Source organism: Cyrtonyx montezumae, unplaced genomic scaffold (genome assembly GCF_038088225.1).
Source record: "Cyrtonyx montezumae isolate F1298 unplaced genomic scaffold, pur_monq_1.0 scaffold_2, whole genome shotgun sequence".
Lineage (NCBI taxonomy): Eukaryota > Metazoa > Chordata > Aves > Galliformes > Odontophoridae > Cyrtonyx > Cyrtonyx montezumae.
The window spans coordinates 13,302,306-13,427,533 of record NW_027071936.1 but is presented as its reverse complement, the minus strand read 5'-3'; the positions used below and the strand labels follow the sequence as shown (position 1 = coordinate 13,427,533).

At 43.0% G+C, this 125,228-nt stretch overlaps 2 protein-coding genes across 7 annotated transcripts; both read right to left on the bottom strand.

Annotated features, from left to right (window-relative positions):
• Positions 1-50,865: 50,865 nt before the first annotated feature.
• FHDC1 (FH2 domain containing 1) lies at positions 50,866-83,026 on the bottom strand. Of its 2 annotated transcripts, none has more exons than XM_065736420.1 (12): positions 83,006-83,026; positions 79,879-80,422; positions 74,208-74,269; positions 73,473-73,575; positions 65,094-65,179; positions 64,907-65,007; positions 62,696-62,766; positions 62,484-62,591; positions 61,577-61,647; positions 59,171-59,288; positions 57,355-57,519; positions 50,866-54,952 (listed from the first exon to the last, which is right to left on the bottom strand). In XM_065736420.1, the coding sequence occupies exons 2-12, from the start codon at positions 80,317-80,319 to the stop codon at positions 52,907-52,909; spliced, it is 3,372 nt and encodes a 1,123-aa protein (XP_065592492.1). In that variant the 5' UTR covers positions 80,320-80,422; positions 83,006-83,026; the 3' UTR covers positions 50,866-52,906. The 2 variants fall into 2 exon arrangements, with proteins under 2 accessions (XP_065592492.1, XP_065592493.1); XM_065736421.1 differs by lacking the exon at positions 83,006-83,026 and adding an exon at positions 82,731-82,764.
• A 4,169-nt stretch (positions 83,027-87,195) lies between these two features.
• ARFIP1 (ADP ribosylation factor interacting protein 1) lies at positions 87,196-122,272 on the bottom strand. Of its 5 annotated transcripts, XR_010622213.1 has the most exons (10): positions 122,183-122,272; positions 119,422-119,523; positions 110,481-110,595; positions 107,789-107,884; positions 106,215-106,324; positions 101,080-101,301; positions 97,576-97,733; positions 94,219-94,393; positions 88,067-88,240; positions 87,535-87,599 (listed from the first exon to the last, which is right to left on the bottom strand). XR_010622213.1 is itself a non-coding variant. In XM_065736457.1 (9 exons), exons 1-9 carry the CDS (start codon positions 122,258-122,260, stop codon positions 87,444-87,446), a joined length of 1,212 nt encoding a protein of 403 aa, XP_065592529.1. In that variant the 5' UTR covers positions 122,261-122,272; the 3' UTR covers positions 87,196-87,443. The 5 variants fall into 5 exon arrangements, 4 of the variants coding, with proteins under 4 accessions (XP_065592529.1, XP_065592530.1, XP_065592532.1 ...); XM_065736457.1 differs by lacking the exon at positions 88,067-88,240 and having other exon boundaries at positions 87,196-87,599; XM_065736458.1 differs by lacking the exon at positions 88,067-88,240 and having other exon boundaries at positions 87,196-87,599; positions 107,813-107,884.
• Between the last annotated feature and the right edge of the window lie 2,956 nt (positions 122,273-125,228).

Here is a 125,228-nt window from a genome sequence, read left to right as displayed (position 1 = left end):
ATGTTAAGGGGAATAGGTAAAGTTCTGTAACTCAAACTAAGTGTCGGCAACACGTAGCGAAGCGGTAGCTGCTTCTGAAAATGGGAATTATCACACAGAATTTGTTCAAGGCAGGTACCGCTCCACGCCGCTGTCTGCTGGTTCACTCAAGCATTTCTAAGCTTTGAGAGTCTTTCTGAACTTTGAACGCTGCCCTTCGGTGGGCTTTCGTACGGCTTTGGGGAGTGCAGAGTTCATAATCTGCCCCTTCCAGGACTTTGCAGGGGTGAGTATCGATGTTAGCTGAGTTGGCTTACTAGTCCATAGCTGTCTTCCGGACTGGTTTGTGTTGGATTCTGTTTTGTTTTTTAAACAGGCTTTATGTTACACTGTGGAGTCCTGCTCTTGCCCATCTTTCCTGAACTTCCTCTGTTTACGTTGTTGATGTGCGGAGGTAACGGGAAGACGAATCAAACTGCTCTGTGTGAATTTTATTTCCACATCTAATCATTAATCTAGAAGAGAAGATTCAACTTCGATCCTTTTCCGTGTATCTCTGTGCATATATAGGAATACCTATCAGGAATCTGATAAATGCAGGGAAATTCTGAATTGTCGTGCAGGACACCAGTTTGTTCAGATATTGAGCTGCGTGATAGGCATTGTAGATCGCGGTGGTTATTCTGTCCACAGAGTCTCCTTACTGTGAAATGGATTTAAACGTTTTGACACTGTGAGAGCTTCTTAGCCGTTACCGTTTCTTAAAAGAAATCTCTCCGCCTGATAAATGTTTCCCGTGCTTAGTGTTTGGCCTTCTGCTGCTTACCTACTGTGCCAAATCACATCCAAGAGGCGGGAGTTTTACTCCTTTGGAAAGCGGTAATAGCCGCTGGGGTTCACAGCACCTTATATTTTAAATTATTTCTAGTTCCGCGGGAGCTTTTAATAAATGCTCCAAACTTGTCAGTCCCACCTGCAGAAACAATACCGTGCTGAGTTGTAAGCGCTTTGCCAAGTTTTGCCTCGATTGTCTCCGGGGCTGGGACACCCGCAGCTTCTCCGGGTAACCTATCACAGCGCCTCACTGCCACCCCCTGGGTCAAGACTTTTTTGCTGATATGCGATCTGAACTTCTCCTCTTTTCATTTACAGCCATTTCCTCTCAATCTGTCACCATTGGCCTGCATGGGGAAAAAAATTCTGTCCCCCTCCTGTTTTTTCAGCTCCTTTCAAGTAGCAGAAAGCCGCGCCGAGATCTTCCTCGAGCCTCTTCTTCTCCAAGCCGCACGGAGCCCGATTCCTTCAGCCTTTCTTCATGGGAGAGGCGCTCCAGCGGTGAGGGTAATGAGACTTCAAGTTATGATAAAACATGTCTTTTCTGGGCTTAGTCAGCAGGAGTATGAACTGTACAGCTGATTTGTATCTCGCTGTATTGTTTGTCTTATCCCTGTTTGTCTGCCAGTGCCTGTTGCTCGTTCTTCCCCTGCCTTTTTCATAAAACGCTTCAAGATATCCTTGGAATCAGAAACGCCTCTAAGATGCAAGTCAAAGTTTCAAGTTCGGCGCTGTTGCTGAAGAGCACCAGTGCTCAAGTTCCTTGTGTGCTACAGACCTCTCTCGCTTCGGCTCTGAAAATGCCACGTACCGGCTGCAAGCCTGACGAGCACCTGGACGCAAGCGATGCGCCCTATAACCTGTTGAAAGCCTCTTGTATGTGAATGTTTCTGTGACTTTGAAACCACGAATTTGTTGTTGTTTCCCCTTTTTTCCTCTTCTGCTTGTCTCGGCAGCATGTACGCTCCCTAGCAGTCTCGCCTACAGCGTTAGCGTAAGGCCTTCTGTTTCTGGGTGCTCTGTCATTGTATTTGATGTATTAGATTCCATTCCAATTATATTGTACTATATTGTGTCATCTTGCATTCTGATATCTTACTTAATAAATTAACATTTCTCCTCAACCTGTTGCCGCTGCTTTTTCTTCAGGCCCACCGCCCGACCCTTTCCCCTTTTCCCCCTTTTTGGGGGTGTGGGTCCCCCTCCCCCATTCGTCACGGAACCGAGCCCGACAGGCCCGTGAACCATCGACAGTGGGAATGTCTGGAAACCCTACATGCACTGCGGGTTTCCAGGAACAAGGTCCAGAGCAAATATTACCGTTAAGCCACATGCGTGTGAACCCGCAACCTTCAAAACCTGAAATAGTGGTGCCTCGTAGTGACAACAGAAAATGATGTGTCCCTGGTAAAGGCAAAACTGAATCTTTCTCAAAATGCCTAGATTCCTCCTCTCGCATACCACAGTTTCAAAGCACTTGTCTGCCCCAAGCAAATGGCTACGAGGCGTGAAAGTAATGTCAAATATTCAGTATGTCCTGTAGAACAAAAGTAATGGAAGCAGAGGCAGTCTGATGGTGTTAATTTACTTGTGTATAACAGCACTGATTCTACACGCGTGTCACTAAATGACGCTCTCTTGGGAACTACGCACAGAACTGGTCAGGGTTAAGCAGTACGTTGTAAACCATTTGATCGTGGAAATAGTCATTTCAAAGTGGCTTCTGAGCATCTCAAGTATGAGAAGCCAAATAGTGATCGATATTTACTGCCTGTAGATCACTGCTTTGGGATGATCCCGTTAGCTGAGTTCCGAGAGAAACCAAGGATAAGGTTTTCTAAGATTCATCATGTCTATTGTAGCCAACCAATCGTACCGGACAGAAATGTACAGTATGATCCTTCTGCCTTCAAATCGAAATTGGGAAGAACTTTTCTTGTTTTTCTTCTGAGAAGGAATGTCTGAGCAACGGCAAAGTGCTCAGAAAGAAGTGGAGTGGGTGACGGCAGGCCTGAGGAGCCCGGTCTGTTTTCTTGACTGTGGCTTTCGGCGGCTTTATATCACCGCTCAATTTTAGGCACCAAGTGATTTAAGAGGAATGTGACCCTGACTCCTTCGGGCCTCTCGGTCCTATTGTGTAGCCCGGGACCTCTTTCTTTCAAGATGAAGCACCCGATCAGAGACGGCAAGTCTTGAAAGAGAGGGACGCTTGTGAATAATTTATTTACAACCCAAGGTGAATGTGCCAGTAACAACTAGGTGGAGTGTCCTAATGCATTCACTAGATAGTTTTGTGAGAAAAAGAGCAGGTAAACGTTTTCAAACGGGGACCTCTTCAAACCGTTCGGGCTGGGGACATTCTTTGGTAGCGTGATTCTCTATTGTTCCATTTGTGTGAAACGCCAAGCGATCGGTTGGAATTAGGAACAATTATTTAACTCGTTCATGAATCCAGCAGTGAGGTGAGAAGAAGCAGCGCGTCACAAACAGGAAGTTAAAGTCCCTAAGTCAGATCTAGAGCTCCCGTGTCAAAGCGTCCGCGCCCCGGGCCGGCCCTAACGATGCCCGGCTGCGCTAACGAGGCAACGATCCCCAGGTGCCGCGGGTCCGCCCCGGCACGGCCGCGCCCCGTCGGGCTCGGGGCGGGGCCCTCCCGCCCCCCACGCCTCTTAAACCCCTCCGGAGCTGCTGGGAGCCACGGCGCAGCTCCTGGCGGTTCTTTCCTTTCGGGCGCTCCGGCGGGCTCTCTTTCTCTGTTTGTCCTTGTGCCGTTGGGACTGAGAGGTGATGTGAGGGGGGTTGCTTTTAAATAAAGTCTTGGGTTTCTGTTTCAGGCTGCGCGGAGATCTCTTGCAGTAAGAATGGGACCAAACCGCTGGGCGGTTTTCCTAATAACAGGAACGTGGAGGCGGTGAGTGTTGGCTCTTCCCGGCTTTTTTTTTGTGCCGGGCTAGCTTTTACAGCTTTTACGTTGGGCTTCCCTGATGTTTTCGGAGCCAGCTGACTCTCGGTTCCTCGAGTCACAGTGCTTCTCCGTGGCGTGTTGAGCCCTCTGGGGTTTTTTTAGTGAGTATTTCAGGTCCTTGCACTCTCATCGGTGAGAGAGTGGGGTGCCACCTTTTTTTTCCAGCTTTAGTGCTTTCGAAATGAGAAGTGGCACACAATACTGGGAAGGCAGAAGATTTCTCCTATCCCAGGCTGAGCTGGAGCTGCAGTGGAGCCTGTAGTCAGCCTGAAAGAGTGGGATCACGTGAGTGGTGAGCCACTGGGTAAGTTTTCTCTCGTTGCACCTTGCTTAGGTGTGTTGCTCAGCCATCCCTGTTTGTTTGTTATCAGTGTAGTGCTCCCATACGGCTTTTTCTTGGCTGCTGCTGAGCTGTTTGAGATAGGTTGGGATCCTGGGGCAGTCTCAGCCCCACGTGCTTCCTGCAGTCAGGGTAAGCAGAATGGGATTTTTTTTTTTCCTTTTGGAGAGGTGGTGGGGCAGCTTTCATGTCATGAATGCTGTGGTGGATGGCTGTGTTTTGTTCTTGTTTTTTTTAGGTCGGACAGTCCTGTGTGGTGCTGGAGACACTTTTCCTGCAGGCCAACTGGAGTGCACTGAGCCCTAACTCGGGGTGAATGCTCAACTAAAGGAGAGCTTGCATCTGAGGCTGAAGAGGTAAGTGAATGTGTGTAACTTTATTGTGGGTGTCTGTTAAAAAACAGGATATGCAAGCTGATCTCCTGCATGCAGCTGCAAGTAGCCTTACGGTTGTGTGTGTTTTCCTGGTGGACCTGAACCAGCTTGCAAGCTGATCTGCAAAGTCTGCTGCAAGGTCTGCTTATTCCAGGAGGTTGCTGTGATTTGTTGAAGGTAGAATTTGTTTTGCAGGTAATGGAGGAGCTGATGTAATAGAGGGGTGCTTCCTCTTTATGTTGAGGATGTGAAGGCTAGGGGTGGCCTTGAGCAGTAGCTGTGGGACAGCTGGGTGGGTAAGGCAGCCAGGTGGCATCATCTTACTGCCTCTCAATATCTAAAGTGCAGGTGTCTCTATAATGGGATGGGTTGGTGTGGTAGTATTGATGTCATTGAAAGCAGCAGTTGTCGCCAAACAGGAGGATGATTGAGTTTACTGTGAGTGTGGATGACTTGTCTGCAGTGTCTCTTTCTTACTTTTCAGGATGAGTCTGGATGCTTTTCTGTGTTAAGTGCTGTAGTGAGGGAGTACGGGGGATTATGTGTGGAGAGACTTTTCTGACCTTTATGGCCCTGTTAATTCAATAGTTTTCAGCAGTGAGGGTTGTGGCAAGTGAAATGACTGTTAGTGGTTTCATTTGAGTGGAGGGTGTCAGGGAGCATTGTCTGTGTGTCTTGGGTTGGAAGCTGGTGTTGTTTTGTTTAAGTCCTCCTTTTTGCTTTCTTTAGAGCCCTGGGGATGTGTTTCTGACCTTTTTCTGGAGCCATGGAGTAGCTCAAGTGAGAAGTGTTGGTGCTGTGAGAAGAGCCTCGGTGTTCTTGGCTGGGATCTGAGGTGACAGTTAAGTGTTTTGTGTTTGTGTGTGTCATTGGCTGCTCTTTCTTCAGTTTGGCTTAGGTGTTGGCTTCTGAGGCAGCAGTGGCAGTCAGAACCTTTGTGTGGAAGGTTCTTTACTTTGTTTTGTTCTTAGTTTTAAGTATATGATTGAGCTGTGTACTGATTGTGATGCTGGTTTGGTTTTTTTTGAGTTTGGTTATGTTTATTGGTGTGTTGGTTCAAGTAGTGGCTTATGATGGGTGAGTTAGATGGTTTGTGTTGGCTGCTTGATTTGGTTTTGAGGTTAGTGGTGGCTAGTTGATGTGTGATGCTTGTGTGATTTTGGTTTGAGTGGTTTCTTGGGCTTGGCTGTCTGTGGTTTACTTGAAGAGTAAGAAGATCCAGATGTGGCACCCAGGGTTTGTGCAACTGTTTTGCATTTTTGTTGGTGCTGTTGGCTGGATTTTGAACTATCTCTAAAGAGATATTTTTTTTTGGGTGGTGGGTGGGCTTGTTTGTCTTTCTGACTGCCAGGGGCCTCCCCTTGTGTGGGGTAGGAGCCTGCCTTGCTGCCAGGGCTCCTAGACAGGGGGAGCCCTCCAGGCAGGTGGGGCTCCCCCCAAGGGGGGGTGTAGTGGGAGGAGCCCCTCCTGGCAGGTGGGGCTCCCCCCAAGGGGGGGTGTAGTGGGAGGAGCCCCTCCTGGCAGGTGGGGCTCCCCCCAAGGGGGGGTGTAGTGGGAGGAGCCCCTCCTGGCAGGTGGGGCTCCCACCAAGGGGGGTGGGAGGAATGGGAGGAGCCCCTCCTGGCAGGTGGGGCTCCCCCCAAGTGGGGTGGGAGGAATGGGAGGAGCCCCTCCTGGCTGCTGGGGCTCCCCCCAAGTGGGGTGGGGGGAATGGGAGGAGCCCCTCCTGGCTGCTGGGGCTCCCCCCATGTGGGGTGGGGGGAATGGGAGGAGCCCCTCCTGGCTGCTGGGGCTTTGTCCTTGGGTGCTGGAGTGGCTTCTGTATGGTGGTGGCTGCTTGCAGGGGAGGTGTTACTTGGCTTGAAGGAAGTAGAAGAGATGGGGAGGAGTTGGGTTCTTGGAGCTGGTTTCATTGTTCTGCAGGAAAAGAAAGTACAGTTCAAGTCAAACCTTAGAGCCTTTTGGCAAGTGGTCTCTGTCAGGGGCTTAAGGGGTCACTCATTTCTATAAACTGACTGCATTTGGGTTGTGATGGGGTCCCTCTTTGAAGGGTTTAGCTGAGTGGCTGGGGGTGAGGTGCTCCTGTATCGTCTATAGGTGTGTTACAGCAATCAACAGTCCTAAAGAGTTGTAATTGAAGAGTGAAGTTGCCTGTCTGTTGTTTACTCAGGTTATTTTTGATGATGGCTTGTGGGGAGAAAAATCAGCCAAATGGGAAAATAAAGAAGATACTTAGAAGGTCTCCTGTCCGGAGATGTTTCTAACAAGGCCTAATTTTTATGGCTTAAAAGTGATTATAAGCAGCAATCACTCACAGAGACTAATGTTTTCATCAGTATTTTTTAGCATACCTCACAAAATACCCTGAATCATGTTATTGGACAAGCAACTAAAAGACCCAGGTTGAAAGGAAAGAAGTCTCCCTCTAAAGCAATGTCTTTTACAGTTCTGCTTCAGTGAGAAGGTAGAAGAAAACTTTGAGAGGTAACTCTTCCTCTCAACTGAACATGCGTCCCTGAGATATGGGTAATCTAAGTTTGCTTCCCTGTGGTGAGAAGCATGTGATGATGCCTTAATTTTACAAAAGTTATTGATTTGTCTTGTCTTTTTAAGCTAATACTTTATACTGAAGACAAGAATGCTCTGCATTACAGGTAGAAACTGGTATGCCTCGGTCCCTGTATGGGAGAGGAGCAGCTAGTCTTAGTTACTTCACATTTTTATAATTAAGTGGAGACTGTTTCAAGTTGAAGACTGACAATATATCCTTGGCTTCCATTCTAAGCAAGCCTGTCAGCCATTTCCATGCTTGCAGCGTATTTCTTTGCTGCTGCTGTTTGCTTACTTAGGCCGGGGCTGGGAGGGGTGACAAATCACTTTTGCAATTGGCAAAATAGCTGTGAGGGTTACTTAAAAATTTTAAAGTGAGACTTAGCCACAAAAACTTCCATAAAACTTACATAAATCATCTATTATCATGCATCAGGCTTGCTTTACTCACCAAATGAAATCACTGAGTCTCCCTGGTATTAGTACAGCTGCAGGTGAGTTTCTTCAGGACTACATGCCTGGAATTTGGTGGAGCTTCCCGTGCAAGAAGGTGGGTGCATGTCCGAATAGTGCAGCAGCCTTGTCTGTTTAACCAAAAGAAGATGAAGTTAACATTATGACACTGGCAGTTCTCAATGTTTTTTAGCTAAGTAACTCAAGCTTGTGCTTCCAGGAAAAGATTTTTGTTTTGCCTGTCAGTGATTGCCTGCAAACTCATCTTCTGAACTGAGATGCAACTCTACTGTGAGGGATGAAAAGATGTTCTCCTCTGAATTTGTAATTAACAAATGAAGTGAAACTGTATTTGTTTTCTGTCTCGATCTTACGAGTATGTATGTAGAGTAAGGTATCTTAATACAGGAGCTTGCAGCATTTTAAATGGCTTCATTTTCAATTCATAATTGATGGTCTCATTCTGCTGTCACTGATGAGCAACAGCTAGCTAAGTGAGGATAAAAAATGTATTAAGATTACTTGGATGTGATAGTGCTTTAGTGAACGAACCACTGTTCAAGTTAAGTTACTTCATTCATTAGTTCAAGATGATGGCAGCATGAGATTTATGTCTATCTCTCTACAATGAAGCAACATGGTTTTTTCCCAAGGCAATTTCTATGATGGGTATCGCTGAGATTAGAGAAAATGTTTCTGGTAAGAAATAAAAATGCAGCTTCAAGAAAGTGTCTCTTTACTTTGTTTATGTAAATGTAAGACAGCCTCTGTCTGACTACGCCTGTGGCTCTGCTCAGCAACATTACAATTGAAGTGCTGTGTACAAGAGTGTGGTCCCAGCTGCACACAGTGCACTAAGTGAGACCATACTCCAGCAGGAGGGGGTGGTATCAGTTTGATTTGCCCTTGACCTCAGCCCCACAATGCTTTTCTACACGGTTGCTCATGGGCCTCTTGTTCTATCAGTCTTCCCTTTTAGAGGCACTTGTCCATCCCTTGCTCTAGCCAATCCCATGCGGTGGGTGACTCTATGGCCTACTAGAGTGTCAAGTTGTTTCTGCTGAGCCTTTCTACACTTGTAATGAGGTATCATCAGCACAAACACTCACAATGCTTTCAAGTGCCACATCTAGATCATTTAAGGAAACACAAAATAAAACTGGCCCTGCAATGACGACCTGTGTGAGGCCCCCAGCCTCTCACAAACCTGTTCATTCTAACAATTAGAGCCTCTTATGTGTGGGGCTGCATAGTAGTTAAATGTTTGCTTTGTTTGAGAATGGATAACTAGACTGGCCCACATTCTGACATGGGAGTTAGTTTCAGGATCTGCCTGCAGAAAAATTTCCATACGTGCTCTAACAGATACCACACTGAACTACTAGGTTAAAGGCAAATGTATGTTCTTTTCATAATACCGGTCTTAAGAAGCTGGATACTGCTAAGCAGATATAGACTCGTAAGAACCATTAAAAAACAAGAGATGCAATTATCAAATCTGGATGTATTAGACAGTTCACTCTAATTGACACATCCCACTAGTATAAGAAGCTAACAAGATCAGTACTTAATTGGTAATAAATCTACAACTAGTGAGTAATAATCGTTATTTCCCACCCAAAGTTGGATATTTTTAACCACTACAATCCACTTTCTTATACAATTCAAATATTTACTGAAGAAAGCTTGTAAGAGATTAGCGGTTAAAATGTGTTTTTCCTTATACACTGAAGTATAAGCTCTGTTGACAGTCTCTTCAGCCAGAGGCCTGGGCTGTACAAGTGTATTCCTTCAGTCGTGAATGGAAAGAAGGATGACCTTCCTCATATTAATTTAAGCGGTATCATAAATCAAATCAAAACTCTACTTCTTAATTCACAGGGGTACAGCCTCTGACCGCGAATGGTTTCGCAAATCTGACCTTTGTTTCATCTTTTTTTATACTGAGTGCCTATACCCAACCCCGCTGCACTCAAGGAAGCTCTAGTCTTTCCTAATATCTAGACTCATGCGTGCAATAATGTAACAGCAGAGGGACCTGCACAACGTGAAGGTGATAGAAAAAAAGAACCCTCACCTGTCTCTGAGGATCTAGGCTCACATAAATAGCTGCAGTAAGAAGGGATCTCTGAAAAAGAATCTTCCTCCCTGGCAGTCAGCCTTTAAATAAGCTCAAAGAGCAGCAGAGCCCCGCTCCACCTCTTCAGCTCTCACAGGTGAATCACCTTCACCTGTGCTCCCAGGGCTGACCCTGTCTCTGGTCCAGGTGCTCAATCAGTGGTTCGAGCTGTGACTCAACAGTTCTCATACAGCTAAACACATACACAATAATCTCACTTCCACATTGACTCAGGTTAACCAAGCTGAGAAAAAAAATCCCTCCCCAAAAACCTACCGGATGAGTGTCAAACAACAGGGATTTTAACATTAGGTGACACTAATGACCACTGTGATGGATTTCCACAAGCACATCCTACCCGATCGGAACTTATCACTGCACTCATGTCATCCTCTCACTGGGCCCCAGATGACTTTATGAATGGACAACCAGCCAACTAGGGATGTAAAGGAGTGAAAGATTAATTCTGCCAAAAAAAAAAAAAATTCAATGGTATGCTGCAAACACACTCGCTCTCCTCGTCCCTGTCTCAGAAGCAAAGATCTCTGCCTCTCCCCAGATTTTGCAACACATCAGGAAACAGAAGCGAGTGCTTAGAATTCAGCCTTATGAACGCTGAAATCAGCCACTACCAGCCAAATCCTCCCTCAACGTAAGGAGAGTCAAATCTGTATTTTCCCTATCTAGAAGAATACCTCATCCACCTGGCTTTGAGTAACTTTGAGGGCATTCAGCTTCGTTGAATATCTCTTATGCTCTGCAGTGTACTTAACCTCAAAAAAGCACTACGGTATGCACAATCTTTCGAAGTGCAAAGCGAATCAGAAGTGGCTGATTCTGTGGAATTCCATGGAGAGAGATGAGGCGATACCACACTACTCCATTGAGACTACACCCCTAAGGAAACAAGTTCTCTGTAGGGTGCCCCTCTGCCCTCATGAGGCCCCGTCCAGAGCCCTGTGCCCTCGACATGAGAAATACATCGAGCTGTCAGAGTGGGTCTGGAAGAAAACCACAAAGATAAAGTGCTGCAGCACCTCCACAATGAAAAAAAGTGTTAAAAAAACGGCTTGCTGATCTGGGAGAAGAAAAAGCCTCACAGCAATCTTCTGGGGCTTGAAAGGGTGAGCTTAAAAACAGGAAGGGGAACTGACTTCTTGCACTGTGTAACACTACACCACAATTAAAAATACCAGAACAAAAGCAGGGGGTCAAAGCCTCTGGCTACAGCAAATGAGAACAAGCTCAGTCAGGGCAGCCACAGACAAAAAGAAAAAAAGCTGCTTACCTCGGGAAAGCCTCAAAAACTCATGAATCTCTAGAGAGATGCCTTCTTATCCCCTGCCGACCCAAAAATAAGGTTTGGGAAGGGGTGGGTCCTGTCTCCGCCCCTTATGGTCCCTCAGGTTCATCGCCTGCACCTGAGCTCCCCTGGGCTGGCCCCGCCCTCTGGCCAGGTGCTCCATCAATGGTTCAGGCTGTGCCTCAGCAGCTTAGGTGAGATATTAGGAGGCACAAATAACTCCTTCTGACATTTGACTTGATCTTCATTAGAGAAAAACTTCAAGATTTGCATTCCATGTGTATGGACCTGAATAAAACCAGTCTTTTGTTGCATCTCAGCACGTTCCCAAAGATTTTGTGACTGTTCAAACATTTTTACTTTTTTCACGTCCTCCAATTCTACCTCAAAGTCAGCAGTTACTATAGAAATAGAATCACCAGGTGTTCACCTACAGCATGAGAAGGATGAAACTTGGGAAACTATAAGAAAGAATACAAAACAACAACAACAGCACAGCAAAAAAGACGGAATACAAAAATAACTCTTGTCAGTTAGTTATTTCAGTGAGAAACTCTCCAAGCAGATCAGTCCCCACCGCTCGCTCCCGGTGTGGGATTACAACCTCGTTTCTTGTAACGGGAATCTTACAAAGAAAAACAAAGGTGGGACTCTGCCCTTTATCCCCTACAAATGAGGCCGCGAAACTCTTTTATCCTGTACACCTCATCGCATGTATGCTGAGAGCATAAATCTGCCGGCACACTGAGTTTGGTAATAAACTATGAATTTGGTTATATAAAAATAACAGATCGCTGCCTGATGACAAACCAAGAGCTCAGCTTCTTCCTGTAGATCGCAGAATAAAGAGGCTTTACGGCGGGTTTACATTCACAAAAGCAGCAGAGCACCGAAACAAAGCGCCGCTTTGAAGAAAAGGAAGGTTTTGAAGTAGCCTAGGGAGTAATCTTCGGAGGACAAAATCAGAAAAGGAAAACCAAAGAGTATTCTTATCAGGATGCCTTCTCGCTCTTAATTTCTCATATTTCTGAATCTGTATCCTTTGTACAAAGGAAGGACTGGGAAGTCAGCAGATAGATATATTCTGTTAAGAATTTGTTATTTAGTAAACAGTTGGAATCCACTTAATGAACATGCGATAGGAGGTCGTAGCAACACAGCTGCTACGAATGGTTCTGCTTGACGACTTTAAATATTATAATAAATAGGTATAGGTTCTTTTGCATATCCATATCCTGCGTTCCTTCTTAACTGACTTTGAAGTAAGGTGTTTTGTTCGACTCTACCGTTCCTGTTACTGTTAACTTCCTGTGCCAGTTTGTTAAAAAAAAAAACAACACAGAAAACTAATCACAAGTCCAACATGGACTTGTAAGAAAACCTACAACCCAAACCCAAATTTCCACACAAGATTTGACTTAAGAAGACAGAGAGAGAAGAGTTTTTTGTGTGAGAAATTCCTCACTCTTCTGGGACCTGTAAATAATTTCCTTGATGGTCTTCATCTGCCAAGAGAATAAATGTCACATGCGAAATGTATTTATTTCATGGGAGATGTGCTGAAAGCAGTTGGAAAAAAAAATTAGTTCATAAAATCTGTAGAAAAAAAATTGTGTTTATTACCAAAAGAAAAAAACCCACCAAAGGGATTTAGAAGTTTACTTCCACTGTGTTTATGAACTTAACGCTCCAGAGATTTGTTTTTCTTTGAAAAAAAAAAAACGATGATGAATTAGACAACGCTATCCTTATTCACACTGTTTCTTTCCTCTTGTTCAGCTCCCATCAGGTTTTCACATAAGCAATGTTCACGAAGACAAGGTGTATTTTCATTTTGGAAGCGTGGATTGAAAGTAGTAATGCACAATGTGGGAAAAGTCCAAGTAGAGGACGACAGGAGACATTTTTATATGGAAACAATGACCCTGCATTAATTGGTGTGGTTGGCTCTGGAGCAAGAAAGGAGTCGCATCGATGAGCAGAAAACAATTGGCTAGTTTTTCCCATTTCACAGCATCCTTCAGTATTACAGCTGCAGGACCCTTAAAGGTGCACAACCTGGCGTTAAGTTTCATGTGTTTCATGCTTAACTCTGTGTTCTCCATCTTCCAGTGATAAGGTTGAAAGATTCAGAACAGACATCTCTCTCAAAATCTGTTCTTTGTCGACTTGTTGCTATGGATTTTGAACCCAGCATAAAACTGTCACCTTCACTTTTCCTCAGAAAGTAAAGTTGAAAATTGACTGTATCCTTTATAGAAAAATGATTTATTCCGTACCATTTATGGCTGTTTTGTTTTATTTTGTTTTCTTGTGGTTGAAAGAGCTGTCAAACAAAGGTCACTGCTTCAGCCCACGTGAAGTCCGAGGGCAAACTTCAGCATGCTCACCCCCAGTGAAGTGCATTTGAATCAATGTAAAACGTTTTTATACTTAGTAACAGAATTCATTATCTCTTCCGAAGTTTCAGCTAGAACCCAGACTGTAGATGAAGCTTCCCGTCCCTCGTATTGCCCTATCTGATGCCAATATGTCATCTTTTATCACGATAAGTTTCAATCACGTCACAGCTTTTGATAGGAGGAGTTGAAAATTCACATTGCACCTGAATAGCCGTCACAAGATGGTGCCTGGGAAATGCAGCAACCGTCCAAACATTCCAATGCCGTGGGACATACATCCCCTTGCAGCTCTCCAAACAGGAATGGTGTTGTCACTTACAGGCATGGAAACGTGCAAGATGAAAATGTTGTGTACTTTCTACGTCTTGACAGGATCGGTTGTCATCTGATACTCTTTTCGAACGAAGAGGTCCTCTTCTCTGTTGGAAATACCTCAGAGAAGGCTGGCAATAAATTAACATTTTACTCCCGAGGAAATGGGAAGAAATAAGGTACCTTTAGGCCAAAATTTTCTAAATGAAAACCACTGAGGGATCAGAATCCCAATTGTAAAATGTCCTCACGTCACTACGTACAGTCATTTTGTAATGTAAATATACAGGAAGCAACGAGGAAATGAGCCTTCAATATCTGAATTATCTGGTATGCAAGTGAAGGCCGGCCACTTTTCTTACAATTTTTTTCAATATTGCATACAGGAGACCCTCGAGAAAGACAGGCAAGCTCTGATTTTTGTCCATCAACGCAGACTTGACGTTAGTTCACATGCTGTGTAATATATGTCTGACTTCCCATCCCTAAAGCCCTCATGTTGCGTTGCTAGCTGACTTCGCTCGTTACCCTTAGCACGCCCAGGACCTCCGGGACAGTTCAGCCCTTAGTATTACTTTTATTAATATTAATCTGTTTCCATACATATCAAAAGATGCCAGTCATCATTTATGATCAGCTGACAGAGAAAAGTAAGTTTGTAACACGCTGAAAAGAATACATAACACATGTAATATAAATTCAGTCTCAGGGGGAAACAAACACGGTTCAAGCTGTGCCTTGCAAAACTGTTGTTAGAGGTGAGTATGCCTTTCTGAGCATACCAAATGAATTATCTTTCCATTATAGTAGTTTTATATGCCATGGTACAGCCTGAGGATGACTCATGCAATAATGAGAGGCTGCGACGTGACCCGCACGTTCCTACCGATCCGCTCGTGGGCTGGCTGAGGAGTAGCTAACAAGGAAGGCTAAGGCAACAACTACCGCAGCCTTCTCCTCTTCTGTTATTACCACCTGCCTCTATTGCTCGCTAGGGTGTGTTATGCCTTCTTAAACGTCCAGTTTCTGGCTCATGTAACTGTAGAAGCCCTTCTAACGCTTCTTTACACCCCGAAACAACATCGTGTGCAAGTTTGTCAGGACCTAGTGAATCAGTATGAGGCTCTATCAGCACGGGCAGCAGCGGTGCCTGATAGATAAACAAGTTTTGGTGTTCTAGAAACAGTGAAGTACTGAAGGAAGTCACCATTCCTGTACGTCCTTCAAAGGCTCAAAACGGTAAACAAACATCCAATATAAGAAAAAAATTTGATTGGCATCATCTTGCTTTGGGTCAGGAAGACGGACTTCTTGGCCGCTAAAGATCTAGATCTGTTTCTCTAATTCCCATACAATTGGGCCTTATGGCTCAATTATTCTCGGGTAGGTTGCAAATTGAATGAAAGGTCTCAGTTGTTCATGCTGTCGGGATCTGTATCTTTCACGTGGCTAGATATGTCAGTGTCTGCAGAGGCTGAGAGCGTAGCTTAGTCTGAAACGCATCGTTGTTTCTAAGGAAACTTTCAGAAACCTGGTATTCTTTAGATTGCTGCCCTTTCTAGATAAAAATGCCACCACTAGGCACATTTTTAAGGACCATTTACACAGAAAATCTGACCGACAGTTTATTTTTCTAATAAAGTACTTCAATTATCAGTCGAGCTTGACTCTTTTGTTTCTGGCATTTACTTGACTCCCTTGGATCCAGTGAAGTTACTCCTAGATATGGTTACAAACAGACAGACTTCAGCTGATCAACAGTACACGTGGCATTGCCAAAACTCCACTTTCCTGTGCCGTACAGCTGCAAAAAGATGATACATTGCAATGAGTTCAAAGTTCAGAGAATGCTATCGACATTAATAACCAGGCTGAAGGGACAGATTCGTCAAGGAATATTGAAATAATAAAGATGTACAGCTTTGCCTGAAAAAGACTACCACGGGAAGATGAAATGGTTGATCGAACACACAAATATTTTATCATTGAGAAAGTGATCCTAATTAAAAAGTCAATATTTGCATATCTTAACCACACGGTAGCGTCACAGATCATAACATTTGCTTAAAACAAAATGCAAGTGTCGTGTAAAATGTTGAACTTTATATAAGTAGGCGGAAAAGAGCATCACCTTAGCATTAAAAGAATGGTACTACAGTTGCGATTGGTGGCGACTCGTGAACGCTGTGTAGCATTAATGTCTACACAGCAGGGCTGCATGCTCCCAGGAACGATGCAAAAAGCAATGGCTTTTTAAAGTCAATTACATTTTACTCTCCTCCTCGGAAAGTGACATCCCATTTAGGCTGCTGTGAAAAGCACTTGGTACAACAAAGCTGTAACGAGGCAGAAAATGCACCGGCAATTCTACAGATCCTGAGATAGTTTCGTATATTCCTGCCACAGAGCGCTTACTTTTTAGTATTGGCTTCCAAAGTGTCTGATATTTGTACACTGAACAGAAATAATACCGTATGTCTAATACATATCAACAGCTGTGAAGGTGGGAGCTACGCAAGTGCACAACGTAACCTCCAGGGATAGAGAGAAACATCGCAGCCACATTCACGCTAACTGAATGTTTCCCGACTTTCCTCTGCATTGCAACACAAGTTGCTTTTTTTCCCCTCGGTCAGAAACAATGTTTTTCATTCACATTTCAGCGATCCAGAATATAGACAGGGTTGTTGTTTTTTTCCTCCTTTCCACTCCCAAAATGGTTCAGGCATTTAATAATTCGGTTTCACCAAACACACCTAATTTAGAGCAGCAAAATTCTTCATACTCGAAAGAATATGCTTGTGCACCGTGCAAAGCTATCGGAGAAGGGCAAGGAGTAGAAATATCTGAGGACAATGACGTATAGGGATGTCAGGCTCCTCTTAAACATATATTTATGTAACTACATTGACTTTTAATACTCTATCAGAATTTGTTGTTCACAATCTGCTTGAACACATCTGACTTTTTTCCAGTGCAGGTATAAAGCAAAGCAGCACGTGTAAAACTTGCAAAGGAGCAGAAACGTGTCGGGTGCAATTTTCCCTCTGTAGTGATTAAAAAAACCCCAACATTTAATCGATATTGGATGGGGAGTTAAATTGTAACCCTCTTTGTCCTTTTCTTCTGCCATCCTCAAATGAATTCGCAACGCATTTCTCCAAAGTCTGTACAAAGTACATAATTGTTCTTGGTCTGAGTTCAAAGGGGCCCTGAAGGCCAACCAGTTCCAACTCCCTGCTGCAGGCAGGATCACCACCCACCAGCTCACGCTGCCCAGGAGTCCCATCCTCATCATCCTTGAATGCCTCCAGAGATGGGGCATGCACAGCTTCTGTGGGCAGCCAGCGCCTCGCTGCCCTCCAAATAAAGAATTTCCTCCTGGAATCAAACTCTTTGAGCAGCCCAGTGCGGAGCACAAGTGAGCTGATGTCAACAGTTAATGGGCTGGTTCGGCTTTGCTCCATGACTAATGGAATGGGGGACCCACGGACCCACGCCCTGAGATAGGGGAAGAGGAAGAAGGAAGAAGGCAGGGAGATGGGCCTAAAAACAGAACAGCGGCAACAATTTGAGGAAGATAACTAGATTACTAAATGAGAAATCAAACTGTAAAATAGCACAATACAGTACAATATTATTGGAATTGAAGCTAATAAATAATGTGAGAGAGAGTGTGTGTGAAACCAAAAGGGCCTTACACTAAAGCTGAAGGTGATTCAGCTAAGGAACCTCCACTGCTGAGATGACCAGCTAAGAAGAGAGAAGTCTCGCAACTTGCATGCAGTTTTAGCATTCCCTCTGGGTGGAAAACGGGGACGCAAAATCCTCTGGGGTATGTAGTTCTTCTCTTCTGTGAACCAGGTACCTGAAAAATCAGCAGTTCACAGAACTGGAGCATTCACTCTTTAACATCCAGTGCCTTACATGATGTTACGATGTGAAATACCAATAACAACACCAACAACAAAAATCAAATCGTAAAACCAAGACGGCTGTGCAGCAGACTGGCAAGTTTCCTACCCCATGAAAGACCTGCAGTGGGCTGATGTAGGCCCTTAGGTCCCTTTCACATTATTCAAACAGCAATAACAACAGCCTCCCCTCATCTTAATGGGATGTGCAGCTCTATGCAGCAGCACCTGTCCAGGGTGTGTGGTCAGAACGGTTTGGAGGCCACTGCTGCATAGTGTGGAGGTACATCCAGGTGAGAGTGCATTTGCATTTTGAGTCCTAAACTGTAGCAGAAAATCCACCCCATTGCCACCAGGAGCTTTGTCAGCTCCTGAACTCACCTGGCACAGGTGGCCTTGAGGGCCGGCACCGGTAGACACCTGCACAAACCTCTGCTGTCATCATGCAGGGTTACAGATCTGCCCAGGGAAAAGCAACAATGTGTTGGAGAGCTTGGACTCCAGCACTGGGAACTCTCGTTAGGGAACAGAGATGCAAACAAAAATCCAAGTTAGATTACTGCGTATACTTCATAGGATCACAGAAAGGCTTGGGTGGGAAGAGACCCAAAAGATCATGAAGCTCCTCACCTGGCGCTCAACCGTAGTGCGGGCTGTGACCCAGCAGTCCCACTGCATCCATCAAAAAACACTTTCTCCTTTTTGCTATAGGAGTTTAACACTGTTCACATTCACAGGCTAATTTTAATTCATTCACGACAGTCTGTGGGACAGTAGAAGAAGATTTAACAGTTAAGTAACACAAATAAGCACTGAATATTTCAGAAGCTTCTTGAAAATCAGACATTCATTTAAAATAAGTTCACAGCTACGTTTTTTGACAACTGAAGTAAAGACTCCTTCCTTGCACATGAATTAACTTAAAGATGTTAATGGTGACATGGAAACTTAGAATCTGGATTGCTTGCGCAGGCATCAAATTTTTGGGGGCCACTGGAGCGAAAACACGAAGAAACACGGTCAGAGTTCTCCACGAGAACCCAATGGCGATTGCTGCACCGTATCTGAACAGTTTCTCTGAGTTCTGCACTGATCCATGCAAGTGAGACGTATCCCATTTCCATGGAGAGTCAATTGAAACACATCATCAAATGTATTTGTAGAAACACAGTGATGTGGAGGAGAAGCCATTTGAGGGCACTCACAGACGCACACCCCACGCTTGCGGTTCACTATTTCAGTTCGGTCGCTACGTGCTGAGTTGCCCGCGTGCACAGGAAGGGCGTGAAGAATCAAGTGCTGATTGCCCTGTGGGGGTCCCATTATTAATTACAAGACCCTGGGATCCATATACTTCTTTCACTAAGAATACTCAAAGATTTTGACATATCTCTGCAGAATCTCTTGCTGTTCTGTGATGCTTACAGCATTGGAATTACCCTTTGAGTAGAGCCTTAAAATGGATGGCACCACAGCATATGGCAGGAGTGAAGGGCACAGGAGAAGAGCTAATACAATATTGACCATCATCCCTTCTCCAGGATGAGAAGGATTTTGAAGCAAGTCCCCAAATCCAATGTTTTGTCCATTTTTAATTCCAAACCAACTCAAGGTCTCTCCTTCCCCCTTGGGTAAATGTAAACAGTGCACTTCCTCCCCGCCTCCTTCTCCTCTAAGAGCTGTATCAGAGTATAATTTTCACCACTGAATAAGTAATATCATCTGCACATTGGGCCAAAACATGCCCTTCCTTTCCTTTGCTTCTGCCTTTATTTCTGCTCCATGTCTGAGAAAACATGAACGCGGGGAAGGGGCATCTACAGGGTTTGGTTCCTCGAAGAAAAGCTGCCCGGAGCTCTCCTGACTTATAGAAATAGTGCCTACGACGGAACAACACTGACACTGACCGCAGCCACACGGCGGGGGCTGCCAGCTCACCTCTTCCCACTCTGACACAGCAATCCTGAATTCTGCTGAAGAAGTCGTAACACCCCAGAGCTGGGTGGGGTTGGGCTGCTACTATTAACAGCAACAGAGGAGGGCAGGGCTGGGGATAGACCAGGACAGTGCTGCCATTGGGCAGGGGCTGTTCTGTACTCTGGGACAGCACTCAGCTATCACAGTGCATGGACGGTTTTGCTTCGCATTTGGGGCTGCAAGGTCTCTTTCTTTCCAATTTTTGTAAAACTTACGTTAGAAGGCACCAACATGTACCGGAGAAAGGAAAACGGGATCCTCAACTCCAAGCCCTGCAAGAAAGAGAAAAGACAACAGGGAACCTCACCACAAACCGCACTTCAATACACACAAAGGAAAACGAGAAGCCTCACCTCAAACTGCGCAGTCAGGAGAACAGAGAAAGGACGACAGGGCGCCTCACAATCTCCTCTCAAACACGTGTGAAATACCACTGCACTCATTTTAAATAATAAAAAACCTTCTGCTCTCTTTACATTGAAACTGATTCGTGGTTTTAATTTTCTAGGCTCTTTAGCGATAACACCAATTCTCTGATTACAAGGTGTTTGGGTTTTTTTAGATCCCACAGTGCCCATCTGAATGGTGATGGGAAGCACAGCAATAGCGGTAAAAGATCAAGGTCCCAGGCTGAACATGCGAAGATTTGCTCAAATAAAACCACTGTGGGCACTGGAGAAAAGACAACACATACACAGAGATCTCCAGCTAGCTATCATTGCCTCCACCGCCAACCCTTAAATGAGGTCTGCCCGCACATGAGCGCCCCTGGGTCGATCCTGCCTTCCCACCGGGTGCTTGATCACTGGCTCAAGCCTTGACTTAGAAGTTCTGCTACACCCAGAAAGTAAAAACACACACAAACATGAAAAGATCTCTAGTAGAAACGTCCTATAGAACTTCATTATGAAAATTAACCATTTACTTAGGACCTGTGGGGTCAAATGCTGCTTAAGGAGACGACCAAAATCACAGCATTCTTTCCTCTGCAGAAAGCCTGTAAGGATTGTGCTCACAAAGATGTGTCTGTTTAATCTGTGACATGGGTGCGCAAAGAAGACAAACGCTAGAGAGCGGATGGAAGAAGGCAGACAAGAGATGGAGATTTTGTGAGAAAGTAGGCAAAATCCAGCTAAGATAATTAATAGTGGGAGGAGTACTTCTCTTAAGAGCTAGTTCTCATTTCAAATGAAAAGTAGTAAAACTGATTCATAGCATTGTGAGATCGAAATGCAAACAGAGAGATGTGCAATGGAAATGGGCGATCCTATCTTGTGACACGTACATTATTCAAGGAGAGAAAGACACTGAGCTCAAATCTATGCTTTGCGGCGCGCAGCATTTGCTGACTGGCAAATATATATTAACTGAGTGGAAATGTTTAGGGATTTGACATTCACTGGCAAGGAGAAAGCTCATCATCTGCGTTCTTTGTAGCTGTTGATACTCAGCCAACGCATCCCTACTCTGATGTCAGTGGTCTGAAGAAGGTTCATACCCTAACTGACAGTTTAATCCCAGGAAATCTCTGTTGAATTATTAGCTAAGGCTCCAACTTCCAGAACTGTGTGTTGCTCCACAAGCAAACTGAAGATACCCTAGTTTCCAAGTCAGGCTGGGAGGATTTCATAATCATTAAGCCCGGCTCAGAACTCCAAACTTACTTTCACTGCAGTATTTTTGGCACGCATTCACCACCACTATAAGCCTTCAGACAAAGGCACAGAATTGCCGGGTCCTTTGGGTGATTAGAACTGGGTTGTCTGTAATAATTAGTACCTGCTGCAAAATGCCACCTTTATGCTGAAGGAAGGTATTCAAAATACAAGAAAATATCGCCATACTGCTTCATCTTCCCCTCCTCTGGCTGGAAAGCTGGTCTGTTCAGGTTTCAGTCTCTTGCGGATATAATCATTTATATGTAAATGGAAGACTTGTTCATGACTCATCTGCCTGTACTACCGAGGGCATTTTTTAGTCCAGTAGCCAGGAGTCCGTTACGTGGGCTGCTAAGTGATTTACACCTTGAGTATGTGCTGTGTGCTGCTCTTGCAAATGTTACAGAGAATGAATGCGTGCTGATTATGCTCCTAATAGCGAAGAATCCAATTACCTAAGCCACCCTCTCCCAGCAAAGGAGAAAGAATTACAGCTGTCGCTTCACTAACTTAAAGAAACATTGGCTGTTTGTATCTCAAACTACTGTATATTAAAATAAGTGACAGATTTATATTCGTGAAGAACTGGCCTGTGAGTTGGAAATGCTTCTTTTATTAATCGTTAATTAATCTTGTGATCCGGAGCTTGTACTCCAGAACTAGGCCCCACCCCAGATACAGGGAAGCAGACAAGAATCCATCTACTTTACGAAAGTGAGTGATACATGAGATGGAGTCGCAAGGATGAAAAGTCTGGAGAAAAAAAAGATAAATTTCAGATATTAAACCTAAGGACAATTTTTAATCATCTTGCTGTAAAAAACCGAGTCCTGTCTGGTCCTGGTGCTCACCAGTGCAGAGAAGAGCATTAGAAAGGTTAAGATCGGAGGCAGCCTGAGCTGTAGTGATCATGCCACGGTGGAGTTTGCGATCTGGAGGAACGCAAGCCTGGCAAAAAGTAGAGTCAGAACCCTGAACTGCTGGACAGGATCTCCTGGGAAAACGTCCTTAAGGGCAGAGGAACAGAAGAGAGCTGGCAGCTCTTTAAGGGCACCCTTATGTGAGCGTAGTCGCCCATACCCCAGCAGAAGAAATCAGATGAGGTGGGCTGCCAGCGTGGATGAGCAAGGACCTGCAGCTTAAACTGAGGGAAAAAAGACAGATGGATAGGAAGCAGAAGCAGGGTCACGTAGCCTGGGAAAGAATACAGGTATGTTGTCTTGATGTGCAGAGATTAGATCAGGAAAGCCAAGGCGCAGATGGAGCTGAACTTGGCGAGGGATACGAAAAACAACAAGAAGAGGTTATACAAGTACGTAGGCAGGAAGAGATAGACCAAGGAGAACGTTCCCCCTCTGATAAATGAGGATGGAAGGCTGGCTTTCTCAGAAATCATGGAAAAAACTGAAGTGCTCAATAAGTGATTTGCCTCAGACTTCACTGGTGGTCAGGCTCTCCGCGTCTGCCAGAACCCTGAACCTCAAGGCACGGGTGAGAGGGGCGGATTCTGTCCCGCTGTAACAGCAGAACAAGTCCGAGGCCTCCTCGTGAAACTGAATGTATTTAGGTTCGTGGGGCCGAACAATATGCATGCAAGGGTTCTGAGGTGATGGCTGCATCCAGGCCTGGGGCGCCCAGCACAGGAAAGACATAGAGCTCTTGGAACGGGTCCAGAGGAGGGCCCCTAAAATGGTCAGAAGATTGGAACACCTCTCCTATGAGGAAAGGTTGAGGGAACTGGGCTTGTTCAGCTTGGAGAAGAGACGACTTCAGGGAGACCTCACTGTGGCCTTCCTATACTTGAAGAGAGCATATAAACAGGAGGGGGAACAACTGTTTACGTGGGTTGATAGCGATAGAACAAGGGGGAATGGTTTTAAACTAAGACTGGGGAGGTTTAGGTTGGATGTTAAGAGCAAGTTGTTCACTCAGAAGTTGGTGACATACTGGAACAGGTTGCCCAGAGAGACTGTGGACGCTCCATTCTTGGATGCATTTAAGGCAAGGCTGGACGTAGCTCCGGGCAGCCTGGTCTAGTGATTGTTGACCCTGTCAATGGCAGGAAGGTCGGAACTCGATGATCTTTGAGGTCCTTTTCAACCCGGGCCATTCTGATTCTATGATTTAATACGCTCGTATTGCACTCGAAGGCCCTCATGCACACGCAATTGTCTGACATCACTGAACAACTCTGCATCCACAGTGCTGATAAGACTGCTTAAGGGAATGCCTTAAAGCTAGGACAGGAAAAACAGGAAAATCAGAGGAGGATGAAGAACAACCTTACTCCTCAGTTCACTGAGCATGTACCATTCAAAATACTTCTTCCTGTCACGAGTAACAGGTAAAGTCCCATGCTCTGTCAGAGAATAAAGTAGAATCATAGAACCATTGAGGCTGGAAAAGATCTCAAAGATCATCTAGTCCAACTGTCCATCGGCTACCAGTGTTGCTGCCCACTGAATCATGTCCCTTATTATCACATCTACACATTACTCGAACATCTCCAGCAATGGTTACTCGATCACCTGCCTAGGCATCTCCTGGCACAACTTGAGGCTACTTCTTCTAGTTCTATCAGTAGTTACCTGGGAGAATAGGCCAGCCTCCACCTTGTCACGACCTCCTCTCAGGGAGTTATAGAGGGCAATGAGGTCTCCTTTGAGCCTCCTCTGCTCCAGACTAAACTATCCTGGTTTCCTCAGTCACTCCTTATAAGACTCGTGTTCCAGACCCCTCACCCAACTTTGCCACCTTTCTCCGAACGTGTTCCAGGGCCTTGGTGTCTTTCTTGCAGTAAAGGGCCGAAAACTTAACACAATACTCGAGATGTGGCCTCACTAGAGCTGAGTACAGGGAACCAACCACCTCCCTGCTCCCTCTGGCAGTTCTATTTCTGGTACAAGCCAGGATCCCACTGGCCTTCTTGGGCACCTGGGCACACTGCTGGTTCATGTTCAGCCAAGCGTCAAGCAGCATCCTCAGGTCGTTTTCTTCTGCACGGTTTTCCAGATACTCTGCCCCAACCCTGTAGCACTGTACGGAGTTGTTGTGGCCAAAGTGCAGGACCTGTCACTTGGCCTCGTTGAGGTTCATGCTGGTGGCCTCAGCCCAGCAATCCACTCTGTCTAGATCCCTCTGTAGGGCCTTCATACCCTCAGGCAGATCGACACTTCTACCCAACTTGATGTCATTTGCAACTTACTGAGGGTGCACCCAATCTCCTCATCAAGATCTTCAGTAAGGATAGCGAACAGGACAGGCCACAGTACCGACCCCTAAGGAACACCGCCTGGGACCGGTCGCCAGCTGGATTTAACTCCATTCACCGTCACGCAGTGAGCCCAGCCCTCCAGCCAGTTCTTTACCCAGCAAAGAATGTACCTACCCGAGCCCTGGTCTGCCAGCTTCCTCGGAAGAATACTGAGGGAGATGTTGTCAAAGGCTTAGCTGAAGTCTATGTAGACTACATCAACAGCTTTTTCCTCATCCACCAGGATGGGCACTTGGATATAGGAGAGGAAGTTGGTCAAGCAGGACCCGCCTTTCATGAACCAGCGCTGGCTAGACCTGATTCCCTAGTTGTCTTTTACGTGCCTTCTGATCTCACTCAAGAAGATCTGCTTGATAACCTTTCCTGTTGCCGAGGTCAGGCCAAAAAAGTTTACAGTTCCCCAGGACCTCCTGAGGACCCTCCTTACAGACAGGAGTCACACTGGCGAGCCTCCGATACTCTGAGTCTCCTCATACACAACACCAAAGAAGACTAGAGAGAGTTCTATGCTTAGCGAAGCCGCGGATCCAATAAACAAAGCCATGACACCTCTTCTGCAACCTCTCCGTCATCTCAGCGCAGCACGGCGACGCCTCGCAGCGGGGAAACGCTGGAGAGCTCTGGCTCCACCCAGCGGGCACTCGGGGCCACTGCAGCCGGGGGTGCCCCAGCGCAACCCCTGGGCGAAGCCCGTCCCTCCCTTGAACGAGCGGCGGCAGCAGCACTAAGGTGCTTTTTGATGAGCTCGTGCCATCTGCCACCCGTCTGCCCGCTGCTAAAGCGTCAACCGAACTCCTACAGGTGCTCCTTTTCTGTCGAACAAAGAAAAATGATCCATCGCAGCTTTTAGATCTAGCGCCCAGCCCAAATGTGACAAAAAGAAAAAAAAAGAAAAAAGGCGGCCCTTCCTCTGCCCCCAGCTGTGAGATCGAGGCCTGCACATTTGCCAAGCGATCTAAAAAAAAACCGCAATTTTATTCCAAGAGTTCCTGCCAAAGCTTAGTGGTAGGACCACACCAAGGCGGGTGCAACAAAGAGGCGAAATAATCTGCTCAGATGCCCTTGGACGTATCGCCTCCTTCAACCACTTAACTGAAGTTAAGAGCAAACTGAAAGCTTTGATTAATTATATATATATATATATACCGCATGTATCACAGAGGTGCTGCTTATTATAGCTTAACACATTTTTTGATGTAACGTTCAAATCCCTTATCTTGAATCTCGACATATGTAGGAACTAAGCTATAAAATCTAATTGGGACTGAAGTGCAGACTCCAAACTGAGTCTGGGCTAACCCCGGTTTTCTGCCTTTTCATGGAAGAAGCACACACCTTCCGTCGTCTCCTCCTCATTCCCTGTGCTTCTTCCCCTCCTGCAGCACAAGCAGTCCAAACCCTCCTTTCCTCTGCGTGGTTCTTCGCACCGCTGTACACTCCCATCCTCTTAGGTTACAGGCTCTCTCTGGCATAGCTTTGTTCAGGTCTTGTTTTGATAACAATGAACAGTTTATTATCCACAGGGAAGACAGCAAAGCACTGTTACCCAGTTGTTTTGGTTTCTATAGCCTGCAATTTTTATGATGACAGGGATGGTCTTTTTGGTAACCTGCAAAGCGATCTGGTAATCGAATTGTATCCTCGGTTTCCTCAGACCTTTTCTAGGACTTATGCTTTTTATAATCCTCTTTCCAAATGCTCTCAGTGCGTTTTTCTCAGCATTACTGCCGAGTATTTGTCTCTCAAACTTTGTAAGCCTCTTCCCCCTGTGCAGAGGAGCATAAATATACGTTCCAGAACGCCTTCTTCACCTGAAGGGCTTCACCACCTGTGGTACACTTTTTAATATGCTATTTTCCTATTACTTAATTGCATTAGTGATGCACGGCCAGAGACTGCTAGCAAAGGAGCCATTTATTCAGTCTCTCCCTTGGAAATGGCTGTCAGTGGGCAAACACAGTGTGTACCTGCACAAAACCTTTCTTGGTAGGTTGCGTGGGTGAACCGAGGCCCACATTCCTGCAAACATTTGTGGGCACGGCCAAGTCGCATCTTTACATTTCAGTATTGTCTGAAGATAACAATTCAGCTAAGTGTATCTTCGAGATGAATATTGTCTCAGTTTTACACTTTTTGAAGTGTACGGACCATCTTGTCATCTGTTTGTTCAGCACTTGCCACTTCGGTGTCACAGGCTACTGGAAGTGCCAGATACTCTGCCAACACAAACAGGTACTAGCATGTAGTAAATTGTCATATGGAAACCTCACTGTAAGGTTTTCTCTGGAGATAGGACATAAAATGGCAAGTGTCCTACAAATACAAGGTTGTTTCTTATATGTCTACTTTGAGGAAAACACAGTTGGTTTTGGGGCTGATTTTCAGAATTTTTAAGCCTGTATATAATTTTTAAGCCCACAGTAGTCAGAGAGAGCTGAGATCCCCACACTTCTACAGGGCCATCCACAAGGAGAGGAGTTGCACTGTATTCCAGTGCTGGACATTCTTCTAGACTCTGTATTAGAGAAGGAGATCAGGACATTGATTTTGCCTAACGTGTGGCTGACAGTGCTATTTTCACAACAAAATCCTCCATCCCCGCACTTAAGGAACGAGGAGCCAGAGTCTGTCAGGTGGATTAGCCATATGTCAGCTCCTCGGAGCACACAACAGCAGAGCCATAGTTAATCTCAAACCTTGATCACAAGCCAAAGAGAACAATTATATAACTTAGAAATCTGAAAGGTGAATAGAACAAAAACAAACAAGAAAGAACAATCATCCTCACTCGCATGTGCACATTTTACTACGACTATTATGCAATCAAGATTGTCATATAATTGGCCTTTTTTAAATTAAAAAAAAATGATTGAAGGGTTGCAGTAATTAAAAAGCACAGACAGGACGTTGAAAGACGATAAATTACACAGACTGCAAATCAAGCAGTACCTTTACAAGGACTTATTCGCTTCTCCGCAATTTAGAGTATTTGCGGATTTGCTGTCGCTCTCTTCCTGAAAGCTGTGGACAAGCCAGTGTCAATCTGGTCAGAGAGACACTCAGCCCGCAAAAGGAATGGAATATAGTCCTAAAATAGGACTTTCGAGAAATGATATCAACCCCAAGAAGAGCAACAAGCCGTGGGAGTGGGGCTTTTCACTGGGATAGATTGCATAGGCATGTTCTGTGGCACATGTCTGAATTTGTCATGAACATCCAAAGTAGGCTTCTAAAAACCAGTGAAAGAAGAAAAAGGTCTGCCAGCATTATTTCTCCCACACTGCTGAAGGAGATGATCGTACAATTTATTCAGCTTGTTCAGTAGGACAGTGCCTAGGGCCCTTTGACTCGGAGGCGTTTTTACGTTAGGCACGTAAAAACAGAACAAATTTCTGCCCCAAAAAAGCTTATATACGCTTCCTGTACAAGGCTGAAGAGAGGAGGACAAAATAGAAACCGAATCAACTACCTGTGAAACTGAAATTAAGATGTTACTTTATAAAACACATTGAGAATTATTCTAAGGGGAAGGCGTCTACTTCAGTACAGAAAATGACAACCTTTCCACACTGCTTCAGAGCCATCCTCCAGGGACCTCCTGGAGAAGCAGAAGTTGGCATCGCATCTCCCAGGAACGTCACCAACCTCAACTGAACTTACGGGACCCCACCTGATCCCAGCAGATGATTTCCCATAGAACAAAAACACAGGAAGCTAATGGTAACCCTGCTGCTCCCAGGCTCCCGGTAGCAAGGCTCCAAACCTGGCATGCAGCTGAACGCTAGCTGTTCAGATATACTAGAACGTACCCATGAGCTATTGGTTACAACTAACTCATTTGTATTAGCAGCTGCCATTCGTATTCTTTTCCTTTTTTGGTTTTCCAAAGATGGCTTAGGTTGCACAACCATCCAGCATTTTACTTACACATTTCTGAATCTCCTGTGAATACGTGGCGCTGCTTCTCACTAGCGTGGTCATATTATTTACACTAAGTAGTACTAGTACAAATAACACTTGCTATTTTTCTCTTCTTTTGCATCATCCAAGCACTGAACAAAACAGCCGTCGGCGCTTCTTGGAAAATTTTGGGGTTTTTTTTGCAGCATTCCACACTTAGCAAAACTACCCATTTGCTCTGTGCCCAGCTTCTCAAGTTACCGCGGTGTAAGCGCAATGGTAAACTTCAGCAGAGACAGGTCACACTTGACATAAGGCCCGCTTCAACTTAGATGTGCGTATACACAAGCCTATAAATTAGGTGTATGAGTTGAGCAGATGAAGTCACAGATTATGGTCACTACAGCTACGGTTGTTGTTTGTTCTTTTTCTTTCCCCACACGTGATGCGATTTCAATGAGGATAACCCTTAGCTCAGATTAAGGAACCAGAAAGAAACAACCCAAGCAAAACATTAGTGAAAGAGTAACGTGGACAATTTTGTCTGTTTAGCCTATTCCAAACTGGAGACAAAATGGCTGGCAGGCTTTCTCACCAACTTAGACTTAACAGAAGGCAGTGAAGCCAAAGGATTGTGCATCTGCCTCAAACTCAGAAAACCTGTGTTCCACAAGCTGCAGCTGAGTGACATCAGGCATACTTCCGTGTGCCTCCCTTTCCATTCCCACCCATTGCTTCTTTTGTAGATTGTGAACTCATCTGGATTGAAGCTGGCTTTTTAATTCTGTCTGTGCGCAACAGAGCCCTGATCTCAGCTGGGCCTCTAGGCACTGGGTTAATATGTATAATAACAGCATGGTACAAAAAAACAAAAGCGTAACAGTTTCATGACAGAACGCATCTCAGATGAGTTAATGTGTACAAAGCACTTTGAAGTTGAAAGGCAGTGCTGCATGCGAAAGCTGAGCAGTACTTTCCTACGGATTTGTTGATCTCGAGGACTCAAGAAGCCACTCAAATGATGCCTCTCCTCAGCAAGGTGCAGAATGTAAATCCCTGCTTTACGTGCTGATCTCCAGATCGAGGTGCCCAAGGAATTCTTACTTGAGGATGTCATTAATAAAAAGCCCACTTCGCTATAAGCAAATATCCTCCCTTTTCGCACCTCTCTATATTAAAAACGAGCATCCCTGGGGAAAAAAATGCAAATAGGCTTTTCACGGTCCTGCTGATTTTGGCATTACCTTTCCTTCAGTGCCTTGAGTCATTTTCTGTCTGGTTCTCCTACATAAGTCGCCATGAGAAATACAAAAATTCAAAGAAGAAGAGTTACAGTCTGCCAACAGATAGACATGAATCTTACCCGTTCTAAATCCTGCAGTTAAACTGACTTTCCAAGGCTCACTGAAGAAAAACAAATCCCCAGTCTGAAATAAAGTCTATTTTGTGACTACTTCCGGGCTTCCCATCGCAGGCCTGAGCCTCAAAGCCAGTCCGAGCACTCCCAAGAGGGACTTCAGTCCCAAACCTCTACTTAGGGTCACGGTTGCTCAAGTTCTCCACGTCTCGCTACCATTTACAGGGCTAAAGGAGCACCCAGCACCCTACGTTAGGCTAACAGACCTGCCTCATGAAAGACACCTAACAGTGGCCCGGGACCGAGATGCAACACCTGAGCAAAACAACCCCCGAAAGAAGGCACAGTGGTTACGAGAGGAAAGGGGGGCTGCGCAGATGAGCTTTTCCCCAACTTCAGCCTTTCTGCATCGCTTCAGCACTTAAGCACCAGTTTTCTTCTTTTTTGTAGTCATAACACACAGCAATCCGCACCTATGTGCTTATTCTCACATCCCATACATCCAAAAGGAGATAACCGTAATTGAATAAGTCTGATAAACACCCACCGGCACCCACCCGCGGCCACAGCCGTCTTACCAAAGTCGATGCCGCTAGGTGGCATTACAGTTACTCCGGACACGTGCACAGCCGCGGCATCGGCTGCATCGCCTAAACCGCAGGTTTAAACACGTTTCTTGCTTACCGGGCACTAATGTTGTTTCCCCGGCCGGTTGATACAGGGACAAGCTGTGGCGAATTGTCATTAAGAGGTTGCAAAACTCTGCTCCCCAACCACACTGATTCAGCCGTAGCAGAGGATGATGTCAGTCCGGGTAGATTTGGCAGCCAGAAATGGGTTTGGGAAATGAAAGGAGGGGCTTCTGCACGCTTGTTTTGGGCTGGAAGGGCCTCCTCTGCAATGGCTGCTTTTGGTTATGTAGGGAACGGGGAACCTGGCAGCTGTTGAGCTTTCAGTGAAACCTCATGCTCCTTTACAGCCTCCCAAGAGCTGGCAGCCGAGCAAGGAAGGAGCTACTTACCTCCCGTGGCTGCTCCTCCAGCCTTTGCGGTTGCCCAGAGAGTACACTGCTGGCTTCCAGATGGTCCAGTGACAGCACGTGGGACACACAGCTGTCTTGACTGCCCTAGTGAGGGGTACAGCAATGGAGAGAGACAGAGGAGAATGGAGAAAAATACAGGGAGTAAAACGAGAAAACAGCCCTGAAGGCCACACGCAGCAGAAAGCTCAGGGAAATGATTTAACTGTGGACACCTGTGGTAGCAAAATGGCTGTCACTGTATTCTTACGTGGGTGTGGTGACAAGAGGCTGAAAACTGAAGCTCTGGAAAAGCACAGCACTGGGACTCCCCGCCTGCAAGAGGAAACAGCGCTCGCTCTTGTTCCCCCAGACCTCTCGCAGCGATTTGCCTCCATCTCTTAGGAGACAGCAGAGCTCAGTGTACTCAGCTGCCCGCAACAAAAAGGATTATCCCACCATAAAGGTTGTTTAAACCATTCACTTTATTTTGTAAACTAGTTTACATATAACCATGTCCATATCTAAACAAATGTAGTGGGAGAAAATCTATTTAGAGCTTCTTAAAGACACTGTAAGTAGAGGAGACAAAGACATGTGGAAATGAAAGGGGGAAAGGTTAAAAAAAAAAAAAAAAAGCATTAGCAAATCAAATAATTGCAACACCAAAGAATCATTAGGATGCAGATTGTCAGACTAAAACTGAATGACATCAACTGGTAAATATTATGGACCGTGGTGAGCAGGGAGGAGAGTCTAAATACAGCCACAGCTTGTAACTTTTAACACTATTTAGGTCATTAGTTGAAATGGGAACAGGGATCAATTCAACCTGCGTTACAGTAAGAGCTGTGCACACAGATCGAATATAAACTTCAGAGAAACTAGCGTGAAAATAGTCAGATCTTAAACTTTGCAAAACGCTCACACAAATTACAAGTTCGAGATGTTCATTAAATCATTAGGTAGATCTACAGATACGTTTTTCTCTGTTCAGGCCTAAAAGTACTACCAAAAAACAGCCTGGTTTTGTACTCACTTTGTCAAATAGTTGTACCTCTAGAGATACTATGCATTTTCACGTGTGCCTCATCCTGTGGCAACCTCGGTTTTCAGTTATAAGAAAATGACCGATTTCTGCATCCCGGCAAGTGCGAATGCCTTCGGGCCAAACACCATTAGCACGCGTTAATGGTACATTATGCAAAGCCAGAGGTACGATCAGGGGTTTGTCCCTCCTATGTAAACCGTCAGAGGGCCACTTTCTGTCAAACCAAAAACTCCAGGACGCTTTTCGGTCCAAGCAAGTCAAAGCCTGCAGGATAGGGTGTGGTAAGCTCACAGAGTGTCGATGGTCAAGGTGTGTCTCCAGTGAGTCATTATTGTCGCAGTGCTTAGCTCCCTGGGATAGTTGTTATTTGGAAGTCACTTTAGCAAGCAGAAGTATCGGTCAGCCTTGCTACCTGCAGGCCCTGAGGGGCGAAGTGACCGTCCTGGGACTGTGGAGGAGCACAGCTGGACTCACTTACAGGGCAGCACCTCTAGGGTCGCCGATTAAGAAAAGCTGGGCCCTCTGCGCCCTTCTCTGATGAACAATTGCGAGGAGACACGCAGCAGTGAGTTTCCTGAGTCCTGCCACTGTAATGAACAGAAATAGCTTTTTAAAATGGAACTTGTTAACTGAACTTCAGAATGCAAACTACTTACCGTGATTTAAATCCGGGGGAAAGCAAACAGAAGGAAAACACTCACACAGACACACAAAATCTTTTTTTCTTCTATTACTGAGCTGTAGACAAACTGAGACGGCACCCTTAGCCGAGGGCAGCTCAACCCTTCGGCTCAAAGCTGCGCTACTACCCCACTGAGGCAGGTGGAAGCCCTTCGGCAGCATGGCAGTATGAAAGCCCTTGGGGCTGTCCTTCCACGCACGTGGAGGCTCTGAGCCCGGGGCTCACCTTGCACTGCTGCCCATGCCTCTGGCAGTGCCCCAGACCTGCCGGGACTTGTCTGCCTCCCACGGCCCTCGAGCGCCGTCCTCTCGATGCAGTTCACCGTCTTTTCAGCCGTGAACACAACGGTGCCGTGTTTCTCCCCTTCCTCTCTGCCTTGTCATTACCAGGATTGACTCCTGCCCTTACAAAGCAGCCTTGTGTCCTCCCAGGACATCAGAGAGGCCGTTTAAAAGTCTGGCCTCTATCACTCATTGTTTACAGCCAAAACTTCAGCTTTGAGCTGAGATCAATGCAGTTGCTCAAAGTGTTGGAAAATATGCTCAGCTACCACCATCCTTCCTCACGTGTGTTTGTATTCCTCTGCCGTGTGCTTCAGCTGCAGGCCACAGGCTGGAGCCTCTCAGTGCAGATGTGCCCAGCAGGTGCAAATCCTCTTTCCCAGCTGGGAGTCTCCTGGGGTGCCTGCCCTTATCGCATCCAAAGACCCCAAAACAAGATGAGAGGAAAGGGGTGGTAGGTGCTGCAGCATGAAATACTGCTGCCGGACACCGCGTGCCCTGCCACAAAGCATTTCCAATGGCATTTGTAAGCAGCTAGGGAGCAAACAGCGAGCTGCAGGTACGCTTGTGGCTGAAGGGATAAGGTCAGCTTAGGCAGCGCGTTCTGGGAACAGCTCGATCGCTCAACATCACTCGTAAGAAAACCAAACAAACCCCTTCACAAACAGAGCTGGTTCTCTGGCAGCTCCTTGAGGCACCTACCACCGTCGTTCCCAGGCTGGCATGGGGCCCCAAGGCCCCCGAGGGATCGGTGCCCACTGCAGAGCATGTGCTGTGATGCCAGTACTCCTGGTGCTCCCACTGAGCCCGTCCCTGAACGAAAGCAGGCAGGGGGAGCGCAGCTCCACACTGCTGTGAGACGGCTGGGGTGGGAGAAAAGACTAAAGCTGCCCGTTTGCGTAAAATGCCTTCAAATGCCAAATGCAAAAGCAGATGCTTAGAAGAACTGTAATACCAGTTTCAGTCAGGACTGGTGTGTAAAATGAATTATATGCATGCCAAATTTCAAGCAGGATTAATTAGGACAGGCTGAATTCTGCCCACATCTTAATGACCTGAATAGATTATCCTTTCCCTCCTTGCTACCTTGAGCAAGCTCACTGGGGACTGCAACTGCAGAGGTTTTCACTTTGTTTTGAACCATGAAACACAGCATCAGCTCCATGCACAGGGCTGGGGGCTGCTGATGCACTGCTGCATCTCAGGAGCTCTAGGGATTTGCAGTTACGAAGAAGGAAACAATGAGGGGGGAGAGGGGTGGAGAAACACGGCCTGCTCAAAATGAGTGCTTCTACAGTGTTTCTCAAGCATCATTACAGGAAAAAATAAAAAAAGAGAGACAGAAAAATCAGGAAGGATGCAATGAGGGAACTTGAACTAGACGGAGAGTTTCAACAAGAGCTACGCTGCCCACCTGACACAGATTGGCTTTGCCAGGCACTTGCTGCCTTTACCGACCGTGGGTAAATAATCCCACGCCCGCACACCTCGGGGCGAGTGCATTTTTCATGGGTGAATACAGATTTTCCGAGCGATCGAGATAGGCTAACCGGGAGTAGGAGACTTGATTATACAGCAGGGCTGATGAATTTCCACGGAGGCCCAGGAATGCTGTGTCACAGGTATGCAGTGCTGTCACCTGTGTTATTTTCCACAACTGATTTCCAAAGGTGATTTTTTTCTTTACAATAAACAGCCTTGGAGTAGCTGTGGAGATACACTCAGCCAGAAAAGAATAAAACTAAAAACCCGTCTGCTTGGCAAAAAATATGAGGTTCAGTGAACCTCAACAAGCAAAGCTGAATGTCGTTCACATCCTTGTCTGTTTATTCGCTGTAGATCTCATCCACTGACTGTTTCCTTACGTGGAACCAGTGTCCTTACGAGCCCAAGTCGACATTAGCATCCTTTCAAGCCCAGGGCAGTGCAGAGAAGGCGACCTGGCACAGTCCACGTCCGCCACTCTCCGCCAGGCAAAAAGTGCTGCTGTTTGGCTTCCCATGTCATTTTATTTTACACTCTTTTATCCTAAAGCTCTGCCTGTGTTCTTTAATATAATAAACAAATCACAGGTCTTGCTTTACATATCACTTCACATGAAATCTCTTTCCGGCACTTTGTCGAGAAAGCGCCTAGCAGACTGCTGCATTAAACAAAAATGAAGTCAAACTTGGAGCGCCCCTACCCAGAGCCCTGGGGTTTTACAGAACCTTCTTTGTGCCCTTTCTATTTCTGTCTGATAAAGCTATCTAATTCTCAAAGATTAAGCTATCTAAACTGACTGAGCGCTGGAGCATTTAAAATGTAAACGCACTGAGCTTTAATCACAGCTTGCTGTGAGACTACCCCCTCTCCCTTTCCTCCTGCATATACACGGGGGCTATTTCCTTGCAATTTCTGGGCACTGCACCCGCACCCCGTGGCATCTGTACACCCCACAGTTAGCTGGAGCTGTGCAAACCACAGGGAAAGTGCCTTGGGGATCGCTCATCCAGCAGAAGAGAGAGCACGGTGGAAGCACGTGTGCTGAGCCCCCTTCCCCAACTCCTTGCAAAGTACATGGCAGCGTTGGGGACATGGGGATTTCTTTCTACAGTGAGGAAAACTCGCTACTCTTGTGCTGTGTGGAGAACCCTGGGAGGAGAAGACACACCGGGTCTGGGCTGCAGCTCTGGTCGCGGGGGGAGAGCAGCTTCCCAAGCCATGGGCGGCACCTGCAGCATAAGCCGCACTTAGGCCTCCATCGGCTGCTGTCCCATTAATTCGCCTAATTGCTTTTGAACCCATGTATAGTTTTGGCACCTGAAGCATCCTGTGGCAATGAGTTCTGCCAATTAATTACGTCCATGTGAAAAAGACTTCCTCCTCAGTGCCTTAAAAATATCTGCTCCGTGACTTCATTTAACATCCCTTACACCTCGTGAGCAACAGCTCCATTCTTCCTGCCATTCATCACGCCGAAGGCTCTTGCCGTAGCCCCCAGCCCTCTCTTTTCCAGGCTGACACTGACGGATGGGCTCCTATCGTAGAAGCAGTGTCACGCACCTACAGACATTCCTGCCTCCCTGCATTTCCCCCCACAGACAGTGGGATCACCAGGAGCGCCACACAGCTTCCATCCCGTGGCTGTTCAGTGGCAGCCCTGGGCATTGGGCACCACGTAAAAGTAATGTAAAAATGTTGTTGAGCAACGAAGCTGGCTGTGGTCACCCCGGCAGGCACGCTGGCCTGCTTCCCACACGGGCAGCCCCGTGCCGGCTCCGGATGGGATCACCTCCCAGTGACACCCATGTCAAGTGCTGTTGTTTACCGGCATCTGCATCTCTAAGCCAGCAAATGATAGGTTCCTGCCCCAACGTTTGTGGCTGGGATCACGGGGACAATGGAAGCAATATGTTCATTGGGCAATTAGAGGCGTTACATCCATTAAATGCTTGAGGGCATTCGCAATAGAAATATTGCAGATAGGAGAAGAAATGACCTCAGACAGGATCAAATATGCAAAGCTAACTGCAACCTGGGACTTCTCCCACAAGGCAAACAGGTGGCAAACAGCCTCAGTCCCCGTGCCCGGCTTCACCACGAGCCATGTCTGAGGGATGGCCCCACCAAACCCAATGGGATCTGCAGCTGCAGCCCCTGGCTGAGCAGTGCTACCTCCGGCTTTTTGCTAGCTCAGCTTGTCATCCACCCTTGGTTCAGTTGGTTTCCCTTAGGCAGCACTGCTGCTCCCTGCGTGACGCGGCTCCATGTAAGGAAAATAAGCGGTGTAAGCGCAGGGCTGGCACTGCACCACGCCAACGTGCCCGTGCTGCAGCTGGGTGGCTCCCGACAGCGCCGAGCTGCCGCTGACAGCTCCTTTCTGCAGCAGGTGAACCAGGTTAGTGCCAGCAAGGACCTGCCCGCGGTAAACCCCGACTTCTCTGCTGGGGCAGGGACTTTTCCTGAGGCTGCCGGCACAAACTGCAGCCCGAGCCTCCTGTTTCATGAGCAGAAGGCAGTCGCAAATCTCTGCTGCTCCTTCGCTCGCGTTGTTCTACAAAAGCTGAGTAAAACAAAGGAATTGTTGGCTCTGCAAGAGTTAAGCAGCTCTTCAATAGAGCAGAGGGTTTTGATCGTGCCCTGTTACTTCATGCCTTTAGAATATTCACCAGACAAAGCAATTTTCCTGTCTCCGAGCAGTGCTAAGCTGTCAGGCTCCTTTTATCTGAGCAAAAGGTAGTGCAGCATCTTCCCCCCTACACAGTGCTTTTTTGGGGAAGAGAAAAAAAGAAACAGAAAAAGAGGGGAAATAACAATGACCCAAACCTCCCTCTCCGCGCTCGTCACTTAGAGGCACGCAGTCTTCCAGAGAGAGCAAGAAGAGAATCGTGGCTGTTCACTGAAAACCCTCACACCTAGGAGCTACCTGTGGTGCCCAGCACAGCCGGCCCACCAGGTAACACAGCATCGGGAGGTTCATTTAGCTTCTGGACCAAAATCCTATCACGCAAAACTCCCCCCCCCCCCCCTTTGGAAAGCAGCAGCGGGGCTGAAATTGAGCCTCGGATAGGATGGGGGGTGGGATGAAGGCTGGGGGCAGAGCAAGGAGGGATTACGCAGAGCCCTCTCCCACGGGCAGCACTGACACTGCCCGTGTTGTTTCGTTAATTGCAGAAACAATGCGCTCTTTCATAGGCTGCAGGTGGCTTGGGGCATGGCAGAAAAGGGACATTATGGCTTTCACCATGGCCTGCTTGAAAGGTTTAGAGCCCGATGCACAAAAAAGCCTTTGCTGAGGGTATGGCTGCATCGAGTATCAATGAAAGCTGCGTAGCTGCTGCTGTGAATCTGATCACCATAGAAAATGAATGGAAAGCATTAAGAGCAGCAAAATGTATTTTGAGCTGCAGTGAACAGCATCCAATTAATCACTGAACAGCAGGCCCCGGTCAGTGGAATAATAGCTTTGTTTGAATGAAGTGCGGAAGAGCCTTGAGCAGTCTTCAGAGGCAGATGGGCAAAGAAGGAGCCCGAGATGAGAATACTCCTGGATCCTAGCGAAGGGCAAGAATGTGAGCACCCGAGGGTGCTGCTCTGCATGTGAACAGGTTGTGAGGGCCTTCCGCAGCCCTGGGCGAGGGAGATGCAGAGGCTGGGAACCCAAAGGAAGTGTGGATGCACGGGATCAAAGCCTGCTCCCCGGATTCCACCACAGAGGCACCACCTCCAGCGCAACGGAGGTTATCACAGCAATAAAAAGACACGTCCCAGGCTGCCGGAGGCTCTCGCTTGGGAAAGCAAGCAGGACCTGGCTGCCAGTGTGCCGGAGCTTCCCAGACATGCTGCCGGACCAGGGGGACACCTGGACTCATGTCCCTTCTGCAAGGGCTTGGACCAGGCAGCGCACATGACTCAGCTCTGCGCGTGCATTGCATGTAACCCACTGCAGTCCAGGGACAGGGCTGGGGATGCACCCACCTGCTCTCTCTGCCTCAGTCCCACAGACTTGAAATCCAGAACACCACGAGGCTTGGTGCAACCTTCTCAGTGCAGAAGATGCCCAAGAGCTGAGCTGCCTCATTTTTTGTTGCTTGGATAATTTGTATCCTGTTTTATAGTTGTCGATGTTACAACTCCTTCAACATGAAAGATGGCAAGGCCCCTGCCTTTTGGAGCTTGCAGCCTAGTACAGACGGGTAAACATAACAAGTAGAAACATTAAACCCTAGCTAGGGAGGGGGGACAGGTTGAGGGAGTATGTTAGAAATTATCTTTGGCACATCAAAGAGCTGGAAAAAGTCCATCAGAGGAACCTTCAGGCTATTTATGTATTTCAGGTAGTAAGATAAGATCGTGAATAATGAGTTCCTTCAACCTCTGTGCAGAGCCTGCGCTGAAGCAATGCTTACAGAGCTCTTCTCACCTATGTCCCTCATATGGGGAACAAGGAATCCTCGCCAGGTTTACATTGCTGACTTTGAACCAGTAAAGAACAGAACGAGCACACCCAGCATTTTTCTCTATGAGGACCTAGTCCTCATCTGTATCAACCAGATGTGCAACTACTCAGAAACATCAGCATGTCTCTTTTCTTCTTACTTTTCACCACTTACCTGTTTTCTTAGACGGCTTATTCAGAACATCAGTCAAAGCTCTCAGCCTTAGCCCTGCTTCCTCTCGCCGTACCCAGTCCACGCTATCTCTGGTGAAATGTCGCAGAGACAGGCAAGCTGCACACCGAGGAAGGAAACAACCAGACCCAGCTTTAACGCAGCTCTCGTCATCAGAGGAACAGTGTGTGCACAGACCATTTCCACCAGTGCATCCATACACTGCTCTTCTGGCCAGGTAACAAAAGCCTGGACCCACCCCCGGCAGGCTGTGGAAACCCTTTGTTGCAAAACTCAGATTTTTGGTAGGGAAAAAGCAGCTAGCTCATGGTATACCTCTGGGCTGCAGGAAGCTTAGGCTCACAGGGCCTTGAGATAGCTCTGGTGCAGACCCAGGGAAGTTTCCAAGTTTATTTTACTCGTTTGTAAAGGTTCCCTCGTAAACAAGAGTCAAGCAGACTGACACATGGTACAAACTCTTTCTGGCACAATACAATCATGTATCGCCCAAGAAAGACAAACATATGTGGCAGCGCTGTTTGCAGTCTGGCAGCCAAACAGACCAAGGCTAAAAAGCAAGTTGATCAAAACACGAAGACACCCTGTGTTTACAGAGGCTGGGCACGCTTTCCACCGAGCTAGCGTAGCCTCGGTAGCTATCACAGAATTGCACGACTGTGGGGGTTGGAAGGGACCTCTAGAGATCATGGAGTCTAACTCCCTTGGCAAAGCAGGCTCCTTACGTTGTGGAACTCAGCAGAACCGATACAGGAAAAAAGCAGCCCATCTCCTCTCACCGCACCGGCCTAAGTGTCAATATAAACAAGGAGGTGAGAAAGGAAAGGAGATCCAGCCTGGTGAAAGGCATTGCCTCATAGCCAGACAGATCCTGCAGTCCAGTTCATCCGACAAGCAGTGCGGCAGCTGTGGGCTGTGCCAAGCCAAAGGCTGCTCAGGCTCTATCCTTCATCAACCACTGGGTTACTGGGTTACAACTTGGAGGCAAACCATTGCAAGCGATCGCAACTGTGGGGTTGATTTTGTTTCTCACACCATTTCGACCTATCTATCGGTTGCAGCATATTCAGTGGTTTGTGGTAGGTAGAGGAGCTCGGTGCCATTTGACTGGAGCATCATAGAATCATGGAACATTCTGAGTTGGAAGAGACCCCCAAAGACCTTTGAGTCCATCCAAAATCGAAACCCTATGTCTGAGAGCATTGTCCAAATGCTCTTTGAGCTCCAGCAGTTTGGAGTCATGCCCACCGCCCTCTGCTGAAGAACCTTATCCTAATACCCAACCTGACCCTCCCCTGACACAGCTCCGCGCTGTTCCCTCGGGCCCCGACAGTGTCACAGAGAGCAGAGCTTGGCGCTGCCCCTCTGCTCCCTGTGAGGAGCCGTAGCTGCCACGAGATCTCCCCTCAGCTCTTCTGCTCCGGGCTAAACAAACTGAGTGGCCTCGGCACTCCTCATACGTCTCACCTTCCAGGCCCTGTACCATCTTCACAGCCCTCCTTTGGACACTCCCCAGTATTTTATTATAGCTCCCTTCGGACAGCTTCCTCCTTTTCTTTACCCCCAGCCTACAGGGCAGGCGAGCAAACCTAGGGGAAAACACACAGCTCAACAGCAAACAGCACAGCCACGCAGCATGGATGGTGAAGTGGCTGGTCCCTTTGCACAACTGGCAGCACATGTGTCTAATAAGACTCTGCCTTGAGCTTCCTGGCAAACCCTGAGACAACTTTCCAAGGCCCTTTCCCTTGATTGTGCCATTCCCCCAGTGCCAGCACTGACAGAGCCCTTCTCTCCCTGCCCTGCTACAGTGCCACCCACGGATTAGGCAAGCCACCATCCACCTCCTCACCCGCAATCAACACCCCGTGGCTGCGCTGCTGTTCTGACAGCCTGCGGGACAACTGTGGAAAGGCAAAGGCGGATCTCCAGCTCCTGCAGCTCAGGTGGGAGAGCAGCAGGGAGAAAGCGCAGTCTCATGCAACTCCGCAAGCGATCACTTAGATCTGTGGACATAGTGCACTGTAGGCTGCAGCTCTCTGAGATGCAGAGCCCAGCTTTTTGCTCGGGGCTACGCTGATGCCTTCCAAACACCTCCGATATAAAATGCAAATCAGTTACCTGGTTCTGATAGCAGTAGCATTGCTTGAGCGAGTCAAGTGACCAATCGCTTCAAAGCAAAGCAAACGGGCAGGGAGAAAAAAGCTTGCAAGTGGGTTGGCATAACCTATGCCATGAGAAAAGGATGTTTGTTGCACAAATAAAGTGAGTGGGAGCAAGACTTTCCTGCCTGACTGGTGGAAAGGTCCATAAATCAAGTCTGGAACTCCTTGCCACATATATGAATCAATTAAAGCACTCGATGAATCATTTATTTTCAACATAGAAAATCAGCAGCCATGGTTTGATGTTCAATTGATTTCTCATTTGTCTTGCTCCTCTGAGTAATGACACATGGCTCACCGCTTACACGCTGCGTGTCCCAGCCCGAGTGCTCCTGGAGAAGCTCCTCCTGCAAGGCAGCCGTGAGCACCTGTTCCTCACACTCGGACACTGCACTGCAATGCCCTTGGCTCTGCTCGTCTCATCAGTCTCTTGCCTCATTATATTCTACTTGGATCTATTTTCCTTTCTTTCCTTGACAAATTAAGTGAGTAAGAAGTAATTCCCAGTGCTAGACAGGAGAACCAGATTTCTCACTATAAAGCGTTGGTATTCTACTTATAATCAGCCCTGCAGCTCAAAATGAAGAAATTATACATGCTGCCCAGAAAGCATATGGAGTCTCCTCCTTGGAGATCTCTGAAAGCCACCTGGACATGAGTCTGAGCAGCTGCTCTGGGTGGTCCTGCTGGAGCCGGGGCTGGACCCGATTGACCCTAAGGGCCCTTCCAACCTCAGCCATTTCACTGAAGTCATAGTCATTAGGACATCCAATCAATAGCGTGCATTCCTGTAACCAAACAGTTAATTTTAGGGTGTGCAACTTACACAGCCCCAAATATCTGTCCTGAAACAGGAAGGCCGGCCTGCTGCTTCTGGGTGCTCCCAGCTGATATGAGGCACCGCTGGGATGGGGCCAAGACACGCATTAGCATAATCCTCTTATGAAGAGTAAACTGATAAAAGACAGGTGGAAAGAATGGGGCACACCGAACTTTTCCATTCGTGAAAACAAGATGCCATGATGCTCGGTGCACAGGGTCAAATGCCTGACTGGGGGTACATGAGTCAGGTACCCCAGCGACCGTTGAGACACCCCGCACATTCCTGGCCTCTGGAAAATGAGGTCCTGAGCTGCCCTGCCTGTTCTGGAGCAAAAACCAGCAGGTTTCTACCATACTTCCAAATGCCTTTGCTTTTCAGCCACTTCCCTGGAGAACCACTCCAAGGAGCTCTGCCACTTACAGCTTACACTTACGGCTCTCCAACATCCACACTCAGTCAGAGCAGCAGAAAAACACATGAGCCTCTGGGACGGTCCAGTGTACACGGGAGGCTCCTGGGGCACCTTTTAGAGCAAGCTTCGTGCCACATTCTGAAAACAGCTCCAGATGCACCCGCGGAGAGCGTCCAGACCTCATCCCACCTGCACTGGCATTGGCTGCCTCATGACATTGCAGCTACTGTGCACATCTTTGTAACCCGAGACACGGCAGTAATACAGTGGTCATGCTGAACGTGCCCGGAACGTGCCACATCCACTAGCTGTCATCTTCTGATACATTCACGCACCAACCAGTGAAGTGACTTGTCTGGAAAAGGCGAGGGACTACTCCTGTGAGGTATTCTGCCTGACCTGAAGATTATTCTACAGCTTTCAGGTAGGGCACCCTGCGTGTGCACAGTGATACTTGGCCCCTTTGTACCAGCATATCACACTTATCAGTTGAAACACAGGGCTGCCCCAGGATGGACAAACATTGGAAACAGACCAGGAAGATGAAGGAAAGGAAGGAAATACACTAAGCCAAGACAGGGCACCCAAACCCCGTGGTCCTTACGGTGGACCTTCCTCCTCTTTCTTCTATTGCCTGAGCTCCAGCTGCCCATCTCTGTGTGACAGGGTCAAAGAGCAGCTTGGAGCCACTCTGTTGTCACACATACCTCCGGCTTTAGCAAAATCCACTCCATCAGCCTCTTCTGCCACAACATGAGATGATTTTTGATTTCAGTAAGGCCTATACCATTTCAAGAAAATATTGAAAAAACTTCACCACTTACCTGCATTTGTTTTAACTTAAAAAGGCAACACATCTGAAATAAAAGCAATTACCATGAGTTCTGCACTTTGATAATTGTCTTCGAAGGAGAAAAAGAGAGTTTCTATTTTTTACATTTGGATTTGGAAGAGACTTCTTGGCAGAAATGGGCAAGGTCTTCGAAACAATGACAGATCCCATGGAAAGGCTGAACTGCTGTGATTTGATTTGGTGGAAGAGGGAAAAGCACTTGATTGCAGCTGGAGATGAGTGGCTCCTCCAGCTGGGTTCAGCCTGCTGGTTCAAGCCAGCACTGTAGGAACTGGGACTCACTGGCAGCCGGACATAGCGTACAAAGATGACAACATGGGACTTTCTGTCTGTGATCAAACGGGGAAAAACACTGCTGGGAGAATCACAAAAGCCAAGAAGGAGAAGAGAGGACATAAAAAAAAAATTCTTAAAACCTACTCCTCCATGAACCTCCTGCTGCATGAACCCCCTCCTCGTCTTGCAGGTTTTGCTGTGACAGAGTGATGCACGTGCACTTTGCCACCCCTTCTCACTCCCCTGTGGGAAGGGTCTTGCCCTGTAGGTCCCATAACATGGAAACGTGCCCAGTTGAGCCAGCTGAGAGCTCTTCCTGGGGTGCTGTTTTCTCCTGCTCCCAAAGCAGAGCTCCCTATGACTCGATCCCCGCGGCAGGTGGTGATGTCACCTGATGTCCTCCTCCCAGCGGCCCAGGAAGTGCTGCAAGTCTTCTCAGGCTGCGGTGACTCACGGCGGAGCTGCCAGAGGTGGCTGTGGTGAAGCACGGCCCCGTGACTCACCCACGTTGGATCAACACCCGTGGCCCAGGCAGTCATCTTGGGGGCCTCCTCCCACCTGCTCCAGTTGCCATAGTGCCGGGCTATCTATATATAACAACATCAATAAGGAGACCTGGCGTTACGCTCAAATGAGTTGTCCTTTCTTTCTGGGGAGCCCAATGCAGCGAGTGGGGACATGAGCTCAAAAATGGGAGAAGACTGGGTGGGAAAGTGTCCTCTTTCTAAAAGGTTTTAACGCAGAGGAAATGGTCAATGTGGACAAAAAAGTTCAACTGAGAAGAGGCATCTAATCTGCACACACATCAGCGTAGCTCCAGGTTCCACACTCAGCTCTGCTTAAGGCAGGGAAGGGAGAAGAGGGGACAGACTCAGAGCTCCCTTTTTAAAGGACATCAGCAAATAATCGCTAGATGTTATCACTGCCTCCTGAATTACAGAATGCCCCCACAGGGAAGGAAAAGAGGTTTACAGAAAATAGCTTCAGGGTCAGCAGGAGAAGGGAGAAGAGCTGCAGGACGGCTGCAGGAGGCAACAAAGGGGTGAGCAGACAGAGTCTGTCTGCGTGAACACCTCCTGCCAGTGAGTGAGGAGCGGCAAGTATGGCGGCTTTGACTAGGGATGGCTCTGGTGATGCTCAGTGGTTTCAGGCTTTGTAATTGGCCATAGAGCAGATGCCTAATTAAAAACAAATGTTTAAACACAGGCATCGTTTTGCTCTGAAACAACTCCTTCTGTCAGGCATGCTTTCGTTGTGACAGAGAGTGGCCTGGAAAACCATTGCAATAAAGTCAGGTCTAACCCCACGGAGCTTCTCTGTGCCCCAGCAAGCTGCTGTCCAACTGATTTTAGGAGCAGATTTGGGTCAGCCCAGGCCAGAAGGACAGCAGCAGCCCATCAGCCAGCAGCCAGGCCTCCTGCCCAAAGCCTCCATGTCTCTCTCGGAGCGAGACTGGCGCAGGCAGAGGCCTGGGGCAGCCTCCCCAGTTCCAGCACTGGTCCCACTGCTAGAATCACGGCTCTCTCCCTGCCAGTGCTGCCTCTGAGAAGCAGGAATCTGATAACAAGAGCTGCCAGCTTGGCACACGGAGCCATAACAGATCCAGTTACTAGCAATTAGACACTCCACCCCGATTAATTTGTGCTAGAAACACTAAGACAGTTCTGAACAGAAAGCTCGATAATCTGTTTGAACTATTTGCCAAAGGTTGGGATAAATTCTCTGTCATTTCAAATGCTGTGTATTAAGGCTGGACATTTTATTCAGGGGGTATTTACTGTCAGTTAAGTGAGATTTATTCAGAGAAGTAATTTCATCAAGCAAGAGTTTGGACTTAGTTGCGCAATGCCCTCTATAATTACTCACATGCCTGCTTTACCAATTCATGCTGAATGTTGGAGCTACACATTTTCACCAGCCTCTGCTTTGCAGCCCTTACAATACCACCAGTTGCTTTTACAAATACAAAACATCTCCTGCTGCACTCCCACACGCCTGTCTCTAATGGGTTACTTTTGCCACATCCCGTGCTCTTTTGGATATTGCTGCACGTGGGCCGGGGTCCTGGACTCTGGGTGCTGGTGTTAACCCAGTGGCCTTGCTTGAGTGTCTGCCTTCTCACTGTAATCATTTCCGTGCTGCCTTGCTCCACCCGAGGTCCATCCCGAGCTCCGCTCCCGCTCCCTCCCCTTGCTGCATAAGTGGTCTCACGCCTTGGAGCAGTGACAAAGGCACCAACAGGAGCTGCTCTGTTCCCTCCCACACTCCATCCACTGAGTGACAAATCTCTGGCAACAGATTGCATCAAGTCCTTCTGTGGGGCGCAGACAGTATTTTCCTGCAATAAAAAGATATTGTATGGACTTCAAGGGTTACCGGTTAGCTGCTGCTTTATGCACTTAGGCATTAGGATAAACATGGTGGTTCCAAGGGTGGATACACTGAGTTCATTATCAATGCCACGTTGCAAGGAAAGATATGCATCTGAGGTGTCACATTTGTCAGGAGATGAGATGCTTTGCCTTATCCTTATAAACAGACATCCCATCCTGGAGTACACGAGCAAATCGATGGGAGCGTTTACCCTCATTTACTATTATTGGTAAACCCTTTAAGAGCAGGGTAAGCAAACACCTGCCAAAAACATTTAGCTATGGCAAACGCTGCCCTGGGGCAGGGGCACAGCTGCTTCCTTCCCCAGTTCCTTCTGGGCCGCTGGGGGCACTGCCCTCAAAGCCTGCCCTGGGGTGAGCAATGCTGGGCCAGCACACAGAACTTATGAATAAAAAGAGCTCAGAGCAACAAGCAGTGCCCATGCTCTCCGACCACACTGTGCACGCACTCAGTGCTCTCCGTTTGGTGCAGTGATTAGTCACTTGCACCAGAAGGAAAACAGCACCTATTCTCCAAGAGACATCTCTGGGCTTCTGAGGGCAATCTGCTGTTATAAAGGGGTCTCGGTCCTCACCATATGAGAGAAAAACAAAGCTGCTGCAACCTGAGCCAGTACCATGAACACCTACGTGCTGGGCTGAAAAATTATGCAATTGTTTTGCTTGGATGCACAGGGAAACAACACTCAACTGACGGCACAAACCTTTTTGCTTGTGGCACCAAGATTACAGGTGGGTGAGGCATCCCCGAGCTGGATGGCTTTTTGAGCTGAGCTGCCGATGTCCTTTCGTTAGGGCTTTACAGACTAGAACCGTGGAGCCAAATCACCTTCAACTTTAGTTGGGCGGAATTTCCTCAGCCATCTCTGCAACATTTCCCCGTGCCCCCATGGACTGCTCAGTATGGTGGGGAGCAGCATTAGCACTGAATAGGTATCAGGCATTAGGGATTAAGTCAGATATTAGTAGAAACTTCTCAAAAAGAGTGGTAGGCACTGGCACGGGCTGCCCAGGGAGGTGGGGAGTCGCTGTCTCCAGGGTTCTTTCAAGAACCGTGTGGATGTGACACTGAAAGACGCGGTTAGTAGGCACGGTGGGGGAGGGTTGGTGGTTGGACTAGGTGGTCTTGATGGTCTTTTCCAACCTTTAGGTTTCTATATGATCTGACGTGATCCCTTTGCTTGGGGACAGTGGCCTCCAGCAACTTGCTTACAAGTACAAAGCAGAGCTACAAAATACAGACATGTAAACATGAAAAACAGAGCCCATTTCTGTTGCCCTATTCCCGCCTCTTACTGGAAGAAGAAGGGAAGAGCAACAGCTTGCAGGCTTTGCAGACAGATGTTTGGGGAAAGGCAACCCATGGCGGAGAGGGAAAAAAATATATATCAAAGGAGCAGAACAGCCATAAAAGGCTCCAGAAACACAGAAAGAGTGAAATGGAGTGAGCTGAAGAACACAGAAACACCGCAGTGTGAATGGGAGATAAAGAGGGGGAGATGAGTTATTAGTAGAGGCTGGAAAATGTAATAGAGCAGGATGGAAAACTGAAAGAGAGGAAAAAGGAGTGGGAGGAAACAGTCACGGGATGTAAAGGGGCAAATACAGCTGTAAAAGGGTGGGGAAAAGAATCAAAAACACATTTACAATCATTCTTCATCCTGAAATGGGAAACTGAAGATATGCACAGGGAATAGGTTTGAATCAGTTTCAATGCTGCATGAGAACGCCTGGGAACAAAAACGTGGAGCTCACAGCGTGTCCTTGTTCAGCACGAGATCTGAAGTGGCTCCAGCAGTGCTCAGTGGAGAGTTCTGTGCAGTGATGGAGCAGGGCCAGGCACTGGGGACCCCTGGCTTCTTCTGGAGGCTGTTTGTAGCCGTGTCAGCCAGGAACAGCCGACACCCAGGGAAGCATAAGGATGGGAATGATAGAGAGAAAAGCTCCACATTCTTCTTGAAAACTTGTCTCAGCTCTGCCTGCTCATTTGTAATCATCGCGTTTTTCCTCTTACACGTTTCCCTCATTTCCACAGGCAGCACGCCAGTTAACAGACAGTAATTCAGAACCGCTACTCGTGCACGTGTCCATTTTAGAAATACATTCAATTCCTTCCTGACCTTGTTCTGGACCAACAAAATGACACAGAAGTTTAAATTTTTGGAAGAAATTATTGAAAGTGCACACAGGCAGTCCATCCTTTTTTATCCCCGAAGCCCTAGAGAAGAATCAGGAGCAAGCAGCAGCAAGAGCAACGTAGCTGCAGGTGCTGGTTCGGCGCTCATGGACCCTCCTAAATGCTGGATGCAACTTTTCCACTTCTAGTGACAAAGAAATGGAAGAGTAGCGGGAAACCAAGTTAATTGTACGTTATTATTTAGAAGCAGAATCAAATTATTTCCTAGCCAGCTCCCTTGCCTTGCCCAAACGAACACCACTTCCGTTCAGTTGACAGCATTTCTATTTCAGGATGAAGAGGAAAATAGGAACTTGGATGATGTGGAGCTACGCAGAGATTTGCTTTTATGCCCTTTTTGATGCTGGATCCCTGCAGCCGTTGGTAGCAGCCGGTGCCCCCGTGCAGCTGAGAGTTGTTTAAAACTACCAGCTCTGTCTGATGGTCAAAGTCCTAATGTTTGTTTGTTTTTAAATGTAGGCAGAGTTCATCTCTCTCCTCTGCTCGGCGCAAGAGGAGGCATCCAAGTCTGTCATCCTCCGTCCTCTCTAAGAAATAAGGATGGAGCAGAGAAAACAAGGGGCTATTGTTCAGACATGATCAAAAGCAGGAGACACATCATTGTTCAAAGGCAGTCTGTCCAGCATCCCCGGTTCAGAGAGAGCAAATATTCTCTGCAATGTCCCAATCTCTCCCCTCCTTCCAGACTAGGGCACCAACCAAGCACTTGGTCAACAGCTATAAACACTGGAATCAGTGTAATAGCACGGCCTCCACACAAGCTGTGGTTCGGTGCAGTAAGGAAGGGCAGGAGCACCTGGATGGATCTTAGGACTTGTTTTTAAAATCAGAGTTACGTTTCTATCTGAGACGGCGCGCGTTATGCAGTCTCAGCTTCCAGCCTGGAAAGAGACAGAAGCCAACTATGGAGCGAGGAGCCACATGGTGTAGGCTGGAAGCAATTCTGTCCAAGCGCAAGCAGCGGACGCTGGTGGTGATGACACATGGAGGAGAAATGCTTGGTTGCCATGAGAGCCCTTCATGCATTCTTCGCCTCGGCATCGTGCTCTTTGCTGTTGCTGGGCTGTTTGCACAGATGCCAGCCCTAACAGCATGGAAGATTTCCAGAAGGCGTCTTTCGTCCAGGAGAACCGGGCTGATTTTTATTGGCTTAGTAGCAATAAAGAAGCAATGTATTCCTGGCTGTTTAGATAGTGACGTGGCTAAAACAAACGCCTTTGTTTCCAGCAGCTGCTAACAATACCTGCAGGGAGCTGTTCCCAAGGCAGTTATCTCTGGCACCGGCGGCAGTAGGATGTAAACAGCGTGTATCAAGCTAATGGAAAACACTGAGTGGCCAAATCTGAAAGGAGCCGCATTTAGCTGGGCCCCTCTCACCGGGATTGCCTTTTCATGGCAGCAGCAGAGATGCCTTCTGGAGGGCAGCTCTTCCTGGCACGTGGGGACGCAGTTCCAGCCAGGCCAGGATGGTTTGGAGTCAGTGGGCAGCCAGCACGTGCTGTGGTGCGCTCCTGGCCTGGAGCTGGCTCATGCCTGGCTAGGTCAGAGCCAACGGGTGGCACTCTGCATCCGTCCACACGGACAAAGCCTAAGATTAGAAAGATACCACTGGGTTATTTTGAATGACATAGTCTGGACTTGTACGCTGTGGGAGGCGTGATGAGAACTCTTTCTGCCTCTCCTGATAATTTAATGAGCTGTTGTAACGAGGGATGCAGTGAGCCCCTCATTTGTATGCAGTTCCCACATGAGATGTGAATATTAAATTCCTCCAAGTATGAATCAGCATCTCTCCTCCTCCCACAGCTCGCTCCCCTATCTCGCAGTCTCCAGCAGCTTCACAGCCTCAGATGCCCTCGTGCACCCCCCCGGGCTCCCCGACTTCACCGTCACCCTGACAGCCATCAAAGGAGACGACGGACTCGCCTCTGATGACGATCACAAGCACCCGCTGCTTGGCACAACAAAGCCGGAGAAAAGCTCTCCCATCTTTCTTCAAACACGCCTGCAGCCCCACAGCCTCTTCGCTTCAGGAAAATCTCATGACGTGGGAAATTAAACCTACAGGGCACCGCTGCCTCTGACAGCTGGTAGTTTAAATAATGAATTGGTAATCACGAGCCCTTTTGAAATAAAAATGAAGTTTAAAAAGAAAAAAAAACCAAACTTCTGAGACACACCTTTTGATGGCGAAGGGCTTTCCCACGTAGATTCCATCAGCAGCCGTCACTCAGCGCTGGCAGACAGCAGGTGTGCGCTGCTCCGCGCGGGAGAGCCGCACTCACCCAACGAGAAAAGTCAGGGGCTTGAACGAGTTTGCAAATAGCAGCAATTCCAGTCCAAAAACCATTCCCATAGCAGAGGGGAGGAAGTGCTCCCTGAGGACAAGGAGGCTGGCTGCCTTCCTTTTCTTCTTTTTCTTATGCAACAAAGCATGGAAAAAAAGAAAAAAAAAATCACAGGAGAATGGGATGGAAGGTAAAACTTCAGAATTACAGGGCAGAAATCAGCACCTGCTCCTGCAAAACAGGCTGTTCTCTATTTGCAAAGCCCTGGGAGCTGTAAACCAGCATTTCCCAATGAAGTGCGCTAAGCTAAAAGGCACGAAGATAGTGACAGATCCAGACTTGTTACTGCCAGGAACATTTGTCTTGGCCACGGCACACAGCGCGCTGCATCCACCACCTAATGCCTTCCACATTATACCTGGGCCTGCACAGAAAGCCCTGCCTCAGGAACATTCACAAACTTAAGAGGAACTGCTCATCTAAGTGCAAAAAGATGGCTTGTACTTCAAATGCCAGCAGTTCTGCTGCAAAGCCCTTTCTCTGGGGATTTTCCCACAGGTACCTACAATCAGGCTCCAGTCGCTGGGGATCTTCAGGACCAAAGCCAAAGGTACGACAGGAAGGAGAAGGATAAAGCCCATACCCAGTAAATGGGAACTTTATTAAACTACCAAGTTACTCCGAAATGTATAAATGCTCCATTAAATACATTCAGTTTTCTTTTACACAGATTTATAGAAATTTACATATACCAAAGCACATTTAAATTATTTTTCAAGCTTGCCACCAATAAAAGTTTGGTTGCCTTTTTTTTTCTTAATAAAGGAGAAGAATCAGTCATCTGCTCTCACAGATGTGCACACATACACACAGATACAAATAAGGAGAAGGGAGATGCTTTTCGTTCATGTAACCCACAAGGGAGGCAGCATTCAAAAAGCTTACACAGGGTTTCGAGCAAAAATTCACCCTTGCCAAAAAGTGGGCTATATAAATTCTCCCTGTGGGACAGACTCAAACAAGAGACCCTATGTAATACTTTGTGGTGTTTGGGTACGACGTCTGCAGTAAGACATCAGGAAGCACGAAGGGCCCCTTGCCAACATCAAAAGACAAAGGTAGCTGTCCCTGATACTAGCCCTTGAGACACACGTGAGCACTTAAATGGCTCGTTCTCACTGAGCTACACGCTTCCAGCACTGAGGGGTAGAGCGGAGAGGCAGATCTGCCCTAAGTCAATGCCACTTGTCTGAAGAGATTTCCTTTTTCCTTTACTCTTGTTTTTATTATTAAACGAGGTTTCATCTGTAAGCGAGTGGAAAGGCAACTCTTCAAATTGGATGCTCAGGAGAACAGCTGCCATCAGTTTCCCCACCTACTAACATTTCCCTTAGGAAGATGCATAGCACGCTGAACAAGTTTTCCCTCATTCTCCGTACCTTAGACTAGCAAGACATGAAAATCTGTATCCGCAGGAAAAAGGAGGTGTTTTTATTGGTAAAAAGCTTATCAAATACTAGTTTAAGTCATCCTTTGGAGTATTTAAACATTAAAAACCACATTTGAAGCAACGAAGGAAGTCTACAAAAACATCGTCATGCGTAAGCTCTGTGTTTTATGCTAAATATTCATGTCGACAAGGAGAGGAGGAGGCAGGGAAACCCATGGCTCAATCGGAGCCATTGCAACATTCAAGTAATTTGGTAGTACATAAACCAGTGGAAACATGGAAGAGTAAGAAAGTGCTCAGCACTACAACGCAGCCTTCAAGAGCTGAACTGCAAACATCCTTGATATGTATCATAAATATATGGCACTTCCGTAGGACCAAAAGCTGGCAAGTTTGCTTGTGACTGGAACAAGTCAAATGAGGAGTAGTCATCATCCCAGTGGTTTCTGGTGGCCCTTCCAATGGGCACGGCCTCCAGCTGTGCAGCACCAGCCCTATCTACTTGTGCATGCAAGACAATGCTGCCACATTCCTGGAGAATAAGCCTCCTGGCCAGCAGAAAGTTTTCTCCAGACACACGTACACATTCATAAAACATGCTAAAAATTCTTCAGTTAGGTTAAAGACAGCCACAAACAGCAAATATCCCGTTTTACTATTTTTTGGCCAGCAGTTCCCAGTCTGTCCAATTGCCAGCAATGGACTTTGCAACAGGCGAAAAAGAGTTCCTGAATCCAAGGCAGTAGAAACAATGTAAAGCACAATCACCTACGTTCATTTTTCAGTACTGTTCCACAGGATTTTCTTTGACGCTGAATAAGAAACCAACCAGTGAAAATGCTCGAGTCTCGAAGAATTACACGTACACAAAAACTGGCCTCTTTCCACATTTTCTGTCACAAAGCATTTCATCTCGTAGCTTAACTTCTTTAAACTTTTTGGCTTTTGGTGATTATCCATATCACAAATACTCAAAGACTTGCTGTTAAACTCTTATTCAATCACAGTGGCTTCAAATACATTCAAATTCTTAACAAAGGATTTAGACCAGAACACAACCAGTTGCCCTTTTCCAATGGTGTACGATGTGTTAAAGAGCACACGATGCCACTTATCAGCAATGTTCCTGTTTTAAGGAATTCCACAACAGAGACATCCAGTGCAAGAGACATTCCAAGACCCCCAAAAATCTCTCCTTACTTCAGTAATGGCTTTAGTATTTTACCTATTGTGGTCCGGTTTGCGTCTTTCAGTTTAAGAGAGGACTTCTCCACTGCCCCCTGCTCCTTTGGTGAAGGCTCTGATTTTGTGCTGACAGCGTCTCCCTGGAGGATGCTTTTTCCAAACACCCTGGCACTATTGGCTCTCTTTAAAGTACTCCCTCCGTTTTCCTTTGGACTCGGATCGTCAGAGGTCGCTGCTGGCTTCACTTTAGGCAGCCTCTGGGACACAGACCTGGTGATGCCTGGAGGTTTAGATGAGGTGGATAGATCCACTTTTGCACGCTTTGAAGAAGAAGCCACTGTATTCCTTGCAAAGCTGGGGACGCTGGACGGTGTTTTGGGAGCACTGATGGGGCTAACCTTGGTGTCATCCACAGGGGTCTGGGGCTTTACGCTGGAGCGACACATCTTCGTCTCGTCTGTCTTCGATTTTGCAGTATTCCTAACAGGTTTAGAGCCCGGCTTTTTGAGAGCGACTCTGTCCCTCTCAAAATGAGCACTGCTTGAGGTGACAGTCCCCCTCTGTAACCTCGGCTCTTCTACCGACATGCTGTGCCTGTAAGGACTTCTTGGCAGCGTGTCCGTAGTGCCGCGGACAGAGCTGCGACGAGACAGGCGGCTTTCCACTGCACTGGTTTCACGAAGCGCCGGCTTGACTTCTGGCTTTTTCACACTGCTTGGCGCTTTGTTTGACCTAGAAATCGGCACCACTTTCCTCATACTTTCATTCTCAGAGGCATTCAGTGTTCTAACTGGTCTGGAGGAAGCTGCGTGGCTAGGGCGAGTGCCACTGGGTTTTGAGGAACTTGGAGATCTGTCTTTTAGAGAGTTTCTCTTCGGTCCTACTGGGTCTTTATTTTTTACAGATTTTTCTTTAGAAAGCGTGTGTTTGCTGTTGGCATCATCCTTATCATTTGCGGAAGCGTGAGGAGACAGATCCTTGGCAGAAGTTGAATTTAGGTTAGAGAAGAGGGCTCTAGGCCTGTACTGAGCACCATTCACTGAAGAACGTGCTTTGCCAGCCTCACTTCTTATGTCATTGCCTGCCGATTTAAAATCATTCCCCTCTTCACAGTCCAGTGTCAATGAACAGTCAGTGGTAGTATCTGACACACAGAACATTGGCCCATCTTCCCGACTTCCGGAAGCACTTGTGTCCATTGACATAGGGCTGCTGCTGCCAGGCTCTGAAGTTTCACTCTTGCAGCCCACTGCCTTGGCTTTATGGCTGTGGACCTCTCTGGAACTTCTGCAAGCTGGAGGCAGATCGTCATCGGCAGTGCTAAGGGAATGCAAGCTTAGATCATCTAGAGTCTCCACGTCTGTTCCACCGACATCCTCTAAATATATTAGAGGCATATCATCTGCTGGCTTTGCTCCTTGAATATCAAACTTGCGCAATCCTTTAACAAGTTCATGCTCCTCAATTGCAAGGGCCAGAGCATTTATATCAGCAGACTCCTCACGTGGGGCATTGGAAGTGTGCACGTTGCAGTTGGCGCTCCGCTGTGGATAATGGGCACCGGTACTGGCCGAGCCACCAAACTGACCGGACTGTGCTGGACGTAACTGCAGCAGATCAATGCTTTTCCCTTTGGTTTCAGCCTGTTGGTGTAAGTGCAAGGTATTTAAATTGGGATCTCTAGTTTCTTTGGATTCAGTCCAGGCTCCATTGGGTCTTACTTGTCGGGTGTTTGCACGGGGAAGGCTGTTAAACTTGTTGGGATCCTCTTCTTTTGAAATTTCCAGGAAACTCTGCAGCTCCCTATCTGCGGTAATCCCCAGAGAAAGACGAGACCGCTTGGAATTGGGGTTTCTGTAGGAAGGGCTTTGAGGTCTCTGCTGCAAGAAGGGAAGAAACTCTTCGAGTCCTTTTTTGGCCAGCATCTCCACATCATTTTCACTGCTGCTCCGTCCAAAGCTTCCAAGCTCTCCCGCAGCCCAGGATCGACGTTTCTCCTCCAGCTCCTTTCGTCTTTGCAGATTATGAAGTTCCTGGATCTCTCGTTCCCTGTTTTCCTGGCAAGGAAATACATAAATCTGTGTTACAGAGGACAGCATTCCATGCATGAGAACAAGTTACACGGCTTTATCTTTCCCTTCATTTCCCTCCTATCAAAGTTAGTTCCTATTGCTATCGCTCTCTCTCCACCCCCAATACATACACACAAAAATTCACCATGGCAACCGCAGTTTGCAATCATTAACCATATGGACAGCAGTTCCCTGCATAACTAATGCTGGAGGCACATCAGTCCAATCAACGTAAGAAAAAAAATGCACAAGCCCCCACAGAGCCTGAAAACGTGATCTATCAAACCCAACTAGCTGTTATGTCCAAGCAAAGAATTGTTGCTGGATGTGGAGACCTACAAGTTCATACTCAATACGTTTAGAGAGAGTAGTTTTATCTGGTGAGTAAACTTCCAGCTGAGCATTACATTCCTATTTTAAGACAAACTTGTCTGATGAGCACGTAGCCACCGCGTTCTTTCCATCCTCCCATACTACAACAACTGTTATTGAAGCAGCAAGTGGAGCTTCCAAGGGTTGCTGTTACCTCCAACTTGAACATAACAGATTAGAAACTTATGAGAAGACATGACATGCACATGAAAGCAAATGAAAAAGCTTGCACAGTGTCTCACGATCATCACTTAGACATCAACTGATATCATTTAAACAACACCTCATTCCAGTTTTTGGATCTCATGTTCACTGTTGGCTTCAAAAATGGACAACTACAGCACAGAAGTTGCCTCAGGCAGGCTGGACATTTTGGTAGCTAGGCTGAGGAGTTGTGGGTTAGAAAGTCATGGAAAGAGGCAGTTTGTGTTTGAAAGACAACATAGTAACACCTTTCTGCTAAAATCATTAGCAGTGGTTTACTATGAACATCATCTGGCACCTCAGTTAAAATGTTCGGTCAGCTTCAAATTTATCTAGGTTAAACTTAAGAAAACAGCCTGGAAAGTTCAATGGAAATGGAGAACCTGTTTTTCTTCAGCCAGTACAGCTGCAGGAAAAGAAGAGGAAGGGCTAGTCTTCATAGAGGATTTAAACATTACATTTTTTTTTCAGCATGTTAAGTTTGGTCTCAGAAAGCCTACAAGGCTGTCCAAAAAAAAAAAAAACACAACCTATAGTGATCTGAAGCACAGTTTACTTGGATTTTCCCATTGTTGTGACAACAGAAGAACTGAACAACTACAAATAGTTGCCTAAAAGTTTTCAGTAAACAATTAATGCTGAAGCTCTTTCTGATGAATGGGCTAATCTGCACCTCTTGAAGGGGATTTCAGATGACACTGGGCTGTGAAAGATAAGATGCATTAGAGACCTAAGAAACCCAACAGCTAAGAAAGGAAGAAGAAATAACTCACATCAGGAAAAATGTGGCAGGGAGCCTTCTTTCACAGGTATGGGATTACAGGATTAACTCTTGACTAATGCTAAAGCTTAACTTCAAATATCCCATTGTAATGCAAAATAGTTAAAAATTGATACTACCTTCGTATTCCATGTTAGACACAAAACTTTTTAACCTCACCCAATATACGTATGTTTCTGGAGGTTTTATTCAAATGAGAAAATTATTTTAAGCACTGGTGAGCATGCTCCAAAAGTGCAAAAACGAAAAGTGTTTTTAACACGTGAGACATGCGCAGTTGGCCATCGTGGTATAAACCATCTTTTTTTGACTGCTGGATCTGCTGTCCACATGCTACACTCATTTCTCAGAACTGCAGTCTTTATTCTGAATCGTTCTGGTAGTTCTTTAGGTTAATCCTCATAAAACACTTAGTTAAGCAGACGTGTATACTACTCACATGTATAATCACACGCTGGGTCGTAAAGGGTAAGCTAAAGGTACATACAGTGTGCACGTTAGCTGAACATTTGGTTAGCTTGCTAACAATCAGGAATGTTTTTCTCTCTTTCTAAACTAAAGCTTTCATGAAAAGTGCTGTCAACTGCAGATGGCATAAGGCAGAACAATAAATCTGTGGATCCACCTAATTCATGCTATTTATGAAGTCCTAAAAATTATTTCTAACGATAGGCAGACTTTTGTGAACTAAAATTGTAACCAATGACGACATTACTCCTTGCCTATGCTTGTCTTTGTATACTTCTCAAATTATTTGGGACCAGATCAGTGTATGCAGCAAATACAGTCATGCCGGGGAAGAGGTGTCTTCTTACTCTGTTCCACTTTGTGAGTTTTCACCCACAGAAATCATTTAAAAAAACCAAGTAGCCACTGCCGCCACCATTTTGACAAATGCATCAAATACCACGAGACATAAAGCATCCCTTACACAGAAAACTATTAATTCACGTGGAAGAGTATTTACTTCAAAAGAGCGAGAATCTCATTCGAGGCTCAAAAGCCTTACAGCAAGCTTAACAATGCTTACCTTAACAGCCTTGTTGAATCTTAAGCAGAAGTCCCTAAATATCTGGAAACATTCGTCCAACTTCATAGTTTCTTTGTCCTCACAGAAAAAGTCAATGAGAGCATTTCCTTCCTTTTCTAATTCTCGTTTCTGGTATTCCAGCTCCTTTAGATGTCTCACAGCAAACTGTAGCAAAGAACATATAATGGCAGACATAAAACAATTAAGTAACGACAGGTGATGTATATATTAGGAACGTTATGGAAGTCGTGTAACCACACAGCTATATAGGTAGGGCTGGGAAAAAATCAGGAGGAAAAGAACAAGGCTGTGGTGAAACTGAGCAGAACTACTTGAAGGAACGACCACTTTGTTTTTTGTCTCCCTGATCTGCATTCACCAGCCATTCGCTGCCATCCTTGCATTATCCCACATCTCAGAACAGATCTGACTCAAAAAAATCTGGTGGAGAAAGCTGATTTCCAGACAAATCAGTTTTATGACGCAGTCTAATTCATGACCCCCTAAGTATTTTTCATGCTGCAGCACTGGAGTGTGACTAGGCAGCTGGAGGCACGGGTGACCACTTAAGACAACTCCGGCCACCAGGAATTTACTTGGCACATTATGCCAGTAGGGTAGGAACAAATCTGACTTGTTAGCATTCAGGGATAAAAAAAGGATTGACGATAAAGTGGACGATTGACAAGAGCACACATAGAAAATCAGTTCCTCCCACATATTTCAGTAATTTATTCATGAGGATGAGATAATGAAAGTTGACTTTTAATCAGCTTGGTTACGACTCACAATTTAAAAACAAAAACCGGAAGTGTTTATGTAAGGCATGCATTTATGAAGTGATTTTTTTTTTTTCACAACATTTTTTGGAATGTGGCCTAAACAAGGTTGTAGTGTTACATAAAACCAGGTATTAAATTAAAAAAGAAAAAAAAAAGTCAAACATGTCAGAACGTAACATTAAAGAGTCTGGGTGCAATGGATTAAAGCCAATGATTCAGAGTGAATGAGGACAGCAATTTCCATCTTAACCCACCCCTCTCTTCACCACCTTCACATCTGAAAAACTACGCTATTAACTACACTTGCAAGTCAAAAATCAGGGTGCGTTAAGTTCCAGATCAATATCTGCTTTTTTTCTTAACTTTTAATAATTTTCTACAGCACCAAACACAAAAATCATTTAATTGAAGCACAATCTATATTTCCCCAGGCATCACCAAGTATTTGAAAATGCCGAGAACTTTGCTTCAAAGTCAAGTGTCATACACGTTCATGTCTAAGAAGTCACTGAAGTACTAAAAAAGAAAAGGAGACTACACCAAGCAGTGACGCTATGGCTTAGAATAGCACACTGCGCAGGGAAAAAAATAGTACAGAAAACAGGCTTTCAGCATTCAAGCTTCTAAGAATCCCTCTTCAGTCAAATATTCTCAGCAAAAACTCACATGGTCCAGGTATAACACAGCTACACAAAATATAGCTATCTGCATGTTAAGAACAAAACTAGAGACCAACCCAAAGTGTCCTATATTTTAACTACATATCTCTGTCAGGTATTTCACAGGCATTTAATACACTTGCCCAACAAGCCTTGGGCAATGTACACTCCATATCCCTCCCAGTAAAAACACAGTCTTTCCAACACTCTTACTTGACAAACAACATGGAGTTGGAACACCTTTGTACCACTGATAGGGTAGACATATTAAAACAATGCTTCTGTTTATTGACATGTCCACACAAATTACTTTGAGCTGAGGAATGCTCCTGTACTCAGGTGTCAGTAACACATTAACACAGATAACCTACAAACCTGCAGAAAGCTTTCCATCTGATAAAACAGTTTTGGATCTCGTCGAATGCTGTCTTTAACAGATCTTGCCTTGAAAGAGAGTGACTGGAGCTCTGCTTCTACATTATCAATGGATAACCTAAAAATGCATATACAGAGAATACTTAACTGAGGAGAAGGAGTTGCCCCTAGGTTAGCCAGAATATGCTTTAAAATTGATGTTCAACACGAATTGCAGCCTGGTTATCAAACAAGACCTACCTGTTCAGAAAATCTTTCTAAAGTATAAATCGAAGGTTAAGGAGAGAGATAAGCACATTTCTTCTTATTTGCAACTTGAAAGGATTCCCATGGGGTGTGGTTTCACAATTAATTCCAGCCAGTCCTACCCAGTCGTACTGCCTGAAAGGGCAATGCCACCCTGCCAAGCATTCTTTTTTCTCTCCCTGGGCACTCATTTTCTAGATGGCAGTCATATCTAAGCACAGAAAATTAATACGATAAAAGAAAAAATACATTTCCTTCCAGATGGATCATTTCCTAAATCCATCTGACTATGTGACCGTTCAAGTGCCAAAGCTGGCGCAACAAGGACTCACGATGCCAACCAGGGCTGCCCATTTTGGCAATAGTGCTTACCATCGTGAAATTGCACATTAATTTCTTCTAAGTTGTCACTGCAATGCAGCCCATGGTCTCAACGCAGTGATTGTAACATTTCATCTTTCTACCAGATACCAGCAGTAGAGCTGCTCCTGTTTTTGGGCACAGATAACTCAACAAATCGAAGACCACAGGAAAGAGCTCTCATCTGATATAATGTGAGCTTTATCCTGGGAGACTCCCGCTCCACGCGATGAGAGCTCCCATCCAAATCCCTCAGTCATTCTGAGGATCAATGCTTCTAAAACTATGGCATTTCTTTCACCAGAGAATTGAGCTTTGTCTAGGAGCTGACGCATTACTGTTTCCAAAACGGTAAAAAATAACAACCACGCGTGTGTTCCTAACTACTTTCAATGCACCGGCAGTGAGACTTCAAAACAGCAAAGCTGAAAGATTTGCAGCCGACCAACTGAAGCGCACATGGAGAGAGCATGGAGACAGCATGCATAAATAAACAGAATGCTGGCTCTTTTTTCTCTGCTTACTTCAGGTAAGCTCCCTGTGCTGGGAAAATCTTACATGTTTTTGCAAATGAAAAAAGGCGTAGATGATTCTGCGTTAGGAGGAGGATAAGGGACTACAAGGGAGGAAGGCAAAACAAAAAAAAAACCAAAAAAACAAAACGGTGGTTGTTTTAACACGCTCTGATTGGAAGGATTTATGAGCAACTTACACATGACAGTTGTGTCTCTAATAAAGATCTTCCTCACACTCAATGCTAAGACATGCATGTTATATTGTTTCATCTTCCTGTAGAGTGCATTCCCTGAACAGATTTCATCATGAGTTACAACAGAACATTTTCAACATGAACAAATGTGATCAAAGAACAAAATGGCGAGAAAAGCACCACCAGTTTTCAGATTCTGCCCATTCCCCTGCAGTTTGCCAGGGGGCTTGGATGCTGAGGGAAGCTACATTCCTCAGCAGGCCATGGGGCAGACTGCCAAGAAGATGCGTAGGTTGGATGGCAGAGAGCCACACAGGTGGTCCATCAAAAATTTTCAGATTAACTCCATGGCCACTCCTTTCCTCAGAAGATTTCAGAGCTCTTTGCAGACGTGATTTAATTCGGCATCAGATGTAAGAGAGATAGGAGCAATTTTAAAGCTGGGGCAACTATGTAAATAGATTGCCCAAAGGTCAAGGAGTAAGGAAGCAGTGAACTGGGAATAGACCTCCAGGATCACGAGCTTCCAGTTTTGTGCTTTAAATCACAACATCTCACAAAAAGCAAGTACAGTTAGTTATCTGGGTATGAATTAGATTCAGTTTAACATGATGCAGTTAGAGACAATGACATGAAAACACAGAGCCTCAAACCCTTCAAATTTTCCACTCGAGACCAAAATGGAGAAGCAAACCAAATATAAAACATCTAAAAGAAGCCAAGGCCAGCAGCTGTACCAGGACCCAGGCTTGCAAGAACACTGTAGTCTGCTCAGAAGACGGACGAAATTTGGTTTAAGAAAAAAAGTATCGTCCCGATCTCTTAAAAGTAGCATACATACACACATGATTTGACAGAGACAAAACTACAAAACACCTACGGAGATCATGTTAGAAAAAAACCTTATACCTGAAGGCACATTGCAGGCATACTTCTGCTAGCAAATGGAAATGAAGCCCTCAAAGCCACAGTAAACATTTGTAAAGAACTCAGGTTTTGTGCCTAGACTTTTCTGAATAAGCCTCATTGCTTCACAAATCAGAGTTCCAAGTCACAGTTAAACTGTCAGTTTTCAGGTTCCTTTGGCTTACCTGGCGGCCTCGTGAACATCCCTAATTTTCTCTGAAAAGTTGAGAAGAGCAGCATCTTTCTTCTGGGCTTCCTGAAACAAACAGAACAAAGCCAAAACACACACAGACTATTAACATTCCATTGCCAAGATGGAACACCTAAAAGTCCAGGGTTCTAAAGCCTCTGGGAGTGCACTTCAAGGCTTCTCCCCCATTCTCCTACTTCCAGTTCAATCCTAACACAATTGAGCAGAAAATACTTCTGTAAAGGAAGGGATGAGAACTAGAAACAAACAAGAGTTCCATTTTGCAGTGCACAGCAGTAGCTGCTTCTGCCAGTGAACACAAAAGACACACAGAGCATGCGAGAGAAAGAGATGATGCCCATTGTTTGGGCAGATACAAGGTCTCCTTCACGAACATCAGTTAATTCTCCATTGCTAACTGACTAGTAATCTTTAAGTCAGTTTGTAGACAGTGAACCAAAGTCACATTTTGAACTATTTAAATTCTAAAATCAAGAAGTTTGAAAAGAAAAAAAAATAGCTAAAAAAAAAAAAGAGGCCATAGCAGCTTTGAAACCTGCTGCTGAAATGATTCAGCAAGAAAAACAAAAGAGCATTGATCAAAAGAAGCAACTTCTACAATCTAAAAATTCAGGACAGTAAGAGAAAAACTACAGCGAGGAAGTTAAACTAAGGTAAGATTCTACAGGAGATTAACAAATCAGGCTTGACATGGATTTCCCATGGATAGCATGGCCAGACGTAGGAAAAAGAGTGAATGTTGTGGCATGAGTTAAGAAGTGAAGATTAGAATCAAACAATTAAGCTATTTTACAGAGACACGTGGCTCCTTCTGTTCTTGATTATCTATGGCTCTAGATTTGTACTGGGTACTTACACCAAGAAAATAGGTTTTTACATACCAGTGCAACAAAATGCAGCAGACTCATCCCAGGTTTGTTGGCTTTTGTATCTGCCAGCTTGAGCAGCGATGACAGCTTAAATCCAACAGCATTGCCAGCATAACCTCCCTAAAAAGAAATGAGCAAACAGTTGTGGTGTGTGAAATAAATGGACTGCAACACTAACAAGGAAGTCTGGTCAATCAGCCGACTCCACTCTGGATGTCACTTACCGCATTCATAATATTCCCAGCCTGAAGGACCAAGTGCAATATGGAATGCAGCTCCTCACAGGTCATTAACTCTGTAAGAACAGAAAACTGCTCTCTAACAATTGTTTGTTTAGGAATACACGCCAAACTATATGACCACCAACTTGGGAGTGACATTTATTTCACATCAGTGACGGCAAAGATGATTTGGCACAAAGTTTTGTACAGTGTGAAGCAGAGTCAAATGGAATACAGCTGGCACTTAAAGCTTCTCCAACAAAAGCCTGCTTTGCACACGTGCCTTTTTTGCAAAATGCATAGTAGTGCTCTACCTGAATTCGTACACCTTTTCATTTCCTTCACTTAGGAACAGAAAACAACGCACTTGCTGAGTGCAAAACTGTTCAGAGTTAATAAATGGGCATCACACAGATGGCACAGTAAACCAAGAACCTGCAAATTTTTAAGTCACTACGTGGCAAGAAAAACAACTTGAAGCTGTTTTTAATGAAAGGTACTGCATTTTACGCCAATTAACGTAACAGAACATAGAATCCTCTCGATTGCAGTTTAAACATTTAAAAAAAGTGGATTACCTCGACGTTCACATTCTACAACTCCTTTACCCCACATTTAACTGCTTAACATAGTACACTCATCTGTCATTGTGGAGGCAGACAGCCCTTGTATCTTTGGATTTCAGTATAAACTGGCTAAAAACATGTAACTAATTGCACAGTCTTTGATCTAACAACATATAGGTGAGAGAACAAGAAGAAAGAGGAAAGAAAACAAAAGGGAACACCAAATTTCATAAGGCAAATAAGAGAAAGCAATATCTGAAGACTCTGCATAGTGAGAGCCTGCTCAGTGTCATTATGGGATGCATCCATTTGCAGGCTAGATGAGAATCCACCAAGTTATTCAGACCATTCTCATGCTTAGTGATTATCAGCCTTAGAATTTAAGTAAATGTTCTCTCAGCTTAATTACAAGGAAAGAAACCTGGTAGATTGGAATAGAAAAGCAGACAGAATTCCTAAACAACTTCGGGCTATCAACAAACCCTAAAGTGCAAAGACCAAATGGAGAAGCGCACATGAGTTCCACTGGACTCACAACAGGGAAGCTCAGTCTGATTTGCATGACTGGCCTGATGAAGGAGTTGGAGACCAAAGTGTCTCGTCTGGAGGGAATGAATTCATCAGTTCCCAAATGTCCTGAGTGAAGGACACCAAGGACAACAGGGTGCGGCTGCTTTGATATATAACATATTCTGTCACATACGTCTGTTGCTCAAAACAATGTGCAATAATTTCAATGAGCTCCCAATAAAAGGCTAAACTCAAACCTCAGCTTAAGGTAAGGGACATTTTCCTGAGACAGGAAGGACCACCCTCACTGTTGGGAAGAGCACATGTTTTTTCCCATTTTTCATCACTAGAAACCACTACCCTAAGCTCTAGTGTTCACAGTTGAATATTTTTACTACTGTGCCCTTCTGCCCCGCTAGAAGTAGTTTAGATAACATCAGTAAATTTGCCAGCACGAAGCAAGACTGTCACACTGAGGAAAAGGACAAATAGGTAACTCAAGGTGTCTGAAAAGGTCAGCATTCGTATTAAACTAGGAAATGAGTAATTTTCACGCAGAGCAGAAGACACCAAATTACCTCAGGAATAACCAATTGGGCATTTCAAAGCTTGAGAAATACAGAGAACACGAATTCAACAAAAACAGAAATCAAGGGGAGAGCAATAGAATTAAGTCTCTGCAATAAAGATTTTAGCCCATCATACCGCAATATCAAAAGGCAAAGGCATACAGAGAAATTTCAAAAGTATATAGTGATTTTCTCTATAGATCTCTAAACGTGAGCAAAGAAGTGCTATGACTGAAGTCAACCTCAGTGTCGGTGATGCACAAATGTGTGAACTGCAGTCAAACAACAACGGCTTGTCCTACTTTAGCCATGGACACCTTGGATTCTGCTGGTACAGAATACACTGTTAATAGTCTTTGGTCATGAACTGGTGTGACCAAGGTCTCCAGATTTTTTATTTTGGAAGTAAAGATTCACCAGGCACACCCTGATGGCATTTGTCAGAGGGGAGTTAGCTTCTTTTTAATAGCCAAGGTACCTGAAATTCAAGCTCTTGTCTCCATAATGCAGACTAATTAACATGCTAACAAAAACAGGAGTATTATACGTGTCCCAACATGCTTAATTACCTTTTGTTGCCTGTCTTATAATTTTCATGTCATCCTGTAGAGAAGCACAGGAGGGTGAGAACTCCCTCTCTAACACCATGGCTTCAATCCTAAGAGCATAGCTGGAACACACAAACAAACAGGTTCAGAACTGATAGCCAAAAGAAAATAATACTTCAAGAACACAATAAGCCTACTATCTCCTTACTTTGGCACCTGGATTAGTAAATACATGAAGGAATCAGCTTGAGACAGTTTTGATACATCTCCATCAAAGGCTTTTAATTTCTTTACCTAGAAAAGAGAAAAAAACACTAGCAAAATGTCTTATGAGAGATTGACATTAACTTGCTTCTGGAAGGAAACATCCAGAAAAACAGTAAATATAGCGAGAGTTAAAAGAGTGTGTTCAATGACTTCACTGGACACAAGTCCTGTAATTTGCACGCATTGCAATCAGAAAAAAAAATTAAAATTAAACCAGTAATATCACTCTCCTCCTAAAAACCTAGCCACACAGTCCAATGGAATCGACATGGTGCCATCACTCTGTACCTCATCCACACCCCCAGCTATTCCCTCACGCTCACGTTTACTCAGAGTCAAAAAGAATGACTGGCCTCATCACTATGTTTAGGACACTGCTGTTTGCCAGTGTCCCCAGGAGTGCTGGCTCCTTCTCACTGGCCCGTTTGCTGTTCTCTAGCTGAATTTTTGTTCTGCCAGAAAACAGCTGCTTTAGTGATGAAAAATGATTCTCAACTCTTCAACAACTATGATATACACTTGAGCATAACCTAAAGTATTGGGTGTATTGGGCGTGTTCAGCATTTTCAGCAAAGGATAGTCTATGTCTCTTAGGCACAATGCTGGTTTCTCCCCCCACAATACTTGATTGAACCTCTCTAAAACTCTCTTGAAGGGTAAAATTTCATGCTGCTTTTTTGGGTTGCATTTTTGTTTTTCATTCCCATGAAATATTTTAACAACAAATGCAAGGCTGCATTTTCAAGTTCTTTGTGGTCAGTGCTTTGAGAACAACATCTACACGTTAAGGAAATATCAGTGCATTCATTCTGTCAATCTTCCCTCCCAGCCCCGCCAATATCCATATATTTGCATGATCTGCAAAGCCACTGATCTGCCCACGTACTCAGTATTTGTTTATACAGAAGAAATGGAAAATGTATGTACATATATTTAAGTATAACTGGGATTTCTTCCACATTTCCCAACACAGCAATCACGTCCAAGAGCAGAACTCACTCACAGTTATGCTATTTCTTCATCTAACTAACTTCACATCCAGTATCAGTTGCACGTTTCCACCGATCTACACACTAGCTCATCATCCCTCCCCCCTTAACAGTGTTACACTTAAGGCCCACCTATATGGGCTTGAGTTTTAGGAAACATATTCAGATATCATGTACAGAGAACACTATCAGGACATCAACAGTTTTCAAGATGCTCCAACTTAGCAAGATTCCCGTAAGTTTTTTTTTTTTAAACATCAGGTTCCAAATTCATCACTTATTTTTCTGTTTTCACAGTGTTAAAAAAAAAAATAATACTGATTTATAATGGAAGATGTTATGTGCCACACTGAATGAGAAATTTAAGATGAGTTCTGGAATAGCAGAATAAAAGGACTTTTAAATCACATCGTTCCGCTTTACTCACATTCTTTTTTCCATACCATAAAAATAATAGAAATTTTGAGAGCATATTAGTAAAAAGAAAACAAAAATTGGAAGTTGGATCTGGAATAATAAAGCTTCCTTTTCACACTATGAAACAAATTAAGAAAAAACCCATTCGATTAGAATTCTCTTTTTTTGTCACAAAAGAGCAATTTTTATTCAGGCTATCTAACTTGATTTCCTAACCTGCCATTTAACTCAAGACACTCAGACAAAAGCTTCTTCTAAAGATAAACTGCATGCCATCTATTTGAGGCCTGAGAAAAGTTCTAATTAACAGTCAAGAAGCCTGCCAACAAAAAACAGGAAAGACCAGACCTGACATCCCTGATATTTCTAAGGTGTTAAAAGAAGCAAGAAACAAGACCAACACTTTTCCCTCCATTACGAAGTTGGGGGGGGGGGAGAGGGGGAATACTACATATCTCGAGTTTTGCAGGTGGTTCTTTAACCTTCCCTAAAAATAGCAGTCTCCCTTCTAAGCAACAAAGCCTGCAAATTATCTTATTTCTACACAGCACACTACAAATACGAAAGTTTGCCTTAAAATGATGCATCCATTTAGATTTTAAGGGGAAAAGTGAAAAGCAGCACACCACCACCTGCAAATCACCAAGATCAACATCAGATAACTACAGTCATTTATAGAAAGATATAATTTTAAGATTTAAATGCACAAGAAGTAAAAACAAAAGTCCTGAGCTATTCACACGAATATTAACTTACTCATGCTGCCTGTAATACATTTACATTTTGACAGTACTTACTTTTGACAGTAAGTAGCTACCAACGTTATGTATGTGGAATGTTAATGGTGCAATGTTAACTTTGTTTCCTGGGATTTGAACATTGAAGTGTTTTACGGACACTGGAGGAAACTCACTTTCTACCAACCTATAGTAGGAAAAATGCCTGGGAAATATTAAGGAATCTGATCCCTGGAATCCACCCAGAGGAATTTTCTGATACAAGCAAAACAAACGACATTAACCCAGCTGCCTTCTGATCTGGAATAGTAATAATAAAAAAGGCAGATGAGTTAGGTGATTTATATGTTGGGTTTTTTTTGTGTTTAAATTGAACAGATGTGAGACTGAATCCTACGTTATCTCCATCTTAAAACTGTAAATACTCAGGGGAATGGCTAAGGTCAGGTAGGTGAACTTATTCAGAATTCATTAAGGTTGAAAAAGACCACTGAGATCACCTAGTCCAGCCATCAACCCATCCCCACCATGCCCACTAACCACACCCCTCAGTGTCACATCCACACGGTTCGTGAACACCTCTGGGGATGCTGAGTCCCCCAGCTGCCCACGCAGCCAGTGCCTGTGTCTCACTGCTCCTTCCGAGAATAAATGTTTTCTAACCTCCAACTTGAACCTCCCAGGGTGCAACTTGAGGCCATTTCTTTTCATCCTACCATCAGCATGTATTTCCTCCCTACTATACATATCACAATTAAAAAAAGATCAGTTCTTCCATCTCTTCCATCAGGAAGCAGAAAATAAAGTTATTTGACTTAACTGACACTACCTAGAAAATTAAAGAGCTTCTGAACCCCAAAGTCAAACGCATTTTGGATAGCTGCCCTTCATCTTCCAAGGGAGGCTGCACAAAAGCCAATGGGACCTGCATCGTCTCTCTGCAGACACACTGTCTAAGTCTTCCTAAAGAGAACCAACATTCTACAATGGCTCCTACGAGTGGAATACCAACCACAACTAAGAAGTGCTAAGGAACTATGGGTATCGACAATAATGTTGTCATTAATCATGTCAGAAGATAAAACAGGTTTATAATAAGTCTGAGAACACAAAAGAGCTTAAAAAAATCTATTTTTAAATTACAATGAATAACTCATACATTTCTAGCCTTGACCTCCTCTCAGCAAGCATAACAAAATCTTTTCCACAACAGTAGCAACTGCATAACATGATACAGAAGCATAATACATACATTCAGGACAGCCTAATTATATTGTATGCTCAGCTCTGTATTACTCAAATTTGGCACAGAGCTACTAATTTATTTTTTTCATTATTCATATTTGTATATGGAATAAGCATTTGCACTGTCCATGCATGCCCACACACATTAAGTCAGATTTTAGATACAGGAGGTTCTCACGTAGGTAATTTGCCTCATTCTAAAAACAGTTACGAAACACTGAAAGCCTGACCTTTTAATTGATTTGTAATTGGAGTTTATAAGTCCATCGCAAATGTCTTGCCATTCCTCACGGATCAGAAAGCTACTGCACTCCTGCCTCTCAAGTTATCAGACATTTTTGAGCTCCCAGATGTACTCATTTACAAGCATCAGGATTTAACTTAACACCACAAAGCAGCTATGTTCCACTCCTAACTAGAGACCCAGTATCTCTGAAGAAGAGTATAAACTACTACAACATTCATCCTCATATCTGCCTGTAACTTCGTACCTCCCCACATGTCAATCAAATAAGATAATGATTCCCCATATTAAAAATAAATAAATAAAGGCAAGTGCAACGGTCCCAAGGAGTAAACGTGTTCTCTGTTGTTTTTATGTGTGGTGGTCTATTTATTTATTTATTATTACTTCCATATGATTGCAAACACCCAGGGCACTAGAGAAAAATACAAGTGAGAAACAACAAAACTTATAATGAATCACAGAGAAATTAAAACAAAAGGGTACATGGGAAAACAGCTCATGTATTAGGTAGTGAAATACCACAAGGCACAGTTCGTGACGAACCTCTATCAGCTAATGGTAAACACGAAAGTAGAAAAACCCATAGCTAACACAAGGGGTGAAAAAAGGAAGCAGGAATGAAAGCTCTGAAGGATGGCCAGCCATATGCAGCGCTGGCTGAAGAAAGGAGGAGGAGACAGATATTATACAAACACGGCACGAAAAGGGTAGAGCTGACAAACAGAAACCAGTGCAGTAGAGCAGGTGACAGAAACGGAATATAGGAGCAAAGGACAGGCTTGAAACACTGTGAAGGAAGTAAGACACTGCGTTGATAAGCTGGGCACGCATTGCGGGTGAGCTGATCAGTAGTATAACACACTGGACGTTTAAAATACACATTCTGAGTTTTCTAGCTTATTAAACACCAGACTCCCTCAACTTTCCCTGGTCTGGGCCTGCTGAACAGTGTGATGATGTGCATATAAAAACAGCTAAAAGCTTCTCTGCTTTGGAAGGGATGCCGCTAAGTGACACCTGCCAGCTGTTGTAACAGGAGACAATTAAGAGACATATCTAGGAATCCAGGCAGAAGTAACAGAAGAATTAGAGAAGGCTGTTGCTTCAGCCATGACATAGACTCCTTGGAAAACAGTAGGAGCTGCAAAAGGGATTAAGCAGAGGAGATTCCAAATAAGCATTTCCTCCTCTTAAAAAACTGGTAATCACGCTAAGGCACAAACAGCAGGATTTCTAACAAGGTTTACACAATAATAGCGAGCGTACCAAGAAATGTTTAGGCCATTCCCTGGTCTCTTCTTTTTTTAATCTCTCGACTATGGCAGCTCTGGTGCCGCTCAGCCCGTGGACATGGGATGGAACGGAATGTGGAATGGAACCCTGCAGCAACCTCCGGCCTTAGCAGCTTCAAAAACTTGGCAAGTTTTCCAAATTAAACTTGTGAAAATACCTCAGCATTTGAAGTGTGACAGAAGGGCTTCACAGCACCGCCAATATTTTAACAACAGAAAGACATCCAGCAAAGAGCCTCTATTTGCCACTTACACACAGCGATCCCAACAGTTCTCATAGCTAAGAACAGAAAATTCCTAGTAAAGAGTTGCCATAGTAAAATACTACAAAAAGAATCATCTTGAAGACAGCAAATGGTAAGGCTATTTGTTTGCCTAAGCACTTAGCTCCCATTTCCAAAAGGCTGTTCCATCTCAAAGACGCTGGAATGTCTGTCTCAGGTGAGATAATGTGGACTGAAATGGTGTCAAATGGGTCGCATATGTCAAACCAGTGACGGGGATAACATTGAGGTAATGTGACTTTATAGCATAACACTTCCAGATAAGATTAGATTAGAGTATAAAGCTGTGTTTATCCACACTAGATAAACTATAAAGACTGTTGGTCAAAATGAAGGAATGAGACATCTAGAGTTGCCCTGCCTCCACAGCTATGATCAGGAACGGTGCTCCTCCCTCCCTGCTTTCACTTTGTCAGACCAAAGGTTTATGGTAATATATATAAAAAGAAGACAGCTCCAAACACACAGCTATCAGGGTGGATCACATACCTGGCAGAGGGTACTTGGACCTCATTCCAACCTGCAAGACAACCGCGCTGCTGGGAAATGAGACTGTAAATAGCTAAGCTGCTGAAACGAAGAGTATGCAAAAGGGAACTGCAGAAGGACACCCATGGTTACACCAAGACAGTTTTAGAACTGGTAAATGAATGGAAGCTATCTGTCTACCTAGAGTCTGCTCATAGTAATTCTCAACTCCTACAACAATAGAGTAGTTCTTTAAAAGAATGGGAAGTATCCACGGGTAATCCCAGAGACACCTTGCTGAGAACAGGTGCAATGCTCTACACGACACGCCACCAGCAGAACAACAGTGACAGCACCATGCCAAAGCTACATTATGTGGTACGACTGCAAGGCTAAGAAGAATTGGGGAACTTTTAAACCAAATAGGGAACACCAGAACAAACAGCATCCCTTCATGTACTATCTCGAGTGATTGGGGATTATTTCTTTCCATGTATCGTTCTGATGCCTTCCCCTTAATAGACCATGAAACGGTATTTCAGGATTCAGGTTAGGAAGCAGATAATAAACTAATAACAAAGAAAGAGGCACGCAAGAAGAATGAAAATAAACTTAGGAGAAAAAAAAAAACCACCAAGAAAGAAAAACAACAAAAGCTCTAAGGCTCCTAAAGAGAAAGATTTTTTTAACTGACTATGCTAAAATTCTAGGAGCCACAAGTAGAAAAGGAGTTTTTGGGCCCACTTACTCCTCAAGCAACTGCAGTATGAGGACACGAAGGCACTGAAACATCTTTCCATTCCAGCAGCAGCAACAGTGTGTCACAGGACATCTCCCTGCCTTGCCTCAGCTCTATCTGAGGTGCTTCACAGAGCTTTCCACAAAGCACTGAAAGCTTCCAGCAAAACAATTATAGGGAGAGTAACAATGGGGAACGGGTACTTCTTTCCCTTTTCCTGACAGTGAGCAAAGAGATCTCGGAAGAATGGAAGTAATTAAATAAAATACAAATATTTGCACAGAGAGGACAAACTTCTCAACCTTCCCTTGAGAATCTCTAACACTTAGTACCCCGTGACTTCTAATACTCCCCCACTCCACAAGATCTCTTCTATTAGTTTATCAAGTGTCTCTGGAAAAGCACTTCTTAAATGGTCTGCTCCCACTATCTTGATGGTAGGTTTGTTGTCAAATCACTTGGTAGGAAGTACAAATCACATAGGATAACACTCTTCAAAGCATTTTCTACTTGAGTTAAAACAATAACCAACTCTAAACCTGAAAGAGGAAAAGAAGGATAAAATATACCTTTCTTTCAGTCTATTTTGCTCAACACGCAGTTAACTAGGAATCATTTTCTCCTAAGCTCCCCTGTTTTCCTCTGCCTGCCTCTTTAAGAGGAAGCAGATAAACTGCTTAAATATAGGAATATGTACTGAAATTCAAACAAAGGGGAAAGGGAGAACAGCTCCCAGAAACTTTCACTCTCTTTTTCAGATTAAGATTGTTAATACCCTCCATCTCCAATAAAACAGACAACAACAACAGCAATGAAACACTATCAGAACAATGTAACACTGTTTTTTTTTCTTTCTTAGGAGATTCCTTGCAATAACAGCTCAATTTAGGGTGACATGCTCGACAGTTTACGTGTCAGACTGGATCTGAGATTTGCTCCTGCACAGAGGAAACACTGCTTGGACTGTACGACCTTGAAGTGGTAAAGTGTGTGTACACTGAGGCTGACCTATGCGTGGATGTTAACTAGCAATTTCCCGGGTTTCAGTCAATGCTTTGATGTGAAGCATTCAAGCAATTCTAATGTTAATTTTCTCAAATCTGTGGTATACATTTCCCTCGAGTATGTACTAATGGGTCAGCGTAAATACGTGCGCAGACAAGGAACCGTGCATCATTAAGCAGGGCTTCACCTCCTTAATCGTCTGAATGGGCTTTAAGGGTGGGACAGGGAGGGGAGAAAGCAGCACTTGTATCTGCGCGGTATCATGGCCTAGAGACAGAGCAGAAGATGCTGCTTGTGATTACGTGTCTTCACCAGGTCTGCTTTGGAGCACTAAGAAACGTTAGCGAGCTCTACTAGTGCTGCACTGGGGAGAAGCCTTTCTGCTCTTGCTGGAACCCAATGAACCAGGCCAAGGAGCCGAGAGAGCCCAGATGTACCAAAAAAGCAGCGAACCAGAAGGGAGAAGAGCAGAGGGCTGCCAGTACTCAGCTCACAGACACTGCAACAACTGAAGCAGAAGGCAGATGCCAAAGAAGTGAAGCTTGATTTGTCTGCATTAGGATATACTTGGATTCCGAGTTTTCTACTCTGCACCCACGAGGGTCCCAATTCTTAGTAAAATAATTAAGGGACACAAGCTCACAAGGGATATCAGAGAAACAAAAACACCTTAGCAGTACTTTCTTGAAGCAGTACCTCTGAAGGAGAACTTACTTGACGAGAAGGGAACAATTATGCTGCAACTTCCACATCAAGTGTGAAATGAAGATTAAACCTTGGCACTTGGTGTTTTCCTACACCTGAACTCAAAATGGCTTTACCTTAAAACTTCACTTTGAAACGCCAGGCAACAGAACTCTGCAAAGAAATTAAGCTCCATGTAAAACTATCGTTTACCTCCTCTGCTTCTGGTAATAATTTAAGGAATTCATTCAGCAATTCAGAAGCATAGGGCTCACTTCTTCCATGATAAATATCTTCAATGATGGATTCAGCAGACCTTGAAAAAACAATCGAGCATTCACATTTCTAACACTTGTAGGGTGAATAGTTACATAAATTGAAAAAAAAACCCACAAAAACAACCCATGCCTGTGCTACTCAAAGGGATTATAATGAGGTTATCAGTAACGGTGTACACAGCAGTATTATTCTAACACGGCTTTCAGCGACACCTTTACTAAAAGGTAACAACAGTGAATAAAGATAGCATTGAAACAGCTTACTCTTAAAAAGAAAAAAAAAATTCTCACCTCTCTTTTAACTCTGTCCCAGCTGAAACCAGGACAAACCCCTTTCTATTAACTCTTTATAATGAAATAAAGGCAATGAAAAGAAGCTTTCATGCAGTATTACATAAGATACATAGGGGTTTCATTCAACTGCACCTGAAAACTTGTTTCAACCGATTAACAACAGCCAAATCTGAACGTCTGGGCTAAATCATAACGACACTCAAAAGCTAAACATATTAGTACACAAATTACAAGATGGATTTACTTGCAACAACTTAAAGAAGTGCTAACTCTGTAAGAACAAAACATAACATACTATACATTTGAAGACAACTACAGATAATTCCACACATCTGTAGCTTGCACTAGCAGCACAGAAAAAATAAAAGAAACTTACTTTTTGAATTGTTTGAGAAATATCCCAATGTTCATACTTCGTTTTGCATCCAAAATGGAAACCTGAGAGAGAGAAAAAGTGATTAACCGACCGATATCTAAGAGAAGAGCATATGATGTAGGTGTCACTCCTTAAAATGCAACAGGTAACTGCACATCATTATCAAATCATAAGCACAACAACTACAGAGGGATTTCTAAGCAACACAGACCACGTATTATAGAAAGTTTTTTTTGTTTTTTTTTTTTAACCTGGGAAATACACTGTCCACCTTTTCTCAAGCAGTGTAAAAACACAGCAATACTTAAGGAAGGAAGGAATCAAATCCTATTTCATTACAAAGCAAAATGCAATCCTGCTTACTTCATCTCTGAATCTGCAAAATGTTGCTTATCAGGTAATACGATGTACTAAATTTGAAGGCCCCCCAGTTAGTTAGCATCACACTCCAAAATCCTGGTATTTCAGAGATTACACAACAAATATGACGATTGACTTTCTCCGCACATCACTGATTTCACTCACATGAACGGTCACACTGAGTAAATGGAAAAATAAATCGTTCAATTCTGAATCAAAACCTGAGACAGATGACATTCAAATCTGCTTGCTTTATCCCAAATGAAACCGGAATTCCATAATAAAATAATAGGCTCTCTCCATACTGGAAACTCAACAGACGAAACAAGATTTTCTTACTCTTATCTAAAAAACTGAGATGTAAGCCACTTCCAAAGAATCTTGTCTTTAAGGTTAACACGGTCACAGCTATTTTGTGGCAACAGCTACAAAAGTCATGAGGTTCGGGAGGACAAGAGCATTGTTTCATGTTGACAGTGCCACCCGACTGCTACAATAAATCAACTCAGTACACAAAGATGTTCAAGACTGCTGGTGGGCTCACGTGATATTTGAGGTTTTGACAAGTAGAAAGGTACTTTGACCTCCGTGACAGGGTAAGGATTAGAAATACGTGTGTAAATGAAAAGCTGGGAATGTCAAGGAACCGAACCATCAGAGTCAGCTAGCGTCAGTGAAAATGAAGGTATGGTTCATGTGCTAGCCCCAGTGTATCACAGGGTACATCTAGGAGACAGCCTCCCTTAGCTGCTGAAAGTAAGTGAACCAAATTCAAAAGTTCTCCGAAATGCTGGAATTTCCTCTCTCTTGAAATTGGTAAAGACTGGAAAACACAGGAAACGCGAGAGTATATCATTAGATGATTTCTCCTAGAACAGTTTCAATTAGCTAACTGCCAGCCTGAAACCCTTCAATTTTAGCATTTGCAAAGATAAAGAGGACAGATTGTGGTTTACTCTCTTCTTATCTTGGGAGCCGAGAGGCCCCACCAGATCACTCAGGAAAGCCCCTTACATAGCAAAGGTTCAGCTATCTCTTCCCTTGCAGTAGTCTAATCTTTTTTTCAAATGCAGAGACCTCTCAGTGACCTCTGCAGCCCCTGCCTCTAATTGCTCCGCTCGCTGCAAGTGCTCTGATTTCATGGTACTAGTTTAAGCCTGCAAGTTCTGCCACTGTCATTTATGCTTTGGGCTCGGTTTGTGCTTTTTAAGCATATTCAGAATTAATCTGCACATACTTGCAGTCACTAACCGCTGCACTATCTACTACCTGGGAAAACTGTTTTCCGTGGCACTGCTCAGGTGTATGGGACGGCCTCAAATGAAACTGGAGAAATTTTTTTTATGTCTTCCCTTGAAGATAAAGAACAGATGATAACATATACAGCTGTATTTGCCTTATCAGCACAACATGCCATAACTGTCTTTACCGTAAGCACAAGGACCTTTCAGCCTTTTCGCTCTGGGTATGTACTCTAGTTTTTCATACTTCCTAGTTCAAGCACACAAACAATAAACATAGAGCTCACTTTTTGGCTATTTCTTCCTTTAAAATTATCAGAAGTGTTTGAAAAAACTGATGTTACTTTACTGTCTGCAAGAAGTTTCCAGATGGGAATGTGAGGACAAAGCGAGGGGGAGCTCTGCAGGTACACCGTAAACACATGCTCCAATCTGTGCACAAAAACACAGCACTTTCCACCTCACGTTCGGTAGCACCACGTTGCCTATCAGATTTAGAAGCTTCCCTACTGAACTTCCACTCCAATTTGTCCGTGCAGAAAGCTGCCTCCACATTACTTCCTCCAAAGTGCTTTTTACCCTTTAAACATGACCTCAGCTTTTGAGAAAGCCTACTCCTATCTCCTGTTCATACACACCTTTAGTACCGGTGCCAGCACCCAGGCTGGGTGGGACCCTTCTGCAAGCCAACAAAACACACTAAAAGAGCAGAAAACCACTCCAGTAGAAAGCAGAAATCCCCAACAGCATGGTACCAAGTTACAGACTTTAATCACAGAGCACATGACAACCACCAAAGGCAGCACACAGATGAAGAGACGAGCTGAGAGCTGGCACAAGGCAGGGCAGCTTGCCGGGTGGCCACCAGCCCTCCTGCCCCCCACTGCCAGGCCGGCTGCAGCCTGGGAGAGCACGTGCCACACCGCTCCCAACCATGGGGAAAGTAATTTGCAGTTGGAGTGTAAAGCTAATTCTACACCCCCTGTTTTTCAGACTCAAATTACGTGAAACCATAGGGGAAAATTAAGCTCTTAGTTAGGGAAACATGTTAATTAATCTCCTAAGGGTTTGGGGAAGGCTTGTTTATGGAAAGGAAAGCATGTGTTGTAGGACTTAGTCTCAAATCACAAAGAGGCTTCTGTTATAATGATGATGTTTAGTACTGAGCCTCCAGAACTGGGATTCCAAAACTTGAACTAGGTAGCTCATCAGCCTGTGTAAAGTGCTGGAGACAGAAACTAAAAGAGCATGCAGTTCTGAAAGGCCCTACAAGAGAGGGCTTCTTCCAGAACTGGTCACAGTTGCGTAGTTCTCTGCAGGAGGCATGAAAACCGGATCCCCTCTGTCTCCAGGGGAACCCTCAGCACTGGCTGTAGAGTCCATCTTCACTGCCCCCACTGAAGGGACACTGCTGTACAGAGAGCAAGGAGCAAAGGCTCTGCCCACGCACAGGCGCCTTTTGCTGCACTGATGCCGCTTTCTTCAGGTTTGGAACCAAGTAATTCTTCAGTTCAGGCATACGAAAATTTGCTGTTTACATACTAATCACAGGATGGCTTGGGTTGGAAGGGACCTCAAAGCCCACCCAGCGCCAGCCCCTGCCACAGGCAGGGCTGTCCCCCCCCAGCTCAGGCTGCTCAGGGCCCCATCCAGCCTGACCCTGAGCACCTCCAGGGATGGGGCACCCACCGCTTCTCTGGGCAGCCTGTACCGGGGGCCTCACAGTCCTCTGATGAAAGAACTTTCTTCTAACATTTAAACTAAAAACCTCCCCTCTTCTAGTTTAAAGACATCGCCTCTTGTTCTCTGAAGAACATTGTTCGTTGCTAGACCATAAAGCGCTCTCTAAAATCAAGTGTGTTTTATACAGAAGGATGAGAGGTGCTGAAATGCAAAACACCTTCCCCACTTTCTCTTGTCAGGTCACTGACGTGACCCAAACCAGAACCACTACCTCCTACTTTAATACTCTGCCCACAGGATCACATGGACGCCACATGCACCTCTGCTCCTTCCCAGCTCCCCAGCGAGCACAGGGTCACCACTGTAGCACTGCCAACACCAATTACAAAAATTACAAGCAGTGTCTCTGCTCCCACCTCCATAATGGTGCTGAATGATGGCCGCAGTAACATGAAGCACGCAAGCTGTTGCATAGCTGTGCTTCCACACTCAGTGACACATGGCTCTTCGGGATTATCTCCTTCCCTCCTTACTAAGCTGCTAGCACTGCAAAGCCCATTAGCACTGGAGGCATTGCTCATCGCTGTCAGACACACCGTTGTGGCACGCTCAACAAGGGAGCCGAGCACTTTGTCACTTCAGCAGCGCAATCAGCGCCGAGAGGCAAATCCGCTGCCTCACCGCCTGCCATCTGCCAGCAGCAGCCCCACGCCGGGCCGGGCAGGCATCAAGCTGCACGCGTGCCTGGGACCACTGCATCAGCTCTGGATGCGTGCAGAAAAGCATTCACTTGTAACACGGCAGAGGTCTGGCTTCACGAGGCTATACCTTGGAAAGCATATCCACAGAAAGCATGTGTTTCACAGACGAGTAAGTTTTTGCTCAAACTCTCCCCAAGGAACCCTAGCTTCAAGTTGTATGCAATTTCTGAAGCATGCTGGGGTTTTCTCAGCTCCAACTACTGTACGCTAGAGGCCACGTTCAGTTAATGGAGCTTATCATCATTTTAAATATAGATCTTGAGCACATATCAGGCCTGGCTGGGACAGGTGCTTCTGAGCAAGCATGCGAGGATGGATGTACATCCACACGCAGTGCAGGAAGTCCACTCACCGCAATCTGACTCCAAGATGCACACAGCACAAGCACAGCACGCGGGCTAATGACTACCTCTGGCGATGGCTGCAATTACCTCTTCCTGATGTCGGGGTTGCGGAGGCTGCAGTACACATGCCTGCTTAAATCTCCTATTATCATCCATGTACAACAGGAATACCATCAGTACACCAGGCTCCCACCTAGCCCTTATTGATTATTTTGCCACCTTCCAAATTCTGCAGGATACTATCCACTTCCAGCCCCTATTTTTTCACTAACAACAGTCAAGCCTCTTAACCCTGTGCCTTCTGCCCTCTGTTTATGAGCAAACATGCATAGAGACACGCATCTGTGATTAAATGTACACTTCTATCCCTCAATTACTTCACAGAAAGATCACTCGAGACAATCCGGCTCAGCCTTCACAAAGAGACTGTCCCCAAGATGGGATTTGGCAGCTACAAAAGTCACTTCTCAACACACTGTGGAGTGCTGAGCAAGCACTGGAAACATAGCCCTCCTTACCAGAGCAGAAAGCACTGACAGTCATCTGTTAACGCTGCAAAGTCAAGAAGGTTATTTCTGAGTCTTAAAAAAGCACAGTAGATGTAATAGGACATTAACTAGCAGGAAGGCTACATTTATGAAAGTAGAAACTTTACTATTATCCCAATTAGACAGCAAATTCCCTTAACCACTGCATTACGTTTTATTTCCTCGTTGTCATTCTGGTACTTCCCCTCTTGACATATACAGTACACATAACATTAACCCTTGCCATTGGAGTCTCCTCCCTCCTGCCTCCTATCTTTGCTTTTGACTGTGCAACAGCCATCGTGGAAGTGCCATCTGTGGCACTGAGGGACACGGTTAGCGTGTGTGATCATGATGGGTTTAGGGTTGGACTAGATGACCTTAGACGTCTTTTCCAGCCTTAATGATTCTATGAAGAGCTGAAGGGAAAGACTGCAACACGTATCACACAAAAGCTCAACAGCTCCTCAATGAAAGTAAATACAAGCACCTTCAGCTCCTTTTGCTTCCATTTAGGTTATTGGGAGACCAGACAGCAGCACTTAACCAGTTACAATAATAAAACACAGCGCTCTGAAAAACAGATCTGTGCCACCAAGAACAGAGTTGATCCTCCCTGTTGTCCCCCGTTCCCTTCCAACCACAAAACATTTTCAGTAAGAACAAACTATGACAGAGAAAGGCCAGCGAGAATTCACACCAGGTATGGTGTTACGCCCATTACCGCGCAAAAGAGATTTCTCTTTGGTTCTTACCTCCTCTTTAGTCTCCTTAAATGAAGCTTTTAACAACCGGCTCCTGGGGTCTGGTGGCTTGGCTTCCTCTTGCTGCCCAAAGAGCTCCTCGATCGTCTTGGTGTCGATCTGGTACTTTGGCCTTGCAGCAATTGTCCAGATATTGGTTTTGCCGCGGACCTGTTCCTCTGGGATAGTTTTCCAGAAGAAACTCCGCATCCGTTTCTTCCTGCTGTGGCCGTCGTGCCCGTTGGTCAGCTGTGGGTGCAGCGGCAGGCTGGGCCCTGGCAGTGGTGGGGGCGGTGGGGGCAGTGGAGGAGCGGGGGGTGCCCCTTCCAGGGGGCATGGTGGTGGGGGCGGTGGGGAGGCGGCCGGCAGGTCCTCACTCATCAATCCTTCCACCACCGAGAGAGCCCCATTCTCCTTATCATTGGCCAGGGAGAGACAATTCATAACATGCATGTTAGGCCTCTCCGGGAGGAGAGAGCACTACTTCTGCAAGGCTGCCTGGGGCATGGGTCACGCTGCTTCACGCACTACTCTGCCAGCGGAGCATCTTCACAGCCTGCAGCAATGGACAGGGAACTTGGGTCAGTGAATGCACCAAAAACACGGCACAGTTCAGGCACAATGACATCAGCTTGATGAAGCCATCCCTCATCGTTGACTTCAGCACCCAGGTTACCAAAGCAAGCGCAGTAAGCAGAAAGAGAACTGCCCAGCATCGCGACCCACACATCACAAGCACTGCATGCAGATGGAGCTTCCCGCAGCTGGTAGGGGTTTTACATCTCCAGGGTTCCCTCTCAAGGCCAGCTGAACAGGAATCACAACCATTCTGAGCAGTTTATTCACACTGCTACCTACCGAGCAAACATACTGCTGTTGGCAGTAAACTCTCAAGTAAGAACCGACTTCTGTAAAAGGCCCAATTCTGACAAGCTTCACCTGCCAGCTTTACTTCCCTTACGCTTTGCAGAGAAAAACGATGCTATTTCAAACACAGACTAATGAAGGATTCCACCCTTTTATGAAAACACTCAAGTTACCTCAAAGACATTTGGGGATTTCCCGAAAAGCAAAGCAAACCAAACCAAGATGTCTCGCAGTGGAAACTGAGATAGACCTGACCAAAGAAAGTCGCTGAGCGCAACGCAATCGCAGGAAAAGTCGCCAAAAAGAGATGAAGTCATGCCCTGGCACCAGCACAAAGGTCTGGCAGCAGTTTGACTGCTCAGCAGCGCTCACGAGGAGCTAATGGCAGTCCCAATCAATTTGACATCGGATAATGGTGACGAAAAACCTTTGCTATTTCTGCCAGAGATCCATCATTAGGGTGCTCAAGAACAAACAGAGCCAGGTACAGATACAGCCCTCCGGGCAAATTCTCTCTTGATCTGCGAGGCCTCAGCTTCGCACAGCTTCACTGAAGCCAATGGAAATTGACACAGAAAGATCCATTTCACCTTGTCTCCTCAAAAACACAATGGACTCCTCTTTCTCACCTCGGATTTTCTCATCTTTTTTCACCTCACATAGAAGCTGCGTGACTTTTAAGCCATAGTAACGATGGAAAACATTTTAATGGCACGGTAAAAAAGGGAAGAGCCACAAAGAAAGCAACGCAGGATAGAGGGTTTCAAATTCAAATTAGCATTAATATCCAGCTGCTATTACAGAGCTGCGTGCTCATTCCTCTCCTCCCAACTTCATCATCACAGAGGCATAGAGGCATGAAAACGCAGGTGCAAGGTGCTGGAGAGAAATTAACCACTCTGAGCAATTAACCGTTGCATTAATTTAAAGAAATACTCAACTTGGAAAAACTTTTTCTCATTGACGTTGGGACGCAATACGTATCTGCCATCTTTCACTGCCACAAATCCATATTCAACAGTTATTAATTTCTGATTCCAGATCCCATGGATTTAAAAAGGAAAAAAAAAAACCAAAAAAAAACAAGGGAGACTGATGGACCCACCGACCGGGCCATGCCCCCAGGCAATATGCAGGAGCCCGATTGGGATATTTCTAGCAAATCTTGAGGAAAAAGAGCTTAAACCCCGAGAAAGTCGGGCTGGAGGGATGAATCACCCGTCCCAGCGCTCATGCACAGGCAGCCCCGTGGAAAGAGACTGAGCTCAGCCCAAGCGCTGCGGAGTTAACGAGGGACACTCCTAGCGCAAAGGAGCCGAGTACAACAGGCAGGAAAACATCCCGACCTAGATGCGAAGGCAGATAGAGCTGGAAGGCTGTTTTCAAGCCACCGAGCCTTGCTCCGCTGGAAGGCGGCTCCAGAGACATGGGTGGCATGGACGGCGGTCTGCAGGTGCCAGCCACAGCGGGCTGGCAGCCCTGCATGGCTGCCTACCGAGGGTCCCCTCCGTGCCATAGAGACAGAAAGGAAGAAAAAGAAAGGCACCTGAGAGCAAACGTTTGAGACGTCTCAATTAGGCTTCGTTACTCCGTGCTTGTTATCCAAAGCAACCCGAGGAACCACAGCCCCGCCAGCGCGTCCCAACTGCGCCCGTCTTTGGCACGAAAGCATCGTTTCGTTTCAGTTTTTGAGACGAACCTCTCATCGAACTCGGACACCACGCTGCGGGAACAGTTTGGATCCGAAGATCCAAACCTTTCGTTTCATAGGAAGAAGGCGGCGGGCGCCGCGCCGGGCGGGCGAGCCACGCGTGTGCCGGCAGCGGCGCGCAGGTGGGACTGAGGGGCGCCCGGCACCCCGATGGGCAGAGGACCCCCGGCTCTTCTTTACTGGGAATAAAAGCCATCGATTTCCGCTCCCAGCCGCTTCGCTCAGCCCGCTCCGGAGAGGTGGCCGAGACCGCGTGCGGAACCCCGCTACCCGAGGACTCCCTTACCCGGTGCCGAGGAGCCGGAGCACGGAGCGGCGCGGAGAACGGCTCGGACGGACGGACGGACGGCTGCGGCACCCCGAGGCCGCCGCTCCCTCGCGCCCTGCCCCAATGGCCGGGCCCGGCACCGCCCTCGCCCCCGCGGCCGCGCAGCGCCGCCCGCCGGCACCCGGCACCCCGCCCCGCGGAGCGGCCAGCCCCGCGCCAAGGCCTCGGGACCCCGGCACAACGGAGCAGCGCGGCGACCCCCCCGCCCCTCCGCGCGGCCGCGGCCCGCTCACCTCCGCCGGGCGGCAGCGCACGCAGCCGGGCCCGCCGCCGCCTCCTCGCATCGCGCCGCCGGAGCGCGGCCGAGGGCAGCGGGCGGGGTTGCGCGCAGGCGCGGCGCGGGCGGGGCCGCGGCAGGTGACAGTAGGGCTGTCCTGCGTGCCGCCGCGTTGAAGCGGGACGGGGTCCGCTCGCCGGGGGAGCCGCTGCCATCCACATACAGCGGGAAACGCATCTAGGGCGCCTAGGAGCCGAGCAGGGGCGGGGAGCGGAGCCGGGAACGGCCGCAGGGACAAAAGCACATCCAGCGGAGCTGTACCGTCCCTTTTTGCACACTCGTGCTGCCTTCACTCGTGGAGACCGCTTGCAGCTCCCAGGCACGAAGCCCGGCCCCGCTCCGCGCCAGCACTGACCTTAACTTCCCCTACACCTCACTGCCTCTCGAGGAGGGCATGGTAGCTTGGCCAGAGCTGCTATTACATCCTTCACTTTCCTTTTCCCGTGGGATACGTTTCCAGATTTTCTCAAACGCAACCTTAGCAAATTTACGTTTAAAATCCCTCTCCCTTTCCCCCCCCTTCCGTAAACCAAACAATAAAACAAACGTCAACAAACAACATGCAAAAGTTTTGCCTGCATGACTAAAATTCAAAGTCGCAAGCAGCCAGGAACTGGTCTTCACAGTAGGAAGCATTGGGCAACTTTAATAACAGGTAGACCAAAGAGCCCCACCTATAATAAGCACCAAACACATCTCCCTCGAACAGATAGCATTAGGATGGACTGGCATGCTCCAAACAAAAGCCCCAGTGCCAGTACTTAACAGGACATTTTAAACTAGAATCCTCAAGACAGTTCTCAGGATAACTGAGCACATGAGTGCATCTCTTAATGATTAGAGAAGGAAAAAGTCTTGTGTAAGCTCGGCGCTTCCTTGGAGCGTAGAGCTCTAACACTGTAGGTAGAAGATGAATTTTGTGATTAAACTCATCGAGCTGTGAGAACAGTATTCATACCACTGAACAAATGAGGTAGTTTCCTTCACCACAAGCCCCCAGTTCTACTGTCCCTAGACAAAAGCAGGAGAGAAAGCTAATTGCCACGCTTCAGATGCATTGAAACCATATTCTGTTTGATTTCAAAATTAATGACTGTGATAAGTTAACCTCTTGAAACAAAGCCCTGCAATTAATTACCACTATCACATAAAACCAGCATGATGCATACATATAGGTAAGAAAGGCAAATCAAGACTGAACAGGCAACGCTTGTTTCTAGTCCTATTTAATTCCCAAGCGCTTGAATTTACAGCCTTCTATGTTCTTTAAAAGGCAGTAAGGTATGTAATTATTATTTAATTAGCACAGTAGGACGCTGCCACGAATAGTAAGAACAGGGCAAACGCCAACAAAACAGTTGTTTCAGGTTTATTCTGCTCTCTGTCAGATCTCCACACATTATCACAAGCACACTGCTGGCTGTGATCTACACCTACAAAGATCAGTAACGAGAAGAACACAGAAAAGTAAAGCAGGTGAGAAAAAGTGTGAGAAAAGTAAGTCACGTCCACACGACTCATAGAAAAAAAAATCAATTCCACAAAACCTTCCTCCCAGTAGCAGGATAAATTCAGGGTAGGGGTGGTCACAAAACATGAAACGATTAAAAACAGCAACAAGTACAACCTCCTCATCAAGTATGCAGCATGGAAAAGATAACCAGCCAGAAATCTGAAGATAATTGCAGATACGGAATGCTGAATAATAATACTTTATCCTTGTAACACCACAATAAGGAACTAGGGCAGATAAGCAGAGAAGACATACTGAACACGCCTTCGGTTCAGTTCAAAACAGAAAAGGTGAGGGGAATGTTTAGCCTTGTTTTTGTACTACTTTGATCATTTTTTGAAGCAGAGACAGAACAGAGATAAAGCTGTCTGAGAATCTGTTAAGAAGATAGGAATCAAGCTGTTCCTTTAATGGTAGCAGTGTTGCTGTGCTCTACCTGCATAGCCTTCTCTTTAAACATAACTATAGATACAGTTGGCAATCAGAGGTCTTTGAAAGGGCTCGATAAAGCATGAAGTATGCTAAAGAGCATTTTACTTGCACATTACAGTAGAAAAGCAGTTTGCAGAATTCATATAGAATAACGATAACTTCCTTTGCCTCCATTCACACATTACGAAATAAAGTTGCTAGTATCTTATCTACCAGCTGAACACAAGATTCTCCTCTCTGAGGCTATCAATTCAAACTTGTTTTACTGAGCAAAACGAAAATCCTTCTTCCTTAACTCTGGTTTTAAATGCTACACTGATTTTAGTGAGTTATCTCTGTTTTCCCACCTTTTCTTCCAGGTGAAGAGACTCAGCAGTTCAAAGCCACTGTAGAAGTTCGAGAGTTGCACAATGTCACAAGGGTCCTTCCTGCATAAGGGAATTTCACATTCAAGCTCACTCGGACTGTTTCCAACAGATCAGTTCCTTCTGCACAGGCAAATCTTTCAGTAAGAGGAGTGTGAATCTTACAAAGAATCCAAAAGCACACGTTCCCTATGTATCTCTTTCTTACGGTGTTCTGAAGGTTGATATTGTAATCAATAGGTTCGCATTCGTTACCCCATCAACGATGCTTCTATCTGCAATTGCTATCTCTGCACAATCATGCACTCATCTTCTTACTTGTACCACCATGCCAGACACACAGCAATATTCAGAGATGCTGGAAGCCAGCAGCTTCATTTAAGCTGTGAAGTACAACAAAGTTTTCTTCTGAAGTTTACAAATCAAGAACATTGAAGGATTTGTTTCCCAGAGTTTACATTCAACTTCAGCTTGCATGCTATTAAACCATCCTGAACTGAAAGAGCATTATCACCGTCACAACCTACTTGCATCCCTACCCAACAATTTCTGGTAACTCAAATACACAGCTCTTGCTGCAGAAGCTGAGTTGCACTCTTAACAATCACAAGTCAAAGACGTTTGGCTGCAAACATCTTTAATATGAATACAAAATTCACATAGGATATACATTGTGGGGAATGTAAATTAACAATTACAAGAGATTCTGACAGAATCAAAACATAAAGAAGGCTCTGTCAGGCCAAGAATTTAATGAGGAATGATTAAAAAGTTTGATTTACAGTTACATTATAACTCTGTTAAGCACTGAAAACTTGAAGAATGTCAGCTGAAAGGCATTTGAACGTACAGTACATAAATCATACAATCCACACAGTTGCAAATAACATATTTGAAGTATTTCAATTTTACTTCATAGAACACAAAGCAATGTAACATGTGCAAACAAGGACTCCAATAAACTGAACTTAAAATGGATATGATTAAACTGACAGAATTTTACATTTGAAGAAGGACTACACTACAAATGGAGAAATTAAAAAGAAATATCCTCCACATTGCTCTTATTACTCAAGTATGTTTTTCAGTTAAACAGAAAAATCATACTGGCCCCATTTCCTCACTCATAACTGTATCTGCCCATGAAGGTTAGCTAAAGCTTTCGCTTTTAGTCGCTAAGTGTACAACAAATAGAATTTACACTCTCCTTTCCCATGCTGGGAATTGACAAACCGTTACATGAAAGGGTTCTTAGATTATGTACACTGGTTGAAAATATTATCTTATAAAAAGGCACATACCTGTGATTTAAGGCTAGTATGGTTGTTGTTTTATTTTTTTTCCCATAAAGTAAAATCTTAAATGAAATTAGTACGTTATATGGTTGGCCTCACTCAGCAAACCACTTGGTGCAAAGCAAATACGTGTGCTTAGAAGCCTCAGACCAACAGTGATTCTTGCTTTAGTGTTTGTTTAGGCTTTTTTAAAGCCCTACAATGGAAAGGTTCACCTTTTCAGAAGGCATCTGCTACAATTCCACTAGTCAGAGCCAACCGCTACTGCTGCTTTATATGCATGTACTGCATACAAGCCTTATATTATTAATTTCCAAAATACTCTTTTAACTCTCTCCTTTTTAAAAGTCATATGAAAGTTATTAAAGATGTTTTCTATATTCATCTAAAAAATACCAGATGTTGGTACAAATCACGTAAATCTCCATTTGGAAATATTCCGACTAGCCACCAAAATGACCAGAAAACACAAAAAATTTGTCAGTGCAAATCCATTTAGTTTCTTTTCCCCTTTCCCTCCCGCCCCCCCCCCCCCCCCCCCCCCCGTCCAAGCTACAGAAATAACCACCGGCCTTCACATACAAAATGAGTGCTCTGTATTTGAAATGATAGAAATAATGTTTAGTTACCTTAAAGTTACCCATTTTCCCAACAAATTCAGTTTAAGTGTCATAAAAGGGAAAAAAAATTAAAGCTGTGCAAGAATCACTATAACAGTCCTCCAACCCCAACCCTTAATTCTTATCAGATGTATCAATTTCAGTTTAACACTGGATTCTCTTCTTGGGATTATTGTTCTTCAAGCCAGGATGGAGCATCTGCTCCAGGCGTTTTCAATTTGATGTGGAACTGTTTAAGTGTCTGTTCAAGCTGCTTTTGATTCCCAGCGAAGTACGCTGCAATAGCATTGTGGAACAGGACAAGCTGATTGTGCAACACCTTCACCTGCAGGTAAGGGGAGAGATTCGTTAAGATGAACGTGCACACATCATGCATCACATGCCCCTTTCAACAAGACAGGCTTATTTATTTGAGAGGCTCAGACTTTGTACAATGTTATTTAATGCAGGTTAAAAAATACACGCACAAAATGCAAAGACAAAACTCTCATGTTAAATCAATCTAGTGTTTTCATAAAGCATACTTAATAGCAACTCAGCATAGCTAGGTCAGTCTGAACGTAATGTCTCCTATTTATTTTCTTGGAAACTACAACAGCCACAAAGAGGACCATAACACTGTTTGACAGAACAAATTCTCAGCTATAAATTTTTTCAACACTGTCACCACCATTAGCTATGCATTTTCAACAGCAGTGAACAAGAACCTATACGCCATGCTCATAAGAATCCTCACGTCTGTCTGGAACACGGATTGATTTGCACGTTGGTGTCACCACGACTGAAACACACCACCCACCGCCTCACTGTGCTCACATCCACTGTCTAGTTTCCATCAGTGTTCAGCAAGTGTCAGTGAACGTCAATGGGTGCCATTTTTATCACGCGCACGAATTCAATGACACATCTTTGTGCCATATGCATTTACACATGCACCATTTTGTCACACTGCCCCTCTGCTGCCATCTGTCTCACAACAACAACAAATAACAGAAAACTGTCAGGAAGGTTCAGCTTCAACTGCCAAAATCAGCTTCTGACATTGTGGGCCGATAGAATAAAGTAGGAAGCACTACTTTCAGAGCAGCCCTCACACACAGATATAAAGCAGTTCACTAAACAGCATAATGTTATCAAGCATCAAATACTTGATTACAAGTACTTGCTGTTTTGAAATTAGATGCCACACTTCCACTCAGTATACTTAACCTGCAAGCCAAACACAACACACGACAAATGTATTTTAAGTACATAGATCATTTATTTGCCCCTTCCTGCAAAAAGGAGCTATTTTCTAGTTCTTCCAAGTCAGAAGAAATCGATGCTCTTTCCCAACATTACTTCTTCTTGCCCATCTCCTGTAATGCAGGATTACTTATGGCACTTGGTCAATATTTTGATTATAACCTGTGCAAAGTAGTTGTGAAATACAAAGCTCCTCACAGCAATCACAGTACAGGCAGAAGAGCGTAAGAGCAGCTGGAGGGCATCGCAACTTCTTATCTCGTCTACAATGTCAAGCTAGGTGATCAAGTGTAAGAGAAGTCAAACAAATGTGAACATATCCACTGTAGCACATCAGTAAATCCAAAGTCATGAATGATGACTAACATGATGAAAAGGCATCTTTCCAGCTTCTTCCTGTAGCCAAAACTGGTTCTTTTTTTCCTACTGTGTATTCTCAGCCCAGCACAGTTCTACTCTTGCATCAAAGAGCCTCACTGCTTAAGCTCGTGGCCCTGTGCCCATTTCCAGCCTACAGGACCTTGAGCCCACTTTGCCAACATAGAAGAGAAATTGAGTGGCTGAGTAAGCCAAAGGGCACAGTCCAAAAGGGACAGCCTACTCCTATCACCCTCCTATGATGGGATGCAGAACTGTCCTTGGGCCTGGTTTCGTCTATGCCTACAAGTTAACCATACTTCTTCTCACAGGTTATTCAACTAATGTGCTCTTCTGAGATTCACGCATATTTGTAGAGGTACTTTATTGCCTTCATTTAAAAAAAAAATCTCTAGAAAATGCTATATGTGCTTTTCAAATAATATGGCACAGAACAGCATAGCCTGTTGTGTGAAATTAAGAAAAAAAGAACTTGAGAAAGTACTCAAGGTCTTCGGTTTTAAGACACTATTAGATAAACTCCACTCAGAAATGAAACCTGTAAGATACACTGCAATATGATCTTTTAACAGCACATGAATTAAAAACACTAATTTCAGCTTTCTCTTCCCAAATTTAGTCAATTTAAGACCAAACCAATGCACTACTTAGCTAGAGTAGTTTTTACCACGGAATTTCTGTGACCTTCCCTGAAGTCTTTTAATACTCCTATCAAGTCAGCCAGGCTTAGGCTTTAGTAACTGACAAACATGGGAACATGAAGTGACAGTGTAGATATGACTTGGGTCGACAAAGATATCTTATGTTTTAAAACAACAAAGCAACCAAGTTCAATGAAATTCTGTCCCCACGCCAGATTACTGTGGTGTCAATTTGGTGATTGCTATCAAACGAGTAGTTGTCACTCAAGATGTTACTGCTCCTTCCCTGCTCCTTCAGAAGCTGATCACTAAATGTATCGCAAAAATAACTGTGGCATCTCCATTATGTTTCTAAAAACAAACAGAAAACACACCAACAAACCAAACAGAAACAAAACCTGCCACACTACTAAGTAGTACATACCCAACTCTCCTCCAAGTGCAACAATGAAGCAGTCCTCAGAAACAAAACTAGAGATCACAGCTGAGAACTAGAATAGGAGCATTCACTTAAATACAAGTTCAAGTCTGGCCAGGTTTTCCCCGAAAAAATTTCAGCCTTCTCCATTCTCATCATAACCCACAAATTCTTACTTCCACACTATTTTTCACCCTCGTCCTGTGTTGGACAAATATTCAAGCATTCATGCAGTCAGTTGGATTAGGGAGCAGAGCTAGATTAAAACGAACCTGACAGCAATGTATTTGCTGTAAGTTGGATCTCGGCGTAGCTGCAAAAAGACTTTTGTAAGCACAGAGGAAGCACTGCAGGGGAAGAGGCACACAGGACGAATAGACCACTTTCTCCCAAGCCTCAAAGACACTATTAGACTGCAGCACTAAAGACCAAGCGTTAAGCACTAAGATATTCCCTGGAATGGATGTTACAGTTCTAGTTGCTGAAGTTCAGGCTCAAATGTGTGTTTAATGTGCCTGTCAAAAAGCCACTGTGCTTTTACAGTTGAACATTCATCTAAGTTATCGTTCCTTCTTAATTAACTATATGCATATTTATTCCTAATTACTAGCTGAGCAAGTACTCCACAATGCACTTGGCAAACATAGCCCTTAATATAAAAATGAACTTTGTGGATAAACTAGAAGAGTTACAGTCTAAAAAGAAGATGCAGCTTGTATGCTTTGTACAGAAGATACTGTAGGTTGGAGCTGAGTTTTCACATTCCCTCTGGATGCTCTAAACATTTTAAGTTTTAAAAACACTGCCACCTTCTCCCATAAATGCTTCCCTCTCAACACCTTATTTTCTGAGGCACAATAGGTTAAAATAAAATAAAAAATCTGCCTCTTTGATCTCAGTCACTAAAAAGATTGCCTCCATTCTCACTTTTGTCAGCTTGTGTCTCCTTAAAATTATCATAATCCTTTCCCAGACAGGTTTATTTGAAGTTATTTGGTCTAAATAATTATGCCATCTGAGTTTCAATTAGACTGCATATTACTTTCATTAGTTTTTAAACCTCATACTCCTGAACTCACAGAACAGCATTCCATTTCTTTGCACACTGATACTTGCCACTTCTCATGTGCATACACAGCATCACAGAATCACAGAACCGTAGGGGTTGGAAGGGACCTCTAGACATTATTGAGTCCAACCCCCTGCCAAAGCAGCTCCCTAGCCCAGGTTGCACAGGTAGGTGTCCAGGTGGGTCTTGAACATCTCCAGAGGAGACTCCACCACCTCTCTGTGCAGCTGTGCCAGCGCTCTGTCACCTGCACTGCGACTAAGTTGCCACGCAATACTTTCTACGCTTCAGTTTGTGGCCATTTCCCCTCGTCCCATCACCACACACTGCAGAGAAGAGTCCAGCCTCGTCCCTTTGCCTCCTGCTCCTCAGATATTTATAGAAACGGATCAGATCCCCTCTGAGTCTTCTTTTTTCAAGGCTGAACAGACCCAGGTCTCTCAGCCTCTCCTCAATAAGGGAGATGTTTTATGTCCTTTGTCATCTTTGTAGCCCTCTGCTGGATTCTTTCCAGGAGATCCCTGCCTTTTTGTACAGGGGAGCCCAGAACTGGACACAGTAACTCCAGGTGAGGCCTCACCAGGGCACAATAGAGGGGGAATGACATGAATTACAAATTTCCTTTCTCAGAACGTCTTCACAAAAATTGTGTCTGTCCAATCTTTAAGCTAACAGGACAATCTTTACCTAAAAATTAGGAAAAAAACATCAGTTGCAAAATAGAGATTTTGATTGCAGCTGTTCTCACACTCTGCCTAGCAGCACAAACATCTTCAAAAGTCTGCCAGCTGGGAATAGCACTGAGGTACCTCTGCAGCAGTATTAATAAAATAAAAATCAACACGAACTTCCAGATCAAATTCTAAATGAAAATGAACAGGGATTTTGTAAATCTTTGGTTTTTTTTTACTGACCGTTCGCAATCCCAGCTTAACTGAAATTTTATGAAATCTGGGTTCTTATGTTAATATTTCATTAAGGAGTAGCTACATCAAACAAGGCATGGCCTTACTAGACTTGAGTTACAATATACTATAACATGCAAATCTCTAGTCATTATTAACACATATCATCAAGGTTCTGAATCTACAGGTAGGTTGATACTTGAGTTGGTGCAATATATCTGCAACATAGAATGATGGGCATTCCAGAACAGTCTACAAATGCAGCATTTTGTGAAAGCCCAAGCGCAACAGTATTTTGTCTGCCAGATCTTGCTTTATTTTGACCTCCCATTCTATTAAATGGGCACTAATGAAATTCAGCCCCATGGATGGTCACACACACACAAAAAAATCATCAAGTACTGACACAGGATGTAGTAACAGAAAAAAACACTAATTCCCTACCTAGGATTACTCTACGAGCTCAGCAATATTAAAGTCACTCTCCCCTTTGGGAGTTCTATATCCTATATGGTCTTCAGTTTAAGCCATCTCTTAAAAAGCACACACACTACACCACCACCTGAAGCAGCTGTACTACAAATACACACGCAGCTACACCTATCAGGCTCTTCTTTTTCCTCCATCCAGTCAAGCACATGCTGTATCTATAGGTGTTTAAATGATGAGGCATCATAGCAATTGCCATCACATACCTTTGGAAGAAGTAGAACGTCTCTGATTGTAAGAATTAGATGCTAATTTCTGTTAGATTTAATACTTACTGTTTATGCAAGTTAATAATCCTTACCAACATAAAATGTAATCACCTTAAGAGCAGTTAAATATACTTAATATGCACCCAAAAATTAGAAGTAATGTCCATAATGGGTATTATAGTTATCCGATCAATCAGTTGTGCATTTCTATTTACTAATACTAGCTGTAGGACCAGTATGAGGTCTAACAAGAGCTTCACTATGGTGATATTGACAAAAGATGGCTGACACTGGACAACGGAATCAAGATCTCAGATTGGGAAGATGTCACTCAGGTAACCACTGCCTTCCACTGAACCCCTGGATACATACTCGACAACAGAAGAACAAAAACCCGGAGATGAATGCAAGCTAAAAAACACAAAAAACAACCTCACAGATTTAGGATTAAGGTTAAGCCTATATAACATATTACAAAAGATTCTCCAAATTAAGTAGAAAACAGCAAAAAGGAATTAACTTCAGTAAGTTCCTTAGTAAAGAATTACATAAGCCAATATTAGAAAGCACACAAAGTCCTTTCCATGTCTTACTTGTTAACAAGGTTACAAGCTCCCTTTAGAAAATATTTTGACATCTCTAGTGTCAAAACAGAGAAGAGTTAACCAGTTATAAAAAAGGCTAAAGCATGTGACAGTCCCCTCTGCATTTATCTGGGAAAAAAATATTAGGAAGGAAAAAACAGTCTTTTAGAAACAAAATTTGTAGGCTTCAATTGTTAACAGGATGCTTGATCTAATTTAAGACTGTCGCTAAGAAACTAGCTTCACTGGTGTTCCCTAAATAATCTAATTAATGAACAAAATTCAGATCTTGAAAGACAATCTTTTCAAAAAACTAATTAAAAACAACGTATAAGTACATAGTTATCAAAGAGAGCACTGTTTAACACTGTGTCCTGGATGACAGATGTATTTCTGTTTGGCAAGCAGAGTAAGAGGGGTAAGAGTCCTGTCACTAGGAGGGCAGAGAAGAAATGGCGCAGCTGGAATGAACACTTTTGGGGACTAGAACTTGGAGACTACAGTTCAAAAGCCCTGCTCAGAACTGAAACTGTAAAAGCATTAACTGTATAAAGCTGCAGTTTTCAAAAAAAAGTTTTTTAATCATTTATAAGAAGCCTCTTCACAGTTCTTACTTTCTTGGTGCATATCCCCCGTGACAGCACTGTTAAATGTAAATATAAATGTAATCTTAAATCAAGGATTATATGCCTCCATTAACTGTTAAACATGGCATTTTTCCTCCTATGTCCATCTACATTAACCCTCCCGTATCAACAAGAAACTTACTGCCATATGATTTGTCATCTGCAACTCCAGCTACTCAATTAAGGCCTTTTAAAGCTGCCTCCTCTAGAAGCATCTTCTCCCACAATACGCAAGTACTGAAAATCTAGGTTGTTAACTTGGCTTGCTCTACTTCTAAATTTTGACAAATTTTAAGATGAAATAGCAGAAGTATTTTTAAGCAAAGCAGAGACTTCCAGGACAAAATGCGAGCATAACACCCGAAGAAGTTGCAGCTTACCTTATTTTCTTCCAGAAATTTCAATTTGATAGATACATCATTACGCATTTTGTCATATTTCTCTTTATGCACTTGAAACATCTGTTGTGATTGCTCAATCTTTGGTAAAGTGTTTGCATCACGAGGGCCAAGATTCAGCTCTTCCAGGTCTGTTCGATAAGCATCATATTCAATCCTGAGAAGAAAGAGGTGCAGGAAAAAATCTAAAGGCAAAGTGCCTCAAAACAGATTTCATATATAGGGCCAACTATAGTAGCAAATTAACAGAACAGTCAAGTATGAAAAATAAAGGGATCAAACTGGTCAACTTTCTAGATAAATAGGAGGAAGATAAAACCACACGCTTACGAACATGACATAAAAATGCCTCAACAAAGACCTTGCCCTTCTGTTTCTGCCTCAGCTGCACACTTCCAACCTTCTGTTTTCATAAAATCACATAACGGCTTCAGATCTCAAGGATCATCAAGTTCCAACTCTGCTGCTGCAGGAAGGATTGCGAGCCACTCCATCAAGAACTACATCAGGTTGCTGAGGGCCCCATCGAATCTGGACCTAAACACCTCGAGGGACGGGGCTCCCACAGCCTCTTTGGGCTACCTGTTTCTGCCTTGTGCTAGCCTCAGCTGTCAGGTTCTTTCCTGGAACATCTCAGCTTTATTAACTCAGTTACCTAGTCAGAACTAATCTCTCTTTTGTCACTTTTATGCTGCTGAGTCAGCTCAGTAAGAGTCTGCAGAAAGAGCAGGAAAAGCACTAAGCTGGACATCTCCTTTAAGTGAGCAGTGGCTCGCTCCCTCATCGTCTCCCAAAAATTTCAAAATGCCTTCCAGTTAGAGTCACTACCCCGGAAATGTTTGTGGAAATTGTCTGCCCTGAGAATAGAGTGGCTGAAAGAAAACGTGTTATTACACCTTCTTGATGGTCCACCTAATTTACATAGGGAAATCAGATACTCTGGACCAACACTACCCCTGAGGGACTTGAGTCGTAACAACCAGCAGTTGAGTTATTCAAGGGAACACTTGAGCTAATTCCGCAATGAATGCTTACAACCAACTTGTGAATAAGACTAGGTAAAAAGTATTTTGGAGATTTACTCTGATCTACTAAAGCCATCATTAATTAAAAAGTAAACACGGGCCAAGAATAAAAAGCACAAAATATAAAGTTCTGTCCTAGATACTGCTAGTAAAAATTTAACTAATGTTATGGCATAGGTGCTTGCTTGGTAACTTTTCACTTGACCCATCTAGTCTTTGTATCTCACTACCTAAAAATAAAAAAAAAACATATAATAAGCTAAGCCTCCCCGATATCCTTTCAAGTTAGATAGTACCTTTTATCACACAAACACAAATGCAGTCATGCCTTTTCTCTCGTTTTAATGGGAAAAAAAATAGTCCTGTACTTAAGAGTACTTTAAAGTTTTATTTTATCCTGTCTTTAGAAAAAACACTGAGTAAATTCTCATTAACAAAATTACTTGATACTAAGTTTCCTATTCACCAGTATATGACATTTTTTGGGGGAGTGGGAAAAGCGCTTGTGGAATATTATTAGTGTAAAGATAACAATAAACTCCCTCGTGATTTCCAGTGTTAGATAAAAGCCTACTAAACAATGGATCCTTGCCAGGTAAACTATTTTCCCTACTTAAAAGCATTAGTACAGATGGATGAGACAGAAACACAGTAACAAACTTTTCTTTCTTTTTTTCCCCCTTCTCCTAAACAGTACATTCTAATTTGTTCAGTGCCTTCAGTGCCATATAACACTTGACCAGGTACAGCAACTGACAATAGCCAGAAATCAGTCAGGGTCACGGACAGCCCTGCCCAAAGCGCCACTCTTCCTTCCATAGTCTTCTTTCAGTTTTAAAATAATGGAATGTAGCATATCAACATGAGATGGATGCCAATTTTAAGGGAACAAACCAACTTATTTCTGGCTTTGTACTCTCTCTCACATAGTTATTTCTGAAAGTGGAAGAAACAGAAGTAAATAACTGTTAATACAAACAACTCCTGGGCTGGTGGCACAATCACTCCGAAAGAAAATAAAATATTTTCTGCAATAACAGTAATTACAGAATTGATAGGGCTCTTCCCAATTTTCATTGCCACCAAGATTCAGCCTTTATATAAAGAATCTATTACTTAGGTGCAAAAAGGAAACAGATGAATAAAGAACTGAAAGAAGAGTGCAAAACAAATGAATGCTGAAGTGCAACTGCAGAGAGAAAAGATGAGGCACAGAAATGAATGTGAACTATTTTCTTACTGCAAAGTCTGCTTTTATATACCTTCATATAGATATATATGCTTTATCAAAGCAACACAACACTTGATTTAATGTATGAAAAGCCAAAAATAAAAGGTATTTGAGGAGGGAAGAACCATACATTCAGAATAACTGAAGAGACCAATTACAGAGTTACTCTGTATAACATTACAAAAGAAAGCCTCAAAATGTATGGAATGATTTTTAATTATTTATTGTAGTACTTCAAATTGAGTTCAAATGCTCTTTTCAGGTCTTTTGCAAGTTAAACTTAATATCAAAGCAATAATTTGCTACTTTGCTTATAAAAACACTTAAGCACTAGAACAGCAGTGCAAGAAAAGGAAAAAAGCCCTCAAAACTCAGGAAATCAACAATTTTTGACTTGTAGCAAACGCATGCTTATTTTTGTTATATCTTTCAGCGAATTAGATAAAAACATCATCCCCTTCAATGAATTCCAAAGTCAGAAAAGAACAAAGCATCCATAAAAATCACAACTCCAACCACAAAGAAGAAGGAAGCCTGGCTTAAACTTTTTGCACTGCCTCCAGAGCAAAGGCACCTCCAGGAACAGAAACCTGCTATCTCCTGCTAGATATTATTTGAACATTAAGAAATGCCTCCTTGTTTTACCCTTTCTAGATCTGACCTGCAACCTCTACGTGAAAACTGGCATCAGAAAAAGCTCAATATAAACCACCTTTCATTCAAAGATGATTTCATTAATAACAATATAGCTAGATATAAAGGTTAAACTTGAACTGTTACTCAGTGAAGAAAGCCACATGAAGCTAGCAGACAGGGGAAAAATAACTATTAACTTGACAGAGAAATAAAGCCATGAAGAACGATTATGCGTATAACACAACATTAACAAAACATCTGAAGATACATGTCATAAGGTGGCTAACTTTAAAACCCAATTATATATGAACTGCGTTACTCTGACAAGGTTTATAGCTTACACGTTAGTTGCTCAAATACAAGAACTAAACCGATAGGAAGTTCTTCTCCCCCCCCTCCCCCCAAATATTAATTTGTAATGAGAATAGCTAGACACAGAATAGCTACCTGGCACTTTCATATTGTTTCACAGTCAATAACGTATCCTCAATTGTTTTATTCACCAATGTATTCACACTGGCAATAAAAAAGTTAATAGCCCCGAGAAGAGTCTCTCCATTTTTAGCTAGAAGTTTCTGCGTATCTGCATTGTAGCCAAACTCCTCCTACAAACAGAGAGCAGAGAAAACAAAACTGCACATCACTTCAAATCATTACATTCATCAGCAACTATAGAAAATAAAAAAAACACAGACATACAAGTTCTGCCACTTCTGTTTGGATACAGTTACAATTAAAAGTGCAAGATTTCAACACAATATTCAGTTCACAGCTTTTATGAAATGCCTCTAACATCAGTACAATTCTCTTAACAATTTTGATGCCATACCATGTTAAAATGCTATTTTAGGATGATTTTTCCCTTCACCTTTGAAATCTTAACAGCTACTTAAAAGTGCTAACGCCATTTCTACATTGTCATTCAGCACTGTTTTAATCCAGCACCTCTCATGTGATTGCCTCGGTAATTCCTTAATGCCAACAGGAATACCACTACTTTAAATACAGCAATATAACTCAGAAGGGCGCACAGTGTTAATTAGCTAGTAATTTTTATTCTTAACACATTCTGGAAAAGAGCACTGAGTGTAAAAAGCCTCACCACGTTTTAATAGGCTCTAAATAACGAAACAAAGCAGAACATTATAACAGTTAGAAAATTAAGTGCTTTAAAGTGATCAGTAAGAAGTTATTTCCAAGGCATTTTGGTCACGCTTGGATATATAACTGTTACTGCCTTTTTTTTTCTTTTTGACAGCAGCATAAGCATGACCAAGGCTACAACAATTTTCCTAATGCACAGATGCCAAAGAAGTCCAATTACTTATGTCATTCATATGGCATCTTCATATTCTACAGATGGGAGTTCACATAAAATAATACAATTTCTGGTTGTAAGGACTATAAAACACCATGAACATATTTGGAAATCGGCCTTGTTAGGCTTGCAACCTGCCAATTACTGAGTCAGAAGTGCTGTACTCTCCCAGTTTCTTTTTATCTGTCTAGATGAAATGCTGAAGCCAAATGGTATTTCATGTTAGCATGAATGACTTCATGACAAAAAGGCTAATGGACAATGGTAAGGGAATAAGTCTCTTCTAAAAAAGTAGAATATGCGGTGTAGTGGAAACAAGCAATTTAAGGGAGAAAATAAAAAGAGAACTTAAGGCAAGTCTTCACGAGCTAAAAATACTGCTAGAATATATCAATCTCCTTCCTTTTGCACACTGCTTGCACGTAGGCAGCCAGATCACTACAGATCTTGATGAAATCAAGAATAAAATTTTTCAGCTGCTTTGCTCTGACACTGCTAAGTAGAGAGGAACACAAGCACTAGCACAGTGAAAAAGAGCATACAAGCAGACAACAGCAGAAGTAGGACTATCCCTCTGGCAGTATTCAGTGCTATCCTTCCCTCCACGGGCAAGACCACAACTAGTCTTCCAGCTGATCCTCAGATCCAGATCACCAGACACAAATGAACAAAACTACCAATTTAAAGCAGAAGGTTAAGAAGGATGGGACTGCAGTGGTCTGCGTTATTAAAACACACCTGTGCTACTCACCAAAGCTGTCCTTCTACTACTTCATAGTTTCATACAAAAACTTGAGTTTTGTCCATGACCTCTGCAGATACCTCTTATGAAAGACAGGAAATCCTTTCTGTATCAGGAGTTTATACTCAGTTCATGCTCTACACACAGGTCAGTTACAATTGGAACTCACCACTCTATATAATTAGAGGCATATGAGCCTGGAATCAGGAGTTAACCTTTGTATCCAAAAGAAACAGCAAAATATCCACTTAAAGTAATACCCCTGTAGATACCATATCAAGATCTCATTTTGTTAACACATAAAAAAACATAACCTTTAAGAAGTTATGTGTTTTTTATTTTTTTACTTATCCAATTAAAGATCGAACTGTTCAGAAACTCTACTTGCAGTCCTGCACAAGTTTCAGAGGCAATAAACCAAACTTTCAAGAACAGGCCAGACTACAGATGGCAATACAGTACAGATTAAACAAAGGGAAAACAGAGAGGAAACAGACAAACATCAGGCAAGCCTCCAAGAGGCAAAAGTTAAGTAACTTTTATTACAGCAGCAGAAACCTTTATTTGATTTTCATAAACAGCCCCATTCAATAATCTGTATGAAAAATAAACGACTGAAACTCCAAGATCAGTAAAAGATGCTGAAAACCTGGAAAAACTGTATTCCCACTAGAAATACAAGCTATTGATGGGAAAAGCAGACTTTAAACAAGAGCGCAATTAAAGATTTAATCCAGGTTTCAGAAGAAACATCCAGCTTGCTTCAGCACACACTTCATAACAATCACTAACTTTTATCACAAACCACATATCCATACTTGAGTCAAGAGTCAACTGATACCTCAGTTCTTAACTGCTAGAAGTGGCATACTTTGAGATTTTCTGTTAGGCTATAATATTAAAAAATTCTGTACTCCAGAGCGAGTCTGATTATTATTATTATTATTATTATTATTATTATTATTTTAAACTAGCTTTTGGTTGAAGTTCTTCTATACAAACTAACTCCGTTTCTTTCCAAAAACTCAACAAGAATAGGCAATCACATAAAGGAAAAAAATAAATCTAAGTTTTACATTTAATAACAACAAAATGAATTTGGTTTTTTTCCATCAGCCACATTCTAGGCCCCTTGATACTTGTTTCCCAAGAGATAAGGAGCAGTATCAAACTGATTGAACACCATAATTACAGAATGATTTACATAAATGCAAACCAACTTTAATTTTTCATATGCAACATCTACCTTTTACTTCTTTACAAGAGTTTTGAGAACAGTAATTAAGTGCCAGTGCTCCGTAAGTTTATCAACTTTTAAGAACAACCCAAATGCAGATACCTGAAGATCACCTCCTTCACTCAGAAAAAAACAAACAAGAAGAAAAATTAGTCCTATTAGCAGCATTCTTAAGGTTTAAAAAAAAAAGACTACAAGATGAAATCTCAGTGCTTGACTCTACTACAGAAAAATCATTTACTCACATCAAACAAGCTTAAGTGAAATAATGTGCCCTATTCTACCAACTGCCAGGCCTATTTCCCCAAAGACATCCTGTAATTGATGTGAAGCAATGCTCCAGAACACTCTGACATCTCATTAGAGGAAAAAAGGAATAGTAAAATGCATTTTCTACGCAAAGCAAGGTTGTCACTTGCCCAGTCCAATCATCAGCTAAAGGCAAACATTTAGAAACACTTAAGAACTACGGTAACTCCAATGATATAGTACAGTTTGAAATGAATTGCAGATTCTTTTAACAAAAAGAATATGTAATGTTGTTAACAAATGTTTATAGGACTGCCTGCTAACTACCTGCACAAGTCAATTAGGCTTATCTTCATCTCTGCTGGTTTTTTTTTTTTTTTTTTTTAAACACTATAAAAGTCTTACATGAAGTTCCAATGATTTCAAACTCAGGTCAGCAAAAGCATCTCCAAGTTGCCTTTGGGTATGTACCATCTGGAAGAGCTGTGTAGACAGCGTCTGTGTCAGTCTCAAGATATTTTCATATTTTTTTTTGTTATCTCTCAATATATCTATCTGAGCTTCCAATTCCAGATCTACTGTTCTTGAGCCACGACCCAGTTTTTCAGAGATGATCTGACGTGTGCACTGGAAAAAAAAATTTAAATTATAAAGAATCAAATGTATCCAAGACAACATAGCATACACCCATTTTCAGCTTCAAGGGACAGATAATTACACGCAATTCTTTCACAATCACCCCTCCCAATATAAGTTTGCACAACAAACTGAAAAAAAAACAACACCTCGTCAGAAGTTCATCAGGACTCAGCAAGAACAGTTGGACAAGTCTCAACTCCTACTAAAATGAATATTCAAGTTAGCAAATCAAGAGCGTAACTAATTGCTTCTCAAGTAAAAGAATGCTTATCACTTTTTAGGTTTGGTGAATCTTACTAAGTTAAAAGAAGCAATTATTAAGCCCACGACATCCAAGGCAATTAATGAGAATATTACACTTTCTGTATAACAATTTCTGCTCTGTGATCTTTTAGACTTGGTCTACCAACCATCCTACTCCAGATGATCCCTGTTATTTTTTGGAATTTCCATTAAATCTCTGATAATGTCGAAACTTTTTTTCTCTCTTTTTTAAGGGATGGGCAGAAGATAGACAGAAGGGCAGTCTTCAGCATGTTTTCCTTAGAGCTGACTTAGAACTTTCACTAAAAAAATATATAAAACATAAAAATGCATTTCTAGTTATTAACACATCTATAAAGTAGAGCTGATTGTTAAGAACTCTACGTGCCTCAGGCTGTTGCTTTTCAGACACATCTTTGCAGTTTCTTTATACAGTGAGAAGCAAATCTTGCCCTTACAAGGCTGAACCAGCCGGCCAATGGTTGTGACAGCTTACACAGCTACCAACATTCCAGTTGTCTGACACTTCTGCCAGAGACCAACTTGAGAGCACGGCTCCCAAGACGCACCATTTGGGCTTCCCTCGACTGATGCATAAAAGTAACTCACAAAGCGGAAATGTGGCAAAGCCATGGCACTTCCCTCTGTAAAGCAGGGATTATTTATTGCTATGATTAACTTCAAGTTAATGTGTGAAGACAAAAACAAAGTTACACATATGAATAATGACCACTAGAAACAGAAATACAATGAAACTAATTAATAGCCAAGGCTACAACTTATCCTCAATGTAAGTCTTCAATTTTGGTCTAAGAAATAAAGATCAACTTTATCTTAGTTCATATTCCCAGAACATATTGCTTGAAAATCCAGTACTGTAATCTGGTTTCATCCAGTACTTAATTCCAAAGGAGACAGACAGACTTAAAGTACCTGTTAGAACTTTCCATTACTTCTTAAATTTAATATACAAAAGAAAGACTCAAGAAGGATCTAGCAGAACAACATGGTCATAACTGATAAACTGTGGATTAGAAGGGACAGAGCATCTGGACTATTTCACTAGATTTATCCAATTAACGAGAAAGAACAGTTCAAATAGGACATTTTTAGAAATTTTAAAGACAGAATGAATCATACCATCATTGCCTACATCAGTAATACCAAGCCTTTCAACTGAATCTAGAAAATACAGCTAAGCAAAAAGTCTGGTAAGGTCATGAAGTATTTAACAAAAAATAAAATTAAAGCATTTTCAAAAAAAACCAACCCCCCCCCCCAAAAAAAAAAAAAGCTGATTCTCACATACCTATGGAAATCCAAGAGAAAATGTAACTTAAAGAGGTAAAATATGGGGGGGAGGGGCAAAGGCGTGGGGATAAATTAAGTCATAGTGGAGTATTTTCCCCAGAAGTTACAGCAAAATACCTGAGAAGACAACAGTTTAATTAAGAAAGTCCTCAGTCCTCAGAAATACTTACTCTGCCTACATTGTTAAAGCTCCAATTGAACACTGAACAAGAGAAACAGAGAAGATACACCTAGCTACTATTTCCATTTACCCTGGTTCTAAGTTGACCGGAATGAACACAATTTGCTATACTCTCTTCACTAGCAAGCAGAACATTTCACACATGAATTCCATTTTGCTTTCTTCTAAAGAAGCGCCCCGCCCCAAAAGAAACCAACCATAGACCAGCATAATATTACACTCATTAAAAACTGAGAAGGCATCTAAGGCATATTAAGAAAAATAAATTCTGTCAAATAGAAGACAAGCAGAGATAAATTTAAAGGATGTTAGTTTAAACTGGGCACGTTAAAGGATGAACAGAGACATTATTGGACACATCTCATTAATAGACCACTACAGAACAGGTTTAGAAACCCGATTCATTATCTTCTTCCTTGTAGTTTAAGAGGTAGTCTGAAAAATTAGGTAACCTTACTTATTAGAGCTACTGAAGGCAAAGAAGAATCACAACTTACATTCATATTCATGTTTAACTGAAAAAACTCCTCTCATCCAAAGAAGTCTAGGTAAGGGGGAAAAAACAAAAAAAAAACCTACAAAACACTTGCCACTAGATCACGGGAAATAAACTGTTTGCGAGGCTAACTCATGACTACTAGGGAAGATTGGAGAAAACTAGAGAATGGCTTCAATCGGAAGGAAACAAAGATCACCTGATTCCACTGCCCCCTGCCATGAGCAGGGCTGCCAACCACTTGATCAGGCTGCCCAGGATCCCATCCAGCGTGGCCTTGAACACCTCCAGGGACAGGGCATCCACAACCTTTCTGGGAACCTGTTCAAGCACCTCAGCACCCTCCTCTGGGTAAACAATTTCTTCCTAACATCTAACCTATATCTCTTTTAGTTTTAAGCCATTTCCCCTTATCATCACTACCAGAGCACGTAAAAACAGCCCCCCTTCCGTTCATAAGCTCCCTTCAAGTAATGGAAGGCCACAATGAGATGTCCTAAGACCCTTCTCTTCTCCAAGCTGCATAAGCCCAATTTCTGTCTGATTTCTTGTTCTGGGGGATGGAGAGCAATTGTGCTCTCTCTCAGAAGGATATACTTTAAGTGCTACCAGCTCTGCTTCTCTGTCCGTAAAGACATTTTTCCAGGGGAATCTCATCCAATTCCTTAGATAGTTTGAAGTTCACAGTCCTGAAACTACGATTTTGACAGGCTGATGTTCTATGAAATCGTGAACTCAACCAGGGCATAACCACTGCAGCCCAGGCTGCTTCCAATCTTAACCCCTTTTACAATTTCTTCTGTGTTGGTGAGAACCAGGTCCAGCAACACTTGTCCGGTAAGTCCGTCCAATATCTGAACCACAAAGTTGTCATCAGTGGACAACAGGAGATTCCTGGACTGCTTGCAGGTCACCATGTTTTCCACAACAGATATAAGGGTGGCTGAAATCCTCCATCAGGATGAAAGCTGGCAAACATGATGCCTCTCGCATCTGAATTAAGAAAGCCTTGTGAACAAGCTCCCCTTGATCATTCGGCTTGCGGTGGACCCCAACCACCAGATGCCTTTGATTGGTCAGGTCCCTAATTTTAATCAACAAGCTCTCAACCTGTTAATGACTGCATCTCAGGGGCAGCTATTAATGTAGAGAGCCAGTAGCCGCAGAGGCAACCGTCCAGTTTTACTAGGCCATAAGCTAAGGGAAAAAGCTAAGTTGTCTATGAAAGTTCTTAGTTAAGCTGGGCCAGAAGAATAGTGTCAAGTTCCTGTGATTTTTTCACTGGGAAGCAGTTGCTTAAACACAATTTACACCCTCCTCTTATTTCTGTTCACATTCACAGGGATGCACAAGCAACAACATAGTAAGGTCTACACACCTAAGGTAAACACATATAGGCATACTTAATCACCACTTCACAGAGAGAGATGACTTCTGAATCTAACTACCAAAGCAGGCAAGGAGTGATACACCTGCAGTAAGTGTGTGAACTGGCTGACATCGGTAAGAACACCTGGAAACAGAAAACTAACGCAACAAGTAATCCATACGCATACTAAGTCCCTGAGAAGAAAGATGGATTTGGAAGAAATCATGACTGGACATGATCTATCCTTCTGAAGACTTCAGATTTCTAGTCAGTGTGACAGATTCACTGAAGATCAACGCTATTTTAGCTATTACAACAAAGTTAGTAAAAAGTAAGTCTCAACTAATTCCCCCTTTCTCAAGGGAAACAAGGCAAGCTAGTATATCCACAAAATGAAATACTGTCATTAACCAAATTCAATATGCTTTTTGTACATAAAAAGGGTCAAACTTCTGCTTTGTGTTAGAATCAGCATAAGCCCTTTCTAGTGAATGTTATGTCACTCGCTAGACCCAGCATTCTCACTGAGGAGAATGTCCTTAACGGATTCAAGGCATCGGAGGGATTTGGACTTCTGTTTTATAAGAAAAACATTTTAGAACAGACTCTTGACCTCTTCATGGCTTGACATAGCTCCCACACACATCTACCTGTCCAGATCTCCGCCATCTGAGTTTTACCCACAATATTTTTCAAAACTATTCTTAGCTCCTTATTGTAATACATTCCCCGGAAACTGTTCCTTACTTCGTGGCTACTTTAACAAGAGTCACTTCTGGCAAACCTGTATGCTTAAAGCACTTGATTCTTTTGTTATTATTACATCAAATCCCAGTGCCATACAAAAGTAAAACACAAATCAACCGAAAGCAACAATTACAAAGCAAAGAAAAAAAGAGTCAATATAAAACAAGTAGCAGAACTGCAATCAAAGAGTTTAGAACGTGTAGATTCACCTGACTCTTTTCCATCAGCTAAAATCCTATTGTATCAGCAATCAAGAAAACTTAAATCACAAGCATTACACATTGAAATCCGTATGTTCTCTATGTTGAAGGGGGTATCAGATACACAACGTTCTTTTCCTTGTTGAATTGCTATCTTAATCCAGGCTTCCAAAGAACAGTAAGCCTTCCATACACATTCTTGCTCATGCTCACTGGAACAGCACACAACTTCCTTCCATACCACAGTGCAATTCTTCAAAAGCTGTAGTCTGATCTAACTACAAACTCATTTCTAGAACATACACACACACATACAAATTTTAGTTTGCATACCTTGTAAGTGTTTAGGCTCCACTTTCTTACCAATTCCAACTTCTCCATTGCTGGATTCTTTACTTCATCTGCTAACACAACAGGTCCACTCTTCTGCTGAGCTCTAGTCCCTATGTTAGACACAAAGCAAGTAATTAAGGCCTTTGGTTTTTGTTTTGTGTAAGGGATTAAAAGCACAAGTATGGAAGATACGCACAACTACACACGCAAAAGGAGCATTAGGTGGAAGTAAAAACCATTAACAGATAAGTAAATTTCCAAGATGAATTCAAGCAAGAATTATATTAAAAACAGACACAGAGCACATCCATCTCATTACTTTTACCTGGTGGTAGGCTGAAGGGAGCTTATTTGAAAGGATAGAGTTTACTGACCAACCTTAAAACAGTTTTAGATACCTGTTCATTACTTCATGTGTACTTCCAACGTTCCAAAAGTGGAACATTCTTGTGGATTTAGAAAATCTGAGTTTGTTTACACCCTGCAAAGCACTAAACAGAAGCTATCAGCTTATAAAAACTGTTGTCACGGAGAATAAGTAAAAGAAATAATGGAGTTTTTTTCTACTGAACGTTATCCTTTCTGGAACACACTCATAGCCATCTTTAAGGACATGGAAGTTATTTATTTCAGTTTTTTTAGCTCACTGATTTAGGAAAAGTTAATTCCATATACCAGCAGTGTCAACATACCAATGAAGAAACATTTGCTAGCATAAAATAAAAACATTTAGTGCCTGTGAGCATGTATTCAATGTCAACACTTAGTGTAACCTAGTATGGGACATCACAAATACTACATTTCATTTCTGAAAATTAATTTTCTAGTACACAAAACAGTAAGACCTGCCAATTTCTATTGATGTAAAAGTAGTTTTTAAAATTTATTCATAAACAATTTTGACTACTGCTGCTCACACATGCTTTGAATAATCCTGTTGGCTACTTAGAGTCACCTTAGCCCTGGTGGTTATTTATGTAAATAAGTGACTGGAAAAAACATCTATAAAGATGCCTCAAGATACTCCTTCAACATCAAGCACTACTGTATCCTTTATGTCTTCAAAATGCTGTGCAAACATTAAGTAATTAATCCTCTCAACATCCTTATGAGGTAATAGAATGAGTTTTCTCCTTTTACACAGAAGGAAATAGACAAAGATGTTAAGTAATTTGCCCATAGGCACAAAATGAGTCAAAAGGCAAAGCCAAGCTTGGGTGTTAGAAATTCCTAATCGCCACCTCATACTCTGTTTTACTGGAAAATATGAACATTTTGTACAAAAGAATGCCAGAAGTTTCAGTTTTAACCGAAATTTAAAAACTCAGTTATTCACACTGTAGCTACTGCTTGTTAGTAGTACCTCTTTGTTTTTAATGTTGTAGCACAAAGAGTTGCAAATAGAAAGGGAAGCAGAGATTACTTTGTGAATAGTTAAAACCCAGGAATAAGAATCGCCAGAAGCCCCTAGAAATCATGCTTTCAAGTAACAGTAAATCAAGTGACTGAAGGCATGGAGGAGTTAGTACAGTGTCAGCAGAGGCAAGGGCGTTATCCATTCAGTGCTGTGATACCTGTGGGAATAATTAAATCACAACCTTGTCCAGCCAGTCTGCTAGCTGCTGCGCTGCTGGCAGATATAACAGATGATTTGGGTGATGCTGAGGAACCTGGAAAGGGGACACATTTAACCATGAAAATCTACCACCTTCCCTTAGGAGGCAACATGCACTCTTACACAGATAGGTTTTCAAAGCAAAGAAATATTTGTTTTAGCAACACATTAAACACAAGCATTCACAGATGCACAAATGCTTTTGAAAAGGTGCAGCTGTTCGTGCAAACCAGACCAAGTTTTTGTGATTTAATTTTTCTTTTCCTAAGTTTCAATGCCAATTTTTCTTTCTTCAAAAAGAGTAATCAAAGCACAACTGGCAGCTTCATCAGCAAATACATACTAACAACAAAAAACTCCAAGACAAGTTGTGTATGGCTGCTGCAGATGAAGGCTTGTTTTCAGCTGTAGGTAGATTTCACTCCACACTGATGCTGAACAATACAGCATTAAGGGGAACAGCGGGCTTTAAGATCTAGGCAAATTTCAACTGGATTCCAGCAACATCTACTCCTAAACCTGTGTTATTGTCGTTTTGTATTAAAACACACCCAGAAAATTCAGCAATAACGTGTCCTAAAGATTATAGGAACCATTAAGTGTTAAGGCAAGTAACTTCCCTCCCAAAAAGAAGAACCTTTAGAATACTTGCTTGTTCTAATTTTAAAAGGAGCACACCTTCAAATGACCTGTGCTCTGGGTGCTCCCAAAGTTCTTTGAGGTTTCTGGGTGTTTTTTCTTTTATAAGATTTTAGCAAGTCTTGTGTCACGTAAATGCAGAGTGACAATCTCACAGAATTCAAACAAAAAATAAAATGAGATAGCTTTCCCTATGCAGTCATGAGTCATCAGCATACTGAGGGGAGCTTCTATCACTTCTGCTGAGAAGATCTGAGATACTTTAAGCACTTTGCACTATAACTTAGCTATCGCTAACACCAGAAATGTGACTTGAAGGAACTAAACCAACAACCAGCTTGTGCCTTTTAAACACATTCTACAGCACTACCAACATGAGGAACAAAACATTTTTATGTGTGACAAACACACTTCAACATTACACAGAAACAAGATTGAAAGATCTCACTGGTGTGAAATCACTTAAGAACTGCAAGTGGATCCATCCAGGCTCAAAAACTGGACTACGAGATCCTAGTACAAACTTCAAGACTGAAACACTTCAGCAAGCAAACAAAGACAAGCAGTAAAAAAAAAAAATCCCTAGTACTTGACACTATTAATGCAGCCCTATCCATGCTTCACCAATCAGCACCTCTTGGGTCCTCGAAGCCCTTCCCACATTACTGCTTACTTGCCTACAAAAATGAAGCTTTAATAAAGACACTTACACTGTAAAAAGAACACTTAAAAGCAGGGCTATCATTTTTGTCTCTACTTTTATAGACTGGCTAAGCTTCTACTATATATCACTGTCTGATAAGAATAGAACATCAGGAATAATCTGAAAACAGTGAGGGAAAACAGTGATATTTGTATCATCACAAATTAAATGTTCAAGGCTCATTATTTGCGTACTTATATTTGGATGTCAAATGTATGTGAGTAGCTTGAAACACATCTTAGAAATTGTTTTCCTTATAGTCTAATAGACTAAGCACATGCAAGAGTTATACTGCAAATAGAATACAGAAAGGCCAGAATAATGGCTTGCCATTTGCAGAGTTTTAAGCTAGGCATTTTGCTTATTTTGGTCTGGAAGAAACCACAGCATTTACCTTGTAGTATATGTAAAGTACAGCATGTAAATCACTGTTTTCCTAAGCACATTTTACCAAACAGGAAATGAAGCAAAATGCAAATTAAATCTATGACTACAAAGAGACTTATTTGCACAGCTGCTCCTTTGAGATCATTTCAAACCTTTCAAATTCAGAAACTGACTAAGCTACATAATTCATTAAAATATCACTTTCACATACTCTGTCATTGCACTCCTGTTTTTAGACAGATGGCAAACACTGACAATACTTGTTTATTTATCATTTTTTTCCATACTGTTTAACACCAGCTATATATTCATTATAACACGTTAAGTCCTGTACAGTTAAATATTAACTAAAATTCTCCTACTCTAAACAACTGTGAATCTGTGTTGAAAAAAATAGGAGATGATATTTTAATTATGTAGCACTTGGTAGGAGAGACCCGAGTTATGTTCCTGACAATACATAAAATTATAAGCACTATGACATTAAAGAAGAGAAAACTACTCGGGAACAGAGAATTTCACTAATTCATTTGCTTCAGGTAAGCGAACAGTGTATCAAAGAAAGTTATGTTTCAAACTGGTACAACACTTGTAATCTAGACATTTAAACAGACTTTCAAAGTAGCAAAATTGTTCAAGTGCTCACTTTGATACAGTTTCAAGGTGATCAAGGAAACCACTTCCCTTCTTACAGGTGCAGGCCAATTTAACATGTCGTTTTTAGTCCCCAGACAGTTAACACGAGGGCAGTAGTTGCATTTTAACACCCCAGCTAACAAAGACAAATAAGGCTGTCACAAACACACACCTCAGCCTATACATCTATATAAAAACGCTCACAGCATCTACAGAATGTTATTTCAGAGCATATTAAATATACCTTAAGTTTATAAGATGAGAAAGAAATTAAAAGGTAAGTTACCTTTCCCTGGAAATGGTCCTGCCTCAACAACTCCCTCTTTGGTGCTGTCAAAGCCATGAGACGTTATTTTGGTTTCAGAGAGCCCAAGTCCAGCTGGTAAGGAACGTTTCATGTCCTTAGGAATATTTGAATAGAATGGAAAGCTAATGTTAAAAAAAAAAAATAAAGAAAAACATAACAAACATAAAAGCAACTACAAGGAACTACAACTTAACTTTAGCAGTTCTCAGACGTGTCTGCCTCTAGCCAACACCACAGCACTCTGCTGTGACGCAAAACCAAGCTTGAATAAAAAATACTACACATAGATGAGTATTTATTATAAATATACTTGTTTCTTAACTCTGTGCATTTTCTTTCTTAGGTTTGCAAGAAGAAAAAAAAACGTATAAAAAATGCAAAGCTGTTATATCAAAATTGAATGCATCCTTTTGAGCAGGAGTTACCAAAAGCATGGCCTACTTGTTTATTTTACATGATACCCATCATGTAAAGTGGTCTGAAATGCTGTTTGTGGTCCAGATAGCCACATCAGTTTAATGATGCCTTACATTAAACCAAAAGGGCACCAAAAGATCTAAGACTAAGGGCAGACAACGTTTTTTGATCAAAAGTACGAAAACAGCTATCAAAGATACAAGCCACTTTGCTCTAGGCAAGAACTGTCTTGAAACACCACAGATTGCTTTATTTCTATAAGCAGCACATACAATCTCTCCAAACTTTGACATGGCAGTAACATTCAGGAAGAACATCTTTAACAATTTCCTTCTGAGCACTGTATCAAAAACGTTCCTTGCTGCTTACTTCTCTTTGCTTATAAAAATTAATCAATTTTAAACAGCGTGAAATTCCCTTGTTTAAAGTTGTGATAATTACATCTGTATTAAGGTAGAAATGAAGAGCGTACAAAAGAGACAGTAGATCAATCCAGCTGGAAGAGACCTTGAGACATCAAATCCAACTGCCTTCAGGGCACTTGAGAGCTAACAAAAAGGTAAAGCATATTGCTATTGAGGGTGTTCAAAGCAGCTCTGAAACACCACTGCTGACCATTCACCAGAGGCAGCTCCACTCACTGCAGCCCTCTGAGCACTGGCCATGTTCTATCTCAAGTTTAAACTTGACACTACTACTGTTATGGAACATACATGTGCTTAAAAAAATTAATGTACAGACATTCAAAGCAATGTAAAACTACTAATACTTCACAGTAAAACAAATGAAAAGCTTCGATAGAAACAAATGAAAAAGGGCAAAACACACTTATTAAAAAAAACAACTAAGCACTAAAACAGAAAACTGTCGTTTTCTAGAGTTTGATATACTTTTACATCCCCCCTGCAAGAAAAGAAAAATAAACAGGAACATACCAATAACGGAATACCACAATACTTCAGAATGCAACAGTGAAATATATAGACAAAAACCATACACAGCTCTAAAAAAAAAAAAAGCCACTGTCTGGATATGTGCAGTAACTATTCACCATGTTTGTTATTAGAAGATTCCATATAAAGTACTATCTTTAAAATCCAATGCACGTTTCATATAACACTGCAGTCAGAGTCCACAAACAAGATATAAGCTATTGCCTAAGAATGATACTGCCTAGAGGCTCAGAATGTCAAGAAGTGGCTTTGGATCACGTCTCTACAGATTGATTTGTCTTCTGTTTAAGACAAACTCCTAGAGGGTGGTAAAAAGTAAAAGCTACAAGCGTGAGCTCTAATACAGTAGAAATGTTGATATGGGAAACCAAGGAGGTTACTGCAATTGGAGTAACCAGTTCCTATAGCTATATTCACACAACTGGCTATTTAATAGACAAATGCAGCATAATCTTTTATCTGAAGAATTATACCAAAACAAAAATGGGAAAGAATACACGCAATGAAAAACATGTAGTAGCCACACAGAACCTGATCTCACAGATAAACCAAATCTCAACATGTGATACATACTTTTAGTCTTTGTAGCTCACTTAACACCGGTACCTCAATTTAAACACATATAGTTGGTATGATGGAAAGCTTTGATTCAACCTAGTTCAGCTGAAAGTCACAGTCCATTTAACTCAAAAGGGAGCAAGTCAGTAGGAGCCACAAAAAAGCAGAAAAGCAAATGGCAGAAAGGAAGAAGCATGGATTTAAGAAAACAAAACACAGCATCAAACTCTTTTCCCCCTTCCCCCAAGGGCATCCTAGTATATGTATAGTTAACAAAATATTTAAATCTGAAGCCAAACAAATGTAGACAGCTAACCTGCTTAAGCATGTTCAACATAGGAATCCGAGCTATCATCCATATTTCAAGATAAAATGCAGAATATCTGTTTTGTAAATACAGACGTTTACATCTAAGCTTAAGCAACCATAGTGCTTTTATATATGCTATTCCATCTTAATTTGAAGCTAAACACAGTCTGAATGAACTACAGTTAAATAAATCATACAGAATACTACAAAACATCCATTTTTTTAATATTGGAGAAGGATATTTAGTTCATGAAAATATATTAAGATACACAACGGTGGGTATATCAGGCAGTTCTTGTTATATGCATGTATACACCTACGTAAATATACCTTTGAACAAATGTTTGCGTTCATATATCTTTCCTTTAACTGTGAAAAAAGATGAAGTTCAGTGTGAAGAACTGCATTCACGCCCGCTTTTAATACCTATACCAACCAGCTGAAATACACCTTGCTGAAGAAAGATGCTTATGCAATCTTATTGTCATCAGTGATTACCAATTGACTGCCTCTTGGTTGTTTACAAACATGCAAGCTAACTTGGTTCAGCAGAGACATGTTTCTGCATGCCAGTTTCAGTTTAGCACATGATTCTCGCAACGGACTGTACCTCTTTATAAGCACATACACAAAAAGGCCACCCAAACATCTGCTTCTGATGAAGCAATTATCATTTCAAGGATAATTTAGAAATACCACAGAGTAAGGAGAAGATGACCTGTGCTGATTCCACATTCAAGAGAAGATGTGACAGTGCTTATGGATATTTTGGAACAGTAAGAAGAAAACCATACAAATAGCTTTCTTATTCCCATCAACATTTGCTTTTACAACATGGGAAGTGAAGTCAGATTCTCCTTCAGCAAGGCAAACACATTTTGACTAACTATTGCTCTTTAGCTAGTAGGAACACTCTGACGATCATAAAATCTGCTTTTGAATTTCCTATTTCCCACGCTCTTCTTAATAATGCTACGAGAATTCAAGATTCACTGATACACTTCAAAAATCTAAGTCTGTAATCTATTACCATCACCAAAGAAAGTTAGGATTTAATTCTTATACAATTGAGAACGATGAATGAAGCCTTGCATTTGTTCATGCAATTATCATCTAGTATTTCAACTGTAACCCACAATTAAAGGTATAAAAACTATAACTAAGAATATTCCCAAGAAGTCGAGAGGTTGAATTACCTGTGCCAATCTCAGCTATTTAGCATGGTAACAGCTCAAAGGAGCAAAAGCATGATCTAGTTGAGTACGTACAAACCTATGTATTATAGAGCATTTAAACTATATTAACCTCTGGTTAAAACTCCACTTTTAGTTCAAATCACCATATTAAGCTATTATAATAAGAGTAGCTTTATTTAAGTCTCTCCAGCAGCGATATTCTTTAGCTCATTATACAGTTCAGCTAGTATGAACTTGTGATGTATCAGTTCTTTTGATACGGTAGACACAGCAAAGAAGTCACACAGAATGCACGGAAGGAAGGAAATAATGGCTGAGCTACAAGACTTACTAACAAAAAAAATTATTTCCCATCCATACTCTCCATTCAAACCTAAAATGAGGAGGGAAAAAAATATCAAAACAGTATTGTTTCTCCAGCAGGTCGAAATCTTACAGCAACAATACAATTGATTTCACAGTTATATCAGTCATTATTAACAGAAAATGAAGTATCGTTGTTGGCTTATTACTAACAATGCTTTCAAAATTCATAGTTTCAGGTGCCTTTATTACTTTCAATAAAGCAATTTTAAAAAGACCAACACATTACTTGTCAATTTGAGGAGCCCACTCAAAGTTGAGCAACTAGAACTGGAAACAATCATACGCTTATTTATTTTGTAAGTGATTGATGATATTTTCCATAAAACTTGCAAGTTAGCTTTGGGAAAAATTTGTGATGTGTCATACTGTAAACCTCAGTTTGATGTGTTAAAGATTAACGTAGTCTTCACTGAATAGACAGAACATCCATCTAGTAAGATACACAGCTCTGAACTTTAACTTATTTTTCTAGAGGATGTGCAAGCAGGGCTCCGTGTCTCTCATTTTCCTCTACCCCTTGCCTCACTGCATCATTCAACCTCTATCTTCTAAGAATCCCCTTGATTCTCACATCAATAGAAATTACAGCTCTCCTCCCATTTATTTTTATGCTTAATGCTTTATTCTACTTGAAAGAAGCAGAAAACACAGACATTACTTGTGGTTTCCAACACACCAATTTCTCCTGATGCAGGAGGAAAGTTTTTCCTGCCACAATCACCTAGGCTTACCTAATGTCATATTACAACCTGCTTTTATATTTATTTCACTTCTACTCTCATCGTTCACATTCATAATTACTGTTTTTTAAGACTCTATAAAGCAGACCACTTGTCAACAAACAGGCAGACTGAACTGGTTTCATTTCAAAAGCAGCCTTCTATACTGACATGCAGAACTGAGTTTCAAAACCAGTGTGAATTAACATGTAATTGCACAAATTATGATCTGGACACACCAGTCAACACATCCTAAGAAACAGTAACTGTGATATTTAAAGTGGAACATAAGAGAGGAGGTTTGGGGAGTGTTGATTGGGAAAAGACAGAATGAACTGACCTTACCTATTAGCATAACCAGGAAACCTAATAAAATTGCAGAACAAGACACTGAATATTTGCAGTCAGGTTCACCAGATCCCAAGTTTATTTTGTACTTCAAATATAACAGATCCAAGACTCATAATTAAGTTCAATTTTTCTTCCTAAAGTAAATCAGTAGTATTATATACATATTTAACAATGTTTTGTCACCCTATGAGTGAGAAAAAAGATGGAAGAAGAGATCTGCAGCACAGAAAACGACAAAAACTATCGAAAGGAGAATTTCAGAGATGCAGACTTCAGAATTCGACACAGATCCCATACAATAGTTGAAACGTTCAAGAAGTTATAAGCTACTTGTTACCTTCATAGGCAGACCAAATGAAAAGGGCTTTTTAAATTATTAATATGCAGCTTCCATGTCACACGGCATGTGATTCAGCAAAGAATAATATACCTTCTCACTCCTTATCCTCTCAGCAATAATAAAGCCACTACTATTCTAATTGCAATTAAGATTCCATGGGAAGAAAACTTTGTTCTAGAAGTCAGGGATAAATGAATTAAACCAGTGAAAAATATAAACCAACAAGGTGTTTTTGGTTGGTTTTTTTTTTTTTTTTTTTTTGAGTTTTCATATACAACACAGCAAGAAAAACATGCTTAGTTAGTAATCACTGAAGTTCTCGGTTATTAACATAGACTAAATAACATCCCAACATCAGCAAACTCTTCTGAACATCAATAGTTTAAAGCTTAACTAAGCTTCTGTAGAGCTTAAGAGAACTGAAAAGCATCAGATTGAGCCTTCCTGTTATGAAATGACATTAGCTATTTTATCCAATGATGTCTGAAGTATCAGGCTTCATTAGTTAGGGAAAAAAAATTCCATTTACCATAGAGGCAGGACAGAACTTGCCAGAATTCCTTCGGCATCTCTTACTATTACAAGGAAGACAGCATACACAGTAGCATATTTCTGAATCAGATTTTACAGTTAAGCAAACACTCGTTACCTTGTAAATATTCTTCAGATTCTCTTAAACGTACAGAAGCTACCATTTACCAAAGATGCATCAAATAGTACTTCAACATAATTGCACAAGAATTGAACTAACACTGCCACGTCACTACGGGAATCAGTTCTGTCTTACATTCTGTACAGCTACTCACATTTTTCTTCCAAAGAACGAGCTACTCTCCTTGCCACTTCAAAACAAATACCTTCGTACTACGTTGTCTTGCAAAATGAAATATTTGTCATGCTTCAGTACAAACAAATACCGCACTGAGTCAAAAATGTCAAGCTCGAGTGGCTTACAGATGAGGTCTGACGGTATTACTAGAAAGGCTGTGAGCATGAAATAAATCTTTATGACCACAGAATCCTGAAAAGCACAGCGTATAACTACATCTTTACTCAATCTGCCAAAAAAGCATACAATCCAAGCTAGTCAAGTATTTGCAGCCAAGTGGCAGTGGAAGAGCAAATAGAAATACAAAATAAGTTACTTCTTATTTATATCTGAATTGTACAGTGTACTGCTGTACATCTCACTGACCATAACAGTCAGAAATCAAAAAACAAAAATAGCTTTATTCCCCAATTACTGTGCACTGCCTGAATAGTGCGACTTGGTGATAATGGCATTTTGCCTCATTCTTAATTGACCTCCTTAAAAACAAGTTCCTCGTCTGTCCCTTCTGCACGTTAATAGGAAAAAGCACCTGAAAATTTGACTCTGAAGTTCTACGGTGCAGAATATTAACTTAGATTAAGACGAACCAAAAATAAAAACTGAAAATATTGGCTTCAAAAAAAAAAAAAAGAAAGCGTAGCATTAAGCATTAAATATAATAAAGACAAAGATGAATGGAAGCTTCATATTAGAATTTGAGACTAAAGAGATCAGTAAACAGATAAAGATACTAATTTCAAGAAGATTGTTTTCTTTTTTTTGTTTATAAGTTGCCCTATTTATCGTGTATTCTGGGTTTAGGTCAGAGATGCAGGTGTTAACTTGCACAAGACAGTTTAAAAAATTCATCTTCACTGATTCCAGTATGAAAAAAAATGTGTAAATAAAAAAACAGAAAATGACACCAGAAAACACAATCAAAACCGCACAGTGTATAAATATTTCTTTCGACTCAACTCTATACCTGATGCATTTTAGAGTTTAGTGGAAGTTGCAACACAGATTTAACTCCAAGCCACAAAAACGCATAATACGCCTGCAAGAATATAGCTCAACTTCACTATGGGGCCGTAGACAAAAACTTCTCCAATACCTCAATTTTCCACAAAAAACAGTAATTACATTTGGAAACAACAAGTGCTCTGGCCAAGACAACAAGAGCACAATTTTCATTTACTGTAATTACTAAAAAATCATGGAACGCACTACTCCTAAGAAGCAATTATTAGTTAAAGGACAGATAGCTTTGACAGCAGCCAAGCAATATCAGCATCTAAGTTGAGAACCTTAAAAATAGTCCATCTAATTCTCTATTACCAAGTGAACCAATATCTACTAACACTTCAAAGCCTATTTCAGCTGTCCCACCTAGACGTAGACATATTCTAATCAAAATTTAGTACTCACTTGGTCTCAAAAGACATGATCATAAAGTATACTCCAGTTAAACGTGATTTCTTAAACTTCAGGAATTACTTTTTGTGCCCTCTTATCACTATTTCAATAGAATAGAATAAAAATTTCAAGCTAGCTGTGTTCAATATTTGCCTTAGAATTAACTCTGCATTGCAAGTCAGCATGGAACTGTTAGAGCTCAGATAGCCTCCAAATCTGTGTATTGACAAATAGCAAGTACGAGGATGAGTTAATTATCCAGATCTCCAACTTAAAAAAAAAAAACAAATGCAGTTCCCTGAGTTGTAGTACAGCACCCTCTAGTGGGTAGTGAAACAAAAGAAGAACAAGCAGTAAAATACAGTAAGGATAAGAAAAAGATGGCGCATACAGATCGTTATGAAGTAAAACTTTAACATGCTACAAAGATGACAAAAATGTAGTACTTACCTAATAACAATAAGTACAGAAAAATTACTTCTCCCCTATTTAGAGCTTCGCATCAGAAAGTGATCATCTCTACTTTCAGATGTGTTGCATCCTAACTTAAACCCCCTTAGAAGTAGTTTGCCTTGGACAATCTGAGACTTGGTTATAAAACTTATTCTAGGTCTTGGTTGCCTGCATTCACAGGACTTTGGTACTTTAAAGTGCTTCTTCTCCTGTTTTAATAAAACTGTCAGGATAACAAATTGATACCCTTAGGACTTGAAAGTACAAGTGCAACGTACAAGTGCATACTCCTGACTTAGCCTTTCAGAGTACCAAATAACACATTCAGAAAAAGACTGCTATTACATATAGATATATACCATTAATACACAATAGAAGGCAGTGGGAATTTTATTCCCCCAGAAAATACATTTTAAATTAATTAATAGGCCTCAAAGGAGGTTTTCTACTAACGTTAAAACAAGACAACAGCCAAAATTAGGCATATGCCTATTTTAACAGTTATTTCACTTTTTTCCTGTGTATTTTGTTTATAACTAAATAAAAATTAAAAGCACAAGTAAATTAAAAATACCACGAAACACTATTTCTCTCAATATAAGAGGAAAACAAAATCCTTATATCAAGAGATATAATCAAACAGATAAAAACTATCACGTTAACATTTTTCCTTTTTTTGTCACCACGTACCATATAATAAACAAACACTGCATGTACGTCACACACACATACATATTAAACACATTTAAAATTGCAGCTTAATTACTTTCAAAGAATCAACTAAGTATAGTCAAGTACTCAAACAATTTTAGCCAGACCCAACTGCAGTCAACCACAGACTACAGTGAATCTTACTGTAAAATTTGGGAGTGATGAAGAATAAGCTTGCTTCTCGACAACAAGACTGACAAATTTAACAACCCAAAATGAAAAAAAACTTCAGAAAATCTCATTAAGTACACTACACATGGCATTCTAACTTCAAAATTTCCGGTAACAGTACCTCATTAGACATGAAAAATAGTTCTTACCCTATTAAAGCTGTGCTCAAGAGAATCTTCCAGCTGCCCATTGCTTGTCACAGGAATTTCAGCTGCTGAATTTTTGGGAGACTCTTGAGCCATTGCACCTTCCTATTATACCAGAAGAAACAGATTAGCATTGGTTCTGGGATACATTGAGTGACCTATATTAAAGTATTTGATGTGTAGGTCTTGTAACAGCTGACTTATTTGCCTTTTGCTAATATTCTGATATACCAGGCCTGCATACATACATCTCAGCACAAACCCAAATCACGCTACTATGCTAGCATATCTCAGAAGAAACACAAAGCTTCAAGATACAAGAAATAAAAAACACTGGGATGTATTGGGAAAGGGGAGGGTCACAAACCTGACTTCTCCACACATACACTTGACTCTTGGTGTAGTTAATGCTGCTCCAGCTAAAACAAAGGCAAGCTTGGATAAACAAAATTGTACTGGCTAATGATTATCAAGAATAAGTAAAAAAAAAAAGCAATTAATTTACTTGTTTATTAAAAATTAAAAGTGATGGTTCTAAGCTTTTACGTTGTTAGACTTTCTTTTTCTTTTCTCATAATATAGTGCCACCTTCTGACCAAATCGTTGGCATACAACTCAGCCAACAGCAGTAAATCTACACTGAAAAGCAGAAACAAGAAACTTAAAAGCAACAATGCAATTCCAGAGCCAAAGATAGTAACAAGATGTTGCTGTTTTATGAAGAGCAGAAGTGCTTCATTCCAATAACGAGCCTGGGTAAGACCCAGAAAAGATTCTCAGAATAAACAGACAACATTTATTACGAGTAATACCATCAAAGCACAATACATTAGTCTTGGCCATGAACAAGTTACCTGTTATTTTGAAACACATCCTGATGCAACTTCAAAACAGCACTTTTGAAAAAGGATGTTTGTTTGAATGAAAAGCTTCTGTGATGTTATATTGGTAGACAACATTGCTCCAGACACAAACATTTGAGTGAATGTTAATAACTTTACTAAAACTACAGGACGTGACTTCACCAGTTCCAGTTACATCATATTGCTATTACATTTATACATCAAGTTCATTGCCCACTGACATCAGAATGAATCTCACATAGGTGCGAAAATTACTGCAACGTGACGACCTCTATCAACTGCTGGAACACACCTGAATCAATGGGCAAACACTCATCACCATTCACTGTGATACAGAAGAGATGAACCAAGTTCTCAAAGAGTGAGGAACAAAACACCATATGTAGGAACCTGCTCTTGAACAATCACCAGCAGCAAGGGGAACAGTTAATTGCACACTTAACCCAACTTTGATTCTACTAACCTTAACGTGAACACATACGAAAGCATGGCACTTGCTGAAACAAGTGGCCCAGCTCTGATCACCAAAAACATATAGACTAGTACATCATCAGTAACAGTATTTTACGCTCAATGCACTAATAGTAACACAGAGGCAAAAGGTGACCATACCATCACTTGATAATACCTCAGATGAATTGACTACAGTCACAGGGTGGAACGTAACTAATATTTCCCTCACTAGACTGATAGGGAGGTTCTGATGACTCCCTTTTTTCTACCCATTACCCCTAATTCTTCACTCTGACATCAGCTTTCCTTAGTCCCCTACTTTTTCTCCAGGCAAGAACACATATTTGTTCAGCAAACAACACTGTTGAAACAATATAGGTTAAAAGAAGGTGAACTACGCCCAGAAAGGGGATGAAGAATTTTTCCACTCCAACCAGTTCTCCAAAACTGATGAGATTTTGGAGTACTGGCTATACAGTTCTAACACTCCTAGCTACAAAAAAGAGGAGGTAATTACAGAATAAGAAAGCATAGAGAATCTGAAGAACTGCTTTCTGCTGCTCCAGATGAACACTTACAGAATGGTATCTCAAAACGCAGGCTCTAAGTGTAGGCCATTGCTAAGACCAGCAACTATTTCCCTTGTGAAAGCAGCTTCCTGCAACCTCAGTCACAATAAGTTTACCAATGCGTGAGAAAACAAAACCATTAACTCAAAATAGTATTCCTGTTAAACCAGTGAGTAACGTTACTGAACTAAGTGTCCCTTTGGCAAGTGTGGCTAATAACTCATTTAAGCTAAGTATATAATCCAACAGCATCTTCAGAAAACCAACGGTATGCATGGAGAGTCTGAAGTAAATCTAGTGACATTCCTGCATTTGTACTGATGAATAAATGAAAGAAATGATTATTTTCTATTTACACGCTAGGGCAGACAAGGAAAAACGTACTCTCTACTTTTGTGAGACAGCTTTCCAAACGGTATGATTGACAACTGGGAACTTCAACAATTTCTTCACAACGAAGAATGCAAACAGTAGCTGATCCCAAGAAAAAGAAAACCAAAGAAACCCAGCTGCACCACTCCAGCAGCAAACAAAGCCTTGTTATAGCAACGTTGCACAAGAACTGCTACCTTGCAGTACTAACCCTTCCTTTCTGCTGCAATTAACATTTTAGGCTCCGTGCTACCTAAATCTATCCAGCTTGGGAAGCAAACCCTGCAGCACAGTGACAGGCTACTGCATGAAGTAATCCTTTCTCATCACTTAACTGGATTGTCCTTCAGCATCTCAAAATCAACCCCCCTCCCCCCACTCAAGAGAACTCACAAACTTACGTCCCCTCAATAACTTATCTGTGCCACGTGAATCAACCTTCCTGGCAGCCCAAAACCAATGCTGGGATGGGCTGATTTAACACTAATACAGCTATTGCTCAGTCACCTCAGAGTCAGACTGGACTTCTTCTCCAGCTGGATGAATTTCATCAAGTGATGTGGAATCTTGCCTGTGTTCTGACATACCTGAAAATAAAATAGGGTTGGTATGCATTAATTGATATGAAAAGAGCTGCATACTGAACCTTCAAGAAACAAGCAAATTTGCAGAATAAATTTCTTTTGCAAGCTCTGCAAAAGCGAAAAAGAAGCTTCCCAATTTGAGGAGAGTTGGGTCTTTAGATCACACAAGTCAAACTAAGGCAATGGCTACGGTCTATCCAGCATAAGCTCCCACAGTCTAAGACATATTCTCTACCCGTAACACCGAGCTTGCAACCTAAAACCCAGCAAGTCAAACTAAGTTCTTCAGCTGATATTTACTTTCACCTGCAACAATACACCAATTGCATCCTACCATTACAAAGCACAAAGTTGTGTAAGATTTTGCTAAGATGTGAAGCATAATCAACACTGTGTGAGCTTACACTGATCCTAAATCACTGGTATCTAGACATAACAGACTGAACAGCTCACTAATCAGGAAGAGACATCTTTCAATTGTATCATCTTGTTTTAAAGAAACACCTCACCTACAGATAGGAAGACATTCAGCAACACTGAACAAATACACAAGAAACCAACTCTGTGAGTAGAATGATTATGAAAGGCATACACTTTTCTTACTTATTTTAGGTATGTGACCTAAATTTGATTTCACAAGGCTAATAAAGACAGGTGATACCACAACTCACTTGGTGCTTGGCAAGGAGGAAACAACCTGTCATTAAAAATTAAATAGACTGTCAGTTCTCACGATAGTCAACCGACTGAAGTTTAGTGAGCTTTGCACCACTCTGTGCAGATTTAGTCATGCACCAGATAAAAAAAAATCTGAGAATGATCACTATTCACACCCTATTTCAGTTTTCCAAGGTATAAAACATACTAATAACAACAAATTATTTACAAAGTAAGCATCCTGTGTGACAAGGGAACTAAAATGAGGACACAGAGGCTGAGAAACTGAACCACCTAGCTCCTATTACACTGGATAACCTCCTAGTTGGCTTTGTAAAAACAAGTAGGTTAAATAAGAGAACTCCTCCAGAAAGGCTGCAATTCACCCAGGGCTATCGTTATACGAGGCTGGATTTCCCTCCTACCTACTAATACTCCTTTCAAATCAATTAAGAAAAAAATAAAATTGCTAGTATGAAAAGCCATACAGCAGAGCTAGCTAGTTAAGACTATAAAATACAGCATGCGGCAAGAAAAGTCTTCTTGATAATCTCAAGAACTCATAACGTAACCTAAACGTACAAATCTTCTCAGAAATCCATGCAGAGATACTGTGTAAATACACAAACATGTTGAAAGATTCAAAAATTAGTTAAATAACTTAAAAAGCAGTGCTATGCTCCCCACCCCAATTTAGATAGCACTACTTTCCCAAACGCAACAGAAACACAACATAGCAAGTCATCTTTTGCCATCATACTCATAGTAGCTAAGAACTATCTGCTATCTCACTGCTAAGGCAGAAACAACTGTTCAGATGACTGAGACATGAAACGTGCCAGACCTGCCCCCAGCAGCTAGAAGATGCAAAGCACAGTCATCCAATCTTTCCACGCTTCCTTTTCTCTGACCTATAGTTAATACATATTCAAATCTTTGGGTTCTTTCCGGCCATATAAGACCAACCAGTCACTGAAATAGCTGGAGCAATTGAGAATGCACGGAGCCCTTCTGTCGCCCTCTGTCAGAGCACTGTACGATTTTGTCAGTTTATCACTTTCTTTGTGCAAGGTTTCATTCGCAGCCAAGCGTCACTGAACCACTCACCTCGACCCCACAGTAACAGGAGCCAAACGGTGATAGAGGCTTGCAAACACTCACAGAGCACAGAGCTCAAAGCCACGGTACTCACACCCACCACCCACCGGAGTCCAAGACTGCACTAATGAAACTCAGGTTTAAATTTTAAACATTTGCTTCAAAAATCACAAGAAATGAAAAACGTGTTTTGCAAGAAGCAAAAAATCTAGTTCCAAGTAAGGTAATGAGCCTGCCCAAAGCAAACAGAAATTTACATCACCTCCCTCCCGCTGACGGAAGTTGTCCCCATAACAGACAGCACTGAAAGATGGGCATTGTTTGCCTTGAAAGAGACTGGGCGGCAGTAACAAGCCCAAGACACAGGCTCAACACGTGCTTTGGAACTCCAGCAACCACACAGAGCAACCAAGAATGGCACAAGACCAGAGATGTTAACATATCGTTCCTTCTGCTGGGAAAAGTTAACAACACGAGGAAGTCCCAACAGCACTCTAAGCATCCTTCAAAACACATAACCAATTATAATTAGCAGTGATATGAGTGCACTTACAGACTAAGCGCAAGTATGAACTAAATGTTATCAGCAATAAAGCAGTTCTGAAAAAGGAGTTTATTTTTACTGCAGTTACATTACTTAATTAACGACTCCTACTGTCTCAGAAATGTACGCTACAGGATTTTCAACAATTATACTTGCTTTCCCGAGCTGGATGCACTGGCTTCTTCACTTACATTTTTCTATTAATAAATAAATTGCCAGTAAGATGAAAGCAAGACACCCTCTGCTCAAGTAAAGCTTACTGTTCTTACTGTCTTATTACTGGTTCTGCATCTAGAGGAATAAAAGTTTCTGAAACTACAAAAAACACAAGGACAGAAGGAAAACAATACAGTCATAATATTTTCTTACTTTGAATTTCTAACTATGAATATCACCACTAACCCTTGTCAACACCACTTAGTTCTGTTTCTCTAGAATTAAGAACCGAGTAAGGGATTTCTGCTGCAACCATAACATAGTTTCCTCTTTATGTTCTTGCAATTCCACTTCTGCTCCACTTAGAAGAGCTAGTGATACCTCAGAGTTACATGACACTAGAGATGCAGAGTGAAAACTGCAAGTAGCTTACTTGCTGCCTGCTTTAGGTCAGGCCACGCTCAATCCAGATCAGTTAGGGCATAGGTTCCTATGATGGTCTGAACCTCTACCA

Excerpts from the sequence above, each read along its gene's own strand:
- FHDC1 (XM_065736420.1), bottom strand. The coding sequence starts at position 80,319 with ATGCATGTTATGAATTGTCTCTCCCTGGCCAATGATAAGGAGAATGGG. Across the intron at positions 62,767-64,906 it reads TATAAGACAGGCAACAAAAG|AGTTAATGACCTGTGAGGAG; the intron begins GTAATTAAGCAT and ends CTGTTCTTACAG. Across the intron at positions 62,592-62,695 it reads CTGGGAATATTATGAATGCG|GGAGGTTATGCTGGCAATGC; the intron begins GTAAGTGACATC and ends ATTTCTTTTTAG.
- ARFIP1 (XM_065736457.1), bottom strand. The coding sequence starts at position 122,260 with ATGTCAGAACACAGGCAAGATTCCACATCACTTGATGAAATTCATCCA. Across the intron at positions 97,734-101,079 it reads TGAAATCATTGGAACTTCAT|GAGGAGTTTGGCTACAATGC; the intron begins GTAAGACTTTTA and ends CTCTGTTTGTAG. Across the intron at positions 87,600-94,218 it reads AATTTCTGGAAGAAAATAAG|GTGAAGGTGTTGCACAATCA; the intron begins GTAAGCTGCAAC and ends CCTTACCTGCAG.